This window comes from Dreissena polymorpha, chromosome 4, assembly GCF_020536995.1.
Source record: "Dreissena polymorpha isolate Duluth1 chromosome 4, UMN_Dpol_1.0, whole genome shotgun sequence".
In the NCBI taxonomy this organism is placed as follows: domain Eukaryota; kingdom Metazoa; phylum Mollusca; class Bivalvia; order Myida; family Dreissenidae; genus Dreissena; species Dreissena polymorpha.
The window spans coordinates 17162070-17306248 of NC_068358.1; the positions used below are offsets into that span (position 1 = coordinate 17162070).

At 34.5% G+C, this 144179-nt stretch overlaps 3 protein-coding genes across 7 annotated transcripts; 2 read left to right on the forward strand and 1 right to left on the reverse strand.

Moving 5' to 3' along the window:
- Positions 1-742: 742 nt before the first annotated feature.
- On the forward strand, positions 743-3824 carry LOC127876001 (uncharacterized). 4 transcript variants are annotated; one of them, XM_052420821.1, is made up of 4 exons: positions 799-891; positions 1138-1310; positions 1911-2047; positions 2214-3824. In XM_052420821.1, the coding sequence occupies exons 3-4, from the start codon at positions 1925-1927 to the stop codon at positions 2673-2675; spliced, it is 585 nt and encodes a 194-aa protein (XP_052276781.1). In that variant the 5' UTR covers positions 799-891; positions 1138-1310; positions 1911-1924; the 3' UTR covers positions 2676-3824. The 4 variants fall into 4 exon arrangements, with proteins under 4 accessions (XP_052276782.1, XP_052276780.1, XP_052276781.1 ...); XM_052420823.1 differs by having other exon boundaries at positions 1918-2047; XM_052420822.1 differs by lacking the exon at positions 1138-1310 and having other exon boundaries at positions 743-891; positions 1918-2047.
- A 28606-nt stretch (positions 3825-32430) lies between these two features.
- LOC127875996 (glycine receptor subunit alpha-2-like) lies at positions 32431-96113 on the forward strand. Its single transcript, XM_052420811.1, has 11 exons — positions 32431-32644; positions 36436-36533; positions 77168-77235; positions 78817-78933; positions 81146-81255; positions 81962-82044; positions 82728-82880; positions 88749-88978; positions 89295-89423; positions 94939-94965; positions 95451-96113. The coding sequence occupies exons 1-11, from the start codon at positions 32553-32555 to the stop codon at positions 95607-95609; spliced, it is 1266 nt and encodes a 421-aa protein (XP_052276771.1). The 5' UTR covers positions 32431-32552; the 3' UTR covers positions 95610-96113.
- Positions 96114-107450: 11337 nt separating this feature from the next.
- LOC127875991 (major facilitator superfamily domain-containing protein 6-like) lies at positions 107451-135303 on the reverse strand. 2 transcript variants are annotated; one of them, XM_052420802.1, is made up of 5 exons: positions 135280-135303; positions 134882-135016; positions 117145-118644; positions 113706-113903; positions 107451-108323 (listed from the first exon to the last, which is right to left on the reverse strand). In XM_052420802.1, exons 2-5 carry the CDS (start codon positions 134967-134969, stop codon positions 108226-108228), a joined length of 1884 nt encoding a protein of 627 aa, XP_052276762.1. In that variant the 5' UTR covers positions 134970-135016; positions 135280-135303; the 3' UTR covers positions 107451-108225. The 2 variants fall into 2 exon arrangements, with proteins under 2 accessions (XP_052276762.1, XP_052276763.1); XM_052420803.1 differs by lacking the exon at positions 135280-135303 and adding an exon at positions 135170-135279.
- Between the last annotated feature and the right edge of the window lie 8876 nt (positions 135304-144179).

Below are 144179 nucleotides of genomic sequence, written 5' to 3' on the forward strand. Positions count from 1 at the left end.
TTTTAATGTTTATAATATTTGTAAAATTAAAACATCGTATATATACTTAACTTGCTTTCTTATCGGAGATTTAAAGGGTGGATGATTTAAGAAATAATCCACGGGTAACCGTTGGTTATTGCGGTAATAACCAACGGTATGGAGGTCCGATGCGAAGGAATTAAACCACGAGGGCGTAGCCCGAGTGGTTTGATAACAAGCATCGGAATGACATACCGTTGGTTATAACCGCAATAATCAACGGTTACCCGTGGATTATTTCGATTGTAACACGATTTCATTAATAAGTTATCCGCGATTTAAAGGTTATAAGTGAGAATTATATTAACCGAACGTCCTCCACTTTTCCGCAAAAACGTGACGTCACCACAACAATTACAATCAAATGACGTCGTCTTCATTCATAAAATGTGCGCGGAAAATCAAAGTGACGTCACTTTAAACAACCGTTGGTATATCGGGGTAATAACCAACAGTAGTTTTTCTTCTTTGTATATAGAAAACAAGTCACGTGCCGTGGTAGAATTCAAATTTGATATCAATATCACGTTTGTATTTGTAAACTATCTTGATATGAAAACATTTATAGAAATAAGATGCATCGAAGTTTTTTTAACTGTTTGATATCTGTAGTTTTTCATTTAGCTCGAATAATTACTGTGATATTATATCGCCAAATTAAATTTAGACATTGAGTAATACGGTAATCCAAAATGTGTTATTTTAAACAATAGTTGTTTTCCCATCAATAAAAAACCAATCGCTAAACATGTTCTTTGTAATAAAAAATCGGATTTCCTATAACTAAATATAGAAATATTAAGACGCAAATCGGTTTCTGGAACACTTTGACATAGACGCATAGTTAAAGAGTCTTAACAGGACGAACAGGTAAGAGCCCGTTTTCATACTTGATTGTTTTACACAACATTGTGTATTCATAACATGTATCATGAAAAATAAATATATGTATCATCGTACAAATGAAGTATAATTTATTCATAATTAAATGAACTACAGCTTTCTATTGACACGTATATTAAGATCGTGTCTTAAGCATATTTGTGTTTATAAAAATGACATTATTAAGCATCTAAATTGTTGGTAAACAATACGGTCATATTTGTTTAAACGTAGGAGACATTCGCATATCAGCCGCATCATGCCAAAAAGGGTTTTGTGCTACATTCGACCAGCGTAACTCCAGCCTGTCAGGATCTAAACTGACAGCTAATGAGACCACGAAACCTTGCGGGACTTTATAGCGCGACTTTATAGCGGACAGCTCTTGTTACGCTGGCCGCATTTTCGTATGACGCTGGTTATGTATAATTTAATGTTTGGTCAAATATCGACAAGTAACGAATTGGTGATGCGTTGAATTGAAATGCACGACAATACGGTAGATAAATACACATTTCTGTAAAACAGCTTTAGAATACTGCATATGAACATTATTATATTAATATATCAAACGGCGTAGCTTCAGTTTCACCTTGATCAAACAGCAGCAGGGTAGATTTGTTGAGCATAACTGATAATCGATTATTTGGGATTTCTTAAATGACAATGTTGGGTTTTTCCATACTAAAAATAGGAAAGCTATTTTAAAATGGGGTATATTTAAGTACGCTGTTAACACAATTATGCGGATTAGTTGTATTCGACTCGTAGTTTTGAGACTTTCGCGTAATTCAAAAGTTACTGCCATACTAATTCTAAGATCGCATGAGTATTCTGTACACAGTTGCATTGGTTTCGCTAAAACTTAAACTCAATTATGAAATAACTCCTTTGTTAATTAATTATTATCATGCACATACATACTATTATGCCGCCACACAAACTCTTTGGTTGGAACTACTGAAAATGTAAAGCATGTGGTGAAGAAACTTTCGTTATGACTTTAGATTTCAGGTAAGCGATGCCTCAGAACGCACAGAAAGATAGCGACCATATGTCGTTCCTCAGCTTTAACTCGGCCTTACCGGTTCTGGAGAGTCTGAAACGGAAGAGAAAAACTCTGTACATCCAGAGCGTTGTTGAAGTAAATTGATTTCATTTCGCGTCAGTCAAATATATAAGCATGATTTAACGCAGGAGATTTTGATGAGCATACAACTAATATGTTTTTTTATATGTTTGTATTGTGTATTTAATTTGGCTTTCATATGGTTTAGTTCTAATGCATCTTTCCGTTGACATTATTTCAGGAAGCAAGACCGCAACTTTGTTCGCTCCCAGAACAAATACCTGATCTCACGATCACGGGATATAGAACAAGTCTCTGCCAGTCGGGCGAAGGGCCAGTGTTGCTATACGATATTAACAGGGTTGTATTAACGCAATTCCACACAGACGACAATGACCAATACACCGCTATAGATTATTCCGATTTTGTCGTAGCTGGAGTCAGTGTGCTGTCCAACACCATTCCTTCACATGTTGATCGCAAGTTTTCACTTGTTACCTGGAGAGGCGCATTGTTTGCTGAACCAATCGCTGTCGCTGTACATAAGCTGGTTAGCTATCTGCATCGCTTGACATACGCAACCGGAGAGCCCGTCTTGTCTGTCGGATCAATACCTGCAAACGCAAGCGTTGAGATAAGGAAAGCTGTCACCACGGAGTGTCAGCTGCATGACGAAGTCATTCCTTCAGAACATCCAGCCTGACATGAGCGATGCTGGATTTCTCCCGTCTATGACTGAGTCCGTAATGAAGCCGGTACGAGACCTCTACAGGCTTTCAGTAAATCATTGCAACACCAGTCTGTCGAATATAAGCGAATGCTTTATTGGTTCAAGAAAGCTCCCGATGTTGCAAGCGAAAGCCTTCGATGTCAGTCAGACTGTGGTCAACAGCAGGTGTTTCCAGGCTGGGAAAAGCACATCGAGCAAGATGGCGGCTGACCTTATCCAGCGATGTCTGCCCACAATGACTTCTGTCATCACGCAGTCTCCCCCGCCAGCACACCACGGTGGTTAGTTGTATTATGGTCAGGGGTATTGAAGACTGATTGATTCATTAACCGGTGAATAGACCATTTTATGTTTTTGGACTGTTGTTTATATTTCACTTGCCTTACTCAGCTGACACTGACATTCAATTTAAATATTATTGATTTTAGAGGTATATTATTGCATCACTGATTTGTGTGCTTTTGCCTGTGCTGTACATCAAAGCTATAAGAATTTGCGCCTGCCGTCTCTTAAATACATCAGATACTATGATAGTGACATAACGTACGATTTCATTTCTATTTACAATGTAATCATTTAGGGGTATAAGATGAAAAACTTTGAATGAGCAATTGTATTCAAAATGTATGTCCCATTAATAATGATCATAGATTTGTTAATCATTAATAAATTCTGCCTTGTACACAAATAACTTTTCACATCCACATGTTCGGTCTTAAAGACAAATGAAAACAAGGATCCAGGGTCTAAAACGGAACGTTCTAACGCGTGCAAGTAGTTTCTATAGGCGTTACGCATGCTATTCGCCTTCTTTATGAACCGTAACGTATAAAATCATTTTTAGCGGCGTTATATCATTGGAAGGTAAATATTTTGTAAGCATTAACTTCATCTTGAGCGCTCTTTCCGGATTATTAAATATGTTGTTTAATAAGCTATTAAAAGGCACATTTATTCATATTATTAATAATATTATATATAATTATTTCAAGCGCAAAACAGGTTTCATATAAGGTATTTGGTTATAACTCTTTCAGAGCTAAAATCACTAGACATATGTTCAGTTGTGAAATGTAAAATGTATTTCTACTTAATCGAATAAATTGGAAGTTATATATAAGACACCTAGCACTTCACAAGTTCATAAGCTTGAAACAACTTTGTATTTATTCTCCGTCTGTCTTGATCTTTCTTTCGATATTGGCAGTACTAATACAACTTTAAGATTCTATTATGTACGGTGATGTTAAAAGGGAACATTTTAGATGCCGCCGCCGATTATTGTGCTTCTTAAAACATCATTTGGGTCTAAGGGGTAATAATAATTGGAATACGGGACACAGGGGAAGGGATAATACAGCTCTTATAATGTAAGGATCACTCCCTGATTATAGGATTTAAACGAGTTTTTTTAAATAAATTAGTACTGAATTTGCATAGTATAGGGGCAAAGAAAAAGAAGTGTCATAAGAGACTAACTATAGCCCTATCAATTCCGTTGGATCGACATGAAATACCGGTACGTTGGGAAACATTTAGATGTCAGATTATGATAATTTAAATTTGGACAAATACATAATTTGGAAAAAACAACTGAAAATATCTCGTCTTCTTCCCTTACGGCGTGTCTTTCCCTCCCCCAAAATGCACGTAAGAAGCCATCCTGATCGAAATAAGTGATGTATTCTTATGTGAAAGAAAAAAGCACGCGCAATAGCCACGAATGAGTTACCTCCCCAAGACAGCAGCACAGCAGCAAAGATTTATGAACTACTTTTTTTCTTTTTTTTTAGATTTTTGAACAGCGCCACTCGTTTTTCGTTTTTTTGTAAACCGTAATATCAAACCAAGAACGGTAAACGGGACCAAGTTTAATCATTGATTTTCGGTATATGAAGATTGAAACGAAATTTGAAGATGGAAATACATTTCGCATTTCGTTTTTATAATTAGTACACCGAAAAACGATATAAAGAAGTAAATTTTATTTTCGTACTTTGCTTTGTTTCGGTTATTAGAAAATTGGACTATAAACAAATATGCCTTAATTCGCATGTGTCGAATTCAAAAGGAAAAAGGAAAAGACGGTATATACACGGACCGTTTTATGTATCGTTTTTCGGTGTACTTATTAAAAAACAAAACACAAATCTTATTCCCCTATTCATATTTCGATTAAATTTTAATGATACAAAAAGCAATATGTGAAAATTGAAACACAGTGCCTGTTTCCATTTACCGTTCTTGAATTGATAATACGGTATAGGGAAAACGAGGGGCGCTCCGCTGTTTTGGGGAGATAAGTCGTGATTGATCTGTACGTCGAAGTACAATTTGTACTTCGTACGTACATGTTTGTACTTCGACGTACACATTTTCTGAACAGCCAATCAAAACACTCGTCTCTTGAGCCGCTTTCCCTTCAGATTTATTCATAATAAATGTTTAAAATCTCTTTTTTAATTCAGAACAAAATGAATAAAATATTAAAAATTGAAAAAAAGAACTTTGAAGTATTTAATGCATTGAAATAGATTATATACCAATTTGAAGAAGACGGTTACCTTTTTTTAAAATAAATTTTATAAAGCATATATTGAGTATTTATTGACCATGCTGGGCGGAGTATCACGGTTCAGCGCATTACTGTGTAGGTAAATTCCCAACGGTAACCAAACAGCTACCAAACGACTAATGGGATTTAAAATATATAATAACCTCCCTGGTTTGGTCGTATTTTGTGAATACCATTATTTGCATAAGTCAGAGGTTAATTCCGCCACGCCAGGTCAATAAATACGCACAATATGTATGAGTTAGCGGTCGAAAGTGGCATAATTTGGTATACATAATAATAAAAGTAATAATAATAATAATGTTCAATAAATACGCACAATATCTATGAGTTAACGGTCGATAGTCGCATAATTTGGTATAAATAATAATAATTATAATAATGTTCAATGTCAAATATCTCTAAAAGCAACCGATGTAAGGCGTCTTCTTGGCCTTACACTCGAGTCGGTGAAAAACTATACGTCGAAGTACAATTTTGTACGTGAAGTACAAAAAAAATAAACGTCGACATACTTGTACGTCGACGTACATTTCTCTTTTTACCTAGTAGGTCTTGTTGACGTTCGACCCTATGGTACGCCATAGGTCTTGCATCCAACCAGTGATTTGTAACAAGTTGCAAATATAGGGTGCGACACTGGTCCTGAATTTCACACTAAATAGTGTTATAAAGCTCAGAGCATAGGTTTTAATGCCTTAAGCAATGGATTCACGAACTGTGTTCTTTTAAAAGTGTTTCAGAATGATTATCTGTGGTGCTTCCTTTATAAGATAAAGAAAATTTGCTTATTACAAGTATACAAATATTTGAAAATCTTTACAGGACAATTTAATTATAATAATGGAAAAATCAACGCTATTTTTTATTTAAAATACCATATAAGTTACAACTATTACATTGTTACATAGAGAATATTTGTTGGATTTCAAATTGGTTGAATATCGATCTTAATTCACGAGTGATCATAGAAAATATATTCTGTATAAGGCCTATATTAAATTATGGTTAAAATCAAAATTTAATTTATATCAAAATAAAAAAGAGTCGGTGTCTTTTTATTAAACAAATTAAGATCTTTGTTTTATTGTGTTAATTTTAAAAGAAAACATAATGGTATAGATGTGTCATATGCATTGAATAAAAATATTTTCAAAGAAAAATAATTTATATATGAATAGCCACCGGATTCACTAAAAGGCTGTTTAATACAAGTTCAACATCAATATGAAATACATTTTCATTTTTACAACGGATTTTTATTCAACTCCATATAATATGTATATGAAACGTTTCTGATAGTCAGTCTGTCGTTTACTCATTTATTTTGATTACGTCATTACTCTCTCAAGCATTTATGATTGTATTAAAGTTGTACAAAGCTGTTTTGTGTGCGGCTTTTCAATTTATATTTTAGAAAATAGCATGAAACATCATTACAAATATAATATTTTACTCGCCTTATCCGCAATCATTGCGATCTGCTTGTCGGAGTTTTCTAATCATTAGACCTCATGACTATTTGGGCGGAGCGATCGATAATTTGGCGATCGGTCAATAACGCAGATTAGTTGTATCCGACAGGTACAGTTTTGAGCTTTTCGCGTAATTCAAAGGTAACTGCCATACTAATCCTAAGATTGCATGAGTATTATCTACGCAGTGGTTTCGCTCAAACTGAAACTCAATTATGAAATGTTAAACTTCTATGTTAAATCATTATTATAATGCACACACATAATTAATCCCGCCACACAAACTCTTTGGTTGAAACTTACTGAAAATGTAAAACATGTGATGCACAAACTGCCGTTATGACTTTATATTGCAGGTGAGCGATGCCTCAGAAGGACTCTATATCGTTCCTCAGCTTTAACTCGGCTATACCAGTTTTGGAGAGTCTGAAACGGAAGAGATGAACGCTGTACAAAAAGAGCGTTGCTGAGGTAAATTGATTTAATTTCGCGCCTGTCAAATATATCATCATGGTTAAACGCTGGAGATTTTGATGAGCATATAACCTGCATGTATTTTGTATGTACGTAGTGTGAATTTTATTTGTCATTCATATGGTATCGTTCTAATGCATCTTTCCGTTGACATGATTGCAGGATGCAAGACCGCAACTATGTTTGCTCCCGGTACAACTTTTGACTGCACGGGATATAGATAACACGTCTCTGCCAGTCGGGCGAAGGGCGATACACCGATGAATGAATCATTTCATGTTTTTGGAATATTATTTATATATGACTTGCCTTACTCAAATGACACTGACATTTAATTTAAATATTATTGATTTTAGAGGTATATTGTTGTATCACTGATTTGTGTGATTTTGCCTGTGATATACAGCAACTGCTACACGCGTATTGCGCCTGCCGTCTCTTAAATACATCACATACTATGATAGTGACAAAACGTGCGATTTTTTTTCTATTTTATCATTCACGAGTGAGTATTTATTAGGAAATTTTGAATGAGCATTTCTATTTGCAATCTATCCCCCTTTTATAACGATCACAGATTTGTTAATAATATAAAAAAAGTTCTGCCTTGTACAAAAATAACTTTTCATGTCCTCATATTCGGTCTTATAGACAAATGACAACAGGGATATAAATAACCCTGATGATGAATCAAGTTGCTACATATTGGATGTAATGTCGTGTATGTCAATGACGTATGTTTTACACATGCCTCGTATTTCCGGAGAAACATCCCAGACAAGTACACATAATCTAATTTAAGAAATTTTCAAGATACCAACACCTAGTGAACAATCACCGAAAAAAAAAAATTAGTTCTTACAGCCGATCGGGTAGTTCCGGATCTCGGGTAGTTCCGAATCAACTCTATGATTTAATTAAAATATTAGTATAAAGGATATTGACACATAAATATAACTGTGATTCTTGGAAAATGTGATCAATTTCAAGCAATAACAAAGTTTTGCTTCTTATTTCAACGGTGTTTTCATTAAAAATCACGCTTCGGTAACTATCACAGTCGTGTCATTTTACCGTCGCACCGTCTATCTATAACACGCGTCAACAATTGAAAGACGATTTAGAAGCACATTGCCTTGGTAAATGCTTGTACATTTGGTATGAATTTGTATATTTATTATTATTTTCAAATTCCTGTGAGTGATTTTAGTATATGTTAATGATTTATGGAAAAACGCATGGACATTGCACATCGTGTACATGTCAGTTGCGGATCAGCTGATTGGGGAAAATCTCAAAACAGTTGTTAATTGTTTAAATACTGTGTTTATAATATTTTAAAGCTCTAGCTACCACAAAAGTTTTTGTATATATATGAAATGAAAAGTGCATAGTTTCTCGTAAATTTGATATAATGTTTCATTGGAATTATTTAATTATAATACTTTTTTGTGACTTCAATGTCGAGAAATACAGAGAAGAAGATTGAATTTTGTTTATTCTGTCTGTCTGCCCCCAAAACTTTAATCTTGCTAATAAAATGAAACTTTATGGACCTGGTTCTCCAAACTGTACATGTTCGTGCATCTGATTGAGATCTATTATGTAAACCAGTTATGAGGCATTAGGTCTAAGTCACAAGGTCAAGGCTAACACATACAGTAAGCATTTGTTGAATGCATCTTGGTTTGTTTTTATGTTTATGTGTGTAGTATTAAGTTATAATATTTAAAGGTATAATATCGGAGTAATAAAAAATCAGCGGAGTGCTAAAAACTGTACTAAAGAAAAATATATGGATTAATAATTAATGGTAAGATGTAGTGCTGGAAGAAGATTGCTAATATTTTAAGTATTTATCCTATTTTTAATGTGTATTTATGCTGTGATTTTGCATTTCAGATAATTGTCAAGTTGGACTGATGGGTCTAAAAACGCACGGGTGCTCTGCACAGTCATTGGCAAAGAGGCTGAAGCGGATACTTTTATATATTTTTAAATTATTGTGATCCTATTATTGTTAAATGTTCTCATAATATGTTATTTACCAAAAAAAATACGGTATATTTAGTATTGTTTTCCATTTCTTTACCATTTTTATCCCAGAGGTACTGGTTTTTGTTTTATTTTGTTTTGATATTTTTAATACATTAGTTTTACATTATTGTGATCCTATTATTGTTACATGTTATCATACTATGTTATTTACCAAGAAAGTAACTTGATATCTAGTATTGTTTTCCATTTCAGTAGCAAACTTATTCCAGAGGTACTGGTGTATGTTGTAATTGTTATGGATATTTTTATATATGTTTACATTAGTGTGATCCTATTATTAGCAAATGCATTTCAGAGGTACTTGTTTATGTTCAGTTGTCATTTTTTATGCCCCCAGATCGAATGCTCGGGGGCATATTGTTTTTTGGCCTCTCTGTCTGTCTGTCATTATGTCCCAAAACTTTAACCTTAAAGTTTTGCGATTACTTTTGCAATATTTAAAATATAAACTTGATATTTGGCATGCATGTGTATCTCATGGAGCTGCACATTTTGAGTGGTGAAACGTCAAGGTCATCGTTCAAGATCAAATTAAAAAAAAAACAAATACAAGGAAAGTAATAAGCTTTAAAGGGAGAAAATTATCTGTACCTGTCAAATGATAAAAAATAAGAGCGGCGCAATAGGGGGCATTGTGTTCCTGACAAACACATCTCTTGTTATAAATACATTTATATAAAGTTCTGTATTTTTTAGGACCTTAGTTGTAAAAATATTTTCTAGTCATACATAAAATGTTCTAGTCATACGCATATATGTCATATTTTCATACATGTTTTACATTATTGTGATTCTATTGTTGTTATATGTTATCATACAATGTGATTTCCCAAGAAGCTATCTTGAGTTTATCAATAAATTGCTTGTATTGAGTATATGTGTTTGTTGTATATAACCAATAATACAGAGGAATCCATTTCAAATCTAAACATAACTACTTTCCAACAGATTCGTCTTGTGCACAATTGGCAGACAGTTGTAAACTGAAACAAACGAACCTATCTGATGTTTATTTAATGCATGCATAATTGGTTTTGACAGTCAAAATAATTGTTGACAGTCAAAATAAGTTTTGAGATGCTCCCTGTCCTACATCTTCCAAATAGTCCGAGTGATCCGAAATTACCGCACTCGATTCGGAACTAGCCGACTTTATGCAAGTGAATAAGTTCAAATTGGCATCAGAAATGTAGTGGTAAGTATTAATAAATTAATATGGTCTGAAAGATGAAATAGTTTGCCTCAACAATCCAAGTATTTTGAAAGCAATTGCTTTCTTTATAAAATAATAACACCATTATTTACGCTAGTGATCAGGAACTACCCGACCGACTGTATGCTAATTATTTATTGTTAATGTAGTTTTTCATAAGCGCACTGTTTCTTATGAGTAAGTGTGTTAATGGAGGTGTTAACTGTCAAATTAGAAAACAATAAACAACATGTGTTTGTGAAATCACTATGTCCCCCCATATATTGGACCTTGACCTTGACCTTTCACCACTCAAATGTGCAGCTCCATGAAATACACATGTATGCCGAATATCAACTTGCTCTCTGCAATATTGCAAAATTTTACCTTTGACCTTCAAGGATGACTTTGACCTTTCACCTATAAAAATGTGCAGGTCCATGAGATACACATGCATGCCAAATTAAGTTGCTATCTTCAACTTTGCAAAAGTTATGGCCAATGCAAAAAATTGACGCAAACCAACAAACACACAAACCAACAGACATGGTAAAAACAATTTGTCCCCCAGTATTTACTCATTTCTTTTAATGAAAATATAACATAATCATTAAATATATTATACTGTTTGTTATAAACATTGTGCAGCAAGGCTTATGGGATTTTGCTTCTATATATATATATATATATATATATATATATATATATATATATATATATATATATATATATATATATATATATATATATATAGAGAGAGAGAGAGAGAGATAGATAGATATATTTATTTATATATATTTATATAATAAAACGCTTTTATTAAATTTGCCGTAGCTTTCGACCTCTCGGTCTTCTTCAGCGGCATTTATTTGTGAAGCATTACATCTTTTGCGGAAGTGACGTTATATTATCGCACGTTATATTGCGCGAAAATTTTAGTCTTTTGTGTTATGGATATAATATCTAGGGTCTAATAAAGCAATTTGTTTTTTTACTCTGAAAATTCTATTTTTCATGATTTTTTCTTTGCAACAAGGGGTTACGAAATTTAAAAAATGTTACTGGATTCTTAGACCAAAACTGGTACTATGATAATAATATGATGCTTTTCGCAAAAACATTTATAATTATATTGTTTATTCTTGAAAATGTATTTCCCCTAGTCACTGAAAATAACACTTTTGATCAGAAAATTCATATATAATGATGTTTACTTTTATTTTCAAGAAGCATATTGCCCCTTTTTAGTTGTAACAGAAACAAGTTCTTGTCAGCCACTTAAGGGTTGTATTGATACACCCCAGGTGTAACAGTTGCACTTACCTTTTCAAATGACTGCCTTTTAAGTTGTTCATTCTGGTAACATTATGTGACTTTATAAACCAATTGACAAGTGTACACAACTGAGTCTATATAATCTAAACATCACCAGAACTTTCGTCTAGAAGTTAGCCATCCATTTTGAATACTTTGTATTTTTCATTGTTTTTCTAAATAAGGCGGCATTGTGTCTCATTGTTATGACATTTGGTAAATGACGTCATGTATCGTTCTAATTTCTTGGTCATTATTTATGGTCAGTCACCTCACTGACCAATTTTGGTCACTGGTGCCCAGAATTCTGGTCATTAATGATCAGAATCTTGGTCACTGCCCAGAATCTTGGTCACTGACCAATTTTGGTCATCAGTATTGAACAATAAGTAAAAACAGTAAACAGTTGAGCTTTAGTCAAGATCTAGGATAGCCGTAATTTTTGTTAAGAGTCATTCATTTTTCGAAGTAAATACCTTTTAGTCATTATCACATAAGTTTATAGTAATAATCCAGTAAGTTGAAGTTTGTTTACATTAAGTAACACTGATTTTGGAAGCATTTTAACACTTGTATTGTATTATTTACACATAAATACTGAAAGAACGCAGAACTGACTTATTGTGCGCCACACGCCATTAACTTTGTAAATACTACCCTAGTATAATTACCGGGAAGCTGGCGGTTAGGAATCACTTACATTGTGTTGCTGTCTAACGGGTTGTTTATTGCGATTATTGTCTTCGCACGAAGTTTATTGCGATTATTGTCTTCGCACGAATAAATTATTGTTTAAACGTTTACTATGGACTTGTGTCATATTTCAAAACGGATGGAACAAGCGTAACACTATATTAACAGCTATTTGAAAGCTATAAGTAATCAAGTCATTAATACGGTATACCTCAAAGCAGAGGTACGTAACATTTTTGGTGGTACAGCGGTGGGATTGATTTTTTTTAACTCAATCCAGCGATATGAATCCGACGCTTATCTACGTTTAAAGTGAAAATTGTTATAACGCTACCATTTTACGAATATATTATTCACTTTTCGGAGCGAACATCGGACATGTTGTTCACACGAATTTAGGTAAACGAATTCGATTTACGAATATATTCATCGGTAATCCTTTGTAACACGTTTTAAAAAATGTGTGTTTTAAAATAAACGTAATTGTAATTGCAAGACACAACGTGTAAACAGTGGGTTGAAAAGTGTTATTTCTTTCGTACAATAATTTATTACACTCGAACCAAATATGAGTGATCCGAGGGCGGTAGACAGTGAGGTAACCTTCAGTGACGGAAGTGGTTCGTCGGCTCGTGGCGATGAAGGCTGACCTGAGTCGGACGCGGAGGTCGCGTACGGAAGCCAACATGTACCTGACGACGGGGTACGAGCGCTACACGATCAAATGTCGAATATGGCTTCCGTTTTGCGTGATGTCGTTGTGGAGTTAAAGCAGCTGAAGGAAGCAGGGCGGGGTACCACATCTTCGACTGCAAACAACGCGAACAACAACACATTTGATGCGACGGTACACAGGTGTGTGGGTGATCTAGATGATGATCTACGTAGTGCGGCTGATAGCCGGGTTGATTCTAGAGTTGGCAACAGAGTGCCCGACGTGAGGGAGTCGCAGCCGGAACCGCAAGCGCCGCGGTTTCTTAACAACGGCTTTGTGATTGTCCGTAATTACGAACGGCAAACTGAACAAGGACAGCCGCATGCTCAACCTGGGGTTTCAAATACCAGGTGCGAAAATGCCCGTGGAAGATACGAGTACCAGGCTCCTGTCTATATGGATGGTCATCGTCAAAATCAGCAGCGAAGACTTCCACCTGTAAAGATGGCATCATTTAGTGGAAAAGAGGACTGGGTGACTTGGATATCGCAGTTTGAAGCAATCGCAAAAAGGAACAATTGGAGCCAAGATGAAATGCTAGACCAGTTGCTACCCAGACTCGAAGGTTTAGCAGCCCCGTATGTATTCTCGCAACACTCCCCAAACTTGCTAAATGACTATCAATCTTTAGTGGAAGAACTAGACAGCCATTTCCGTGTCATCGAAACGCCGCGCTCTTTTGCTTCAAAATTCAGCAGAAGGTCGCAACGACATGGCGAGACTCTCGAAGAGTATGCAGCGGATTTGAAGCAACTCTATGACAAGGCTCATGGCTGGAGAGATCGACGTACTAGGGACGAAGATCTGGTACGAAGATTCCTAGATGGATTGAGTGATGATGATGTTAAATTCGAGGTAGAATTTAATAAAGAACCGCGAAATATTGATGAGGCGGTATATTTTGCCGTGAACCTGATTGAAATCCGCGGCTCAAACAGAGCTGAAAGGCGAACCCGTTATAATGCTAGGAGAACTGAACACGACGATTATGATAGTACCGTTGCAGACGAGGAAGAAAAGGCTTTCGCAATTAAGGGGGCAGATGCAAAGACAACTCCTTTGCGAGTAAAAAACGAAGATGAGAGCAAGAGCGAAGCATCTACAATAAAAGAGCTATTGGCGAGGATCGAAAAACTAGAGGCAGAGCGAAACACACCTCAAAAAAGAAACTTCAAGAAAGATGTGACTTGCTTCAGATGCCAACAGAAGGGACACTATGCGAGGGAATGCCCCAATCAAGAGCAAAAGAACGCTTTTAACAGAACAGCTGATAAAAAACAGAAGCCTTTAAACGGGAAAGGACCAGCCCTTGCGGCCAAAGGGAGGTCCATGTAAAAGATATAAAATTGGAGGGCCATAATGAAATCACGACAGCGACAGAGCCAGGGAGCAGTTGTAACAACAGGGACTATGGGGATGGCCTGTACATTGAGGGTACAGTGGAAGATACCCCTGTCGTTTTTACAACTGACACTGGTGCCTCGAAAACTATTGTGTCTTCGAGGATCTTCAATCGGCTTAGAGAGAGTGAGAAGCCAAAGTTAACTGGTGCCATAGGTTTGCGGGGAGCTGGGGGTATGCCCATTAAGGTAATGGGTCGAGGAGCCTTCAGAATGCAGCTTGGACCAGTCAAGAGGCTTCAAGAAGCTATAGTAGCCAACATAGAAGATGACGTGCTGTTGGGCTATGACGTGTTGGGGAACGCTGAGAGTCCAGCAGATATAATTTTGAGTCGCGGTATTATTTCTTTAGAAGGCCAAGAAATACCTTGTATACAGAAAATGCTGAGGCAAATGCGAAAAGTAACAGTTGCAGATGAAGCATCAGTGCCAGGGGATTGTGAAGCAGTGATAGAAGTGCATGTTAAAGAAAAAGGTGCAGAAATAACACGTGCAGAGTGTATTGGAAGGGTAGCCAGCGTATTTGCCGAAAATGATAGCGAATACGATACGAAGGATCTAAGCATAAGAAGAATTAATATAAGGCAGGAGCATGAAGGACGTGTGTCTGATAAAGTGGTAGCATTTAAAAATGTCATTAACAAAAACGATGCCGCCTCACTTAAGCAAATATCTCGTCTGGCGCTTTCAACCCATTCCAATGTACAACGAAATGATGAAGAGGTCATTAAGAAGAAATGTGTGTGAAAGAAAAGAACTTCGCCTTGGGTCAGTAGGCTAGTGCGAGCAAAGAAGAAATCCACCAAAAGTGGCGACTATAGAACACCACCATTGCCTTGCAAAACAAATGAACATAGGAACTGTTCTTGCCATGATGTTAAGATGAACATTCAAAGGAACCATAGTGGACTGGTATCTCAGTTGGTACTAAATATCAATCAGAAATGTGACTGTGATCAAGGATGCTCTGGGCAAGGACAGACCACAAATGTCAGGCCATGGGAGCCACTTCATGCCCATGGTATCAGACGATCTACTTCACACAGGATGTCGTATGGGCGATTCTACCAGAGGCATCAGACGATCCACTCCACACCGACTGTCGTATGGGCCATTCTACCAGAGGTACAAGTCGATCCACTCCACACAGGATGTCGGACGAATCGATCCGCCAAAGACATTGGACATTAATGTCTAGTTCTGGAAATAATATGTAACAATCTGTAAAACATGTTTGCTGTGGTGAAAACATGATATTGTAAATTTGTGCTACAAAGAACAGATACAGACTATGAATAAGAATTTAAATTAACTGACATGTTATGAACAATAACATACTTAAGGAACAGTAACTACAGTAAACAGTTATATACTAAGCTAGTAGTTAAATAGATTGAACAGTTATTGATGTGTATCTACAATGCAGTTCAGTACCTTGTCTATTTTTAATAATGAACTGTACGTGATGAATTAAGTTAAGTGTAAGGCAGCAGGAGCTTTGCCTTATTAAGAGGGGTGTAATGATACACCCCAGGTGTAACAGTTGCACTTACCTTTTCAAATGACTGCCTTTTAAGTTGTTCATTCTGGTAACATTATGTGCCTTTATAAACCAATTGACAAGTGTACACAACTGAGTCTATATAATCTAAACATCACCAGAACTTTCGTCTAGAAGTTAGCCATCCATTTTGAATACTTTGTATTTTTCATTGTTTTTCTAAATAAGGCGCCATTGTGTCTCATTGTTATGACATTTGGTAAATGACGTCATGTATCGTTCTAATTTCTTGGTCATTATTTATGGTCAGTCACCTCACTGACCAATTTTGATCACTGGTGCCCAGAATTCTGGTCATTAATGACCAGAATCTTGGTCACTGCCCAGAATCTTGGTCACTGACCAATTTTGGTCATCAGTATTGAACAATAAGTAAAAACAGTAAACAGTTGAGTTTTAGTCAAGATCTAGGATAGACGTAATTTTTGATTAGAGTCATTCATTTTTCGAAGTAAATACCTTTTAGTCATTATTACATAAGTTTATAGTAATAATCCAGTAAGTTGAAGTTTGTTTACATTAAGTAACACTGATTTTGGGAGCATTTTAACACTTGTATTGTATTATTTACACATAAATACTGAAAGAACGCAGAACTGACTTATTGTGCGTCACACGCCATTAACTTTGTAAATACTACCCTAGTATAATTACCGGGAAGCTGGCGGTTAGGAATCACTTACATTGTGTTGCTGTCTAACGGGTTGTTTATTGCGATTATTGTCTTCGCACGAAGTTTATTGCGATTATTGTCTTCGCACGAATAAATTATTGTTTAAACGTTTACTATGGACTTGTGTCATATTTCAAAACGGATGGAGCAAGCGTAACACTATATTAACAGCTATTTGAAAGCTATAAGTAATCAAGTCATTAATACGGTATACCTCAAAGCAGAGATACGTAACATTTTTGGTGGTACAGCGGTGGGATTGATTTTTTTAACTCAATCCAGCGATATGAATCCGACGCTTATCTACGTTTAAAGTGAAAATTGTTATAACGCTACCATTTTACGAATATATTATTCACTTTTCGGAGCGAACATCGGACATGTTGTTCACACGAATTTAGGTAAACGAATTCGATTTACGAATATATTAATCGGTAATCCTTTGTAACACGTTTTAAAAAATGTGTGTTTTAAAATAAACGTAATTGTAATTGCAAGACACAACGTGTAAACAGTGGGTTGAAAAGTGTTATTTCTTTCGTACAATAATTTATTACACTCGAATCAAATATGAGTGATCCGAGGGCGGTAGACAGTGAGGTAACCTTCAGTGACGGAAGTGGTTCGTCGGCTCGTGGCGATGAAGACACACCTGAGTCGGACGCGGAGGTCGCGTACGGAAGCCAACATGTACCTGACGACGGGGTACGAGCGCTACACGATCAAATGTCGAATATGGCTTCCGTTTTGCGTGATGTCGTTGTGGAGTTAAAGCAGCTGAAGGAAGCAGGGCGGGGTACCACATCTTCGACTGCAAACAACGCGAACAACAACACATTTGATGCGACGGTACACAGGTGTGTGGGTGATCTAGATGATGATCTACGTAGTGCGGGTGATAGCCGGGTTGATTCTAGAGTTGGCAACAGAGTGCCCGACGTGAGGGAGTCGCAGCCGGAACCGCAAGCGCCGCGGTTTCTTAACAACGGCTTTGTGATTGTCCGTAATTACGAACGGCAAACTGAACAAGGACAGCCGCATGCACAACCTGGGGTTTCAAATACCAGGTGCGAAAATGCCCGTGGTTGATACGAGTACCAGGCTCCTGTCTATATGGATGGTCATCGTCAAAATCAGCAGCGAAGACTTCCACCTGTAAAGATGGCATCATTTAGTGGAAAAGAGGACTGGGTGACTTGGATATCGCAGTTTGAAGCAATCGCAAAAAGGACCGACTGTCGTATTGGCCATTCTACCAGAGGTACAAGTCGATCCACTCCACACAGGATGTCGGACGAATCGATCCGCCAAAGACACTGGACATTAATGTCTAGTTCTGGAAATAATATGTAACAATCTGTAAAACATGTTTGCTGTGGTGAAAACATGAAATTGTAAATTTGTGCTACAAAGAACAGATACAGACTATGAATAAGAATTTAAATTAACTGACATGTTATGAACAATAACATACTTAAGGAACAGTAACTACAGTTAACAGTTGTATACTAAGCTAGTAGTTAAATAGATTGAACAGTTATTGATGTGTATCTACAATGCAGTTAAGTACCTTGTCTATTTTTAATAATGAACTGTACGTGATGAATTAAGTTAAGTGTAAGGCAGCAGGAGCTTTGCCTTATTAAGAGGGGGGTAATGATACACCCCAGGTGTAACAGTTGCACTTACCTTTTCAAATGACTGCCTTTTAAGTTGTTCATTCTGGTAACATTATGTGCCTTTATAAACCAATTGACAAGTGTACACAACTGAGTCTATATAATCTAAACATCACCAGAACGTTCGTCTAGAAGTTAGCCATCCATTTTGAATACTTTGTATTTTTCATTGTTTTTCTAAATAAGGCGCCATTATGTCTCATTGTTATGACATTTGGTAAATGACGTCATGTATCGTTCTAATTTCTTGGTCATTATTTATGGTCAGTCACCTCACTGACCAATTTTGATCACTGGTGCCCAGAATTCTGGTCATTAATGACCAGAATCTTGGTCACTGCCCAGAATCTTGGTCACTGACCAATTTTGGTCATCAGTATTGAACAATAAGTAAAAACAGTAAACAGTTGAGTTTTAGTCAAGATCTAGGATAGACGTAATTTTTGTTAAGAGTCATTCATTTTTCGAAGTAAATACCTTTTAGTCATTATCACATAAGTTTATAGTAATAATCCAGTAAGTTGAAGTTTGTTTACATTAAGTAACACTGATTTTGGAAGCATTTTAACACTTGTATTGTATTATTTACACATAAATACTGAAAGAACGCAGAACTGACTTATTGTGCGTCACACGCCATTAACTTTGTAAATACTACCCTAGTATAATTACCGGGAAGCTGGAGGTTAGGAATCACTTACATTGTGTTGCTGTCTGTTTATTGCGATTATTGTCTTCGCACGAAGTTTATTGCGATTATTGTCTTCGCACGAATAAATTATTGTTTAAACGTTTACTATGGACTTGTGTCATATTTCAAAACGGATGGAACAAGCGTAACACTATATTAACAGCTATTTGAAAGCTATAAGTAATCAAGTCATTAATACGGTATACCTCAAAGCAGAGGTATGTAACAATATGTTGCCTTTCTTTTACCAAATGAAAAATAATTCTACACTTTGAGACAATCAAAAAATATTTTATGTCTTAACAACGCCGACAGGCTAATAAATTTATATATCAAGTATTTCCATACTAACAGGACCATTCTAGGCGGGCAACCTAGGAACCTTGATTTGTTTATATCTTCCTATCAATCTGTTATATTTGTTATGCATCATTTGTTCGGAGACAATTTAATGTTTGTTATAACTTTCAAATAATTCAATGTTCAAAGTGATATTGTTATTGACCGATAAACCAACATACTGATTGAAAGGGAATATTTTATTAATTATTTTCATTTTATCTTACATGAGAAATATTTGCCTAAATGTTTTTCAATCTATAGAGAAATCTATATACAATTGATAATTGACGACGTTTATCAAAAATATTTTTAGGTCACTTTCAGGTCACCAGGTCAAAGGTCAAGGTCACGGTGATTTGACACAGTAAAATGGTTTCCGGATGATAACACAAGAAAGCTTACGCCTAGGATCATGAAACTTCATAGGTACATTGATCATGACTCGCAGATGACCCCTATTGATTTTCAGGTCACTAGGTCAAAGGTCAAGGTCTCAGTGCCAAAAAACGTATTCACACAATGGCTGCCACTACAGCTGACAGCCCATATGGGGGGCATGCATGTTTTACAAACAGCCCTTGTTTCAAAAATGTTTTCATGTAGTATACTTATATTGATATTTTACAAAATTGATGCATATGTATGATAGACTTTACTGAAATCATTTTAATGATACTGAAATCATGACAGTGAATTAATACTGATAATTATTTAATATATTTTGCTTGATACAATCATGTCCATTTATATCAAATGAGATCATACTGTAACTTCAGTGATGAATTTCAGTGAATTGAATTAAATCCAAAATATAAGTAACTCCTATATCTCTCCCGCAGCGCGCACACCTAAACATCCTGATGTGTACCTATCCAAATCCAGATAAATGATATGATACATAATTATGTATCATATTGTTCAGAGGGGATGATTTTACCTCTGTTGTATCAATGCATTGTTTTACTTCTTTAATCAGTGTGTTTAAAGATATAAAACATAACTCCAGGGTCTTTGCTTCAGGCAATGAATATTTCATATCCTGATCTCCTTTTCTAATGGATATTTTAACTAGTTCCTACATTCAATACAGTCAAATATATGCGTTAAGTAGTATCTGTACACATTGGTAGATTTAATTTGTATATCAAATATTATTTTTTAATTGTTTTAAAAAGATATAGTTCAAATGTTCATACTAGATTAATTTAGAACCTTAGTCATGTAACGGATATCTAGAGTCCGTGGTCATGTGGTAATTAGACATTTTTAAATATAACCACTTTTTTATGGAGTCCTGACCAGATCTCAAATTCATAACCCTTTTCTCTGTCACCCTGGTCTCCTTTCATAATGGCAAATTATATGCCGAACCGTTCTTTATACACAATGGTTGAATGAAAAAATTGACATCCTTTTCACATGGAAATTTCACTTTGACAGTCATGGAAAAAGAGCCTGTACAACACAGATCAAAAATACTTTTTATTTGTGGATAATCCGATATCTTGAAACTCTATGTGCATAAATATCTCAAGTCTTTATGAAATCAGGACAACAAAAATGTTTTTTTAAGTCCTTAATTGACCTGGGTATAGTAATCAGATTATTATAAGCTCAATAAGTCTATTTATGTCATATGCTTTGTGTATTGTAAACATACACACAATATTGCAGGTACATGATAGCAATAAATGATAACAAAGCCATCCATACTATAAAGGTCAATGACAAAGCCTGTGAGAAAAATTTGAACGCATTGAGTGTAATCACAAAACGTGCTCATGGTGAGCTTTTGTGATCGATTTATGGCCGTCGTGCGCCGTCAACATTTGCCTTGTTAACTCTGTGGATGCCACGTTTATATTCCAATCTTCATAAAATTTGGCCAGAATATAAGTCTCAATGATATCTTGGATCAGTTCGAAAATGATTACAATTGGTTGAAAAACACGGCTGCAAGGGGGTGGGGCATTTTTCCTTATATTGCTATAGTAAAACATTGTTAACACTCGAGAGGTCACATTTATTTTCCGATCTTCGTGAATTTTGGTCACAATATTTGTCCTAATAATATCTTGTTATCACAGGTGAACGACTTTGGGCCTTTTAGGCCCTCTTGTTAGTTCATCTTACCATTTGAAGAAAAGATATCATTGCACAGATGGCTTTCACTTTTAGAATGTGTTACGCTGCATTTCTTATGTTGCTTGTTCGGGGTATATTGTTTAGCACATGTCGGTCAGTCCGTCAGTCGGTCCGTCCACCAGATGGTTTCCGGATAATAACTCAAGAACGCTAAGGCCTAGGATCATGAAACTTCATAGGTACATTGATCATGACTGGCAGATGAACCCTTTTGATTTTCAGGTCACTAGATAAAAGGGTTAGGTCACAGTGACTAGAATGCTTAGGCCTAGGATCATGAAACTACATAGGTACATTGTTCATAACTGGCATATGATCCCTATTGATGTTCAGGTCATTAGGTCAATGGTCAAGGTCAAAGTGAGTCAAAACAGTTTAATGATTTCCGGATGATAACTCAAGAATGCTCACGTCTAGGATCATGAAACTTCATAGGTACATTGATCATGAATTGCAGATTACCCCTATTGTGGTTTAGGTCACTAGGTCAAATATCAAGGTCAAAGTGACTCAAAACAGTGAAATAGTATCCGGATGATAACTCGAAAATGCTTACACATAGGACCATTAAATTTCATAGGTTCATTGATCATGACTGGTATATAACCCTTATTGATTTTCAGGTCACTTGGTCAAAGGTCAAGGTCACAGTGACTCATAACAGTAAAAAGGTTTCCTGATGATAACTCAAGAAAAGTAAGGCCTAGGATCATGACACTTCATAGGTTAATTGATCATGACTGGCAGATGATCCCTATTGATTTTAAGGTCACTAGGTCAAAGGTCAAGGTCACAGTGACAAAAAATGTATTCACACAATGGCTACCACTACAACTGACAGCCCATATGGGGAGGGGTATGCATGTTTTACAAACAGCCCTTGTTTGTCTTATGTTGGTAAATGTTTATCTCGGTCATTTCTAGGTTAAGTTTGAAAGTAGGTCATATGTGGTCCAAACTAGGTCAACAAACCAAATCACAGAAAAGGTTAGTGAACACTCCAGAGGTCACATTTTCTTCCAGATCTTCATGGAAATTAGACAGAATGTTATCTCGATGAAATAAAGTTTCAGTCTGAAAGTTTGTAGTTTGTCAAAAACTAGGCCATTAGGTCAAAATATAGAAAACTTCCTTTACCTTTCGACAGGTCACATTATCTTCCTGATTTTCATGAAAATTGCTTACAATGTCCATCTTAATCAAATCAAAAGCATAATTTGCAAGTTGGTCATGTGCAGGCTAAAGCTAGGTTACAACTTAGTCAAATCATACACAAGTTTTTGACACCATAGAAGGAGTTTTGGGTGAGCGATACAGGGCTATCTTGTTTTAGAACAGCCTGTAGTAAGAAAGGGAAGGTATTGTATTTGTTTCAAAAGTAACATTTTATTGTTATTGAAAGTAACTGAGCAATTATATGATGTCATAGTTTTGGTTATTTTGCTCACTTGTTATGATGTGACAAGGTGAGCTTTTGTTATCACTCTTTGTCTGTTGTATTTTATCAAACGTTTATTGTGAACACATAAGATATCATTTTACAATGTTTAAATTTAGGTGTCACCTCTTTGCCAGATTCTTATGAAACTAGTCACCTGTATGTCATTTTAGGTTTCATATTCTATCAAAAATTAGGGCACTAGGTCAAATATAAGAAAAGTTCTGTTAATACTTTAGTGGCCACATTCTCTCTGTGATCCACTTGTAAATTGGTTAGAACATTATTTTAAATGATTTCAAAGTCAAGCTTGAAAGTAGCATATTCAACATTAAGCCACAAGTTCTAGTCTCAGTGATTTACAGGTCACGTTCCAAAGTGGGTCATGTGCTTCCAAGCATTTGATCAATAACTAAAATCATTAAAACACTTACATTTTTTACCTGATCTTCATGGCAGTTGATCAGAATAATCAAATAAATAAAAGTAGGAACGCGGTAACAAGGCTCAACTAGATCGGATAAACGCAAATATTTTGTTCATACTCACAATGCCTTTTTTTTCTAGATCTTCATAAAAAATTAGTTAACACCACTAGGAAACAATCAGTTTCAGGTGAGCCACATTGTGCTGTTAAAGCTATCTATGTATAGTAGAGATTGTTACAAAACCTTGTTTATCAATAAAAATAAATGAAAAAAATGGCTTTCTAAAAGTTGTTGTCTTGGATGATATATACCTCAACTTAAAATCTACGACAATCTTTTGAGAAGAAAAACAAAATTTGACTATAATTATACCCCAACATACTGTGATTGGGGGCTAGCACAGGAATTCTCAATTATGTTCCTCGAAAAATAATGGGTTAGCATATTGTTGCTGTTTTATCCAGTTGTCTGGACCATTACTCCCAAAAGAATTGTAAGTTCAAATATGAGATATTTAGGTAAATAAATCTCATTGAAGGGAGTGCCGTGTCCAAGAACGAAAACGATTGCACCACAACCATTAACTATTGGCACCTTCCTGCTAGACGATGGATCCAGGTCTTAATCAATTTCAGGAACGTTGCTATATTATTGTTTAACTACATTCCATCACTGTAGGATCATGAAAATTAAGTTCATTCTGCACTTAATCGAATGATTAATAATAATACAAACACTATCGGGGTAAGATATTCTTTAAGGATCGTGCTTTTCTTTGAGGATCGTACTTTTCTTTAAGGATCGTACTTTTCATTAAAGATCGTACTTTTGAAATTACAGTATGTTTTGAAGCAACAGTTTCTAATAAGCCTTTTACATCAAAATACTTTTCAATACATCATACGGATCATGAACTTCACTTCCTTCCAAATACATCCTAAAGACGACGTCCATAATTATCTCAACTCTGCGTTTCTTTATTGCCTGCAGCATGACATCTGACCCGTCGACCTTTCGGTTGTCATTTTTGCAATGGATACACCTGTTCATGTTTATCAGCTCCAGCAACTCCAGTTCCGTTCTCCGCCTACAGTACCACAGAAGAGGTTCCGGGTGAGCTATAATGGATTTTCGTATATTTGGCAGCCTCAGTATTATCTTTGGTCCTTCATTCATCATGTCCGGAATCGTTGATACCCATGAACGCTGGAGTTCATAATCTAGCTCGATGTCTACCATCAGATTTCTTTCCAGATCATGTAAAAAGAAAGCACTCTCTATCTATCGCACCTATTAGCGCATCCAATCCGTTATGCAGCCAGTGGATCAAACTTCCGTCATGAAACAATGTCTAAGGGTTATTTTCCTCAATTCAGAAACATATGTTTTTCAACGTGTACGATGTAAACTATTTCTTTTGCGGTTTTAATAAATCTGTCTTCACAATTTTCAATAAAACATGTGGCTGGAAACGCGATTTTGACTATTCTGGTCAAAAATGACTTTTTCAGTTAAGCACATATTATGAAAGTGATACATCTTAAATATCAAAATCCGATTTGAGCATCCAATTCCTAAAAATGACGAAGTTATGCCATTTTTGTGTATCATGTCACAAACGGATTAGCGCTGTTTTGTATGAAATGACGTTTCAATTCAAGTAGTATCATTACATGTTATGGTGATAATTTTGTATTGATACTTACTCCATTGTTCGCGTATGTCGCTGAACATAATTGATTACAAAGTAGAGAATTAATTGCAGTAAATCATTAAAATCTCATGGTTGCCATCGAAACGAAAAAGAGTATTTATTACCATTTTAAAGACTTTAAGACAAAACTCACAGCAAAATCAACAAAATAAATTCTTGACAGATATGGAACATGGAAAACATATTCATAATATTAAAAATGCATGCACATTTTCTGGCAATAGGCGTGTATTCAAAAATTGAATATTTTGTATATCTTTCATGTTGACATAAAAAAGAATAACTGCTAATGATTGTTTTTTGTTCAACGATAGATCAAATTAATGAGACAACAATAATTTGGTAACCAGTTGCTATTTGTCAATAGCATATACATGATAGTTGTTATCAACAATGTATTTATAGTCAATATATTATCAAACTTAGCATAAGTGCACATAGAAAACATAATTCACTCATTGCATTCACTCATTGCATACGAAGGGGTTCAAAAATATGCTTTTCAACAACATCCAAATTAAAGCAATAAGCACTACATATTTAATGTCACACGTCACCTTATTGAACTAAAAACAACTATAAATTTGTTTACCGATAACAAAATAATATACACATAACATTAACACATACATTTACATCACATATCTTGATGCCAATATGAACTACAACAGTATTAATTATGTTTTCAAAACACATACCAGTCAATACAGTGTATTTATAGCGATGTAACGAATATTTTAAAGTGAATATCACTATAAGAGAGCTTATTATCATTAATCATAAAATAGATTTAAAGTATCTGTCTTAGTGTACAGGATAAACACAAATGTAAACAATGTACATTATATTCCATACTGATTAACATCCTGTAACTTGCTTACTATGTTTTTTATGGATTACAGAGTGATTAAAAACAACACAAGATACGCATAGTTGATTTTATGTACCACAAATTCATGCATATCAATACAAATGTATTTGTGTTATTCCTTGATGAAAAATGACCACCTGTCTGGAATAAAAAAGATATGTTTAAAAAAAGTCAATCACAGCACACTATTAACACAATATATTGTCCATATCATCATCCACACAATGTCCAAACCGATGGTAAGATGTAAACTTTGTAAGCTGAGGTTGCACCAGAGTTGGCACAATTCATATTTGAAGATCTGCAATAATAAAAAATAATATATGATATATAGAATTATAATATTATATATGATTATATAACTGAGTCCTTATAATCAATTTCTACAAACATGTAAACAATGCATCACACACTGGAGACCACCTAGTTGTCCACAATTTATTGCAGTTACAATCAATATGATATGCAATATTTTTCTCCATTGATATTTATTTTTCATTTCAAACTTTATGTGTGTGAACATAACATAAAAAAATCAATTTAATCAATTTATATTTTCAATTAAAATATATTTTTGTTTCGTTCAAAATTCACTCTGAACCCTTCAGAGGACACAGAGAACAGAGCAGAGTAAATGTTCTTAATTAAAACATTAATATAAAGTATTATGCTTTTGAATTACTTGATCATACAAATATTTAATACATTTATTTTATTAATTATGTAATACATATAGTTATATATATAATTTTTAATAATATTATTAATTGTCGTCACCATAGTATTAAAAACACGGATAAACTAAGCTGGTTACATGCTAATCTCTTCCTCGGCAATATTGCTTCATCAAGCACGTAAACTGTTATCCATCCTGTCACATAATACATTTTTCTTTTAAAAACATAATTCGGTGTTTTTAACAAAACATTCTCATAACTTTGCATAGCATAATCTTTTTTTAATTACATGATGCTAAACACATATAAGGTAAAAATATTACGAATGACAATGTTATTGCTTACATGCCATCGAGGGATTGCTAAGAAATTTGCAAAATATATTTTATTATACAACCCTATTAAATTCTCATTGTGTCTACTGTCAACTGATCAACTGTTAAACAATTATCTTTATAAACTTAAATTACATACATTGAAAATCGAATGGAAAGAAGAATACATTCACAAAACTTTCTCAACGAAATTTAATTATTGTCATAACAGGAAAGTTCAACAACACAATATCAAATTAGAAGTGTGTTACATTTTAACAACTTTCGCCCAGTTTCGGGTAAAACAGACACAGAAATATCGTCTTCAATCTCTATTTTGACATCCAAAACGACTCATACAGACACCGTGATTGGTTTAATATATTAATTGCACATTAAATTCCATTCACACAGACAAACTGTTATATTGGTTGAAAAATACACTGAAAAACTAAGACAAACCTACCTTGACAAAACGCACGAATTATATCCGAAAATTAGCAATTGTCAACGTCCATCACCCGCCAAATCGGCCCTATGTTCAAAACTTAAAGTCGTTTTTCTCGGAAACGTCGTCAGCACCGGCGTTCCAAGCCACAAAACATACAGTTTTACCTGTATGTCATTTAGATTGCTTACGCACTTGATCTCGCGTGTGTTAAAGCACATTCTCCATTTTCATTCCAAATGGTATTTTTACTAATTATTATCATAGCTACACGCTAACCACCGGTGTAAACAAATACAAACACAAGCGTGTGCTATTTGTCAATCTATAGTTAAATGTGCATTGTTAGACATCAAAACGAAAACTACATTTAAATCGGCATTGTTTGACAAAAAACTGGCTAGACTGTAGTGATCTGTATCATGTTCATTGGTTCTCATAATATCGGCCCTTCTGATTGGTTGCTAAGTTTGATTTCTATGCGCAATTGCTTGTTCTTAAAATAGTGTCTTTACCGAAAAACGAAACTCTGGCCAATGTTCTCCCTTAAATAATTTTACGTTTTATTAAAAAATAAGCGGCATATAAAACATTTGATAAAGCTACTAATAATCCAGAAACAAACTAACATAATTGTGTTACGTTGTTAAAAAAACATAGCATCACTCTGGAATAAACATGACCTACTTTCGAACGGACAACGAAAATCATGAGAATGATCGTCGTAATAGTCATTGATAACCATCAAATACATTACACAATTTACGTTCCAGCATTTCCTTATGGTTTTTCGTTAAAGTCACGATACTATGAGGACGGCCGATACTATGAGACAACGGGATTTTTGTTGAAAACAAAATCAGTGGCAGGTCAGACGAAATAAGCTCAATATAATTCTATTGAACTAACAACTCATGTACAATGAAGGTGAACAGCTGTGTCTAAAATGAAGCAGGTCTTCAGATGCCGGCAGCTTTCATCAAATAAATCCTATCATGTCTTCATAGTCACGTACAATTCATGTAAATATTTATCCTCCCATTTAAGTGAAGTCATACCAATATTAATCACAAAAGAATATCCAGTTAAGGGATAATACAGGTCCCTCTTTTATAAGTACATCACCCTCTGTTCTATATAGTAAGAGGAACTATTTTCCTGCTGCAAAAACATCCATGAGAAAGTGTGTGTACAAACATGAGTTACTAGTATTAAACGCAGTTGTACTGTTTCTTTTCTTCTTTTTTCAATCTACTTCCATCCCGATAGACGCACCAAAAATTTTTGAGTACTTTCTAGGTATCCAAAAGTGAGTTTTATTTGGTATATAAAGGCCATAAAAAGGTAGAGGCTTTCCGGTTAACGTATTGGTTGGTACTCGTACTTTTCACCTAAACGACGCGGGTTCAATCCTCGTTCCAAGAAGTATGTGAATTTGGTATATGGATACCATACCGGACAGGTTGGTATTCCTCCGGGTTCTTTCTGTTGCGCGACATTACGGTTACATTTACAATTCGTCCATATGTTCGTGAGTCTGGTAAGTTAATAAGATAGAAGTGCTGACACACTTTCCAGGTTCCGGCATTATGCAACCTCAGGCGCTTAACGACCTCATTAATTTCGAAATACACACACAACCACACGCACACATGGTAGTTGGAGCTTTGACCCGGTAATACCAGATGCTGATGATGGTTGCAATGTACTCATGGGAATATTATACTGCATGTTGTAAAGTAAAACAATACCATGAAAAAGATGAACACAAGCATAGACCGGCAACAACCAGAAATATTTGTCTCCAGTTGCAAATTAATTAGATGTTCAGAAAAAAATACCGTTAGCTGTTGTATAGTTTTGAACTGAACAGCTAAGTTAGATGACCTGAAGGCGATTAACACTGACCAGCAACAACCAGAATGAGTGTTTGTCGTTGCCATTGAATTAAATGGTCAAGCAATACTGTGAGTTATTGTTGTGTCTTTCACTGCACATTTAAGTGTGATCAGTAAAGAAACATCGCTAACGAATTGTTCTTATTTCTAAAGTGAGTGTTTTTATAACGTGACACTCAGTCAAAGTATAAGTAAATTTTATATAGAGTCTAATAGCTTACATGTTTTACATTTAAATATTTTATTAGTGAGAATACACAACATATGTATCATGCCAGTGTCCAATTACATAATTAGAAATAGTGAAGTGTATGCTAATTTTAAAAGCTCACAAATATCACAGCTTATAAACTTACGAAACCGAAAACAGATCTAAATGACAACTATTTCCTATTCAGCATTCCCATGTGTGGATGGTTAATTGGAACCAGGCTTGCTCAATTGTCAGCATTCAAAGGATGTGTCGTGATGATGATATTAGACATAGTGTTAGATTGTTAATTCATTAATGATGGCAGCAGGATTGAGGCTTCCGATTTTATTTACTTACATTTTGTCTTGCGTTTGGTATTCACGGACATTTGATGCGATTAATATTAGAATGTGTTGAACACTTTTATATTTTATTTCATCATATTTAGATGTGAAAGTTTTAGATCTAACATAATATGACTGCTGCAATAAATACTATTAGCGGTACATCGAAATTAGTAGTTAGTAAAAAAACATGATATTAATTTTAGTAATTAATTTTGAAAAACCAAACCATTTGTTTCTTTATGCATGAAAAGATTCAAATAAGCAGTAAAGGAACGTTTTAATGCATTTAAGTGCATACAGCTTTCTGTGCGAAGATCAAACATTAGTAATGTCTTCTTCATTTATTATTTACATTTTGCAGCCATGCATGACTTTCAACGTCCCCGAGGTTCCTTTTTAGCATTCTGTTATTTGTTTCATTAATTTACTTGATTTTACTAGATTTTACTTGCCTAATCTAACCATTCTGGAAGAATGCCGCCACTGAATAGATTCTTCAAGTGTGCTTTGCAGTTGTGCCAAATTGCCAAGTATAACTACCAGTATATAATATACATATGCACTAATCATTAAAGGGACTTGTCCACAGTATGGCGAAATGATGATTTTTGAAAAAAAAAGAGAGTATAATATTCAAATTAAGATTATCGGATAAAAAGTGAACTTACACTCCTAACCATAATACACGTTCAAAATATTTTACAATTAATTGAAAGTCATAAATCGTAATCGGTAAATAACATAGCGTCTGCAAAGCTTTTCATCGATAGTTTTGACACTACATATATTTACTACTAAAGCGTTCATAGTCGCTGATTAATAATAAAGCTAGAAAGCGCCTCAACTATTGATTCCATGATAATAATAATAATAATAATAATAATAATAATAATAATAATAATAATAATAATAATAATAATAATAATACAAATAATAATAATAATAATAATAATAATAATAATAATAGAACCCCTACAAAAAGAACAACAACAACAACAACAACAACTACTACTACTACTACTACTACTACTACTACTACTACTACTTCTACTACTACTACTACTACTACTTCTACTACTACTACTACTACTACTACTACTACTACTACTACTACTACTACTACTACTACTACTGCGACTGCTACTGCTACTACTACTACTACTACTACTACTACTACTACTACTACTTCTACTTCTACTACTACTACTACTACTACTACTACTACTACTACTACTGCTACTGCTACTACTACTACTACTACTACTACTACTACTACTACTACTACTACTACTACTACTACTACTACTACTACTACTACTACTATTACTACTACTACTACTACTACTACTACTACTACTACTACTACTACTACTACTACTACTACTACTACTACTACTTCAACTTCTACTACTTCAAATGTTCATAATACATGAATAGATATATGAATACGTGAAGTCTGTTTTACAATTACTTTAAAATACATTCACATGATTTTTTTATAAAAACTTAAGCATTCCATTAACCCGTATTTATTTAAACGAGTACAACTTTAATTTGTTAAATTAAAAATGACCTTATATATGCTATCAATCATAGTTTAAATTTCATATCACCAAGAAAGAACTCTGTTACAACACTGATTTGTAATTGGTGTGTAGTTATACGATAATCATTTGCACCATGTTTCCAATACATTTCAAGTTTTTACTTCGTTTGGAAACAACCCCATTTACACACCTACAATATTTTTGTTATATTATTATTTAGTGAAAGCAAAAAACGGCATTTGTATTCGTCAGCAGCTCCATGCGATCGGCATATACTGGTAATCAAATCACAATGTGTTTGTGAAGCTTTATATTTGTTGTTGTTCACAATTCCAATGAAAGTATTTGTCTTCAGTCTTTGCAACATAAGGAGAGCTAGCGACTATATTGATGCCAATTGGATGTTCGATCGAGATAGAAATACGATGATTGTAAGAATATACATATCTAGCCGAAGGAACGCATTTGACAATAATTTGGAAGGTTTATACGCCTTGTTATATTGATTACTTACGAAAAATCTGGTAGAAACTCGATCGGAGTGAATCTTAATGAAAACTTTCACTACACAGCGTTAATGTTCGGGGAAACTTGTAAACTCGTTGATTGTTTGTGGATTGCCGTTGCTTCATGCTCTTTGCTAATGAAACTGGAAAATTGTCATGAATTATGCAGTTCTTCTCACCTGGTATTGGCAGTCAAACGCTGTTGGTTTGAAGCCACCTCTCCGGGGTTTAGTGACAGCAGAAAGAAACTTGATTCATGTAGTGCTTTGAATGATATATGTGGTGTTATTACACTCGCATGGAATGCGTGAAAACCGGTTTTTCGTGAATTAAATATTTATTGCGAATAGTTCAAATTGACTGAAGCGTTAGTTTCAGTTGGGAAACAAACCACGATGAACGCCATTTGAAAAGCGTTGGTGACTAAGTGTTGTTAGGTCTTGAAAAAAAAGTTGTTGATGATATAAAGTAATTTTGACAAAATGGCGCGTAATGGAATCGCTTTGGGGTTCTTCTTTACCTTTCTTTGGTGTCAAGTGAACTGCTCAGAGAATTTAAACGCCGAATTTACCAGGTAATGTTAAATAATTTTAAACAGTGCATTACCAAAAGTGTGTATATACTTTCTGTAACAATTTAAAATATATTGGTATGCGATACAATTAATGTTTCGAGTAATATAACAAATGCCGATGTTCTTCTGACTGAATGCATGCATAAGTATATGTATTAAGTATTATATTTAAATACATAGTTTTTATTTTTGTTGTTATTTTGATGTGTATGATTGATTTTCTATAAACAGTTAGCAGTAAATATCCAGTTAATGTTTACCACAAGTTCAGCTAAGCCTTAGCAAACCTTAATATGTAAAAGATACACACACTATATATATATTTCATAACTTTATAATAGCCATTAATGCAGAAGACATATAAAGAATATGTTTTATGTAGCACTTTTGCTATGTAAATCCCTATACTTGCTGTTATTAATATCATATTGAGTGCGAGACCGACTCGTTATGTATTTTGGCATTCTTTCCAACTTGCCATCCGTCTTAAAGGAGAATACCCATAGCCAGGGGGGGAGGGGGGGTGCGTTGACGAGTAAAAAACTTGTACTATAAGTTGCAACCAACTTTATTTGACGAAAAAACTGTTATTTTTTTCCAGGCACCCAGTGAGTCTTCTTATTTAAGCGTTAAAATAATGGTGTATTCAATATGAAAACTACAGGTCACCATATAATTAATTTCTCGATTAAGTAGTTTCCAAGATAGCGCGTGATTTTTATTTACAATTTTTAACCGTAGAATTGTTAAAATCAACAAAAGATTTGACAGTAAAATTTGAGAAGAATTTGAGAAGATCTATGATTAGGAAGCCGGTCCCCGCAAAAATGGAATTGGAATCCTTGTTATAAATGGATATTGTTTTCTGTATAACGCAAAAGTATTAACCTGGCATTAATCCGTATAAAATCGATATTTATAGATATTTGATACTTAATGCTTTTTTTTGTAACTTTTGTCATCGCTATTAATGTCTGTTAAAGTCATAACTTTAGTAGATATCATAACACAATGATAAAGCCACGATTTATACACATTGTGCACAGCATTTTCGACAGAATGCGTTGTCTTTTTATTAGCGAGCCTGTTTTCGGAGAAAACCCGAGCTATTGTCATAGCCAGCTCGTCCGCCTTCCGACGTCCGCCGTCCGCCGTAGGCGTCGTGCTTAAACCTTAAGATTGGCTCTAAAATCAAAGTGCTTCCACCTACAAGATTGAAACTTCATATGTAGATGCACCTTGATGAGTTCTACACGACACACCCATTTTTGTGTCACAAGGTCAAAGGTCAAGGTCACTGTGACCTCTAATATCAAACTTTAACATAGGCTCTAAAATCAAAGTGCTTCCACCTACAACTTTGAAACTTCATATGCAGTTGCACCTTGATGAGTTCTACATGCCACACCCTTTTTTGGGTCACTAGGTCAAAGGTCAAGGTCACTGTGACCTGTAAAAAAATTAATATTCTGATAAGCTTTCGCAGCCGAGCGTGGCACCCGTTATGCGATGCTCTTGTTATATCCCCGTACAACCATGTTCAGATCCCCTTAATGGTTTTCCGGCAACACAAATATCAGCTATGTTCAAGACAGGCTAATTTTGTTGTTGAATGACAAGAAAACAAATCATTTCTGCAAAGTAATGTAGCTTTTTGTAGTTTACCAACACTTAATGGCATCAGTTCTGCTCCACATAATAACTTTCCACAATATTTTAATCATGTCAAACTTGACACTAGGAATGTCCTACTCTTAAGCAGTTGTTATAATGAATTTAAAAAACGTTATAACATATAATCAGGTGGACGTTAACGTTTAATGTTCCTCAACTGTGATGGATCTTGAGCATATAATGAGCAAATAAGTACATCTTTTTTTCTTCAAAGTCCTGGTATACATTGTTAAGAACTTTGAGACCATTGGGCCAGTTGTGGTTATAGGGTCTTAATAAAGCCTTAAGTGTTATATTTGTATGAAATTGGTTTAGAAAAAAGATAACTTATTTGTTTAAAAAAGTTAAAAAAATTTTTAATTAACCGGTCATACCATTTTGATTTCTTTTTAGTGTTGATGCAGATTAGAGAAGACCCAGTTTTGTTATTCAGTGTTTGTTGTACAATACACTATTAGCACGTTTAGAGCAATGCGAATCCTCTGGTACTATCCATAGTAGCATGCAAATAATTGTTTTGAAAAAAAGTGAAATATTTTTATTTATTGTTTTGAAACAAGTCAAATATTTCTATTTAATTTTCTCGATTTATGAATGGTAGTATGTTGGAATGGTGAAACACACCAAATTTATCATGTTTCCAAGATACCAATAAATAATGATATTTTATACCGTTCTTATTGTTTGATTTTACATTCTATAAATTTGTTGTTGCATATGTAAACAAAGTGTGTGCACTCATACTAGTGCCGGGTTTAACATCATATAAAATGATGTATATCCGTGACTGATCAAAAAGGTGGTTATTGAAAAACATGGTTAGGAATACATGTATGTTTTATCATATTCATGTCGATCAGTCACTGAGTAGGGTCAATGCAAGTGAAATTTCTATAACTTCAGTCTCTAAATACAGTTAAAAAGTCACCAGAATGCAGTAGTTTACGTTCCATTTTCAAAATTGTCAAGGGGGAACCTCCAAAACTCCCGATTGCAGGAGGGGGACATCCCCTCCCGACCCCCTTCGCCACTTCGTTGCTCAAGAACAATCGTCGATGGAAAAAAATTCGCACCCCCCTTTTCAAAACTCTTGCTACGGGCCTGAGGAGTGTCAAACACAGGCGCCCTTGTTGTGTTATCTGGTAGATGGTGATTTATCGTATATATGCAAATATCCCCATCGAATAGTTGCGGAACAATCATTTCTTGGAAGAATGAACTTTGCATGGATGATTTATAGTTTGTCTTGATACCAAGACTGCATGCTATGCTTAATTGACGGATTGGGACTTTTTATAAAATGCGTGTAACACACTAGTTATTTATGTATGTAATAAAACAATGTTATAAGAAAAATATTCTCTCATTGACTAATACAGATTACGTCTATTCAGAACCAAAAGTAATATACGCGCAATTTTCAAATAAATGACATTATATACGCGCAATTTTCAAATAAATTTCATTCTATATTGAAATATCGGCCAATTTATTATATAAATTAACACTAAAACATAACATTATATTGAAATACTGGTGATTTACAACATTTGACTTTATATATAAATGAATGCATTTATTCCACACGTTATTTTATTGTGGTTAATTGTTTTCGAGGTAAATGTATATCATGTTAAGTATTTTAAGCTACCAGGGAATTTGCTAAGTGCTGAAAAACTTATATTGTGGAACAACTAAACAAACATGTTCAATTTATTGTAAAAAAATAAGTTTTACCATAAACAAGCGAATATCTAAGTGTAACCTTAGCGTTCATGAGTGATTTTATTGACAAATATTAAATAGGTTTATTATAGAACATTATAAAAAGGTGTTCAAACGTAAATGGGCACCAATTTGCGTAACTAATAACTCATAGTTAACTGTCTATATGCGCTAGAAATGTAAATCGGTGTATGTTTAACATATATAATTAAATTATTTCCTGTATTATTTTCGTCTGATCACATAACTCATTTGTGACATATAAACACATGTCACAATAATAAATATATTTCAACTTTTCTGCAGACGACTCTCGTTGCTCTTTATTACACATAACTTAACCTATATCAGATGTTGCCATTGGTCGATTTTAAAAATGTGAACTCTTACAGGCAGAAAATCCTGAGCGATATCCTGGGAATAGCAGACCCGACCTCTACTGGAAACAAGACCAAATATGACTCCAGCATCGCGCCCGACTTTGAATTAAGTAGGTATTGGCGTGCATTTCAGTTTCTTATCTCATCCAATTGTACGATGAAAGCTTTGTATAAATCTCGCTTATTATCATGAAGACAGAGTGTATGTGTAACCGTTAGTCTCATTCGAGAAAAGTTTGGATGAATTCCTGCGCGTAAAAAGACATCCCAGATTAGCCCGTGCAGCCGGCACAGGCTAACTAGGGACTACATTTTCTGCTTTAATGGTATTTTGTGTTAATACAAAGTATCATCTAAACATAATATCGGTGTAGGCGGAATGAATGTCCCTGCACAGGCTTATCTGGAACGATACTTGACGCACATGCATTAAGGTCAGATTTCCCAGAAATTACCAGGTTCACTTAAACAACGTGACGTTTGAATGACCTCACTATAATTTATATGGGGCGTGTTGTGTGAAAAGGGGGTTTAATGCATTTGCGCAAAGTGTTGCCCCAGAGTAGCGTATGCAGTCCACACATGCTAAGCAGGGACGACACTTTCAGCTTTTATAAAAAAATATTTACAGAAAAGTCTCTTTTTAGCAAATATCTATCTTATGCAGAAAATGCCGTCCCTGATTAGCCTTTGCGGACTGCACTGGAGAATCTAGGACGACACTTTACGCACATGCATTAAACCCCAATTTCACAGAGCACGGTCCATATGCACATGTTTTATATTCAGGTGATGTATTTCTGGATGTGTTTATGTATTATTTATGAACCTGCCATTAAGCGCATGACTTGTCGATATTATTCTCAAGTGAAACAGGCCTTGTCGCATGCGATTATCATTATTTTTACTTGTGTGTACGATGTAATGTTGTTTATGGTTAACTAGCATCAAACGAACTAGCAGACATGTACCGATTTTATTTTCCCTGTATGTAATTTAATAGACATTGTTTTCAGCTGAATATGCGATTGGAAAATCTGAAATATCTGGTATCGTGATATTCAATATGCAACACCAGTTGTACATTTACGATTTAGTCAAACAAGAATTAATCTTACCCAGCACTTATTCATCCGTCTGTTGAAGTTTCTTTATAACCACTAAAGATGTGTATAAAATAATGATCAGACGGCGTTTGATTTCTCATCGAAGGAAATATACAAATAAGACGTTTCTTCATTGAAAGGCTCATTTTGGAAATAGCAAAATTTAGAAAAGTTTTGAAGATGTAGCACATGGAAAAGGTCTATGGAAATTCAACAATACATTGTTAAAGGATATATACTATTTAAACTGCATTAATACTTTGATTGAAAATGTTAAGCAACAATATTGTTTTCCCATTTACAACTTTGAAAACATTGAACAAATTGACAATAATAATATACAATTTGTCATCAACGACTAGCTATTCCTAGAAACATTACTGATGGAAATCAGAGGAAAAACTATTTCATTCTCGTCATATAAAAGTAAACTAAACAAAAACCGCGAATCTGATTTATACAGGAAATTGACAGACTTCAAAAATTACTAAATAAAACAAATAAAGACCAACTAATAGAACTACATCACGAATTAGATTAGAAAATATAAGGGAAAATAAACTTAAAGGGTATTTTATTCGTTCTAGAGCTAAATGGATAGAAGATGGGGAAAAACCGTCAAAATGCTTTTGCTCGCTGGAATCAAGCTATTATATAAACAAGTCGATACCTTTCATTGAACTAGAAAATGGTGTTAAGTTGCAGGATCAAAATGAAATTTTAAATGAAGCTGTCTCATTTTATAAAACATTGTACAAAAGAAAGACACCGAAATTAATTATGACATAAACGCTGATTTATCTAGTGTTGATGTACCAAAGTTGAATAAAGTTCAATCTGACTCATTAGAAGGAATGCTTAATATTGAGGAAGTATCCATATCTCTTAAAAACATGAAATCTGACAAAAGTCCAGGCTCTGATGGATTCACTGCTGAAATCTTTAAAGTATTTTGGAAAAAGTTAGGTCATTTTGTTGTAAGAAGTCTTAATTATGCCGTTATTACAAATTCCTTATCCATAACACAAAAACATGGATTTATAACTTGCATACCAAAAGAAAACAAGCCCAAGTGTCATCTGAAAAATTTAAGACCATTCACTTTATTAAATGTTGTTTACAAACTAGCATCAGGATCTATAGAAAATAGACTAAAAACTGTACTTGATATTTTAATCTCCAAAGATAAAACTGGCTTTATTAAAGAACGATTTATTGGTGAAAACACAAGGTTACTTTATGACATCCTGAAATACGCTGAAGATAATAATTTACCTTGTTTACTAATGACAATCGATTTTGAAAAAGCGTTCGATACCTTGTCTTTCCAATTTATAGAAACCACCTTTAGTTTTTTTTATTTCGGACCAATGTTTCAAAAATGGATATCCATGTTCTTGCATAACACTATGGCCTCAATAAAAATAAATGGATTCTTGTCGAACACCTTCTGTATAGAGAGGGGCTGTCGTCAAGGAGACCCAATAAGTGCTTACATTTTTATTATATGTGCAGAAATTCTCGCTATTAAAATAAGGGAAAGCAAAAAATAAAAAGGAATAAGAATAAAAGACATAGAATATAAAATTCTCAATTTGCTGTCGATACATCTCTACTACTTGACGGATCAGAATCATCCCTAACTTGTACCGTAGACATGCTTCATGAATTTTCAAGGTACTCAGGACTAACCATTAACTATGACAAAACTAATTTAATTTGCTTAGGCTCAATGAAGTATAGTACTTGATCAATTAAAACTAAATATAAACTGACATGGGGAGCTACTACTTTTAAAATTCTTGGAATAACCTTTGATGTTAACTTAGAAAACATGGTAGAAACAAACTTCACACATAAAATTGAAAGTATAAGAAGAGCTATAAGTCATTGGAATCGCAGAAATATAACACCACTTGGAAAAATAACAATTGTTAAATCATTACTATTACCTTTACTTACGCATTTATTTATATTACTACTAACACCAAAAATAGAAACCATGAAACATTTAAATAAAATCTTTTACAATGAAGGCGGTTTAAATATGATTGATATATGTTCATTTGAGAAATACACGAAACTAACATGGCTGAAGAGATTTGTGTCAAGCGAAGGAAATTGTTACACACTTGTTAAATCGATAATAGACTTTAAAACAATTGTTAACACTGGTAAATTGTACACCGAGAAAGTATGTTTACAGCTAAAAAATAAATTTTGGCTTGATGTATTGAAAGCATATATATTGTATATTGAAAAGCTGCCAATAATAAAAAGTGATGATATTCTGGACATGCCACTATTTTATAATCATAATTTTAAAGTGAACAACAGTCATATTAATATGAAAAGTTTATATGAAAGAGGTATCCGCTTTTTAAGAGACATGATGATAGAAAGTGATTGTTTTATTTCCAAAGAATCTCTGGAATTACTTCTAGGAACACATGTTAATTTCCTATTAAACCAATGATTAACCAGCATTATAAGAAGATACATTGGAAATTGTCATAACATGTCAAATTTAAACAATAAAACCCAAGGGCCTATACTACCGACTTATATAAAGAAAATAGTAACCAGTCCTAAAGAAGACAAAATATTTATAAAATATTAATTCAAAATAGTTATATTTCAACTAGTCAAACAAAATGGAATTCAGAATTTGTAAATATAGATTGGAAAAAGGTATATACACTGGTGTTCAATTTAACTAGGGATATATTATATGGTTGCAGTGAAGAATTATCCACGGAATATTGGGAACAAAATCTATAATGTTCAAGATGAAAATTGTTGCCAATAATCTATGTACATTCTGTAATAATGAAATAGAAAACATAACACACTTGTTCTGGTACTGCCCCTTTACCCAAGAAATTGTTAAATTTTCTGTTGAAATCATCAAGAGAAGTAGACCTAGCTTACTAACTCAGCTGACATGTCAGGATCTAATACTTGGGATTACAAATTCCAAACTGACTGATATAAACATTGTATGCCTTAAATCAATCGGTACATTTTTGATTCTCAAAAGAAAATTAGAAAGCCCTCAAAATTTGGACTTGTAAATAGCATGAAACAAACAATTGAAATATACAAAACAAAAATAAAAACAGAAGAAGAATCGAAAAACTGGTCATGAGTCAAAACGTTTTCAGACATCCCATGCAACTACTTTATTAATCATAACACCTAATATATGTATAGTTCGTCACATCTGCATTTTGTTAAATCTGCACTTTAAATTTAATACACATAATGCGACTCAGCAATTAAATAATTCATCTTCCTTATGTGCATATTATTTTATAAATAGAAAAAAATTACACACACATACATGTGTTACTCTACTGTTATGACATGTTACTTTACTTTTATAAGTAAACCAATGTTGTTACTTTTACTTTTATAAGGAAACCAATATTGTTGTTTTTTTCTTTGTTTTTTTTTGTTGCAAAAAATGAAAGACAAATATATGTTAATAGTTAAACAGGAATGGGATATGATCGAAACTATGTTAATATCCATTGATGTGAATCTTCAATCTATGAAGAATAATTATACAGTATTTTTATTTTCTTTCCTTTTTCCGAATTCGAAATTTAAACATGTGTTGAATATCAATTTTTGATTACTACTCTCATGGCTATACACACCCTACATGTACGTGTTTATTATTTGCTATGTATGTTGAACGATTTTACATGAATTGTATATGAATGTATGTACATGTATTACTATACGGCAAAATTAAAATGTATGCAAAAAAAAAAAAAAAAAAAAAAAAAAATAAATAGAAAATTCATCCATTCTCGCTGCATACATTAACGCAAGAATTCTAGGTCAAACGTGTGCATTGATATCTATCAGTAAGCTTATAAAAGGTTGCTCTTGGAACTTTGAATTGTTATGAAGCATTTTTATCAATTTTGGCTTTGAGCAATTGGTGAACAATAATGAGTGGGACGTACTTTGACTTTACTTTCTTGTATGGTTAACCCATTTATGCATAGCGTCTAGAAAAAAGGCCTTGGTAAACAGCATTAACCCATATTAGACGCCGCATGATGCGGCGTCTCATCAATGTCTGCGCTGTTTGCTTAAAATAATTTCTGTAAGAAATATTCTAAATATAGAAATTAATGTACTAGACATCCCTAATTTTGGAAATAAATTGATCCAATTTAGAAAAATGGAGGAGTCCACTAAGCATAAATGGGTTAATGCTGCTTAATTCGTTTTCGCATATACGGTCCGTAATTGACCTTCTATTTGATTATAGAGTACTTATATACCATTGGGCACATATGCATTTACATATAAATGTAAACATTAGTAAGATTTCGAAATAATCATGTATCGGGCCAATGAATTGTGAGATTTGATGCTCCTGTTAAAACCGGTTTAAATCCCGATTTATTTGCATTTACCGTTCACGACAAGGCTGTTACTACATTACAGATTTATTCATTTGTGTGTTTGTTGTGTACATGTATGTCTTGTCTAGTAATTTGAAAATTTGTGTCTTACTGTTTGGCAATCGGTTTCTTTAATAAAGGGCCACAATTTTATAATAAGATTTTTCATGATCTCGTAGCTTAAATGTCCATTTGTGAACGTTACTACAGCAATGGCAGTGATTGTTAACTAGTTTTGTATTGTTACAAGCTGAAAAGCGCTAATGGATAGAGTTGATATAATGAAGGAAGCTAGCTAAACATAATGACTTGCAACTGGTATGGTTATCCATATAATGTCATATTTAAAAAGCTTTTACAGTATTAAGTCGATTAATACGGAACCTCAGAATGTTACATCGATGAGTAATATTCGGAATTTTCTGTTCAAAAAGGCTGTCTATCCTACTGGGAGCATATGAGTCTTCCAAGTAAATGGAATTAAACATAATATATGTATAGTGTGTGGCTTAAACAGAAGTTATAAACGAGTGTGTAGCCTTGCATGAATATGCACAAACATTTGAAAATGTCTCAAAATATCATCGTCACACCGGGCTGGCGCTCCAGTCGCGTTCTTTTGGCGACACAAGACGCGCGAGGATTGCAAAAAATGCCGTGGGTCGTCATAAGCGCACTTGCTTGTAACGAGGGATTGTTTTTTTTAATAAGCGTAATACGGGATAAGTATATTTTAAACCGTTGACTTCAATTTATGGGTTAACCCTAATCGAATAGTTGCGGCGTTTTTTGGAAAACCACAAAACGCCGCAACTATTCGATAGAGTCACGTTAACAATAAAAAGAAGATGATTGACACATATATGCAATAAAAATGTAACATACGTTTTTAATGTGAAAACCATCCAACACGGTTGATATTTCAAACGTGAATGCTATCGAATGTAAATACACAATTTATTTTATTCTGACACATTCTACATTAACTACATCAGTACATATGTTTGCCAAACAGTTCTTGATAATAAACCAAACTATTGCGACATAATTAACCTATCATATATGTTCTTAGTAGCACACCGATTTTAGAATGGAACCCTAGAAATCCTGATGTATACACGAATTCTGAACATGTATTATGTTAACCCCCCCAACAAAATATATATATATATATATATATATATATATATATATATATATATATATATATATATATATATATATATATATATATATATATATATGTATATATGACAGAATTTTAAAATAAAAATCAATGACTATATTTTATCAGATATATGTTTTAGATTCTTAATTAGGTGGATGGCTGATTTTATACGAATGGATGGTACTAGGAAAAAGAAGATAAAATCCTTTATATGAATGTATGATTCGGTTAAAAGGTATACAAATGACTTGTTGCGAATTCTCCCAAGCAATACATGTATTGTTAGAGTTTGGATACTGATGTTCATCACTCAGCTTTTTTGTTAGCATATACTTCAATGCAAAGCAAGTGCACAAAAATAATACTAACCATTAATTTGCAATTTGCATTAAGTCTGTGCTGGCACTCAAATCAATACAAGGGATATGAAGTGGATCTATTTTGAAACCACTTAGATTTGTGATATTACTACATTAATTAGCGACTAAACTTAATGTAGGTTTGAATGTTCACATGATTGACTTTACAGATATCGGTTTGAATTGATTTATTAATTATAAATGCTTCCACTTCACTTCAAACGTTTTCTCTTTCGTGATTCAAGTCACATGGGATTTTCTAACATTATTTATACAGTGGTAGATTCTATTACATAATTGTATCGGCATGAATGCAGAATTGTTTTTATTAATAGAGTCAACTGGTGCTATAGCATTGATACCAGCAAGAGCCGTTAATTGAATTAAGATTTATTATTATATATGTAAAGCGTTTACTTGGCTTTTGTCCAGATAATGCAATAATGTTTCGAGATGTAAGACTGCATATGCATTTAGCATTCTTGATTTTTTTGAGTACTCAATTGTGGCCAAGTATTGTGTGTGTAGTACAAATAGGAGCCTTTAAACCGCATTTATTTTTTCTTGCATCTTACACTAGTAACACAACTATTCAGAGTTATTGCTTTCTGAGCATATGTATGTAGTCCATCTTATGCTGTGGAAATCTTGAAATTGTGAGTTAAGACGTAAAACAATTAAAATCAAGTAGTATGCTATAGTATCAATACTACATCTTCAAATCGTGTATCGAACAATTAATTATCAAACTTGTTGTAATCTGGATCTCTAATACATTGAACAAACTTGGAAATCATGATTTCTTTTGTAAACATAAACAAGAGCTGTGCGCGTGAAACACAATGTCCCCTACTGCACCGCGTTGAAGCCATATATTTGACCTTTTACCATGAAAGATGACCTTGACCTTGACTTTTCACTACTCAAAATGTGCAGCTCCATGAGATACACATGCATGCCAAATATCAAGTTGCTATATTCTGTATTGCAAAAGTTATTGCCACGGTTAAAGTTTTGTGACAGACACACAGACACACAGATACACAGACACACAGACACATACATACAATGACAGACAGACCAAAAACAATATACCCCCGATCGTTCGATACGGGGGCATAAATGCACAGTATTACACTGTTACACCGACAACACGACTTATTCAAATTGTGTTCAGAACAATTAATTTATTCTCTAATCTGGATCTCTCAACCTTACAAAAAGCCTTTTTAACAAAACCAACAACAGAAACAACACAAAAGCGCAAATCCGGCACACACTTGCGACCAAGTATACGGGCTGCAGGGCTTGGTGCCATCCCCATCCTAAGCTTAAATTTATGTGACATTTGTTTCTGAAATCCACATACTTATCTAATATTTTGCATGTCGGTAACACAGTTGACGTCGGTTAAAGAACATTTAAAATTGGAGACCTGCCAAAGAAAAGCATCATCATTAACATGTCAACCATTGGTGTGTGGGTAGGATAGAATCTTGATATTCCTTTCTTTCTTAATAAAAATCGGTCATTATATTTTGTGTATTTCCATTAAGCCTTAGATGAACTTTCTTTAATGAGTAATTTCCTCCTTTTCTTGCTTCCGTAATATTTAAGAATGGTACCCCAACCATGTGTCCCCCTTACATTACGGGTCGTTTAATAGGCGGTGGGTGTGATACAAACTTTGTTTCGTTCACTATTGACAGAATCTGCATATATTGTGCAATATAATAGAATCATGTATATAATTAATAATAAGCCATATTGAAACCTGTTTAATGAAGTGATGGCCTTTGGTTTCTAATATAATAGGCAATATTGACTTATAGGCCGATTATAACCATGGTCTTTGCTTCCGCATCCACGGTTAGTCTGTGGAATGTGTATTATTTGAAAAAACATGTACATACTTTTTTCTTACTGATTTTATATTGAAATCGAACACAAAGAAAATCATAGCAGATTTTCTGGTGCAGAAACGACATGATTCTTACATTAAGCTTCTTGGGATAGGTTCATTTTATTGTTAAGTTCTTTCAATGTCCTTCTCTGAATATAGGCGACACACAATTGTAGTATAAATAGTTTCTTTTTTGTTACCATTGATACCAAGTTGGGAAATACATTGGTCATTAAAAATACATATTGTTTTTTTCTTAATCATTCAAGTCATGAGATAAATATAAATGATATGTTATTTGTAGCATGCTTTAAATTTGTTTCGGCCTTTCATCTCAATGTATGACCTTGCCTTGAAGAGATCTTAATCTTTGATCATTACTTTGTCCTTGAAGACAGCTATCTGGTCATTGTGGGGAATATTTAATCTATTACAGGTTAACATTTCTGACAAGATATTTTGAAAGTAAAATCGAAGAAGCGATATGTAAGCATTAAAATGTTATATTAACGACCTTTGACCTTACAGTATGATATCAACCTTAAGTATATATGTCTTGATTTTGTGTGCAACTCATAATCAGATATAGCGAAGTATTTGTGTCAAGTTATTAAAAAATCGTTGTATATATTAGTAATATATAGCTCGAAAAAAACATTCCTTTAAAATGATATTTTAATGAATTGAGCACTTAAATATGACCTTGATCTTAGACTTTGCTATATGGTGTATGTGTATAACATATTTTGTCATATAGGTTAACATGTGTGATCAAGATTTTGAAATCCTTCAATGCATGTAGAAAATATAACTTGGGCAAGCCATTATGTTGTATATGTCAATCAGAGAAGTATAGTTCTCTCAAATTACCCAATTGGTAGCTCATGGTCAAACCGTCAGTGCAAGCCGTCCTAGGAATACGTCTAATAGCAATTGACTTGCTCGAACCTTATAGCCTTTTTTTCACCTATCGTCAATTCTTCTGTCTCAGGCGACGTTATGAAACGATTGACACACTTTTATATCGTCCTAGCACTAGTGCTATAACGATTGTCTTTCAAAACGGGTATGACAGTTCATGTTTGATATAGTATATTTAAAAACAAGAAAAATCTTTATATATTTAAATATATTATTTGCATTTTGTTTTAAACCAAAGTAAAAACAAAAGCATGAATCGACTATCTTTCTGATTTTGCAAAAGAATGCTATTTCTTGTTAGCATTGCTTATCGGCCATTTATCTAGCTTTGTGCTCATTTGTCCAGAACAACAAAGCAAACAAATACAAGCTGTCCTTAACTGAAGTCATTTGTGTTCAAAAGAATACACAAGAGGGTTCATTGTTGAATAATAATGTATAAGATTTGACGGGTTGCCTTTCTTATGGTAACTCTAAGATGCATTCTATGTATTCAAAATTGGCCGTTAAATCACACATACTTGTATATCGCATTTGTGCTCGAGGTAGCATGTCTTTAGGGTTATCAAAATCACATTTTGCTATAATCGTTATATCGTTAAAAAAACAGAATTATATATATAGCAGTTTTGATTGCTTAAGCCAACCAAGAAAACAAATTTAATGAGGGTTTTTATAAGCTCTCTAACAAGCCTTTCAGTTGAGGACACTCGTTTTCGATGTATTATCTTTTAAAACAAATAGTATCTACGCACATTTTAAGTTTATTGTACATACCTTTAAAAATAATAATACATATGTTTAACAATATACACATAAATGACTTATTTGGATGGGAACAAAATCACTTAACATGAGCATAGTGTTCAAAATAGCTATGTTGACATATATTTTTGCTGCCGAAAGGATTCTGCAAATTAATGCCTTTTATATCATTCGAGAAGGAAAAGAATGGTCGCAAGGAATTGAATTTATGTAAAAATATAGTAGCTCGAAAAAATATCCCTTATCATGTAGTGTTATTTAGAACCATTCTAAACTTTTGTTTAATTTTCTTCTATACTCTACAATTGGCCTAACATATTCAATTACAGTAACTAAGTTAAGTACATGTACTTCAGTTTATAGTGACATATGGTGCGCAGTCTTGTCTAAGATACTGAGCTCTGGTGGTGTGAATAGTGGCGACAAGGCTGTGGATTGAAGATAATGATTATCATTCTGTTGGTCGATAGATCATTATCGTTTTATGTGCATGGTGTTTGTTAGAATAAGTACACAGAATCAACAAGTTATGTAATACATTTCGTACTGACACATATATTAAAAGTCAAAGTCTCCAAACCACTGCAGACATGTGTTGCTTTAATCTTTAATGTTACAGTCCATTATCCAATTAAATTAACAATCCAATTTTTTTCGCATGAATCGCATTGATAGTATAGGAAAAGTAAGTTATTGTCAATGACCTTATATCACGTAGGGAAACGAATAGAAAACACGCATTACAAGAAAATATAGCTATAATCTCTATTATAGAAATCAACATAATTAAATAAGACGTCTGTTAGCCTTATAACCACTGTTGTCTACTAAAACAATGTCCCTTTTTTCGCGAGATTATTATCGATTTCGAACATGAAAAATTCAATTCGTCTGAAAAGAACATATGCTTTCATAAAAATTGATGCATTTTTATTATGAATTACATTAATTTTTGATGAACCGGTACTATAACGACATAATAACTTGTAATCATTAAATCGTCTTATTCGACTTAATGTTAAACACCCAAACTATCAGTTGATCTATGTTAAGGTCATCATGTTAACCAAACAGTTAGCAATTTTGTTTCAGCTAAATAGTCCTCCTTTTATGCAGACGAACACATACCGTACATTTTTATTGGATTGCACACCGTATATTACTCAATGGAGCCGGCTTAATGTAAATCCAAATCCGTAACACCAATAGGACGAGAAAGTAATTGGCCAAGTAAATGGCGTCTCGGCAGTATGAATAGTAACAAGCAATTCTCATGAGTCTGAATAATATTTGCTATTTTAATCTAGAATATGGATCTACGACTTGAGTTTTGTGTACTGACGTTAAATATCACACCAATATTTCACTTATTCATTAGAATCGAATACGAGTTATAAATGTTACTGGGTACCGGTACCAGGTACTAGTTAACGCCAGTAGATTGATCATCATCGTCACGTGGTAAACCCAGGAATGCAAATTGTGCATGCGTAGTGAATTGTATAAATCTATATATAAAATTATCAATCTACTCGCGTTATTTATAGTGTGTATATCGTTATGTCACCTATTTTCGCGATGTACTTTCGATTTCACATCGCGAAATTTTATTACCGAATATACTGAAAATACTAACTTTTTTTAAGTAATGTAATATACCAGTCGTGATATTTTCAATTTAAACTAATAATTATAAAGAAATACGTTATTTTACAACTTTTCTTTTCTTCGTCGTCGTGGTTTACGGTGCCATTCACATGTGGCATTTCTGTTTTATTATTAATATACATGTAGAAATGGCATGCATGTGTTACCTTCATCACTTGCAGCTGACTATTGAATGCGCTTTTAAAAGACTCAGTGTGTAATCAATTACGTCACTCAGCAATATCCACAAGCATCTAATAAATACATAAACGATATATGCATAAAAATCGCAGTGTTATTTATTTATTGCGTTATCCTTAGGGTAGTAAATCGCGAATGTATACCTTAAAGCGAGATTATACGATTATACGACTTTTTCGTGCATTCATGTAATCCTATCTGAAAAGTTTCGTACACAATATGTTCCAGACATTTTTACCCACGTTCTTGTAGTGATATGTATTGCTTGTTGTGTCCTACCTGTTGGTGATTTAAATGAATTACTTTTTATGTATGTTATGAGAACTTGGTTGAGGCATACATGCCTTTCGAACATAACTTGTTGGGACATCACTCTGGAAATTCGAATCTTAGGAATGTATGTGTCGACAACAGTTTTACCAACTGTTATAGCCTCTTTATCGTTTTTTCGACGTTATACAACACTGGCTATTTCCGAATGTTGTTGAGTAGATTGCTTGTACATTTACTTAAGTTCATTATTTTGCCATCGTATAACAAACAACGCACAGTTGCATTTATATTGATTCTCAAACGTGCCATTTTTAACGGTGTTATTTAAGTTTATGAAATATTATATTATTATTTAATAATAGTTGCATTTATATTGATTCTCAAACGTGCCATTTTTAACGGTGTTATTTTAGTTTATTAAATATTATATTATTATTTAATTACCCAAGGTTATATAATCGTCTATGTGTGTCAATTGTTATTAAAAATCGTGTTGTTTTAAACTACACATCAACATATCATTTTATGGCATTTGGATCACATTTATGCAAGTTTTGTTTACACCTCTGTCATTCTGTGCCTGATAACTCATGCGTGCATGGACGAACTGAGATAAACATGGCTGCATACAATAAGTCGTAGTAGTAGTGAAGTAATATATTAGCAGTATTGAAAGTCGTAGTTGGTGTCATTGCTTTTGTTGTTTTTTCATAAAGTATTTTTGGAAGATGTAGTAAAGAAGTTAAAATGGTAGTCCACAATGAAGAACGAGTATTGTAATTAGTATTTGCAATATTAGGAGTCATAATTTATGTAGTACTAGCGATAGTTTTAGAAGTGGAATTCGTGTTTGTTATTTCTTGAACGTCTACCCATTTTTTCATAGGGAAAACTATTCATTTAACCATAGCAAAGATATATTTCTTTTCATGACACGGCGATATCAATGATGTTTATCTCCATGAGCTGTTCGTTGACTTAATGCTTTAAAACAAAAGTATATGTCAGTCAACATTGAGGTTGATACGTGAATTAATTTTCGTGAACAGTTTTTCCAGTTAATACAGAGTTTGTCTTCTGCTTCATTCTCTGACGCTCTCGTTTCATTATTTGAGCCGCGTTGTGGGAAAACTGGGCTTAATACATGTGCGTAAAGTGTCGTCCCAGATTAGCATGTGCAGTTTTATCAGAACAAGACACATTTAATAACACATCATCTCGATTAAGCACTGTAAGAATTACTGTAAAAATGATATGTTTCAAATCTTTTGTTCTTTAATTGCAGCATTCGCATTTCAAAGCCGTTATCGGTGTGCCAGTCTCGGTTCAAAAACTTAATATGGATTTTGGATTCGTTGTTTGTTTCTTATTTTTATCTTTTAGCAGTGCCATTAACATACACAATAAAGAATCTAAATTAAATCAGCATTTACACGTAAAATAAACGATATGTTTTGATCATGCATTGTTTGTTACTGTTTTAGTTTAGAATGTTCAGACAAAATTACCGCTTAGTTTGCATAATAATTCGAGGTATCAGGCAAGTCGTTGAATAGCGTATTCGATTGCCGTGTTGTCTTGATTATAGTTTTACATAAAGATTAAATATAATCGCTGGAAGAATATTCTATGTGGTTATCCCATAGTTCATAAAGCATTGGCATGTGAAATAAATGCATGCACGAATGCATATTCGTCTAAGCGAACATACGTTGTATGCATCATATTGTGTTTTTAAATAAAGAAGTGAACAATTTGAAACTGCGTTTGATTGGGTAATGTAGTGCATGTGGAAAGGTTGATAAATGTACTCGTTCAAAGAATATTGCATCACTTACGTCATGAAAGTGTAGATTTTGTCGGTGTTCGCGCGTATTTGCACCTGAATGCTATTGGCTTTCCAGAACAGTAGTGTACATCATTATATCCCAGCCTTTTGTTGCTAATATTCAGTCTTCAATCATGGTTTTATTTCTGTAATGAATATATAATAACTAACGGTCTATTAAGATATCGCAATGTCTTTCCAATGTGATAACACCAATTTCATATAAAAATATAAGTTCTTTCTGATCGAACCCATTAACTAGATTGGATCATGGTAGGTGTACATAGTGCTTAAAATATTATACAGGATTGAAATACGAATTCAAAGTGGGGCTCATTTTTTCAATATTTTTGTTATTTTTTATTGGGATAATGTGCCAATGTTAAAATAGTAAAACACAATAAAAAATAGCAGTAAGGAATTAACTACATTAAAATTTCTAAAACCCAAACTCGCTTTAATAGAAAGAGACAGATGTATCCTAGAAGCTGATTTTGACAAGCTCTCTGTAAGGTTAGACTGATAAAATAAATATGATACATATATGTAATAGTAACTTAGAAGTAATACAATTTGAGATACGGATTAGAACTTAATTGAAGAGTATGATTGGAGTATTATTGGACAATCTGGAAGGCATTTCCTGTAATTTAGTTAGTTTATTGGATAGGTGTTTTACAGGAGCCAACTCAGACGTTCTGACTTTTCAGAATATTACCTTATTATTAAATTATGAAGTCATCTATTGTGAATTGGTTGTATCTATTAGTAAATAGTTTACAATGCATTACATTTATTCACCATTAACCGAAACGTACAAATCATGAACATTTATTAAAAAGCTATGCTATAGTCATTTAAGTTATTACCCAATCAAATAGTTGTCAGAGAACTGGTTCCTTTAAGGTCAATGTGTTCGTCACGCCATTGTATTGATCACCCAAAGGGTTCGTTCTTTATTTCAGGAGTGTATTGTAGCATACAAAATGTCAGCGGACAAATATAATCGTTTCAATAAGGCATCATTATTCTTCTAGCCAAGTAGCCAAACAATGTTCATAGAAACATAGCCCAGATAATTCCCCCTTTGGGGAGCTGGGTCTGATACACTTCTTTATCAATACGGGTTTAGAAATAAATGTATGCTCAAGTGTCGGTAAAAAAGACACACCGGAATATATTTCTTTCATTTTCGTGACATACTCAAATGAAAACAAAAGCATCAATCGACTATCGTTTCTTGCTGACTTCGCCAAAGAATGAGATTTCGTGTTACCAGTAAATATTTGCCATTTATCTAGCGGCACATTCATGTGCCCAACAGTAAAAAGGCAAACCAATAAAAGCCATCCTGAACAGAAGTCATATATCTTCAAAAGAATTCACAAGAGGATTCCTTCTTTAATAATTCAGAATTTAATTATTGTTAGATTTGACGGGTTTCTTGTCTTCCAGTCACTGTAAACAGCATTTAAACTGTAAACTGCGTTATACGTACAGAATTCGCTAAATTATACACATATGTCCTAAACCTCCAACAGAATGGTATTTCGCATCTGTTTCTACAGGGTGTATAAAAACATATTTTGCAATTGATACTATGAAAAACAGAATAATATATGAATGCAGGTGTTTGATTATTTTTACATCAAATTTGAACAGGTCCCAACGGCTCAAGAGAACAAAAAAAACACATTTTGATTAGGGTTTTAAAGAGGCCTTTTCACAGATTTGGGCATGTATTGAAGTTTGTCATTAAATGCTTTATATTGATAAATGTTAACATTGGGTTTAAAATCTCCAGTAAAAGACAAGAATACAATTAAAGAAATTAAAAAAGTAACCCTCAACGAGGCTCGAACCACTGACCCCTGGAGCCTATCCACTAGATCATCCGCTCTCATGTCAAATTCGATTTATTTTTTACTATATATATGTAATCCTCGTAGCATAAAAAAATACGACAACAACAGAATTATCCAAATTATTCAATCGTTTCGCGTTGAAACGCTTTATAATTTTCAGGTTTTAAAATCATCAAAAGATGCACATAATGGATATTTTAGAGCATGGTAAATGTTCAGTATTACTGTTTCCTTACGTCAAATATCATAACTTCAAGAAAAATTTGAGAACCTTAAACATTTTTTTTTCAATTTTGTCAATTTACCAAAGTGTGACAAGGCCCCTTTAATAGACCTTTAACGAAGCCTTCCACGAGGGAATACTCGGTTTGCGATGTCAACGTTGCCTTATCAAACATGCGTATATACATGAATGGTGATATATATTTATTTCTTTAATAATCGTAATATTATGTTTAATTAACAAGGTACACGTAAATGATAATTGTCGCTGAGAAAATCAATCTCTGCCGATGATCATAGTTTTGGAAAATAGCTATGTTAACATATATTTTTGGTGCCGAAGAGATTCTATGAATAAATGATTGTCGGGAGAGCGGCTATAAGTCATTTTCAGTTTGGTGTAAAATTAGCTGGGTAATCGAATAAATGACCAATAAGGACATTTATGAATACATTTAGGAATTTGTAATGCATGATTAAATTCCCGTAGTGTGCTTTATTACTTTACTACTGGCCTATGATGTACTGCAGCATCTAGAGACATTTTGGTCACAGCATTGTCTAAGATAATGATCGCTTGAGGTGTTAATGGTTGCAATAAGATTGTAGTGTGTAAATGTACATTGCCAGTCTGTTATTCAATCGACGATGATCTTTCTACGAACATGATTATTTTAAAAAGAGAAAATACAGTTAATTATCAAGTTATTGTTTTACATAACGACCTCATACATTCAAAAAACCCGACCTCACCAAATCACTGCAAACATGTGTTGCGTAAGTCCTTTATTTTCACTTTTGATCTCCACATAAATGGCATGGGTAATAAAGTAAATGGTAGATGCATGTGTTTTTATAGTCTGATTATGATACTACACTCATCTTCAATCGACTTTGACATTAACCATCCGATCACTGAGATATAAGTCGTCCGTTTACAGAATAATATATGAATGTTTACAAGGACAAAGAGATGTATGTTTAATTTCCGTTTATCCCTTAATTAAACAGGGTTCTAGATAGAAAACACATTTCAAATTATAAAACCCCGTAGCGAAATAAAGTGGATATACTGGAATCAAAATAGACATATGCGCGCCTTTTTGTCTATCTGCCGATCTTTCCGTAGACACACACTTTTCGGAAGGAGTGCTACACTTAAAATATGATTTTTTATCTTGAATTGAGGATGCAATATACTTAATTAAGACGTCTGTAAACGTAATTAGGAATATGAGTTTTTCTGCAAGAAAAGCCCCGACTGGTTTGCGATTCGCATCGATTTAGAACAACTAGTCTTCGAATCGTATATTCTTAAAAAAAAATTGAATAAACAATAAAATTTATTAACTTGCATTGACAAACGTTTTGGTGGACATGAGCTATAACGAGTTCAAAACGAACATTTATTTAATTATACTGACTTTATGTTTAACAACAAAAGCATCAGTTGCTTTGCATTAACGTGATCTCTGCCCCGCATCTGCCTGTTTATGCTCAACTGGTACACTGCAGACAGCAGAGTGTGTGTATGTAATCAATTGTGCGATGACATTGGCTAGTCCAGTGTTTAACAGCTTGTGCAGCGACATTGGCCAGTTTTTCATTGAAATATGTACATATTGGCTGCTTTCAGGGAAAACGTGGCTTAATGAATGTCAAATAAGATTAGCCTGGGCACACTGATTTGCCTGTGCAATGCGCACAAGCCAATCAAGGACGACACTTTCTGATTTTATGGTGTTTTTCGTTTATTGAGTCTCTAGTACTGGGATGACAATTAATACATTAAAGAAACAAACACTGGGCTCGAAACACTGACCCCTGGAATAAAAGTATATCGTTTAGACCAATCGGCCATCCTTGCTCATACAATAAGAGATGTATTTAAAACTTAATATGTATAAGCAGTCATCGAAGTATGAAAAAATATAACGACAACAACAGAACTCTCCAAATTATTTAATCGTTTAAATTTGTCAATTTACCAAAACGTGAAAAGGTCGCTTTAATGTCTTCAGACTTGCAAATTGAATTAGTTCAATTCACTGTCAGATCTTTCATCATGAATAACTAACAGGTTTAGTGGTTGCCCGTTAGCCTGTGGCTAGTAGATTTAATCCCAGGGAACTTAATTTCAAAGTTAGTTACAGTTGGGCTAAAAAGCAGGGACAACTAGCTTGTTCAAAGCTTAAACACCTCAATCCAATTAAACATAGAACACAAATTGGCGACTGTGGATCAATTAGGCATAGGAAATGATTCATTTCCGGCTCAAATCATTTCCGACTCACAACAAGACATGATGAATTAATTGTATGTCATGTCGGCAAACGTGTTGCTCAATAATTTAAAGAAAATATATATTATATACACATAACACAACATTTTCATGATTCTAGGTTTGTTATTCTTGAACAAGGCAACCAAACTTTTAAAGATGGTTGCCAGTGCAGCAGCCAATTGCGAAAAATAGACATGTTGTTATTTTGTCTAAGTTATATCTATAACATAAATATGAGGATAAATAGTGCACACACATCTCGACCTGTGCTTTAAGACACACTGTTTATCAATTTGAATGGGTTGTGTTCATGTCAAACTTGCGATATAAAAAGCTTTAACATAATTTTGAAAACTGAGTTTCGTCTAAGATTATGCAATAGCGAACAACTTCAGTGCCTTCAGCGCTTTGGCTTTTTATAAAATTGTATAACGTAGCATACATTATGGCGCCGGCTAAATATAAAGCATTAAAACAGTTGGACGAGAAAGTAATTGGCCAAGTAAATGTCAACACGGCTGAATGAATAATAACTAGACAATCGCATAAGTGTGAACAGCAATATTTGAATTTGGCTATATGACTTGAGTATTGTGAGCTTTATATAAATTTCAAATATTTATCGATGTTCCATTAACACCGAATTCATAAATATTAAACTTAATGGTGGAAATATTCAACGTATCTGTGTTGAAATCCCTATGATTTGTGGTAATACGCAAATAACCATTACAGCCTTGCATGTGTTTGTACAAGTATTCGCGAGACAATGGACAATATGTTTTGAAAATATTTTTATTACTTAAATATGAATGCTGCCATTCTGAAGCTTTTTATTACCTTAATATGATGTCCTATATGATTATATTACATAGTATGTCATGTATGTTTGTGTGATTTATATGGGTAATTAGCCACTGGATGAAAAAATTGACTCGATTAAAAAACTTATTATTGTTGTCTTATTCAGATGTTTTCCTGTCTCCTATTTGTCTAAATATCTTGATCATTCTTGGCATCTATACATGCAGGAAATCACATGTATTTTGGCAAGCATGTGTTGCGGTAATCATTTCCAGCTGAGTATTACATATATTGTTATACGAGTTCGTGTATTGTTCATCGCGTCATGCAGCTATATGCACACGCATCCAATAATCACACATTTGGATAACCCCATACTTATTTCGGTGTTATGATCTCTTGAGAAACGTTCGGACAACTATTTTTGACGTAACGTCTACTTAAAGGTAATTTAGCAATTAGCTACTGGATTGATCAGGGGAGTCTTTTAATAGCCTTTGTCGTTCAGACAATACGTATATTTTATATAACGTGTGGTAATGTACTTAAACTGTTTATACATATCTTGCACATTTGCTACATTTCAAATTGAAAATAAAACCTTGCATCGAATGTCTACTCCCTTTTGTTGTTCCACCGAATTCCTCGTGAAAAAATGCTTTATCTCCAAAAAGGATTCAAAGTGAGGTTCATCTATCGCTAATTTAATACAGAATGCTTATTAAATTGAAGGGCATTCCTGTCTGTATGGTCGATCAATAAAATGAGTTTCCTGTCATGTCGTATAACATAAGTATACATCCTTTTAGGCGTTCCATTACATTCACCCACAGATAATATCGCAAACTATGATACTCTTTCTGTCAAGTACTTTCATAACAGGAAAGCAACTTAAACACAAAATAATAAAAGCCGGAATAACACATTAGAACCGTCAAAGCAAAGCATTGGGATGTTTAAAACTCATCTTAATTGCTCAATTAAACATGGGAATCGTACTAACTATTTGAAGCGTAATAACACGCTTTCTCATATATCACCCACTTGGTGGCACTCGGTTTGTCATGTGAAATCTTACCTAATGCACAAATACGATTTAAAGTATGTTTTTAGAAATAAAAAAATGTTTTAGATCAATATTTTAAAATTGACAATATATTAATACATGACTTTTAACTCATTTCTATGTGAATATACATAAAATCATTTTGAAACATATTACTGTTTGTTACCGTTTAAGGTTGATAGAAACAGACAGACAGACACACAGACAGACAGAGACAGAGACAGACAGACAGACAGACGACAGACAGACAGACAGGACAGACCAGACAGACAGACAGACAGAACAGACAGACAGACAACAGACAGACAGACAGACAGACAGACAGACAGACAGACAACAGACAGACAGACAGACAGACAGACAGACAGACAGAGAGAGAGACGAAAGAGATAGAAAGAGAGAGAAGCAACAGAGAGAGAGAGAGACGAGAAATACAGACGCGATATACGAGACGTATAGAGAGCAAAGGCGAGCAGAATAGACGAGCGAGACAATGCAGAACAGAGAGAGAGAAAAGAGATACAGAGAGAGAGAGAGAGAGAGAGAGAGAGAGAGAGAGAGAAGATAGAGATAGATAGAAGAGAGAGAGAGAAGAGAGAGACAGAGAGAGAGAGAGATAGAGAGAGAGAGAGACAGACAGACAGACATACGACGACCAGACGACAATAGAGAAGAAACAGACAGAGAGATAGAGAGACAGAGAGAGAAGAGAGACAGATAACGAAGAAGAGAGGACAGACAGACCACAGACAGAGAGTGAGATAGAAGACCGACAGACAGACAGACAGACAGACAGACAGACAACAGACATACAGACAGATAGACAGATAGAGAGATAGAGAGAGAGAAGATAAGAGAGAAAGAGAGAGAGAGATAGATACAGGAGACAGATAGACAGACAAGATGAGAGAGAAGAGAGAGAGAGAGACAGACAGACAGACAGACAGACAGAGACAGACAGACAGACATACAGACATATACAGAGAAGAGAGAGAGACAGAGAGACAGAGACAGACAGACATACAGACGAAGACAGAGAGAGAGACAAGAGAGACAGGCAGACAGAGACATACAGAGAGAGAGACCGACAGACCAGACGACAGACAGACAGACAGACAGACGGACAGACAGACAGACAGACGAAGAGACAGAGACAGAGACAGAGACAGACATACAGACAGACAGAGAGAGTGAGAAGAGAGAGAGAGAGAGAGAGAGATAAAGAGAAGAGACAGACAGACAAGACAACAGACGCAGACAGACAACAGACAGACAATAATGAGAGATAGAGAAGAGAGAGGAGAAGAGGATGAGGAGAGAGAGAAGAGAAGAGATAAGACAGATATAGAGAGACAGAGAGAACAGAGAGACAGAGAGAGAGACAGAAGACAGAGAGAAACGAGAGAGAGAGAGAGAGAGAGAGAGAGAGAGAGAGACAGACATACAACAAGACAGACAGACAGACAGACAGACAGACAGACAGACAGAGACAGAGAGAGAGAGAGAGACAGAGACAGAGACAGAGAGAGAGAGACAGACAGACAGACAGACGGACGGACGGACGGACGGACGGACGGACGGACAGACAGACAGACAGAGAGACAGAGAGAGAGACAGAGAGAGAGAGAGAGAGAGAGAGACAGAGCGAGAGAGAGAGAGGGAGAGAGACAGAGAGAGAAAGAGAGAGAGAGAGAGAGAGAGAGAGAGAGAGAGAGAGAAGAGAGAGAGAGAGAGAGAGAGAGAGAGAGAGAGAAAGAGAGAGAGAGACAGAGGGAGACAGAGACAGAGAGAGACATACGACAGCCTTAAGAGACTTTTATACTGCGACTTTGCTTGTGATAACGGGGGTCTGAAGATAATAGTGGTAGATAAGTAGTCGATATTTGGTTGCCAGACTGTGGTTTGTTGAATAATGCCGATAGCGTTTGGTAAGAGGAGATAAACAGTCATATGATACTTTATTATAACAACACTTACAAAAATCTCTCCAGTAATTGCATATACTTTTGATTTTGTCTGTCTAAAGCAACGTCAATAAGTCAATAACTTCCCATGAAGGATGAAGCGCATTGATAGTATAGAAATAAAAATGGCGCTAAACGGTTTGCTAAGAAGAAAACATGAGCCTCGTTCTGTGAAAACTAGACTTAACGAATGTGGAAAGTGTCGTCTCATAATTCCATTTGCATTCCGCTCAGGATAATCGGGAACGACACTTCCCCTTTATTGAATATTTCGTTTAAATGAAGTCTCTTCTAAAACGAATATCGATTTAAGGCGAAAATTGCTGTCCCTGATAGCCTGTTTTCAAAGATCGAGGCTAATATTTATAAAAACTTATCTAAAGCTATTGACGTTTGATATCGGGTTTGCATCATCCGTGGCTTACAAATAATAACCATGCATAAATACATGTTTGATTTCGTTGTGATATAAAACATTCATTATATCAATCGAAATGTGATTATTATTTTCCTAGCCGTTGTCATTTCGAAATACCATACAAATTGTTTATTCCATCTGCATGTTTTGTCAATTCTATGATATTCTTGACTAAGTCATCGCCAATTTTATAGTATATTTAATTTTGATATTGATGCAACACATAACAAACATGAGTACCGTTATGAAACAATCTCTTCAATTTGTTTAGATAGTTATTTAGAAGCTCCATGACGATATCAGAAAGCCTATGTTTAGAAGCAAGGGAATATTGATCAGAACCTGGGTCCGGTCGGCCAGATGGTCGACCCATAAGCCACATTAAATAAATAGTTATTGTGTACCTAAACTTCCATCCCTGAAAACAAAACTTTCAAAATATATATAACATGAACCTAATTAAGTACAGCTCATGCAGCATTGTACCGATTATAGAAATTCCAGCAATATAGATGCGTTCAATATGTGATCTTATCTGAAAAAAAAGAGTACAAACTGTTCCAGACAAATGTATTGCACATATACTGGTTTTGATTCGTGTTGCTTTCTCATATCTTACTGTTGATTATTTGAATAAATGACGTTTAATGTGCGCTATGAGAATTTGGTTGGAATTACATTACTTACGAACATCTCTTGTTTAAAACTATATGGGGATTCGAAATTTATAAATTTGATTATCGATGACATAGCATTACAAAATGTAATGGCCTTCTAATCTTTATCTCGACATTATATATCACGAACTATTTCCGAATATTATCGAGATGATTTCCAGTATATTTAATGATTTTCATTTTTTACCATACGTTTAACAACAACGCACGTTTGTATTGATATTGATGCGCAAATGTAACCATGTAAACGTTGTTATTACATTGTATTAAATATTCCATCCTTACTGGTTAGTGCTTTTATCGTCGTCTATAGGTTAATTTTATTATGAAAATAATCTAGTGTGTATTAACTACCAGTTGCAATGTTGTTTTAATGGTATTTCATTCATTTCAATGCAATATATTTTATTAAAGTGACGCATTGTAAATAAATAATCATTGGTATTTACAGCAATAATACGATCAATAGTAGTATTAGCAAATATATATACAAAACATTGTACTACCCAGCCATATGAATGGCTTACGAGTCACTGAGTTGTCATATTATCGGTGTAGTTATAAAATCACATCACAATAGTGCGGGGAAGATCACGATAATAAAAAGAGTTAAATTGTTTAAAGTATAAACATTGATAGTTAAGATCAATAACTTGTATCAGTTATTAACACGTAGACAATCATGGTATTGCAAGCTCATGTAGAAATAACTAATATTATTTACATAGGTAATATAATTTACATAATGATTTGTTTTAATTTATGTCGGATATTCATATAGCAATCTTGAATGAATAATGCAGATTTATAAAAAAGTCTCTTATCAGTCAGCATACATGCTAGACTCTCGTTATACGGGATGTTAGTTATGTTTGGTTTAATATTTGATACACAGTTATAAAATGATAATCGTAACCACAGTTATAAAATGATAATCGTAAACAAAGGTAGAATGGACATGGTATTCTGTTTCGACCTGATTAGGTTCTTTACACAGAAGGCATAGTCTTCGATCTTTAAGTTTCTAAACCGCCCGGTTTCAATCCGCAGCGGCAAGGTACCTGTTCTTATTTGAGCAATGTAAGATCTCAAGTGCTTTGGTAGTTGCATAGTCACATAATTTTCACTTCCAAGTTCGTGTTTAATTTGCCTGAGCTTGTGTTGGGATACGAGATCTTGTTGCCATTGGTCAGCATATATACGTGTAAATGTCTCTTTAGCATGGCACAGCAAATTGTCCAGCGACATGTTGCTCATGGATTTATTAGCATACAGATCAAGTAAATTTAATTGTTCAAAATATATGTATATGTATGAGATATGTATTTTCTCATTCGATAAGCGATTTTACTCTTTAGCGATGTTCTTTCTCTACGAAAATATGCCATCATATAATTATTTGACAGTTGCACGATTTTATGTGTTTGCAAACCACATTGGATTTATTTCAATAAAATTAATAACTGAAATGCAATAATATTTTACGTTTAGTCAACAATATGCAACTCCATTTCAACATATTAATATGCAGTCCAATTAAATTTAACTTAGCTCTAGATAATTAGACATAACCATTATCGATAATAAGTTGTTTGAAAGATTCGTAATATTGTCTGAAATACTAATCGACAAATAAAACTATATATAACATGTCTGCTATTTCTAGAACTTACGCCCATTACTGATTGCATGGAAAAATCAATCGTGTAAACCAAAAAGAAAGATACATCAATTTGCCTGAGGCGGCGATTGTAATTATTTTTCTTCATGAACTGTTCGTTGACTTAATGCTTCACAGCAAAAGATTCTGTCAATATATAATCAAATAAGGTTTAGTTTCTTCCAGTCCTTTCAGCTGGTTAATTCTGATTTATTCTTCTAAAGCTTATTGCATTATTGGATCGCATGCCATTCAATGAATCTCTCTAACAGTTACAATTGCTTGATAAAAAATAAGAAATATCCAAGTTGACGACTAGACAAGCAAATGGCATCAAGGCGTTATAAGTGCTTTTTTGACCTCTGCTCTATGCTTAACACGCAATTTTCTTGCTTCGAAACTGGTATACGGACGTCAGTCTCGCTTCTGATTTACACTACGAGCTTGCGATAATTTGTGGTTTGTTTCCTAATTTTATTGTAAAGCAAAGACCTTTACATACAAAATGACGCTGCAGAATCAATGCACTATTTAAAGTTAAAGAAACGATTGACGAAGAGATAATTATGTTCATCTATTCGCTTTTTTAATGTTTCGAATCAATAACCGCTGATATCGCACTATCGTACAAAATATCAGAAAATTAAGGATAATTACGTATATGATCGCGCAATTCTGTTTTTATGATAAACTCAATGTCAATGCCACATTTCATTCGTTAGAAGTGTTGTACTTATTACACATTATATGATCGCTTGAAGAAAGCGCATTGTAGCTTTCAAGCTATCATAATATTCTGTTCGGTTATAAGAATTATTTTCGAGATATAGGAATGGACGAGTACCATACATACGTTGCAGGAACAATTTGAGTTTTTGTTTTTAACAACTGAACAATTTGCATCTACATCTCATAGGTAAACTCAGGAACGACAAGCCATGTTGATTAATGCTGAAGTGCATTGAATATTGCATCGCTGACGTAATGAAGGTGTAGATATTAGCGATATGCTCTCATATGTACAGCTGTATGTAATTATCTGATTCAACAAATCCGTCTCCTGCAGCTATATTCAGCTCAATATGCTTATCAGTTAATTCAGAAAAATATATGTTTTTAATACATGCATGTATTCAAATTAAAAGTCTTGTGTCAGATTAGCCATTAAACCGAGTTAAACCCTTAAATAATTATTGTTATTGCCCGTTGCCCCAGCAACGTAAGTTCATTTGTTCATGTTTAATTTGTGTATATCATGAATTGTTTTGTACAATACATGGAATTGGTCACTTGCCGTGATTAAAAGATTTCCGAGGGAAATTCTCTTTTGATAATGTTTCTGTAGTCTCACTTTTCATAAATGACTTTTTTATCAGTACTTCACTTTGTGGCCTTGTAATATTACTTTAAAGAACAATCCCATTTATTTGCTTTGTTTAAATATTTCTATGTAATTTCTTTTAATAATAGTATGTTTTGAATGGAATGAGAGTGAGTCTTTTCTGAAATGATAAATGTAATGAGTGCGCGCGATTCTCCTCATAAAGCGTAGACGTAAAGTTAATATATCATACTATAAGTAAAACAATATTCACTCAAAAATGTATTACAGACTGCCATAGGAGTAGAATTGTGTTCGTTCTTGTAGTTGATGTAGTTGAAGCAAAAGTTGTAGTAACAGAAGTCGTGATTGCTATTTCGAGAGCTTTAGTCATTGTAACTGATTACAAGATAAAATAAGCTTATTCTAGTTCTCCGAAATGAAAGATATATTACCCTAACTATCCGGCGATTGTAATGATTTCTTCGCCATGAATTGTTAATAGACATATTTCACTACATAAATGTCTCTCAATTCACAATTACTGCTTCACAAGCTTAATTTTAACCATAGTTACGACAAGTCATTTAAGCCGGTTTATTCTGGTTCATTCTTAAATACTCGTCATATTTGGACCGAGCACCATTCTATAAACCACTCTCAAAATGTAAATGGATGCCCTAAGGGAAGTCGGTGGTAGATGCCACAAGTTATCAATATCAGACATAGAGAATACAAGGTTAGCGTTGAATACAGAGAAGTTTATGTTGCGAGGCTTAGAACGCCGGGAGCGCGAGCCTTGGCGAGCGCTTTCGGTGTCCGAGCCGAGCAACATAAACGTCTCTGTATTCAACGCTAAACCTAGTATTCTATCTATCCCTTTTGATTTTTTTCAACGTGACAATTAACATAACTAGATCTAATAACCTTAGCCTAACAATTATTTTAATTAATTCTTAAAAATCGCTTAAAATGTAACGAATGTAACCATGCGTAGTGATATAAATGTATTTGTTCTGGTACGCAAAATAGTCTTACAAAAATTCACACACAAACTGTAAAACTAGTAAAAATATCACCATATGCCTCGATTCAATTTTACGCAGCATGCGAATTGTAACACATTAAGACCGCAAAAAGAAGATTTTACTTGAATATAATTCATTTTATTTTCGAAAGAAAATGATCAAAATCCAATATGGCGGCGATTGCTCCTGACAAAATGATGTCGATGTCAACATAGATTCTACATGTACACTATCGACGAGTTAACAGACAATTGCAGCGACTGACACTTAATTTGACTTAATATGCAGGGCAATACGTTTTCCGACTTCGGACGACGAATTTAAGGACGCGCAGAACGTGTTTTTTTATATAATGACAGACTCAGTTACAGTTATGGGTATGCCGTGTGTGAAAAAAATAAATATATCAGGCAACGTTATATCAGGCAGATATCATTGCGGTGGTATGATGAAACGTTGCCTGATATTTTATTTTATAACTGCAGCTTTTTAGCGATTTTTTCATTATTTCTTTAAAATTGGGGACATAGAGGTATGATAAACAGAAAAACAGGTTAGATCTTTTCGTAATATGTTAATATATCAGGCTCGGCCCTGGCCTGATATATAACAAAAGATCAGGCAGTAACCTGTTATTTTCTATGTAGCAGGTGCCCGTAATACAAAACATTTTTTTAAATATCAACAATGCATCAGACGTATTCTTTGGCCATAAACGGTCTCATCGTAAAGAATATAATTGTATATTATTTGTTTTATTTCTATGGTCACGTATTTGCGAAATTTTCATCTATTTACAAACTCAAAACTATTTGCCGCACACAATTTAATTCTATTTTGCTATACGCCGTACACGTCAGGTTCTATTCGCCGTACACAACGAAGTTTATATTTTAACCAAACATTTGCATACTAACTTGATTTGTGGGCTGAAGCTTGCAAAAACCGATAGTTTCTATAATTCTATGTGCACACCATTAACAAATTCGGCATAATTATTATATTTTCCTCTGACAAAAGGAAAACAGATGTCCTAATGAACTTAATTTTCGGTACCAGGTAGCTGATGATTGATCTATTTCAACATGCACATGTATTTATAAAGAACTCCAACTACTTACGATAGAAGTTTGGTATTCACTATTATTTGTCACATATTTTTTTTAAAACGTTCGCGAAAAAAATGGTAAAACGTATTCTTTTCACGAGCACTACCTCTTGCGGGATGTTTACTTTCGCTTCGCTGGTTATCTATTTCCGGTGGTGATGATAGACAGTGTGTTTGTTGGTTTGTTTGCGTCAAACTTTAACATTTACATAACTTTTGTAATATTGAAGATAGCAACTTGATATTTGGCATGCATGTGTATCTCATGGAGCTTTTGAGTGATGAAAGGTCATACATACATATATATATATATATATATATATATATATATATATATATATATATATATATATATATATATATATATATATATATATATATAGTTATATAAGTAAAATGTAATAATCCAGATTGTGAATATTATATAATAAAAGTAAAAACACGTGTCTGGGATTTTAAATATATATTGATTTAGCCTTCAATCAATATATATCAATAAATAAAAAAATAAAAATAATAAATAAAATAAAATAAATAAAAAAAATAAAATAAAAAATAAATCAATATATATTTAAAATCCCAGACACGTGTTTTTACTTTTATTATATATATATATATATATATATATATATATATATATATATATATATATATATATATATATATATATATATATATATTGTGATAATGGAAAGCAACTTCCATTGATATTAACACAAACCATATCCAGATTATTCGTGATGTCGTCAACAGTTATTTGTTAAGGAAAATATGTTGTTTTACAACTAGTCTGGGAAATCGAAATTTAAAAACGTATATCCATAGCATCTCATTACAAACTGTTATGGTACCTTATTATTATCCTCTACGTTATATGACATTATATTCCCAAATATTCCCAATGCTATCGAATAGATTACCTGTACATTTGATGATTTTACAATGTGTATAACACAATCGCACAGTTGCATAGATCTGTAAGTGCAAGTGAACGCTAATTTTAAATTGTAGATTGAAATAACTATTATATCATGATTGGATATGCTTATTGAGTCTTCCATAAGTTTATTTTGTTATGAAAAAATCAAGTTAATTTAAAACACCGATCGAATATCGTGTTAATGGCTTTTCATTCACATGTATGCCAATATATAGAATTCAGTAAAATTATGTCTGCAGATAATGACAAATTTTATACACATCTGACATTCATTTGACAAATAAATCAAAGGCACTATCCCCAACTGGGATATGCATTGCCGCTGATACATGGGAAAACGGAATTGTTACTCTCAACAAATATTTTACCTGAGCCGGCGATTGTAATGTTTTCTCTCCATGAACTGTTTGTTGACGTCATGCTTCAAGAAAAAAACATCTGTCAATCCACACCAAGACGCAAACTCAACTTTATGTACAGCTTCTCCAAGTCTTCTCATATGTTTTTATGGATCATTATTTGACTCTGTTGCTTCAGTATTGGGTCGCACACAAACCAGGCCATACATCACTCTAAGTGCGTAAACGGGCAATTTATATCCCACGGAAAGTCGGAAAATGTGCCACACGTTGTCAATATGAGAATATCAACCTTTAACCGTTCTTACAATGACATCACATAAGTATACAAATTGTAAATATCCAAAAAGACGAGTAGCTAATAAAATGGTATCAGTGCGACTCTATTGCTATTTTGCCAACTCTTCTGCTTTTAACACAACTTTCTCGTTTCAAAACCGTAATATACATGCTAGATTCGCTTCCGACTCTTTATATAAACGTTCTATGATTTGTGGTTTGTTTCTCAAGTATATTTTAGCAGGGACATAAACATACAAAATTACGCAGTTGGATCTATTCACCTTTCACAAGTATAAGCAAATACAAACATCCAGGCGTATAGTACGTAAATGCACAAGTTAGATAATTTAAAATACTGCACTAGGTTGTCATCATATAAATAAACTATGTGTGTGTTCATCTTTTCGCGAATGTTGTTTGATTTTTGATCCTCATCAATTGCCGCGAAATATCAGGCTTAAACAATGACTAACATAAGTGATTGTGCAACATTTTTATGGTGCAAATTTATGTCGTTTTTTCGTTAGCCTTGTTTTGCCGGTTTCAAAATGGATTTCGTTAATATAAACGGTAATTTAACTGTCAGGTGTTTTCAATGTTTTATATGGTTATATTATAGTACACCCGACACAGATTTATGCATGGGCTAATGATATGTTTGTATGCCAACAAATGAATAATTGGTATGTACATCTCGCAAGGCAATGTATGAATGTTAAACAAGAAGAAAGGTTATCAATTCAGAGGTACATTGAATATTGCATCACTTACGTAATGAAGGTTAATATATAGTTGGTTTGTTCTCATATGTACAGCTGTATGTAATTAGCATGTATCGCTTTTTGTGCGTGACTCTATGCTAGCCTTTAATTAAAATAGTCAGTCTGCAATACCTTTTTCAAATAAAAAAGGTTAATCAAATAACTAGCGGTGGATTAAACAGTTGGATTCCATATTCATAGCAGAATATGATATAAAGATTGTTTGTTCTTTCCTGATAAAAATGCTGATGGAACGAAACCATTAACCGCAATTTATCATGCTAGATGTATGTAACGATATTACGGTTATTCAACAATAAAAACAAGCTTGTACTGTTAAAACGCATGTATTCACAATGGGTTTAGTTTTTCATTGTTTGTTGTTTGATTTGGATATTAAGTAAAATATATTATGGTTAAGTGTTTGATTAAATATCTCAAAACAAAACTCGTATCAGCAGAAGGAGGGCGAGTAATGCGTGAATCTTGTTATCACAAGCGTGTCTTCATGTTAGACTAGCACATCCTCTTATGTAAAATGATTTGGTGTATGTATTGTTTTGAATTGTATATGGCATTGCTCAATTTCCTTAAATAAAAGACTACCAGAGGTTAACAAGAACTTCCCTGCTGATAAGGCCTCTCTTGAGCTTTGCGTTTTAACGGAGATTCGTTTGATCATATAATATAATACATAGAATACAAATAATATAGTACTAGCTTCTTAGCATATAACTGCAAATGAAATTATGTATTTAGAGATACAATTAGATAAAATATGAGTTAGTTACCATAGTGTTGCCTGTGGCTCTTGGAAGTAATGAATATTGAAATTTGCTCATGAACGTCTAGTATGGGACATTCTGTTACAAATTTCTTGTAATTAAGTTAGTTTCTGGGATTGGTTCTTTATAAAAGCCGATCCAGACTAATTAAGTGTGAGACCTACGGCAATCTCACAAAGTGTAGCCTGTGGCGAGGAAGAAAATCATGAACTTTGAAATACACACATACAATTTCAAGTAACGTTTTGATTACTATCTTTTTAGTCAATTATGGAGACGTCGTGTTCTAATATATAGAGCAGAAAATACAGTTAGATTTGCATGGTAATATGGAATGATGTATTTCGATTACACAAAGAATAGACTCACTTGCATATATGCTTTAATAAATAAAACAAATATATAATTACTTATTTAACGTTTATTCTTATTGGTTATGTAAATGCCGGAATCATCTAATTAGAACAAATATATAGTTTAAAGCGTCTTCCAGGTGTATGGCATATCCTATCAACGCAAACCATCTACCAGATTATATTATTACTGATTCAACAATTACATTTTATGAAAGCATCATTTGTTTAACTTGTATAGGAATTACAAATTTAGATACGTCTTCATCGATTGTATATATATAGCATCACAAAATTTAATGATTTCTAATTATTTTTCTCGAAATATCTCCCACATGTTGTCGAGTAGATTGACAGTACATTTAATGACTTCTATTATGTTACCATATATTTAACAAAAAACGCGCATTTGCATTGACAATGATGCTTAAACAAAAATGTTGTTATTAAGATTTAAATATTCAATCAATATTGAGTGGCATTTGATTCACATTTATGGAAAGCCTTAAATTTAGTTTTAACATGTCTACATATTTTAACCATTTTTATTTACATCTCAGCCATTCATTGACTGATACATCAAAGGATTATTCCCAACTGAGATTTATATATCCGCATGTTCTGTTTGTTAGAAATCATTGCCATTGCATACTTTTAAAATTATTGCACGATTTTCTGGTGTTTTCAATCAATATGGGATTAATTTAGCTTAAATTAGTAACATAAATGCAAGAACATATGTCGCCTACTTATCAGTATGCAAAGCAGTCCAATACTATCATATGCATTAGAATTAAATGTAACTTTAAGTCACTTTGACTTTTAAAATATTTATTAAAAAAGGACATTATCAATGTTAAGTTGTTAATAAGGTTCGTAATAATCACGATAAAGATTCTAAGAGAAATTGTGTGCGATTCTCAAAGATATATAGAAATATATATAAACAACACGTTTATGTCAACATTGTCCGAATGGATAAATCTAACTTATAGATCTTCCTAATAAAGTGAAGTTTGCATGAACTTCAATATTTTAAAAATGGTGAAGTTAATATATCATTATGTTAAGTAAATACAAAGCAATATACACACAAGTAGTAGTAGTAGTAGTAGTAGTAGTAGTAGTAGTAGTAGTAGTAGTAGTAGTAGTAGTAGTAGTAGTAGTAGTAGTAGTAGTAGTAGTAGTAGTAGTAGTAGTAGAAGAAGTAGTAGTAGTAGTAGTAGAAGTAGTAGTAGTAGTAGTAGTAGAAGTAGTAGTAGTAGTAGTAGTAGTAGTAGTAGTAGTAGTAGTAGTAGTAGTAGTAGTAGTAGTAGTAGTAGTAGTAGTAGTAGTAGTTGTAGTAGTAGCAGTAGTAGTAGCAGTAGTAATAGTAGTAGTAGTTGTAGTAGTAGTAGTAGTTGTAGTAGTAGTAGTAGTAGTAGTAGTAGCAGTAGTAGTAGTAGTAATAGTAGTAGTAGTAGTAGTAGTAGTAGTAGTAGTAGTAGTAGTAGTAGTAGTAGTAGTAGTAGTAGTAGTAGTAGTAGTAGTAGTAGTAGTAGTAGTAGTAGTAGTAGTAGTAGTAGAAGTAGTAGTAGTAGCAGTAGTAGCAGTAGTAGCAGTGGCAGTAGTGGCAGTAGTAGTAGTAGAAGTAGTAGTAGTAGTAGTAGCAGTAGTAGTAGTAGTAGTAGTAGCAGTAGTAGCAGTAGCAATAGTAGCAGTAGTAGTAGCAGTAGTAGTAGTAATAGTAGTAGTAGTAGTAGTAGTAGTAGTAGTAGTAGTAGTAGTAGTAGTAGTAGTAGTAGTAGTAGTAGTAGAAGTAGTAGTAGTAGTAGTAGTAGTAGTAGTAGTAGTAATAGTAGTAGTTATAGTAGTAGTAGTAGAAGTAGTAGTAGTAGTAGTAGTAGTAGTAGTAGTAGTAGTAGTAGTAGTAGTAGTAGTAGTAGTAGTAGTAGTAGTAGTAGAAGTAGTAGTAGTAGTAGTAGTAGTAGTAGTAGTAGTAGCAGCAGCAGTAGTAGTAGTAGTAGTAGTAGTAGTAGTAGTAGTAGTAGTAGTAGTAGTAGTAGTAGTAGTAGTAGTAGTAGTAGTTGTTGTTGTTGTTGTTGTAGTACTAGTAGTAGAAGTAGTAAGTGGTTTAAATAGTAGAAGTAGATGTAGTAGTAGAATGAATTGTTGTTGTGTATTTGCTGTTATTGTTTATGTCGTAGTTGCAACAGTTGTGTTTGCTGGTTCGAGAAGGTCTGTCCATTTAACGGATAATATGGAATAAACTAATCCAGTTAACAAACAAGACAGATATATAACTTTTCCCGAGGAAGAGATTGAACTTATTTTTCTCCATGAACGGTTTGTTGAATTAATGCTTTACATAAAAAGTATATGTCAATCGACATGTAGATATTTACGCAAAATCATTTGTATACAGTTTGTCCTATTTATTACAGCTGGTTTATTCTAGTTCGTTCGCTGACGCTCTTGTTTAATGGATCGCACACCATTCCATAAATCAATCTAAGGGTGTAAACGACGACCTATATTCCAGGGAAGTTGGTGGAAGATGTCACAAGTTATCAATATCAGACTACAAATTACACCTTAAGCCTTATGATCTTTCCAACACTGACATCAGCTATGTATATATAATAATATTATGTATTATTCGATCGGATACCATTCCATATATCACTTTAACAATTACGTCGGCTAAATGAAATATTAAATATCCAAGTGGAATAGACAATCAAATGGCATTAAGGCGCTATAAGTGTTATTTTGACATATCCTCTGTGCTTAACATGCAACTCTCACGTCTCAAAATTATTATCTGCATGCCACACTCGCTTCAGACACATACTATGAACTTCTGATGAATTATGTTTGTTTCTGAATTATATGAGACGTGTTCTGAGACAACTGGGCTTAATGCATGTGCGTAAAGTGTCGTCCCAGATTAGCCTGTGCAGTCCGCACAGCCTAATCAAGGACGACACTTTCCGCTTTTATGGTATTGATTCTGATCTGCAGAAGATCCGTTAATAAATCGTTATGTAGTTCATACGTTCATTAGGAAAAGAACCATACAAATCATTGCTTACATGTTTATTATAAACAGTTATGTAAGAGTTTCTTTTTACAGAATCAATTACTTGTCATACTACAAGTTGCTTGCGGGTTATAGTGACATTGTTTTCTTAACAATTCTCTTGTTCACCAAAAAAAAAGTTCTTGCTGAATTTCAGAAATATTGTCTTATTGGAACTTACTGCGAAAGGTCAGAGAGAATATTACACTCGTTTCTAAGGTGCTGTTCTTTGACGCGTCCGTCTGGCTTGTTCTTTTAAAATTTAATGTTAAGGTTTCGATGCTCAAGTAATTATTGTTTAACGTGTAACTATTTAAACATCGGAAATTTCCATTTAGAAAGTACACCTCCTGTTTACATATGGCCAATGACTGTAGTAAATACAAACTTACCATGCAGAAACATTACAGCAATATAAACTGTTTTATTATATTTAGAATTCATCGTATTCTTTTACCTTGTACTTAATCCAATAAATACGTAAGGAATATAATAAGACTACAGTAAACGAGCTTCAGCATTGCAAAAGTCATTATAATGACCTTAACTTAAAATCTATTTTATTTTACTCTTTTTTTAAGAAAGATTGTAGTTAGAGATTCTGCAACACGCATTTCGATTTTCAAAACTTTTGATGTTTCTTACCCGAAAATGTATGTGTCAGTATTAATATTGTTATCCACGAGATTGTTTGATATTTATTTGTAACGTTTTCTGGCTTGACAAATCTAGGTTGAATTTCGTACTCATGTGAATTTATTTTGTTTCATCTCTTGTATATTCTGAATGGTATTTTTGAATGGAATTTAAAATAGGAACTGAAAATGCGCTGGTAATATGGTAGTTGTATTTGAAAAAGCTCAATACATTTAGTATTTGATTAAAATAAAATAATTTATTAAGTAGTTAAGCATAAGCATTTCGAAATATTTTGAAATAATTTGAATTCATTTATTGACAGAAAATACAGTTATATTTGAATTGTTATATGGCATGATGCATTTAAATAGTGTTTTTTTACATTTAATTACATGCGTGAAAGATTTAAATAATCAAGATAGATACAAGAATTTATATTACTTTTTTGTAATGATTTATTTGAAAGTTAAAATTTATGTATTAACAATTGTATAACAGTAAGCCATAATTTATAAATACAATTATAAATACAAGCACTTAAAGATACATGTTGAGAATGCTAATGAAATTCGTTGATAGTTCATGTGAAATAGGCTTTCGCACGAGCTTGGAACAAATACAACAGTAAAATCAAATATCACCGTAAATGGTTCGTACTATTGTTAAACGGCTTCCACATTTATGACCACTGATATTAAATAAATTTATCAGATTATTCTTGATGAAAAAAAAAACACTTATCAGATGGCGGCCACGCTGGTTGGATTATTGTCTCTTGTACTTAAGAGTGTCGCCTGGGAATTATAATTTGAACAATCTCTGACTGTGACATCTCTTGTGGTATATTGACCTGAAAAAAGGGAAACCCGGTCACCAACTGCACCATCGTCGTCAAACACATTACGAGTTAATACATTACTGATACCATATTCTTTGATATTTGGATCTTTAAATGTTGAATTTTATTTTAATTGAACAATTTAAAGCCATTTTCGGCTTTTCAAGTTTGCCGTGACGTTTGCAATCCAATCTTAATTAGTAATAAAGTGTAGCTGTTTGATCTGTATTTGCTTTCATCTACAATTCGAATATATAGCGTATTAAAAAGCAGCAAGAAAATATGAATCCATCGATGGGTTTTACATATTTGTTTCATTTGCAATTTTACTATAATCATTAAGTAAACAAAACCCATTCAAATAATAGATAGCATGTTCTTTAACAGTCAATCAAAATTTGAATCCCTATATTGTTGAACGTCTGATTCGAATGTTGACACATGCGCAGGTCTAGATTATTTTTAACGTCTATTGTATTCAACTTCGCAGATTATTACTTCTTTTTTCGCTCAAAAGAGAATGACAAATAGTTATGAGATGATGAAGTTGCATTGTATTTTACAACATAAATGAATTCTGGGTCAATTGTTTATTTACCAAGTGTAATCACATGCGTGCAGACAGGCATAAACAGCAGAAAATACACACTTCCAACAAGAAACGTTGAATAGAGTAAATATTTTAAATATTGCAATTATCATGAAGGCACCTGAATATTTGATGGTAAATCTCATGAGTATTCAAAGCAATACCAGCGTTTGAATGTTATTGCACGAAAGGAACATGCTCACGCGTTCCATAGTTTTGCATTTAACTGCATTATAATGACTTCACAATAAAAATTACAACATCATTCGTTTAAAATTAATGACTAAAACGAGACTTTAAATGTTATACTATGAATATTTAATATGAGTCGTGTTCTGGGAAATGTTTGCTTAATGCGTGTGCGGTAATTGTCCTCTCAAATAGCCTTTCAAACCTGGACAGGCGCAATAAGGACAGCTCGTCCAGCATTCACTAGATTTTCGTATAGAAGAGACCTATTTTCAACGAAATGTAATTAAGCTCCGTTTTCCTAAAATCCGGCTTATATTATCAGAAAAAGATACATAGCCGGGTAATTTTTAAAAATAGAAAGTATTTTGTTAATATCATTAATCAGGAAATTACAAAGTGTTAAGCTTTGTCCAAGAAAGTGCGTAGGCACTTTCACTTTCTTTCAATGAATACACTGCGTGCATTTTAGTGATAAGCAGAGAAACTATCTATAGTTTGTAAGGCACTGCGTAATGCTCACGGATAATAAAACAATTGCTCACGTGGGAGTAAGATTAGGTAATCGTTATTTTCAGGTAACACAGTTAACTTCCTTAATAATATGTTTGTTTTAAGTTAGTTAAACCCTTCGCATTAACTCTTAAATACACGATATGTTAAAGGGACGTTAGGATTGCTATTTTGTTTTTGAAACGCAATACTGTAAGCACGCATCTAGGCTGCCTAGTGTGAGAACTGTTTTCTTTTGAGTTTGATTAGATACTGTATCCTCGTGTGATGTTGGGAAGGTATTGTTCGGTATATTTAGTCTGGTCCTTGTGCACAGCCGTAGTTCTAAATTTAGATAATACATATCGTGCATATTACCTTAGACTATCGGTTAAATTGGCGTTGCGGTCGTTCTTTAAACTATTAAAAGGTGTCTTTAACTAACCGTTTTTTACTTTTATGTAATACACAATAGCAATCGAAACTTCCTTCTAGAAGACCTTGTATGTACGAGTTATTGTAATTGGTAAGGCTTACATAACAAACCCCGTGCAACCGTATTACGTGAAAATGAAGACAAATACATATATTTATTTGTAAATCATCAAGTAAAACGCTAATAATTAAACAATAATTGTATTTATTTCAAAGTGAAATTGATTTTATATTACTCAGCTCGAAGCAATGGCATTTGGTTTGCTTGTCATACATTTATCCACTGCACCATCACAGTTAGCGGTAACTCTTATACAGGGTGCAGATTCACGTGACTTTTTGGGTTTCGACTTTTTAACTTAAAGAGATTTAACACGACAGTGCGCGGTGCTTTATTTCAAATAACTTTTTTAAACAACTTTTCTCAAGAATTTCAACTAGTGCAAATAAGATAGATGTGTATGCTGCTTAATATGGCAATGTGAAATACATCAGAGTTACTTTATTAAATAAGCATGTGTTCTTGTTCGAAATTTTCATTTTCACTGCATCCGTTGTACACGGTTAATGGACGGTTATGTTTCACGCAACGTTAAATTTGGACACCGATTTCCGACGATTTCAAGGATTTATTCTTATACATTTAGATATCGACACAAACTGCAAAACAAACTGCCTTTTATGCACTATATATGTTTGCAAATGTATTTCAATAACTTGAGATAGTTGCAAAAATAAAGTTCTTAACGGTGTGATTACATTCTGTCCAGCCCGTGTGTAAACCTATGAACATTCTGTTGATTCTGCACCCTGCATACCGCGTGTAATATGTATCGCATTCTCGGTAGCGAATACTTTTATTGAGCCTTGTTCTGAGAAAACTGGGCTAAATGCATGTGCGAAAAGTGTCGTCCCAGATTAGCCTGTGAAGTCCGCACAGGCTAGTCAGGGATGGCACTTTCCGCTTAAACTAGATTTTCGGTAAAAAGGGACTTCCTTTAAACAAAAATACCATTAAAGCGGAAAGTGTTGTCCCTGATTATCCTGTGCGGACTGCACAGGCTAATCTGGGACGACACTTTACGCACATGCATTATGTCCAGTTTTTCTCAGAACGCGACTCAATAGATTCCTTTGTTTGTTTTTCTCGTTTCCCTACTGACAACGTCGAAAGAATTGCACACAAATGAGAGCCAAGTTAGATATATCGTACAATTTATCATTTGCGATTACATTTTATTGACATCGGGGTGAATACATTTGTGTTTCTAGTGATACAATTTCGAAACGTTTAGAATTAGCATTTTTTGTCAAGCTGACATGAGGCGATGATTAATGTTTTGAAACACTGTTCAATTTATATTTTGTTTCGTGATATATAGTATATTAGAGTTTTACTTTAAACTAAGACTTGACATCCGTTCTGAATCCAATGTTTTCCATAAATATTTTATACTGTTATCATGTGTATTTGAATAAATCACAAATGGATTGCTCTTATTTTTAGTTCATGTTCAACTCGGTCACAAAGTATTTCTTAGTCCGTAATTTAATAATATATGTCAATGACGCGTACGCATCAACAATATAAACTAGTCGATCTTACTGAAATATTAAGTTAATTGCCTTTCCGTCCACACAACTATATTATTTAGCATAGACCTTTCAAAACAAACGAACGTCTCCCTTCAATAACAATTTACGTCAATATTTTCTAAATACCATATCTGCACTTGTTCCGCAATATTATGAACGTTTTTTTTTATTGCAGTCTGTTCTGAGTAAAAGGTCGTCCCAGATAAGCCTGTGTAGTTAGCACAGTCTAATCAGGCACGTCTCTTTCCGCTTAAACGAGATTTTCGCAAAAAAAGGGAGTTCTCTTAAAACGAATAATACCATAACAGCGAAAAGTGTCGTTCCTGATTAGCCTATGCGGACTGCACAGGCTTATCTCAGACGTCACTTAACGCACATGCATTAAGCCGCGAGGCTCATTTTGTACTTTTCAGACTCACATACATTGGTGCAGATCAAGATTCTCATACAGAATATTTACTCGGTCACAGAAACATCCATGGTGAGTATAGCTGTATCTGGTCAACAGTTCTTGAGATGAAACAAACATGCATTTCAATGGACTTTACACTACACCTGCTAACATCATAATACGCAAATAAAACCTGAATATATTTTGTAGTTATTTGCAGTAACCAATTACAAAGTTATACTGAATACCAGCGTCCTCTTACAAATAAAACCGGCTGCAACATATATCCATAAAAATGGTTTATTTGGCATGGCCTATTAGCATCACAACCCTTGAAATAATCGCTATACATATGATTAAGAACAAAAAACAGTGATGTCTAGAAAAGGTGTTCTTCACAATCAAAAACTATGGCGATCTCCGTTGAAAATAAAATACTACCACGATTGTCGTCGTTGCTTTAAGATACAGTTAAGCCAATTGGCCTTATACCGTTAAATTAAAAGTGGATTTTACTGCAAACATTTAATTATCAATAATGCAATATTACTGTTGTGGGATATGCCCACGATTTACTATTTCACCAAAGACTGTATTCGGGTCATATATGTCTTTTAATGTTTTGGATATCGCAGTGTATATAACATTAAGTTAGCCTCCTCTTAAATATCATATGCTTCTCAATTTCTTTCTTAAATTTAAATCAGAAACCATTTGTCATACAGGTATGCATTGTTTACGAAAAAAACTCAATACCTTACATATGTGAGTATAATTTAATGATGTGGATAATGTATTAGAAATTAAAAAACTAATTTACTACAAAAAATGATTAAAATTACAAAAAAAATTTAAACAAGTCTTTCGAATGCAATTTAAATTATTACAGCACTGTGATAAAGTAGCATACTTTTTATGAAGATGTGCCAAATTTCAGCTTCAGCAACTATATGATGCAAACGGATGTAATAATGCACCCAACCAATAAAGTAGCCCCCTGTTCATCGATTTGTATCAAACCGTGTAAAGCTCAAATACAAATGTGGTAAAAATGTGGTTATTGACATTGCATCTTGAAAGATGATATTATCCTGTAAAATTGTTCAAAGATTAAGACAGTAGCGATTATTTATTTGGAATTTGCGTCATAAACACATGTTTATTTCAACACTTTGTAAATATTACAATTTAATTGCTTTCTTTCTGTAGGATTTGTTTATGTTCTCTTAATTCGTTATTTGCCTCATATAAAAATAAATGTTCGTGAGCAGAAAACTTTGTTGAAGATTTCAGTAGAGTATTCCAGTCTGAAGTCAACATGAACATTTGAAGTAATTAGTCTTTTTTCAGGAGCATCTTACCTATTGAATTATGGTTTAGTCTGGGTCAATAACTTTGGCGTACACTAGCTTAAAAAGTATAGAGGGAAAGCAAGCATTGACATTAAAGAATAAATGTATATATTTAATCCAATATACAATATCTTGAAGAGAAATGAATTTGAAAGGAAATTGTATTACTCTAACGGCAAGTACAACCTAAAATTTTAACTTTCGCATACAAAGCCAGCATAAGCAGCACCTTACTGTTGTCTTTCCTGATGCATTGCTGTCGCTGTGAGGGGTTATGCTATGCGTGAATATTTATGTTAGTTTTCTTTGATTACCAAAGGACTATTCGCTCGACATATTCCTCCGCCAGAAGTGGACGGATCCTCGACTACAGTATGGCCACCTGTACCAGAAAGAGCACCTTGAACTAGACAGCAAAATGATGGACAAAGTCTGGGTAAGTTGATATGACGACTCGCAATGAATTACATAAGGCCTCTTGAATATGTTATATATTCCGTTGTATAGTTTGAATAAACGAGTGTTGTACTTCAAAGAAAAGCAAAGTAAAGATGTAAAATACTATTTACATTTCATGCCGCTAACTCTTTGTAAAAGCGACGTCACTTTGATTCAATGCAACTTCGAATGACCAATCAAATGTTCCATTACTATTTATAATCATTGCTAAAAACTGAAGATTCTTAATAAAACTTCGTTTGAATGTTTATTTTATCATATCTTGGTATGATTCGATTCCGGGTCGCCTTCATTCAAATACTTGGTCATCAGGTCAGATCTAATAAAAGCATTGTTATCACTATACAGGCCAATCTTGTAGCTGGTCAGAATGTTTATCTTATAGAGAATAATAGGTTGGTGACGTGGATGGAGAATGGTTATCTGGCAAGTCGGAGGAAGTTATCGGGTGGGCCGAAGGCGAACCCGATAAGATCCTCCGACGAGCAAGATTACCATTCTCCATTAACGTCACCAACCTATTATGCTATTTATCCTGTCACATTCGTTGAAATGTTTCTAAAATATCTAGTTTTCGAGTATTTCGTGTTTAAATATTTAATATGGGAAAAAACACCTGCGAACAAAAGCATTGTTACGTCACGTCATGCAAAACGCTTAGGCTAGCTTCCATCTTGTTAAACAACACAGAAATCGAGTCAATCGTTATTAAAGGGGCCTTTTCACAGATTTTGGCATTTTTTTAACTTATTCATTAAATGCTTTATATCGATATATTGGATCGTAAAAGCTCCAGTAAAAAATCAAGAATAAAATTAAAAAAAGGAAAAGAACATTGCCCGAACCAGGTTTCGAACCAGTGACCCCTGGAGTCCTGCCAGAGTCCTGAAGTAAAAACGCTTTTGCCTACTGAGCTATTCCGCCGAGTACACATGCTGAACGTATTTTATACCTTATATAAGCAATCTTCGTAGTTTCACAAAATTTAACGACAAAAACAGAACTCTCCAAATTATTCAATCGTTTCGCGTTGCAACGCTTTATAATTTTTAGGTTTTAAAATCGTCAAAAGATGCATATACTGGCTCTATTAGACCATGGTAAATGTTCAGTATTACTGTTTCCTCACAAATATCATAACTAAAACGAAAATTTGCGAATCTGTAACAACTTTTTTCAATTTTGTCAATTTACCAAAGCGTGAAAAAATCCCTTTAAGTCAATACACAAAGACGAAATTATGCTGTTAAAATAATAATGTTTAAACAAACAGTGCTTTACATGTATTTTGTTGTTGTTTTTTAAATTGAAAACAAGTATATTTTATCAATATAAAATAGTACAGGCGTGCGCATGCGCGGAGAGCAACTGACGAATATTCGAGATCACGTAGTCATCTAGCCTAATATCTTTTGGGATATTAGGTTACCTGGTTATCGGGCTGATTTAAAGGCATGTAACAGGATAAAATAATTTTATACCGTCTTTGATTCAGGATCTAGTGCGTCTTAATAGTTGTTCACCAGGGGAAATTTAAGAATAACCAGTTTGCCAATTTAGAGACCACATGTATGACTAAATCTTTACAAAACTTGGTCAGAATGTTGATTTTGATCTAGGCTGGTAACCATGTGGGTCACGCGCGTTAAAAACAACTAGGTCACGGGGGTCAAATCTTAAATAAAAACAAATTGTTACGACTCTAGAGGCGACATTTATGACTCAATCTGAATGAAACTTGGTTACAATATTTATGTTAACAATATATAGGTCGAGCTCGGATGTAGGCTTCGTTCATCCAAAAACTAGGTCACAGTGTCAAATCTTGGGAAAATCTTTCTCAACTCAAGATGCCACATTTATATCTAAGTAATGATGAGACTTTGTAAAACTTTGGTTTTTCTGTATAAGATATCGACGCTGAGTTGACATCTGTACCACGTGTATTAAAGAACTAGGTCGTCAAGTCAAAACTAAGAAAATACACTGTTACCACTATATATGAATCTTGTATGACTTAATCTTTATGAAACATGATCAGAAAGTTTATCTTGCCAATATCGAGAGCAAGTTTGAATCCGGGCCACATAGAGTCAAAAGCTAGGTCACCAATTGGAGTCTTCGCAAATTTATGTGTCTTAAACGCATGTGATTTATGGCTATCATTGTCCGCGCGTTGTGTTATTTAGGTACCGGACACGTTCTTTCCGAACGAAAAGAAGGCGAGCGTTCATACGGTCACCGTACCCAACAAGATGATGCATGTCTATAAAAACGGCACCGTGTTATATAGCATAAGGTAAGACTGTATTAAAGAACCACGAATAAAAAATAACAACATAAACAAGAGGGGTAAATGCCATAATTCGCTTACCGGAAAAAAGGAAGAAACTGGACTGTTTTGAGAAGCTTCGGTGATGTTTATGTAATAAATGCGGCTTCTTATTTGGCTTTGTACCCCAAACTCGGGACATATGTCATTATAACACAATAAAATGCTCTAATCAAGAGTCATGCTCATTGGTAAAATGTGACGTTTTGTGTGTCAGTGAAGAAATGACAGGATAATTGCCAATATGTTTCATTTTCAAACTTTACACCATAGTTGCTTCTATAGTGTTTCACTATAGTCATATTTGAAAACATTTTTAAGCAAACCGGACTCTGCCGCGATATCATTAGAGCAAATGTTCACAAATTTTGGACCAAAATATGACTTTCAGAGTGTTAACAAGCTTCCGCTATATTCGTTTAAAAGTGTGTATCATTCAATGAATTATATAAATATACATGGTTAAATTTCACATTGCATTTAAGTAAAGTTTCATTTATATCGCGTAGCTTATTACTGTAATATGCCAAACAAAAAGTCAACGCGCTATCCAGAAAGTTTGTAGACGTTTGTTGACATGAAATAAAAATCAAACATACACATACATACATATGCATTTTATAAAGGTTCTTTTTTGTTGATAAACGTGTGAACACTTAATTGCTTTACCAAGGTTGTCGCTGACACTAAGTTGCTCTATGCAGCTACATAAGTATCCCATGGACGTCCAAAGATGTCCGATCATTCTATCCAGCTGTAAGTACATTTTTTTAAGTACATTGAATGTAGATGTCGGGTTTGGTATGGTAATGCGCTTCGAATATCCATGGGATTAACAAGATTCCCTGGAGCTGTAATGACAATGTCATTTAACAGAAATATGTAATCATTATATTTCTAATTTGTAATGACAAATGGACTGTCAATGATTGGGTTTGAGATTGCAAATAGCTCAAAAGAACCGCAAACAGGCAATCGAATAATGTGGAGTGCATTCTTACTGGCTCGTCACATGTGGGGACTTGGGATTTGGTGAAATCCATAGTACATTGTAGTATAAAGTCATATTCCTGTTTACACTATGAAACTCTAAAACTGTATAACATTATGAACTGATAAATTTGGTTTGTTTTGGCTGTGAGTACTTGTTTGTTGTTTTATTTCTATATCGCATATTGCGATAGTGAAGAGTGGGATAACGTACAATTACGTACATAACAATGTTTGAATCTTTCTATTAATTAATAAAAATACCAGTACTTTTCTCACTGACAATTCAAATATTTTATTAAATATAATACTTAAATTGTTCAATGTGTCAGTGGGACACACTAGTGCCCCTTTGCAAATATATTATAGAGCTGTATATGAACACAATACATCTTTCTTAAAAGATGACATTTATTATAAACTTACCAACATATGAGTATAAATCTTAGACGCTTACACGACGGAAAACGTCATGTATGAGTGGGAAGGAGCGAATCCGCTGAAGCTAAACTATGTAGAGATGCCGCAGTTTGACGCCTCCATCGACGCTGAACTGTTGAAGGACTGTAAGAACTACGGAGAAAGCACGAGGCCTGTTGACTGTAACTATCTATTTGTTGTTATTTTTCTGTAATTTCTCACATAACACACATTATGGGTTGTTTTTTTGTTTCTTAAGGTAGCGCACCTCTAATGATTTCCCGCGATTTCTTCGAAGGTTGAAGAGCCTACTATTAGGTGCCGTAGCCTAGTGGTTAAGGCGATAGACTAGAAATCTTTTGGGATATTCCCGCGCAGGTTCGAATCCTGCCGACGACGTATACTTTTTTGCGACGCGTTTTATTTATTTTCTAACGCAAGTTGATTTAATATGGCATATAAGCTATATTTATTGTTAAATATGTTGCAATTTGTATGCACATTCTTCAATTATTAAAATTAAAACAACGTTATGGCGAAATTGGGTGATTTACTGTTGAAAATACGAACCATGCATGTTTATTTTTAGTTCAAAAAGTAAACGGTAAATCTGTCTAGTTCTTGGTATTTTTGCTGTATATAGTGTTTCTATAAAAACTAAGTTTAAAATATGACTTAAATGATACTATTTTGAATTTTATGACACTTTGTTTTTAACCGACCCAATTTTTACTCGGCTGAAATCACTTACATTTCATGGCGCTCTTCCATAGATAAAAATTTGTAAAAAATAAATGTCTGTAAAAGAATACTTATTTCATCTTGTTTAAACTTAAAACACCTTTACAGCATCTGTACACACCAACTGCATGCCCATATCTGGAAATTTGAATGAATTATGGAACTTTTATATACCCCAGGGGTGAAAATAAACTGGACAAAAGCCGAGCGTGGGGTGGTTTTGAAAAAATCGGTATATTTTTTTAAAAAGCATGGAAAGCCTACCTACAAATTTGCATGTAGTTCAGTGAAATGATGCTGATTAAGAAAATAATTAATTAGATTATATTTGGATATGTGCCCATTAGAGGTGCGCTACCTTAAAACATACATCGTAGTAAACTGAAATGTGTTTTTTCAACAGGTGTCCCTTGTGATAATCAACCACACTTGATTGAACTAAGCTATATTTCTGCTTTGCCCGATTAAAGCTCTCATGCGCAGAACTAGTACGTAATTTTGGTGCTTTTGCAAAGCGTCATTTAAAGTTTATCTTATTTTCGTGCAATTTCTGCAATGTCTTTTGTTTGTTTCCAAATTGAGAGCAAAGTTATGCATGCGTAAATACATTTCTTTTTTATTTTATTTGACATGTAGATTGTTTGATTTCAATTACCCCGACCAAGCTACAATCATATATATATCATGTATATGTTAGAAAGATAAGGCAATACACCTTCGAAAAAAAACATTTAGAGAGATCTCAAAGTAACATAAATACATGTACTCAAAATCACCGAATATTTCGCAAAATAGTTCGTAAAATAAAGTTAACCCATAAAAAATCAGTACTCTTTGAAGAAATTGTCAAAATTTCGACGCTATATGTGGTATGTTAACATGGATTAAACGAGATACAAAATGCTCGTTTTCAATTTTTGTGCGACAATATATTCCATGTTAATTTCCCGCTACGATATCCGAACATATGCGAGCGAACGCGAGACTGGCTTTAGACAGCGCCGGAAGAACGACGTATTCATGAGAGCTACGTCGTGCTTCCGAAGCAACTAGGAACCAATCTCGCGTTTGCTTGTGACTGTTCGGATATCGTAACCGGAAATTAACATGGACTATAGTTAGCAAATATGTTCATAATTTCAACACGGCATTTAAAGTCGAAAATAAAAATTACGATAAACTGTGTTTGCGATTTGTTTTATTCTTATTCTTCCTATTCTTATTGTTCATATTTTATTCGTTTTTATCCCCACGCTTTTTGAAAAAAAGATGGGGATATTGTGGTTATCTCCGCCGTCCGTCCGTCCGTCTGTCTGTCCGTCCGTCCTGGCCACTATCTCCTCCTACACTAAAAGCACTAGAACCTTGAAACTTACACACATGGTAGCTATGAGCATATGTGCGACCCTGCACTATTTGGAAATTTGATCTGACCCGTGGGTCAAAAGTTATAGCGGTTGGGGTGGGGCCGCGTCAGAAATTATCACTCATTTTTTTAGGTTATTTTACATTTACTTCTTTATTTCTACACCGATTCACTTCAAATTGATACTGGACCTCTCTTATGACAATACGGTCAATCTCAACCATGCATGGCCCCATTCCCAACCCTGGGGCGCCCCGCCCACATAGGCCACACCCACCAAAAATTTCCATTTACTATAATTTTTTCATTTCTACACGGATTCACTTCAAATTGATACTGAACTTTTGTTATGACATTAGGGTCAATCTCAACTATGCATGGCCCCAATCCCAACCCTGGGGCGCCCGCCCACATAGGCCACACCCACCAAAAAATTCCATTTACTATATTTTTTTCATTTCTACACGGATTCACTTCAAATTGATACTGAACTTCTCTTATGACATTAGGGTCAATCTCAACTATGCATGGCCCCATAACCAACCCTGGGGCCCCGCCCACATAGACCACACCCACCCAAAATTGCCTTTACTATAATTTCTTAATTTCCACACCGATTCACTTCAAATTGATATTGAACTTCTCTTATGACAATACAGTCAATCTCAACTATGCATGGCCCCATTACCAACCCTGGGGCGCCCCGCCCACATAGACCACACCCACCCAAAATTGCCTTTTACTATAATTTCTTTATTTCTACACCGATTCACTTCAAATTGATACTGAACCTCTCTTATGACAATACGGTCAATCTCAACTATGCATGGCACAATTACCAACCCTGGGGCGCCCTGCCCACATATGTCACACCCACCCAAAATTGCCTTTTACTATAACTTCTTCATTTCTACACCAATTCACTTCTAATTGATGATGAACTTCTCTTATGACAATACGGTCAATCTCAGCTATGCATGGCCCCATTACCAACCCTGGGGCACACCTAGGTCAAACATTCGGCGTGGGGATACGCGTCGGCCTCTGCCGCGCCATTTCTAGTTGTATATGAAATAGAATAAATTGCTTATATTTTCAGCTTAACGCAAGGTTTTATAATTATTACATAATTACAGTTGAATTCAATAGGATCTGTAAACATTGCAATTCAGAGAATATGGTGTTCAAAATATGTTCAAAGTATTCAGGTGGGATGATCTTCATAACCAATTCATGAACAAACCTACATCCAAACTTTTCGGAATAAATGTTCGGTATGTGTTTGACAATTAAAGGGGCCTTTTCAAAGATTTTGGCATGTTTTGAAGTTTGTCATAAAATGCTGTATATTGATAAATGTTAATATTCGATATAAAAAGCTCCAGTAAAAAATCAAGAATAAAATTAAAAAAAGAAAAAAGGTAACCCTCAGCAGGGCTCGAACCACTGACCCCTGGAGTCCTGGAGTAAAAAGTCTGCCGCTTAGACCACTCGGCCATCCTTCCGGATAAATTGACAAGTGTATTTCATACTTCATATAACCAATCCTCGTAGTTTCACAAAATATAACGACAACAACAGAACTCTCCAAATTATTTAATCGTTTCGCGTAGCAACGCTTTATAATTTTCGTTTTTTTTAATCGTCAAAAGATGCATATAATGGCTATTTTAGAGCATGGTAAATGTTCAGTATTTTACTGTTTCCTCACAAATATCATAACTCAAACGAAAATTTGCGAATCTGAAACAACTTTTCTCAATTTTGTCAATTTACTTAAACGTGAAAAGGCAAAGGCCCCTTTAAGCGAGTGTATTATGGAATTTATAATTAAATTGATGAAAACGATGCAAATTAATATCGATAAGAAACAGAAAAAATAACATGTTGCGCATATTAGGGTATTGAATTGCGACCGTGGAGCTTATTTTGCAAAGAACCCCCCCCCCCCTTATTATGTACAACGGAGTAACCTGTCTATAAATACCCTTTAAAGAGGACAGTATGAAATATGGTCTATATTCAATGCAGACCAGAATGATTATAATACTAGCTGTCAAAGGTCTTGCACATGACTCATCGTACTGGCATTTCCGAAAGGTTAGACATGCGCAAAGAAATTTCTGATTTGTTTTGTAGAAGATATGCAATTATTTATATCATTTTCGCTTATGACCGAGCCATATAAGATTAAACTATACGAGTTTTTAAGGAAGGCTCTATTAATATATTATAAACGTTGTGATTCAAATTCGTTGCTTTTAAAATAACAAACGATTCTTGTCGGCGTGTTGTTGTTGTTTTTAAGCATATGAATACATGGGGCAAAATTATTAAGCCTAGAAACCACTCAAACAAAGTAGTACCAAAAAGGCTGTCTTTATTATTACATATATACCTTTAATTTTATGCCTTTACATATAATACTATTTATATTAAACTTTGTTTAAATCATATGTATCATTCTCCTTACCATTAATACTTACTTTAAAACGTGCATGTAACCTGTCCGTCAGTACCGGTTTGCGCACCTGTAACCACGTGGTTCTAAGTTAAGGTTGTTTATGCCTCTTTAAACTAAGTTCATGTATTCAACATTTAACTAATTCTTATTACAAACATGTTCTTTAATTTACGATCAAATGCACGCATAATTCAAGTATGATTTTCGTCAAAGCAAAATCACCGTTTGTCAATCTTGAAGCATGAAGTTAAATTATGTTTCACCTTTAAGCTCAACGTGCTTATGGTGGCTTTTGCAATGGCTATTTGTCCGTCGTTCGTCTATAGTAGTACTTTGTCAATATTGATCTTGATAACAATCTAAAAGGCAACATTTTAGAAGTCGCGTTTAAGTAACACTCTATAGGTCACTTCTGCTTTTATGATATCAGCTTGGTTTGAAAATGGTTCTCGTACATTTACAAACATGGACACCATGTTTTCCCAATATATGCCGTTATTGTAAGCTTGTAAACACTATACATCACATCTTATGCCCAATCACAATCAGGGCATTTTTCTTGTAATAACTAGGCCGAATTTAAAATGAGCTCCTGTTTTTGAAACCCATGGCCCCCAATGGGAGGTTCATTATGCCTTATGGCTGTGAAGCCTATTTATATCTCTAGAAGTATAATATTCAGTCCAACTTTCATGAAAATTACTGAGATAAACTGTTTTATTTATCTCATTCGAGTTCGAAACTGGTACTGGCCCGATGAAAATCAGTGTCGCCTCGAGGCGGGGCAGTTTTTCTTATATTGCTTAAAAAAGCCATGTACTCCAGAATTGCTTTTAAGCATATTTATCACGAAACTTGCAGAAAAAATCTGGTCTCACGATATCTCAGCAAAGTTGTTTCCCAAGCATGAAACGTGAAAAGAACATTGGTTTTAATAATATATCGACCAGGTACTGAAATGGTACATAAAACTTCGCGAAAGCTGTTCAGGACGGTTCAGATCCTTCGAGTCTCAGGAGAGCGACATAGGGCTTTCTGCTCTTTTGTTATACTTTGATTTTATACGAATGTTCATCGTACCAGGTTTTACAACGCTCCGAGATGTTCTATCATTTATTTGAAATAAAATAAGGACTATAAACACACATAAGAGGGAATGATCCTTCATTTAAAAACTCCCTGATTGTGTCCGTCAGTGTAGCAAACAGTAGTTTATTTCTCGCCATTGTAGTATAGACCGATCGATTGCTTATCAATGGATAACTAAAAAGTATTGAATTGTATAATAACTTTCGTTTTTACAAAAACGATCAAAACGTTAAAACATTTGGTTTGTAATTTATAAAGAACACATTCTAGTTGCGAATCCAGTACCTATTCCAAATTGCGCATGTGGCTTCGCCTCTTTTTCTTTGACCAAGATTATCACCACCAACCGAAATTCCTTGGCGAACGCAAAGGTCACGACCTCTGTTTCAGACGACTTCGCCTGCATCAAGGGCTTCATCAACTTACGCCGGAAGGTCGGCTACTACATCGTGCAGGTGTTCGTTCCCAGCATTCTCATCGTGGTGCTCTCCTGGGTCTCCTTCTGGGTGGACCATGACGCAGTTCCTGCGCGCATTTCCCTCGGCGTCCTCACAGTCCTAACTATGACAACGCAGAGCTCCGGCGCGCGCCAGTCGCTGCCACAGGTCTCCTATGTCAAGGTTAGTTCATATTGAAATGGCGGATGTGGATTAAACATGTTGTGTGACTTCAGTGGATTACAAATAGTGTGTTTTTAAAGTGTTTATGAGCTAATATGCGGCATTTATTCATTCGTACAACTCATTCCTCTTGCACATGTAGGTCTGCTCGATTTTATTATAGATCTCGGCTAAACATACTAGAGAAATGGAAATCATAGTTATGAAATGTATGGGCATAAATACTTTTGAGATTTAATATTAAATTTGTATTAAATTATTTAAACTTAATGTATTCCTTAATGTACACTAAACGTATCCCTTTATTCGTCTTCAGGCTATAGATGTATGGATGTCGACGTGTTTGATGTTTGTGTTTGCGGCGCTTATCGAATATTCGTACGTTAACGTCGTGGCACGGCGACGTCACAAATCAGGCCCGGAGAAGCCGATTGAACTTCAACCGGTAAGCTCAAATTAATAAAAATTAGGCTTTATGCCTGTTTGTCCCATTGCTAATAGCATAACTACGTAGCGGTATTCTGCGTAATAGAATAAATAGCGCAATGGAATGTTCAAATATGTTGTGTATATAGTCTGTTCTACTATTTATTGGACTGTTTAATTGTTAATCTAAATGCGTTAAGTATTGGGTTAACTTCATTCTTCCTGAGTACTGTATTTGTATAATTAAGATAACGTATACATGCTGTTTTTTTAGAATATAGCCTTAATCAGTAATGCAGTTGCATCTCATTGTGTGGTATAACAATGTGTTGTAGCTTTATAATATTCTTTAAATGACACCATTATATTTTTTCTAATTGATATCCTTATATGGATATTATTTCCATCAATTTAACTGACGTAACAACGCGTGTTGTAACTTAATCATATTTTTGTAAATGGCACTTACATGGATATTTACACATTATTTCCATCAATGTAAAGTACTCCGAAATTTATTAAAACGCGAACGATATCTTTAACATCAACGTTCACATACGACCTTTTTGGCTGAAGACACACTTTACTGGAGAATGAAAATAACTAAAAATAGAGGAACTTTCGGAGGAAAATCTGCACCACTCACTCTGAGATAAATCGCGGAAAAGATGTGTCCCCGGGAATGTGTCAATCATCATTTAAAATTCCCTTCAATACGGTGATTGATACGTACTTAGACACAAATGGGAGACATATTTCAATTACTTATGAAGCTCAAAACAATAATATATCACTACTCAATATTTATGCATTAAATAAAAAAAAAACAACAACAACGAAACTTGTTAAAAAATTAATTTAATAAAAATAATAATATAACATAATAATTTCAATTAATTTCAAATGTATTCGTTTCAAAGAATATCATAAATAAACTGAGCACTATGTATTTTAACTTTTTATTGAATAACAAAGCCGAAACAACGCAAAATTTCTATTTGAATAGGTCATAAACAAGATGGGGGGAATTGAAATGCCTGACAATAGTATTAAATAAAAATATTCCTTTTTCTGCAAAAAAGAAAATGGATACAAATACTATTTATGGATGATAATGCAAATTGGAAAAATATTCATAACTTTTCCTTTCTGGAATCAGATTAGAAAATAAGTTTTAATATTTAAAATGAACACCGATTGAATCGATTGAATAAACATCATTACCAACAGTAAAGGAAAAAACAATCTTTCATGAGGCAATATAACTTACAATTTCATCGAAATAGACAATGTCAATACTCGTAGAAAACAAAACAAAAACTAGTTTTATATAAGAACTGAAGTAATTTTGGGAAACCGATGTATCAAAAATAATGACTGATGCCTGATTTTCGAAAACTGAATGAGTTCGAATATAATTTGTATAAATGATTAACTGCTAAGAAAACACATATTATTTCAAAATTAGAAAACAAATATAAAGAAGTTGCCTACTTATATATACTAAAACATCTATTAAGAAAGATTGGACTCTTAAATAATGGATATAAAAGCATCAATTTACGTTTATCTACATCACCACAATTGTGTATGTGGGTACGAACAAAAATTTGGGTACGAAAATTTTGGGTACGAAAACGTTATGCCAAAAAAATTGGAGTACGAAAAAAAATTGGGTACGAAAACAAAATGGGTACGAAAAAAACTCGGAACGAACAAAATTTCGGTACGAGAAAAATTTGGGTACGAAAACAAAATTGTGTACGAAAAAAATTTTGAGTACGAAAATAAATTGGGTACAAAAAAACTGGGAACGAAAACTTTAGAGTGCGAAACAAGATTGGGGGTACGCGGAAGTAGTACCCGTGTGGAACTTGACCCATTCAACGAAACAGGGAGGCGGGTTACATTCTCAATCAAATCTAAAAATAACTTCATTTGGTTTTTTTTCCAGCGTCACAGCGTTTTAAGTGCCACCTGGAAATTTCGTGTACGGCTCCTGTCCCAAACAGCTCCGTCGATAAATTTGTAAGAGGACGGGAACTAAGCTGCCTTTACCTTTATCAATGATAATCAGCAGGGTATGCCGATTGAGAAAATTTAGCTAACTCAATCGAATTGGCACGGTCTTTTACATAGGTTGCCATTGTGAAGATTTTTTTCATGGTATAATAACTTAAACGAGCTGCGAGCCTGCTTCGCTGAAGTAGCATCGTCAAAAATGTAAATACCTTAAAACAATAACAACAAAAACATGTGTTTATTACGCATTAATGCGATAAACCATACACGATTAGCGGACGATAGCATTTTAAGAAAAATTAACCCAGAAATCGGTAAATGACTTTATTAATAATGTTATTCAAAATACTGTAGACTCATTCACACCATTATTCCAGCAAATGGCTTGGAAATGACTTGGAAACTTAAATATTTGCCCTAATGCCTTTGTTGTTCGGAATTAAAACAATCGAACACTTACCATAACAAAGCCCTAATGTACGTCAATTCTGGTACATTCTGGTATATTGTTCAAATAATTTAGGATTTTGCTTTTCTCTTAATTCCCTACGTGACATTGATGTTAATATAATAATAAGCTATTACTCACTATAAACATGTTATATTATCAGAGTGGATATTAAAATAAAATATTAATATAAAATTGACCCAAAATTACAGAAATATTTAAAAAATATATATGTCATAATATAGTATCGATTTCGTAGCTTTTTTCGTGCTTGAGTGGATGTATCACGTGGTAAAAATGTTTTTTAGCTTGAATTAGCTTATATTGGCAAATGTCAATACAGCTTGTTATCATGCATTTGTTTACACTTCCAAACCAATTAGTTATTGTGTATATTTTTTTACTGACAAGTTTTACAGCATCGCAAAAGCCTACAGATGACTTGTTTCGCTTAAAACCCCAACATTTAGATGCATTAGCTGCAAAGTGTTGATTACCACTTACATATCAATGTTGTATGCTTAACGTTATTATTTTGAATAGCTTAGAGAGTAATTGATGGGCAACACATGAAATAACAAATTGTAGTTCAAACTAAACATGCAATGAACTTCCATTACACAGACATTTAATATATTTTTTTAACTAAATTATAATGATATAGTAATAGATATTCTAATACACATTAGCTGCCAAGTGTTGATTACCACTTACATATCAATGCTGTATGCTTAACATTATTATTTTGAATAGCTTAGAGAGAAATTAATGGGCAACACATGAAATAACAAATTGTAGTTCAAACTTAACATGCAATGAACTTCCATTACACAGACATTTAATATAATTTTTTAACTTAATTATAATGAAAAAGTAATTGATATTCTGATGTACTTTTAAAGCTAACAAAATACTTCAAATGAATGAGGTAGAAATTTTTTTTTATTATATACCATACATAACAATGTCAGAAAGAATGTTAGATAATTGTAATTAAGGAATTGTGTTTTTTAACGGATAATCATAAAGTTTGAAAAACCAATATGTAACTAAAGAATGTTTTATTCGGATGTATATGAAATCAATATTCATCAATCTTTATTTAACGGTCAACGTTTGAAACATTGTGTTTGATATTTCACTTATATTCTGTTATATGTGTCTATGTTTGAATACTTTTATGTAAAACATACAATTAGTTGATCAATTATGATGACAACTGTAAAATACGAAAGTGCACATGGATAGAGCAATGGCAAATGACGACATTATGGCTAACATAGGAAAGTGTACACGGGTCATAGACTTTACACGCTGGTAATGCGGACTTCGATTACAGAGAAAAACAAAAGCCATGCGCGAAATATGCGTTCCTTTGTGTATTTCTTTATTTATATCATAAATATTAGTTTTAGAGACACGGAACATGGTGGGGTTGATAACTAGTATATTCTTTGAACTGTGAAGGAGGAAGTTTAAAAACAAATGGTATATATTTGCAAAAATGAAGAAATTTCAGGAGGAGCACACAATAAACTGGATGATCAGTACACATTTCTTTGAAATAAACATACCAAGAAATATAATAATACAGTTTTTGCTATTCCAGCATGCAGAGTAATTACTGTGCTTCAAATACAGAAATTTTGATAGTACTTAATGAAATATCAACGAAGATAGAGCATGTTTCAATAGGTGCTATTCATGATGTTGTAAAAACGTCGGTTCCCGATAAAGGGACGTCGGATTAACGTCGACACAACTTATCTTGCTAGTATGTATAATTAATTCTGTGCTTTAAATACTGCAATTTGATAATATTCAATGAAATATGAAGGAAGTTAGATTACGTTTTAATAAGTGGTATGCATGGTGCTGTAGACACTTTGATCATTCCCGTTAACGGACACGTCGGATAACGGAGACATAACGAATCTGTGTAGTAGACCGGCGAGAGCACCGGTGTAGTACCAAGGAAGCAGGCATCGAGAGTAATGTATATAAGCTTCAACGTTACAATCGATATACATGTATACAAAAATAAAGTGATAGGTCGCGCTAAAAGGGTCCGATTTTAATACCCATGGGGTGTCTTCATTGAATACGCCCTGAAAAACTTAATCATGCTCATTCCAAAGGCATAAGAAAATGAAGCACATTTTCGGTAATTCGTTTTAAATTGACGTCAATAAAAAGATTGTTAAGTGTTGCCTGCTTACGATAGCAGTATTTAACAGAGAATTTTGCATTTCTGGTGCATTAACACGTGTGTGTGATATCTGTTAAAAAGTGTCAGGTAAACGGGAACAGATGTGCCATTGTGATTGAGGTGATCGGCTAAAGAAGTGTCCATGAATTTTTGGCATCGGACTCTTTAAACATTTGAATGTCCTTTAATACGTCAGTAAACTACAAATTTAACATGTTGAAACATTTATAGACGTATTGGTCATTGAATCCGTATAGATGACACGTTCTTCAGCAATGTCTAAACATTTGATTTTGTTGAAATATGTACTGACCATGCACTTCATGGAATTGTATCGTCTTCTTCACAAAATCAATTGTTTTCCCGCGATTTTCTTTCTTCTCACTTCGAAGTGGTTTGTGATTAAACAAGTTCCGTGTCTGAAAATCCAATGAACAGAACATAAATGCGTGGCTTTTGTTGTTCTTTGTTATAAAAGTGCCATCCGGCATCCAAGTATCCGCATACCCGGCATGCTTTACCAATGATTAGATAATTAATGTAACATACGTTAGTGCACATGGATATAGCACTTGAAAAATAACGACTTTATGGGTAACACATAATAAAGCACATTAATTAAGCATCTGACCAATGTCGACAAATGTTCGACCAATTATGATAAAGGTAACATAAAACACAATATACTCGGATTAAACACCTGACAACTGCATATGTAACAAGAGGACAATATATGCTTGTCCATTGGGTGATAAAAACATGAACAATATCTAACAGCATGACATGTATTGTTTTTACATATTTGCTGAGCTTTGATTTAGACATCATGCATGTATTTTGCTTCCTTAATTTCAGTTAACTGGAGACTCGAAATGCTCCACGGTGAGTTGTTAGTTAAGTATCCACTTTAAATGAGGCAGATGGTGGGGTATGCATCGGTTTAACCCATTTATGCTTACTGCGTAGCGTCTAGAAAAAGGGCCTTGGCAAACAGCGAAGACCCAGATGAGACGCCGCATGATGCGGCGTCTCATCAGGGTCTGCGCTGTTTGCTTAAAGGAATTTCTGTAAGAAATATTCTAAATACAGAAATAAATATACTAGACATCCCTTATTTTGGAAATAAATTTATCCAATTTACAATTATGGGAGAGTCCACTAGGCATACATGTGTTACATTATGGCCAGGCCGAGCTCGAATATAACACAACTCGTCCCTGGCACAGCGGACCTGCTAAAAATAATGTAACTAGGTATTTTGAAAGATTCCGAACTTGGTGAAACATAATAGTTTGAAAAACACTCTTCTGTATTATAACCGTTATGCCAGTTTAATCATCATCCAATATAACATGCTATAATTTCAGAACGGTAGCGGACAATGCACCAAGATTCCAGCGAACGATCCTAAGAACGCGAGCAACATCGCTGCCCGTCGCATTGATAAACTTTCCAGGTGGATATTTCCGGTGGCGTTCTTGATTTTCAACGTCATTTTCTGGACGTACTACATGCTATCTAACTGATATATTGGGTTTCCATGAGTGCGTGGGGTACCCAAATTTACCAGTTGCTATTTTCTAATCAGGACTTGTATTGCAAAAGAAATATCGTTAAATACTAGTATTGATTGAAAAATACTGGTATTGACGTATGCTTGTGTGTTGGACTCAAATTTACCAGTTGCAAATTCCCAAATCAGGACTTTTAATGCACAAATATCGTTAAATACCAGTATTTGATTGGTAAATACTGGTAATAACGTACGGTTGCACGATCCAGTAGATGAGCCTCGCTCTGAGAATATGGAACTGAATTCATGCGCGTTAACCCTTTGCATGCTGGGAAATTTGTCATCTGCTAAAATGTCGTCTGCTAAATTTCTAAAATTAGCATTTTCTTCATTTTTTTCAAAGAATACTATCAGAATAGCAAACAGTTTGGATCCTGATGAGACGCCACGTTCTGTGGCGTCTCATCTGGATCCAAACTGTTTGCAAAGGCCTTTAAAATTCGGTTCCAGCGCTTAAAGGGTTAAGTGCCGTCCCAGTTAGCATGTGTGGCGTCTCTGATAAGCACATGCTTAAAAGGGACGACAATTACTGATTTTGAGGTTTATTTCGTTTGAAGAAAGTCTTTTCTTGGCGAAAACACAGTTTAGGCAGGAAAGGATAATCTGGGACGACCCTTTACGTACATGCATTAAACCCCATTTTCCCAGGAAGTTTTTGCAACTGGTCAATACCGGACATTTCGCTTTGTATTGTTGTTGTGAGCAGTCTTAGTATTTAGTTGGTTAGCGTTTATGGTTGTGTTATCGATTATGCATACATCTTTTTTATTGTTTGAACCTTGACCCATGTTTAAATGCACTTGTTCACAGATTCACGAAATGACTTCATTCGGTAGAATGTGTTCACATTCCCAAAAGAATATTGTAGTGTACGAAAAAGAGAGACATAAACAACGGAAATAGAAGTATTAATTGATACCATTTTGTAATGAATATGTCTGGCTGAAATGGTCGTGTTAAATGTTATTAAAATGAAATATAAGAATGGATACTTTCTGTGAAGATCGTTAAATAAATTAATATAATGAGATCAATCCAAGTCCGAATGGTTATAGATTAAGCCTCTGATCCAAAGGTAAGAGCAAGATTCGAATTTCAAAAGTAGAATTTGAGTTGTAGTCCCTATGGAAATATATGTCACATGGCAGTGGCATAATGGATATGGTGTACGCCTAGCAATAAACAGGTACTGAGGTCGATTCCCACTCAAAGAGCGTACTCGGGATTTCTCTCATGAAACGGAATCGAATATATATTAAAATAAAGTTAACAGGTTAAGAGAACAAATATTGAATCCAAAAAGTCTGTTAACAAGTCTTTTTAAAGACGCTACCGGAAACCCGACTGCAATTGCACATCCCTTTCCTGTGCATTTTGCACACTTATTCCTCCAACAAAGCATTTCAACATAGGACCAGACAAATTGCCGGTATGCAAGAGTATAGTACCGGTAATGTACTTGAATATGTTGATGGGCGTGTTTGGATGAGCACTTCTCAATGAGATGTGGAAATGTTTTAATGAACTTGTACGGATGAGCACTTATAAATAGGATTTGTACATGTTGCTCAGTAACTTCTTTTAATGAGATGTGTACATTTGGTTCATTTACTTATTATTATAAGAACTACTTAATGAGATTTGTACATATTGTTCAATAATTGTGTATGATGAGCTTTCCTTTTTGAAATTTATACACGTTTTTTTAAGTGTCTATGTTTTCAAGAATTTCTTAAACTGACCAGAGCTTGATTAATATTTTTTTTTTTTGGTGAAGGGTGATTATTATTTAACTTTACATAAATATGGTAATAGAATGTTTAAAACTGTGCAAATAACATTTTCATATTATTTAAATGTTTTGTGAGTGCACATTTAGTCATGTAGACCCGCCTTGCACTAAATATCGTAACACACTCTCAGCGGATGTTTACGTATTGCGTACCATATCAATTACCTGCTTGACACTATGCAGAAGTATGTTCACTCAGGTCACGCATTTACCCCTCTTGTATAAAGCAGATCTACACGCATTTTCATTTAATTGGTCATTGTTTTGACACCCTCTCAAAGTCGCTTCATAGCCTGTCTCATAAAACTGGAAAACGTAAATAAATTATGATGACACTGCAGCATGATTCTATTACTAGTATATAAACTGCCTACAAAAAAATGTGCACTACGTATATGCAGTAGCTCAAAGAATTATATGACGAGATACATTTTATAACGTTATAACAGCTGGCGCATAGAATTTGTATCAGTTGATCCGACGTATTTGTTTTATTCTTCATGAACTTGCTCTCGTAGGTTCTGCAACATTGTAAAGTTCATCACCCAGGTACAAGCTTTATTAGATACGATGTTACGATGTTTATGTTCAAAGTCCTATAGTTTATTATTCATATTGCGTTGCTTTTATTTACATTCGTAAAATAAAACAGATAAAAAAACATATTTTCCTATTATTTTTTAAATCAACACGCACTAAGATGATAGGTATAATTATAATAAAAACGCATTTATGAAAACTTGTCCACAGTTCGGCAAAATGACAATGTTAAAAAATTGTCACAGCTTCAAAAAAGGATGTATGCATTATAACATACAGAATGGTTTCAGCGAAGAAACTATTGTTAATTTATGTACCATACAAGTCTACATGTAAATAAAGCATGTGACACTTAAGCGTGGCTAGTTTTGACCCTATGGGTATGATTTGATCAAAATTAATAGAGGACCTCTAAAAAATAATTTGCCAAATATAAAACCCTTGATCATTATGGTTCACAGAAAAAGAATTTGACAGTTATTTACTGAATATGTCTATATAAACTAGAGCTTTGTCACAGATGTGACGAATACCCCACATGCGGCATTGACACAGAATATTGTGCATGTTGTCTTCAAAAAAATCAGCGGACACCATGCTTAGTTGCAATAATCCAACTCCCAGCTATTGACCCTCCGGAGCTGTACGTACGTACTCATAAAAGCTCAGAGCATTCAAGAAGAACTAACACCATGCTCAATGTTTAAAACGCACCAAGTGACCCTGTGACCTAGTTTTTGACCCGGCAAGGCCCATGTTCGAACTTTGCCTAGACATCATCTAGATACAACTTCTGACCAAGTTTGGTGAAGCTGGGATGAAAACTACTTGAATTGGAGAGGAGACAACATGCTCAATGTTTAAAATGCACTAAGGGACTCCGTGATATAGTTTTTGACCCGGCATGACCCATATTCGAACTTGACCTAGACATCATCTATCGAGATACAGCATTTGACCAAGTTTGGTGAAGATCGGATGAAAACAACTTGAATTAGAGAGCGGACACTGGATAAGGACCGACCGACAGACAGACAAGCTCACTCCTATATACCCCCTAAACTTCGTTTGTGGGGGTATAATTATGTTACCCATCGGGTGTGGGCAGTTTTATCCCAGTATCATGACATGAACAACCTTTGTAGACGACTAGTTTACGATATTACACATACACTATTTAAATGAGCCTTTAAGAGATTTCATGCAAGAGTCTATATAAATCATGTGACCACTGGGGATGGCCAGATGGCTAGTTTTAACGCAATGGGCATGATGTACAAATTGGGTAAGGGATCACTAGATGGTGTAACACACTTAATAGTATTACTCTGAGCTTTGTGGAAGAACATATTTTAAAACTAATTTACTACACAAGTCTATATAAATTATGTGACCCCTGGCGTGGCCAGTGTTGAACCTAGGTATATGATATGAACAATCTTTACATAAGACTTGAAGACGATATTACACATCAAATAATAATCGTTCGACGAGTCTTGCGGTTTCAGAAGTTTTAACATTATTTACAATACAAGTCCACATAAAGCATGGGTCGCCCTGGAGCGTGACATACATATGCAGCTGACTCTAACAATGTGAACAACAGTGCAATGAATGTTAAAGTTTCATTAAAATCTGCCCAGATGTTTAAAACATGCTGTTTGAATCAAATTGTTGACGACTGAGGACACACAACACTGTAGAGCCACATACCACAATAGCTACCAATAAGCATGAGAACATCGTTTTAAGTTAGCTATTGAACATAATTGACTGTATACGCCCATGGGCTAGTCATCATTGAAGATCATCAAAAGGGAGACAACTACACGAAGTTAACTGCCGGATTTCGTTTGTGTAGGAAATAACATGCCAATTCATGTTCGAGTCAAAATGCATTCATTAACAAGATCAGCGCATAAAATAATGCACAAAAATATTACACAAACAAGTAAATAAATATAAACTAAACAGTTATTTCTTAACGATCAAAACAGAATAACAAGATTCTAATTAATCTTTATTTGGGCATTATAAGAAAAACATAACCGGTATATACATTTAACGATTTCATAAATCCAATTGGAACATTTCAACCACAAAGTAATATAGAAACATGTTAGTCTGACAAAAATATGCTTTTTTGTAACTAGCTGATATTGAATGTGGGTTATTAAACATAATTTGATTTAGTGTAAAACACATATTATTTCATATTATTCATACAAATACTGTACTTATAGTAACAAACACCAGGTCACATCTTGAAACCTATTGAATAAGTATACTGGGATAAACTGTAACTTGTTTAATGTCTTAAAAGATAAACACTACTTTCAGAGCATTCTGATCTTTAATGCACTGCATACTCAAAATACAGTTACAAAATATCAACATTTAAATATGCGGACGCGTCTATAATGTCAACATTAAAAAACATGGATCAGGGACAGTGTATAAAGTGAACTGAAATAACATCTAAAAATAAGCATCCTAAGGGTCATGATATGTTACCTTCGAGCTTGTTACTTAAAATAGTAAACAAAAAAACTACAACAAATAATAATGCTGAAATGCAATAGACATAAGATGTCATGGCTCTGCAATATTAAACCTCAGTGGTACATATGATAATAAACAGCTGCGCCATGAGCGCATGATACGCCCGTCGTTCGCCAATGAAGTAGTAAGGTAATAAATAACCCTTTGAATCATTTTTTTACTTCAGTTTATTTGTATTTGAATACATGGTTTATTTTATAAGTACATGAGCATGGAGCGCCGTCTCCTTGACATTCATACCATATTTTTTTTTGAGTATATGTATGCATTTCTTTAGAGGATATGGAGTTGAAGTAAACCTGTTATAGATATTTTGACCAATAATAAAAGAGAAATGTAGATGGGTAAGTGGTAGTGTACAATCGGAATAGAAAAAAGCTCACCTTGTTCAATTTTTCAGGGATACTAAAAAAAAAAAAAAAAAAATCCATCGAAGGATATTTGAGCTACAGTAGGACATTCAATGAAATCACGAAATTTTGACGAACAAAGTCCCATAACTCTGGAACGACATTCATACCATATCTTTTTTTGAGTATATGTATGCATTTCTTTAGAGGATATGGAGTTGAAGTAAACCTGTTATAGATATTTTGACCAATAATAAAAGAGAAATGTAGATGGGTAAGTGGTAGTGTACAATCGGAATAGAAAAAAGCTCACCTTGTTCAATTTTTCAGGGATACTAAAAAAAAAAAAAAAAAAAATCCATCGAAGGATATTTGAGCTACAGTAGGACATTCAATGAAATCACGAAATTTTGACGAACAAAGTCCCATAACTCTGGAACGACAATTCAGAATTCCGTCAAAAACGAAAGGGGATCAGGGTTTATCAATATTAAGATTGTGTTGAAATTTGAAAAAAATCCATCGAAGGATATTTGAGCTACAGTAGGACATTCAATGAAATCACGAAATTTTGACGAACAAAGTCCCATAACTCTGGAACGACAATTCAGAATTCCGTCAAAAACGAAAGGGGATCAGGGTTTATCAATATTAAGATTGTGTTAAAATTTGAAGAAAATCTGTCAAAGGATATTTGACGTAGCGTACGACATTAACAGACGGACGGACGCGGGGTATACCATAATACGTCCCGTCATAGACGGGCGTATAAAAAGGGTATTATTGAGATGGAAATATTGAGTATTTACAGTTATGTATACATACACTTTTAATAGTGATACTGTTTTTGTCCCCTACCGGTGAAACCGGATGCGACTTATGGTTTGCACTCCGTCTGTCTGTCTGTCAGTTTGTCTGTCAGTCCGTCACACTTTTTAGTGGAGTCATATGGTGAAATGATTGTTAACTTTTTGATAAAAGCACTAAACTTGGCACATTTGTAGATTTAAGTATTTTATTCAACTTTAGCTATGGACCCATCTCAAATTTTCAAGATAGCCGCCAAGATGGCCACCAAAATTTAGGAAATTACATGTTACAGCCATATTTGATTAAAATATTCTGTTTTTGGCATTGAAATTAACTGTTTTATGTTATTAAATAATTTAAATATGTTTCTACATGAAAAACATGAATTAAATATTGCATATAAGTCAAAATGGCTTCCAAAATGGCCACCAAAAGTACAAAAAAATAGGATTTTCCACCTCAAATCTATAATTTCATTACTCATTGAATGTATGTTATGTTAGCAAGTGTTTTTCTTTTTATTGCATTGACAGAAAACTTCATTTGTATAATATTCTCAACATATTGTGTCAGTCCTTAAATAAAGAAATAACTGCATTCAACGAGATCACACTTCCAGACCGTAAAGCTGCCTTAAAATCTAACGGCGGTCACATCCTCCACCCCATATGGTGCTTGTATTCAGTGGAATTGTTCACTTTTTCATAAAAGCAACATACTTTGATCATTGGTAGTTTAAAGTATTTAAGAGAAAATAGGCTATCAACCCAATTCATATTTTTCAAAATGGCCGCCATTTTCAAAATTACCGCCAACCTATCAAAAAAGGAGAAAATATCGAGGTGCTGATTTTTTGTTGCGAGCTTTCACAAATCAAATAAAATATATTACAATACTTTATTACTAATTATGCTGATAATCAAAAATCTTTGCAAGAAAAACATTAATTATAAGTATTTTGTTAATTTTGTACTTTTTGTAAGGTCAAAAGGTCATTTTTTTTTAGGAAATTATGCTTTTTTGGCAAATATTCATTTACTTTAATAATAAATAAATCCATAAAGCAGATTATCATGATCAGAGCCCACTGGTGTTTATTGCAAGTTTTGAGTCCAAGAATTTTGGTGTTTATTTGAAAAGAGAATTTTATAATTGCATAATGTCCATATTGCCATCTATCCATGTTGCAAGTTTCATGAAAAAATATTAAGAACTTTAAAAGTTATCACAGGATCCAGAAAACTACCATTTTCAGCAGTATTTCTAGTCTATTTGTTGCCATACCTACCAGAATTTTTTACGTAGGAACAAAAAGAAATGAAGTGCATAATGTCCATATTGCCATCTATCCATGTTTCAAGTTTCATGAAAAAATATTAAGAACTTTTAAAGTAATCGCAGGATCCAGAAAAGTGTGACAGGCAGACTCACAGACAGACAGACAGACACACAGAGTGCAAACCATAAGTCCCCTCGGGTGAAACCGGTAGGGGACAACAAGCTTTAAATAGCAAAATAACCTCACTTGCTTTATCTAAGAAAGACAGCCCTTTGTACAAAACATCTATTGAAAACAATAACCAAAATATATTTTATAACTCAATGCAGGATAATAACAGAAACAAAGCATTAAATGGACTTGTTGACATATTTTTGTACCTGACAAATGTCTTCAAATATGTTTATTAACATATCTATTTTTGATATCTTATCTTGATATGTATATCTATATTTTTGAATAATCAAAACTAAATATAATAAGAAGAAAAAGTTGAAATAAAAGTATTACCTGGTAAATCTGGTAGCAAAAGCTGATGTGTTTTCAGAACATTGAAAAATGAATTTGAAGAAAAATAATTTTCACAGCCTTTATAAGTGTAACCATGACATTACAACAAGCATGCACAGATAAAAAAAAAAGAAAAAGACGGAATAAACAAAATATAACAAAAACAGAACTAAAAAATAGAACAAAAAGGGTGTAACTCAAACTACAAAAAATATGTTTGCACACACAAAAACTACACAACAAAACAATAAACAAAGCTTCACAACAAGCAATAGTCTATAACAATGGCAGTAAGTTTAAGGCCGTTTGGAGTATTTGTTCATTTCAATAGAATAAACCATAGATCTATAAATGGAAAGCCTTCATCAAGATGTAACTATAAATGGAAAGCCTTCATCAAGATGTAACTATAAATGGAAAGCCTTCATCAAGATGTAACTATAAATGGAAAGCCTTCATCAAGATGTAACTATAAATGGAAAGCCTTCATCAAGATGTAACTATAAATGGAAAGCCTTCATCAAGATGTAAAGCAATCCTACAAATCCTTTCTCGTTCACATTTACATTTCTGGCTTCAAAACTGTTAATACCTTTGTTTTGAAAACGGTTTTTGTTCTACATCCATAATATAAATGGCAAAATTAAATACAATTAGATAAAGAAATAAGGTAAGACTTCCATATCAATAGGTTAATAAGCATACTTAGAGATGATAAGTCTTAATAAAATTGACGGTATAAACCATTTAATTATCAGACAAAACACCGGCATTATTGAACCAAATCAGCACGATATTGTATGTTGGGGATATTTAGGTTGTCAGCAAACAGTGCATCTTAGCATAGATAAGATGATCAGACTATTTAAAGCCATTTAAAAAAAAAAGCTGTTAAATTTAGAAGTAATTAAAATAACATCAACTAGAGCTTTGTCACAGACATGACGAAAACCCCCACATGCCGCATTTACACAGAATATTTTGCATGTTGTCTTCACAAAAAACAGCGGACACCATGCTCAATGTTTAAAACGAACTAAGTGTCCCCTTGACCAAGTTTTTGACCTGCCATGACCCATGTTCGAACTAGACCTAGACATCATCTAGTTACAACATCTGACCAAGTTTGGTGAAGATCGTATGAAAACAACTTGAATTAGAAAGCGGACACTTAATACGGACCTACCAACAGACTGATGAAAATAAACATTTAATAATGCCATGGTATTTCAAAAACCTTCAATACAAGGTTTCTTATAGAAGGTTGATAAGATGTTACAGTCTTGACTAGTTTTTGGTATAGATTGCTTGACTGATGGATGGCCCGACAACTAAAGTAGATTCTTATATAATGAGAAAAAAATGCCTTTCTTGAACATACCGTCAAATAAAACTTTATTTTCAGAGTACAGAGTAAAGGGGACCTTTATTGCCCTAACATACCATCAAATAAAACTTTATTTTTAGAGTACAGAGTAAAGGGGACCTTTATTGCCCTAACTACAACTTCTTCCCTGTGTAAATTTGAACACGTGTTGGTTATCTAATTTGTATATTTTCTTGACTACAATAACGTTGATGTAATAAAATAGAAACCACATGTTTAAAGAAAACATAAAATGGAACATGTTTGTTAAATGGACAAAAAAGTTTGTAAAATATGTAAAAAATTGTGTCAATAAACGAGTACATGTTCACTGTGAAAAAAGATTTGGTCATGTCCTTGTTTGTATTACTTGATAACGTACACAAGTTTCTCAGTAAAATAATGAGAAAAAACATTGTAACAACAATAAATATATATCCCTGAGGAACAAGAACTGAATTGATTCATATAGAAACTTAACAAATCCAGCAAAATGTACTAATCATTTAAACATCTCTTAACAATAAGCATGTAAACAACAACAGTTTCTCCAAGCTTTAAAAACAAGAGGGCCATAATGGCACTAAAGTGCTCACCAGAGTGCACTGAACACCAATTGTTGAAGACTTGACCTGATTATCTAGTTTTTGAACCCACTTGACGCAGATTCAAACATAGCCTTCATATTGTCAAGATAAACATTCCGACCAAGTTTCATCAAGATTGAATCACAAATGTGGCTTCTAGAGTGGTAGCAAGGTTTTATAAGATTCAATCTTGTTTTTGAAAGCACATGACCTAAAACTCTTTCTAGATATCGTCAAGATAAACAGTCTCACCATGTTTTATTGAGTCATACATGTGGCATCTTCAATGTGAGATTTGACCTAGTGGCCTAGTTTGGGGATGCATAAATACCCACCGGTTTATTCAATCTCAGCCTTGATATTGACCAGTGTCTAGAGTGGTAATGAGCTAAACAATGATGACGCACACTTCACATCACAAGCAACACAACGGACGCCGGACATAGGGTGATTACAATAGCTCACCTTGAGCATATGGTTCTTAGGTGAGATAATTATTTTATATTAAATTTGTCAAAATCAAATAATGTCAAAATTGATAATGTTTCAAAAAGCAAACATTTGTTCATCATATTGTATTAAAAAGGCAAACATTTTTTCATCATATTGTTAAATAATACAAAAGTATACAAGTAAAGCTATAAATAATGGATCCCTTAAGCAGATTAAGGTTTTGATTCTAAAATGATATGGGGGTCTGTAGACAGTCGAAAAAGACCAAGTCAGACATCACTGACAACCAAGGCCTGGGTTTATCAAAGAGATAATAGCCAGATTTCATCGTGTATCTATGGCCATAAGTCCACAGGTATGTAATAAACCCTACCATTCACAAATAAGTACAGGAAAGAAATGATAATTATATCATTTAAAGAAAACCTTTGACAAATAATCATTTGAGTTATAAATAATCAAAACAAAAAATCTGTACAGTAACTGTGAAAAGAAGTTAAATTCTTGGTAAGGAAATATATAATCTGGATATTTATAATTATATAAATTACTTCCCTTGAAAATAATTGTCTCTGACAAATCTCTATTTTTAGTAGCAAATAATTAAAAGCCACTACTGTGACTGTAGATTCATCACTCAAAATGTGCAGCTCCATGAGATACACATGCATGCCAAATATAAAGTTGCTATGTTCAAGATTGAATTATTATCTCCCTTAAAAGCTTATTACTTCCCTTGGATTTGTATTTTTGATCTTAGACCTTGAAGGATGACCTTGACCTTTTACCACGATGTGTTTGTCAGAAACACAATGCTGCCTACTGCGCCGCTTTGATTTATTTAACAAAAATATATCATTTGGCAGGTCAGATAATTATGTCCATTTAAAGCTTATTACTTCCCTTGAATTTGTTTTTTCGACCCCGTGACCTAGTTTTTGACCCGGCATGACCCATATTCGAACTTGACCTAGATATTGTCTAGATACAACTTCTGACCAAGTTTCGTAAAGATCGGATGAAAACTATTTCAATTAGAGAGCAGACACAAAAAGTGTGACAGACTGACTGACAGACAGATGGACAGTGTGAAAACTATATACCCCCTTTTCTTCGAAAGGGAGCATAAAAAGCAATGTAGCTGATAATTGTATTTATGGATAATAAATGACTTATCAGTTGCCATTTTTTCTTATAGTTTACTTCTATTCAAGATACTCAAACACCAATCTGTTAGAGATTGTCATGACAATGTCTTACACTTGTCACCAGTAAACATTTAAGATATTTGTTCAGTCATTTGTCCCAGCACTACTTATGTTATTCAGCTCCACACTGTTCTGGTTGGTTGTTAACAGCAGATTGACTGCACATCTTCAAGATAGTAAAACACATATAGGTTTTTTTTACTGTATAATATGTTATATTTGTCGAAATTATATTTCATGGTTTAAAAAATTGTCTTCCGTAGTCACCTTACTTAATGGATTTTGATATTTTGTAAAAGAAAAAAAGAGGAATTCTCAGTGATTTTTTTGCTTTTATTTGTTACAGCCTGTGTCATTTGAATTGGGAAAATTAGCGCGATGAACTGTGAAATTGGGAAAAATAGCGCGATAAATCATGAAATTGGGAAAAATTAAGCATTATAAATATGATTATAAGTAACAGAATTAATATTGTTTTTAAGTGCATGTTCAGGGGTTTTTCTAGCCATTTAAGGAAAAGGAGTCTGGTCAAATAGGGATTTTTTTTATTTTACTTGATAAAAGTGGCAGATTTGGGAATTATTTATAGACAAAAAAGACTAAATTAACCTTATATATTTTTTAGGATGTTTAAAAAATAAAGATGAGATCTAGAGTTAAGAAATCATAATTAAGTCATAAGAGACTTCTATCTTAAAAAAAAAAATTTTTTTTTTTTTTAGTATGGCTTTTTTTGGGAAATTTTGGTCAGATTTTTGGGAAAAAACGTGGAATTTTGCGATTGGGAAGCAGCCGAAAATTGGCGGTAAGTTTGAGCAAAAGAAATCACTGATTCTAACTGTCATTTTCCAAAATGTTTGTGTTAAATTCATGGAATGACCGATCCACAATTTTAACACAAACATATCGTAAAATGACCAATACAAATTCCTCTTCTTTTTTATATATTAATCAAAATTAATGTCCCACAAAAACAATGATTTTACAGTATTTTTCACTTTTGTTCCCCAGAGCTGCTCATGTCTGTCTGTTACACATGGTTCCCAGAGCTGCTGCATGCTCATGTCTTCTGTCTGTTACACATGGTTCCCAGAGCTGCTCATGTCTGTCTGTTACATGTGGTTCCCAGAGCTGCTCATGTCCTTTAGTTCCACACCACTCTGGTTGGCTGGCGAGAGCAGCTTGTCTTCTGGCTGAGCTCCATCCTCGTCTGGAAACAACAACAAGTAAACCTCACTCTAGGAAAACAGGGTTCAATGCATGTGTCTTATGTGTATCCCAGATTAGCCTTTGCAGTATGCACAGGGTAATCTGGGACAAGACTTTCCGCCTAAACTGAATTATTGCTAAGAAGAGAATTTGTTTAAACAAAAAAATAATACTAACATGGAAATTGTTGTTCTTGAGTACAATTCAGTATAAAGGTTGGTTTCCCAAGAGCAAGGCTAAAGTATTGTAGTACTTGCATGTACCCATAAAGCACCTTCTGAAGACCTAAAGATTCTTTAAAATGAGAGCATGGCCTTGCGGGTGCAGACCGCTCATCTATTTTCTTTTTAAAGGTGAAGGGACTCTCAATTTCAATCACAAAGGAGGGAGGGGTGGAGTGAAGAGGGGTGTATAGTGTGGGGTGTGGACATTTATTACATTATTTTCCAAAAATGCGGAAAAAAAAATGCAAAAAAAAATTTTTTTGGGGTGGGGGGGTGGGGGGGGGGGTGGGGGAGAGGGGATTCTTGGGTGCGATGATTGGACGGTATTTCAAAAAATAAAATAATAAAAATAAATATTTGTGTTTTTTAACCGTTTCAAAAAAAAATTTGGGGGGGGGGAGGTTGGGGGGGGTGGGGTGGGGTGGGTGGGGGGTGGGGTATAGTGTGAGGGTGTGGTGGTCATTTGTGAGATGACCTTAAAAAAAATAAAATCTGGGGGGGGGGGGGTGGGGGTGGGGGATTCGGGGGGGGGGGGGGGGGGGGGGCACGGGGATGGTTTGGGTGGAGTCTATTGTGGTATGTCGGGTAAGAGTAGTTTTGTCAAAGTGTCAATCAAATCTAATCATAAATAAAGAAGTTATGGCAACTTGCCAGGTACAGTAACCTCATGATAGCATGAAAGTATTTGAAGTTTGAAAGCAATAGCCTTGATACTTAAGAAGTAAAGTGGATCGAAACACAAAATTTAACCATATATTCAAAGTTACTAAGTCAAAAAAGGGCCATAATTCCGTAAAAAATAACAACCAGAGTTATGCAACTTGTCCTTTTACTGTACCCTTATGATAGTTTGCGAGTGTTCCAAGTATGAAAGCAATATCTATGATACTTTATGGGTAAAGTGGACCAAAACACAAAACTTAACCAAATTTTCAATTTTCTAAGTATAAAAGGCCCATAATTCCGTCCAAATGCCAGTCAGAGTTACATAACTTTGCCTGCACAGTCCACTTATGATAGTTAATAAGTGTTGCAAGTATGAAAGCAATGGCTTTGATACGGTAGGAATAAAGTGGACCTTAACACAAAACTTAACCAAATTTTCAATTTTCTGAGTATTAAAAGGGCACATAATTCTGTCAAAATGCCAGTCAGAGTTACATAACTTTTCCGGCACAGTCATCTTATGATAGTTAGTAAGTGTTGCAAGTATGAAAGCAATAGCTTTGATACTTAAGGAATAAAATGGACCTAAACACAAAACTTAACCAAAATTTTCAATTTTCTTAAGTATAACAAGATGCGTTTGTGAAACACAATGTCCCCCTATATGACGTTTGACCTTGAAGGATGACCTTGACCTTGACCCTTCACCACTCAAAATGTGCAGCTCCATGAGATACACATGCATTTCAAATATAAAATTGCTAGCTTCAATATTGCAGAAGTGACATTACATGAGCAATTTCGACCCATATATTTGACCTTGAAGGATGACCTTGACCTTTCACCACTCAAAATGTGCAGCTCCATGAGATACACATGCATGCCAAATATCAAGTTGCTATCTTCAATATTGCAAAAGTATTCATAAAATAAGCGATTTGGGCCACATATATTTGACCTCTGACCTTGAAGGATGACCTTGACCTTTCACCACTCAAATTGTGCAGCTCCATGAGATACACATTCATGCCAAATATCAAGTTGCTATCTTCAATATTTCAAAAGTATTCATAAAATAAGCCATTTGCGCAACATATATTTGACCTCTGACCTTGAAGGATGACCTTGACCTTTCACCACTCAAAATGTGCAGCTCCATGAGATACACATGCATGCCAAATATCAAGTTGCTATCTTCAATATTGCAAAAGTATTCATAAAATGAGCGATTTTGGCCACATATATTTGAGCTCTGATATTGAAGGATGCCCTTGACCTTGACCTTTCACCACTCAAAATGTGCAGCTCTGTGAGATACACATGCATGCCAAATATCAAGTTGCTATATTCAATATAGCAAAAGTTATTGCAAAATGTTAAAGTTGGCGCAAACAGACCAACAGACCAACCAACAGACAGGGCAAAAACAATATGTCCCCCACTACTATAGTGGGGGACATAAAAAGGGCACATAATTCTGTCAAAATGCATGCCAGAGTTATCTAACTTTGCCTGCCCAGTCCCATCATGATAGTTAGTAAGTGTACCAAGTTTGAATGCTATAGATTGATACTTTCTGAGAAAAGTGGACCTAAACGCAAAACTTAACCGGACGCCAACGCTGACGCTGACGCCGAGGTGATGACAATAGCTCATAATTTTTTTTCAAAAAATAGATGAGCTAAAAAGATTAATTTTGAACCAGGCTTTCTCAGATTGTCTGTATAATAAAACACATTTTCTTGGTTCCTCATTTTAGCTAGATTTGTTGAACTGCAAATTTTGATGAATAGAGTATTTTTAAATTCATTTCATTGTCATTCATAAACTTTTTAAATTGAGACAAATACTTTTGGCAATTTGTGAGTAAAAAACATCAGTAAGGCCCTTTCTTAAATGGCCACGAGGATGTCCTTATAAACAAGTGTCCTTATTGAGTGGCCATATTTCTGAGGAATATGACATCACAAGGGCAGTGCATTACTAAGTTTGTATCATGTAAACATTTTTCTTCAATACAGATTATGTAAATTTGTGTTAGGCAATTAACTTAAGTCTTTTAAATCAAACCAAAAAATATGTTCATAATATATTTATCATGTCTCAGGGTAAATTGAGGTTTTGCAAATTAATGCTCTAAAAAAAACAACTGAATTGTTTATGAAATAATTTCTATGGTTTTCTTCTCTTACATCTGATTTAATCAAACCAGATACTCAATATTACTGGCTTAAAGGGGCCTTTTCACGTTTGGTAAATGACAAAATTAACAAGAGCACCGCCTTGCGGGTGCAGACCGCTCATCTATTTTCTTTTTAAAGGTGAAGGGACTCTCATTTTCAATCACAAAGGAGGGAGGAGTGGAGTGAAGAGGGGTGGGGGGGGGGGGGGGGGAGGGGTTTGGGTGCGATGGTTGGACGGTATTTCAAACATAACCGTTTTAAAAAAAAATGGGGGGGGGGTTATAGTGTGAGGGTGTGGTGATAATTTGTGAGATGATCTTAAAAAGAAAAAAAAAAATCAAAAAAAAAATTGGGGGGTGGGGTGGGGTGGGGTGGGGGGGGTGGGGTGGGGGTATAGTGTGAGGGTGTGGTGGTCATTTGTGAGATGATCTTAAAAAAAAAAAAAAAAAAAATAGGGGGGGGGAGGGGGGAGGGGGGGGGGGGGGGGGAGGGCACGGGGGATGGTTTGGGTGAAGTCTATTGTGGTATGTCAGGTAAGAGTAGTTTCATCAAAGTATCAATCAAATCTAATCATAAATAAAGAAGTTATGGCAATTTTAGCAAAATTTAATAATTTGACCTTGAGAGTCAAGGTCATTCAAAGGTCAAAGTAAAATTCAAGTTGCCAGGTACAGTAACCTCATGATAGCATGTAAGTATTTGAAGTTTGAAAGCAATAGCCTTGATACTTCGAGTGGATCGAAACACAAAAATTAACCATATATTAAAAGTTACTAAGTCAAAAAAGGGCCATAATTCCGTAACAATGACAACCAGAGTTATGCAACTTGTCCTTTTACTGTACCCTTATGATAGTTTGTGAGTGTTCCAAGTATGAAAGCAATATCTATGATACTTTAGGGGTAAAGTGGACCAAAACATAAATCTTAACCAAATTTTCAATTTTCTAAGTATAAAGGGCCCATAATTCCGTCCAAATGCCAGTCAGAGTTACATAACTTTGCCTGCACCGTCCCCTTATGATAGTTCATAAATCTTGCAAGTATGAAAGCAATAGCTTTGATACTGTAGGAATAAAGTGGACCTAAACACAAAACTTAATCAAATTTTCAATTTTCTAAGTATAAAAAGGGCACATAATTCTGTCAAAATGCCAGTCAGAGTTACATTACTTTGCCTGCACAGTCCCCTTATGATAGTTAGTAAGTGTTGCAAGTATGAAAGCAATAGCTTTGATGCTTAAGGAATAAAATGGACCTAAACACAAAACTTAACCAAAATTGTCAATTTTCTAAGTATAAAAAGGGCACATAATTCTGTCAAATTGCATGCCAGAGTTATCTAACTTTGCCTGCCCAGTCCCCTCATGATAGTAAGTAAGTGTACCAAGTTTGAATGCAATAGCATTGATACTTACTGAGAAAAGTGGAACTAAACGCAAAACTTAACCAAAATTTTCAATTTTTTAAGTATAAAAAGGGCACATAATTCTGTCAAAATGCACGCCAGAGTTATCTAACTTTGCCTGCCCAGTCCCCTCATGATAGTAAGTAAGTGTACCAAGTTTGAATGCAATAGCATTGATACTTTCTGAGAAAAGTGGACCTAAACGCAAAACTTAACCGGACGCCGACGCCAACGCCAACGCCGACACCGACGCCAAGGTGATGACAATAGCTCATAATTTTTTTTCAAAAAATAGATGAGCTAAAAATTAAAAAATTGTTTCAGATTCACAAATTTTTGTTGTAGTTATGATATTTGTGACAGTGAGGAAACAGTGATACAAAACATTTACCATGCTCTAAAATATCCATTATATGCATCTTTTGACGATTAAAAAACCTGAAAATTATAAAGCATTGCAATGCCAAACGATTGAATAATTTGAAAAGTTCTGTTGTCGTCATTATATTTTGTGATACTACAAGGATTGTCTATATAAAGTATAAAATTAATCACTCTTTGTATGAGCATCTATGGCCGAGTGGTCTAAGTGATAAACTTTTACTCCAGGGTTCAGTGGTTCAAGCCCAGTTGTGGGTTACTTTTTTCTTTCTTTAATTTATTCTTGTTTTTTACTAAAGCATTTTAGATCAAATGTTTACATTTATAAATATACAGCATTTGATAACAAACTTCAATACATGCCAAAATCTGTGGAAAGGCCCCTTTAAGTACATTTACTTATTACTGTTTATCCAGCTAAGCCAGGAAAAGTGTGAATAAGTTAACTGAATACCATGATATGAACGAAATACTGTTGAAAATGGTGAACAGTATTATCAAGATAGTTGTTATTGTCAATACCTTTGTTTGCTTCGTATGTTACTGTCATGTCGACTTCCTTAGATGCCTGCTTCTTTCGGAAAAAGAAGAAATGGACGATGCCGTATAACGCCAACACCCCCAGTGCGAAAAACCCATACAACCTGAATGTCCACCTGGGCCCGATACCATGCACACTGTCATACATTGTTCCAGTGACTAGACTTCCAATACCCTTCCCTGAAACAATCACAGGAAATCATGGAAACAATTACAGGAATGTAACTATGCATGTGAACATACTGTTATAAGGAAAGTGTCTACCCAAATAGTAAACAAATTTCAAATACATCATTTCCCTCTACTTATGAAATTTAAAAAAATCCATCATTATACAAAAACAAGCCATCAGCTCATACGGGGCACAATATTCCACTTTTGTCTCAAAACTCCACTTATGTGGAAAAAAAGAGAGTGTATTCTTGATCAGACCTTTAAGATAGAGACAGGTGTAACATGCAACACATCGCCTTATGATGGCTGACCTTTGTGCCAGGTTATTTCAAAATCCATCAATAACTGGCACATTTACAGAAATGACAAACAATTGCTTGGTACATTTTTTTTTGTCTAATGTGACTTTCTGTCTTAAGTATGACCTTGACCTTAAAGGTAGGGCGACGGATGTTACACACAACACGTCCTCCTATGAAGGTTGCCATATGATTCGAAATCCAACAATAAATGGTAGAGTTAAAGGAAAGACAAGAGTTTTTATGGTCAAGTTTGAACTTTAAAGTTTGGCCTTGACCTTTGCAGTAGGGAGATTGATGTTACAGGTAACAGGTTATCTTATGGTGGTTGACATTTGTTACTTTAAAACACTTTAATTCCAAATTTTGAAGAATTTTTTTTGTGAGCCAAAACAACAACACTTATTTTCCAATTTACTGGTAAGACAAAATGATGAGATTTTTCCCAACCCAAGGGACACAGCCCCAGTCTCAAAATTGTAAAAACAAGAGATGTGTTCGTCAGATACACAATGCCCCCTTCTGCGTCGCTTTATCATGTGGCAGGTATAGAAATCATCTCCCTTTAAAGCTTATTACTTCCCTTGGATTTTGGGGGGGGGGGTCTGTAGACAGTCAAAATGACCAAGTCAGACATCACTGACAACCAAGGCCTGTGGTTTATCAAAGAGATCATAGCCAGAGGTATGTAATGAACCTTACCATTCACAAATTAGTACAGATGAAAAAAAAGAAGATAATTATATCATTTAAAAAAAAAAATTTGACAAATCATTATTAGTTATAAATAGTCAAAATAAAAAATCTGTACAGTAACTGTGAAAAGAAGTTAAATTCTTGGTAAGGAAATATATAATATGAGATTTATAATTAAATAAATTACTTCCCTTGAAAATAATTGTCTCTCCCAAATCTCTATTTTTAGTAGCAAATAATTAAAAGCCACTCTCTATTTTTAGTAGCAAATAATCAAAAGCCACTACCGTGACTGTAGATTCACCACTCAATGTGCAGCTCCATGAGATACACATGCATGCCAAATATCAAGTTGCTATGTTCAATATTGAATAATTATCTCCCTTTAAGGCTTTTTACTTCCCTTTGATTTGTATTTTTGACCTTAGACCTTGAAGGATTATCTTGACCTTGTCCTTTTACCACGATTTGTTTGTGAGAAACACAATTGTTCAACTGCTATATGCCACCCTACTGGGGGCATAAAAAACATTGTTGAAGCCACAGTATTCACAATTCAGGCAGGATAAAAGGCAATCATAAAAGCTCATGATGACATTGATGAGCGTTGCGCAAGTTTTGGTCAGATGAAATACAAAAAAGGGTTGTTACACTTAACTTTTAACAAACCTTATATAATGTTTTACCAGTTAGAGTTTTGTTTAATAAAATAAATACAAGCATTGCTGCAAACATCACCTTACACATAGCTATGATATGCAACCTTTGACAAATAAATAATACGACTGATGAGGTTTTTACTTCTGTTTATATTCTGAAATGTGCAGGACAACTGGTTAAGAGGCATTGATTCATTTTGAAATCTACATCAATGAGTCCCTGGGACTCGCATATTTTGAAACAATGGGTCCAAACTGAAAACAATGGGTCCCAGATTGTGTCTTTGTAAAGTCGTTACAAATAATCTACTTAACATGATACACCTAAGCCAGGGGCTCTTTTATGCAATTTTACAGCTTAATACAGAAATAGGTTTATAGCAAGTAAAATCTTGATTTGTTTTACTTTTAATAACAAACAGTGAAACAAATAACATCTAAAACAGAGAACTTTGAACATCTTTAACAATTTGGACTGACTAGAGTTTTAATAAATTGGATGACTAGTGTTTATAATTTTTTGGTCAAAATTATCCCTTTCAAACAGTGTGACAAAAGACAGTTTCTCTTTTGGTCAAAAGGTTTACAATTTCAATACAGATTTAGTGTAACAAAACTCATACTCATGATACTGTATTTAATGTGTATAGCCTTCTCGCCTTGTTTTTTCTCCAAACAGGGAGAGCTTTTTCCGCAAATTCATTCCGCCGGAATTTCCTGGCAAAATTGCACAACTTCACTCTCATGAGTTAAATTGTCTTGTTTCCCTACAGTTTACCTGTTCCTGAATTCGGTCAAGACCTTATTCTGTACAGAAAAACCCCTCTCACACCCTGCAGTATTATCAGAAGATGACTGTGTTGTTATATGTACTTACATTCTACGTAACATAGGACGGAGTACTGCACCATCTGTATCACTATTTATGCATGTACCATATAAAAATAAGATGCTTTTTATTTCAGAACTTACAATTTTAATTGTCACTTTAGAAAAAACAACACTGCTGAATTAATCCAGAAAAGTATAATAACATCGCTTTACTTTATAATTAATAACTGTCTGCGCTCACAACAGACGAACGCAAACTGTGTTTTGCGCCGTTTTTTCTTCACATTTAAACCACATGGTTTACATCGAGGCTGCGTTATCAATAAATATCTACACAGCGACTGATTAAATTGTTGAGGATCAATTTTGAAAACCTTTTTCGGTGGCATTTTCTTTGTTTACCATCCGGGACAGACAATTAAATGTCCAACAAACTTTTAATAAAACGCCGTAACTGATTGGATAATTGATATATTTCAACCAATCAAAATATGCGCACTACATTCCGAATGCAGTAATGTGACTTCCATTCTACTTTTCAAAACGGTGTTGACATGTGTTTTGCTAATATCCATGAATCGAACTCGGTATCATGTACAACTTTGACGATGTTGAAAATCAGTGTTTTTGAACAATGCGTCCCGATGACGCACATTTTAGAGAATGATGCATCCCCAGAAAAAAACGTAGCAAAATGAATCACTGAGAGGTTTTGCAAACTAAATGTATGAAACTTAACAAATAATTTAGAATAATACTTACCAATACCCCAGTACACTGCCGCTAGTACACCTTGCATGGTAGCAGAAAGTCCTTCAGGTGAAATGGAGTTTGCATAACCAGTGGCCGAGGCATACATTAGTGCAAACGTAAAACAATGAGTCATCTCTACAGGCAAAACAAACCATGGATTAGAAAGAAACGAATAGCAGAAAAATCTTACAGCATATGCTGGACATGCTAAAAGTACACAAGGGATATTTCCAAACTTTTTAATGAAAGCTCCAGCAAAGTGGAACATGATCATTTCTGGAATGCAACTGAAGACGACACAAAGTCCAAGGAGTTTTTGTGGACCTCCCAGCTCTTGTAAAAACCAGAATAAATAAGCCTCAATAACCACATTCATCATTCCAAAACTCATCATCACCAGAAGGAAAGCTAATATTTTGAAGGTCAACAAGGGCTTCAAATTTTTTAATAGCCGAGCACTTTGAACATTTTTTGGATTCAGAAAGTAGGTGACAAAAGCTGATATAGTGGTAAGACCCATAAAAATGTAGAAGGATACTGAATAATTGATGGTTTTATGTGATTGGCTTATAGCGTCCATGATAAATGTGGAGGTAACAGCAAAAGCTGTAAAACCAATGGTCCCCCATAGCCTCTGTCTACCCCAGAGTTCTGGTTTGGGTCCCAGCATGTCGAAGGCAACAGCATCAATGAGGGTAAACACTGGCGACATGACGATATTGGCAAAAAAAAATATTATGAAAAATATCCAGAATGTATTGCTCAGCTTTGATGTTTCTGTAACATATGGACATGCCTGGAAATCTGTCAAGTTGGCAAAGGTGATCTCACAGTCAAGTGATACTTCAGAATCACACAGCATCTGCCAGTACTCTGTCCCATTGAAAGTCATATGCCTTAAATCATAGTCTACACAAACTTGGTCTAAATCAGTGGAGTTGCTACCAACAATTTTATTGTTTAAGATGTCCTGCAATTTGGACTCAAACCGCACTCCCTTTGCAGTATCTATTGGTGTATTATCACAATTGCCTGACACAAGACTACCGGTGGTTTGAGTGAAACACGCCTTGGAGCTGGGACTTGGATTTATCTTGCTACGAATACAGTTGAATTCACACTGAAGGTTTGACTTATTGTACACGCCGTTTTCCAATAAAGTTCCAATGCTTTTTGGACATGTAGACCCATTTTTTGCACAGTCATTCACAAATGAATCTAATGGACTGCATTGCACTTTAGTCCTTGCTAAAGGCATCTGTGTCGATTGGAATTCACCAGGTGATTTGGCAGGGGTGAGAAGGAGACAACAATATGAAATTCCGGTCAGCAAAGAGCATACTGCTATCATCAGCTTGTGTATCATCATCTTGTCAGCCAATATTCCCCCGAGTGGGCGCACAAGGAGAGTAATTAAAGGCATGACGCCATAGATGATACCTGTCTCTGTGGATGACAGTCCCAAGTGTCGCATAAATACTGAGATGAATGGAAGTAGGTCTCCAACAGCTGGAAAAAAAAAAGAAATTTTGATCAACATGACAGGAAACCAGCAATCACCTAGTTCTTGAAATGTTCAGGGGTAAGGTAATATTTTTAAGGGTCAAAATACTGTATTACTGAGTTATTTTTATATATTTCACATGTCACATCTTAGTCCATGGAGCGTATATTGACAGGAGTTGATTCAAGTATTTGACACTTACTTAGTAAATTCAATTCTATGCAAAAACTTATCATCCGATTTTATTAGTTTATATGTTATCTTGTTGCTTATTAATTTCTCTTTAAAAAACCCCCAAACTTTTAGTATATTTCTGTTGTTATAAATGGATTTATAGCGCGTTAAACACAAAAAACAACATTCTATGTTTTACCACTGCGCGTTTAACCGTGTCGTAACTTAGTCATGTGGCAGGTAGTTATCGATTAGCGTACATCGAAGCGCCGAGGTTATACATTTTGATGTTCCCACTCACGTCTTTCTTTAAATTATACTTTCATTTCTCAGCCGATTTTGACAAATTATATATCATAAGAAAGCCTACATTACATAGTTTTCAGATATATAATATATATGAAGTTTTTCTTCTGATTTGGGCAGCGCAGCGAGTTGTAACTTTAATTTTTGCAAATATCATACCGTTTTAGAATCTAGATTTACGGTTAACATGTTCGTACTTTATACTGATTTGTAGCGTTTATATTTGGAGTTCAGTTTTAAAAGCTATATCTTGCTTAAGAAAATAGAATTCTATATACGAAAAAAAAGGGTTTAAAAATGAAGGTAAATAGGGAATGACAGGTTTTTTTTACCTAATATAACAGACGCCAAATATCGGCGTCTTCCCCCACCGAACTAGACTGGTTTTTTCCCCTGTCCTGAGCAAAAAATTCCCCATAAAAAAACTTTTTTTTTTAATAGAAAGATGTGTCTCATGATTATAATATCTCAATTCTATTTCAATATAATCTTGTCGAAGGTCCCATCCCCCACAACCCAAAAAACCCCCTGACATCCGAGTCGTTAAGCGCATGCTATGTAACGTAATGGATAAAGGGAAGTCACTCTAAATGTCATCAGTGTTTGTCAACGTTTATTTATGATTTTTACAGACTTCTTTATTTCAATTGCGAAAAATGTCATCTAGATTTGATTGGGAATGGGGCGTATTTTTTTTGCTATGGGAATGCCTTCATTTTCCGGAGGCGCAGACATTGTTGAAAAAACCCTGAAATCAGAGTAGACGAGTTATAGACATTGATTAAAACAGTTTTAATTTTTTCCCCAAATATGTCTCTTTCGCATTCTATTTTCCCCTTTCACCCAGCGTCCAGCGTCTTCCCCTTTTTCAAAAAAAAAACCCTGAATGAATTCGTACAAAAGTAGCACGCGATCCTAAGGCTCCAAACGTTTGGAGTTTTAGAATCTAGGTTGACATGTTTGTACTTTATACCGAATTGTAGCGTTTATATTTGGAGTTCAGTTTTAAAACTTACATCTTGCTAAAGAGAATAGAATTATGTATACGATAGAAAAAACAAGAGATGTGTTTGTCAGAAACACAATGCCCAGTATTGCGCCGCTTTGAAGCCATAAAGTTGACCTTGAACGATGACCTTGACCTTAAGCCACTCAAAATGTGCAGCTCCATGAGATACACATGCATGCCAAATATCAAGTTGCTATCTTCAATATTCAAAAAGTTATGACCAAACTTTAACGAAGGTTAAAGTTTTAGGAACGAAAAATACAATATTTGACCTTTGACCTTGAAGGATGACCTTGAACTTGACTTTTCACCACTCAAAATGTGCAGCTCCATGAGATACACATGCATGCCAAATATGAAGTTGCTATCTTCAATATTGCAAAAGTTATAAAAGTTTAACCAAGGTTAAAGTTTTGTGACACACACATTCAATGACTGACTGACACAATGACAGACAGACAGACAGACAGGCCAAAAACAATATACCCCCGATTCTTTCGATCCGGGGGCATAAAAAACCTTTCAAAATGAAAGTAAGTAAGGAATGAAGATGGAAGAAAGTAGTGCGCGGTCTTAACGCACCGAACTGATGCTACGGTCTTGGCGCTTATGCTTTTGTTTAGATACCAGCCATTTAATTTCCTTTGACATGATAATTTATGATTTTTTATGGAATAAATCAAAATATTTTGTTCTAGAAACATATAAATTAAGCTTATTATTATTGAAGCTTAATAAATTAACGATTACAGCTCTTGTTAATAACACATTTTATGATGAGACAGGGTATAGCGGACCCTCTTGATATTTTTCGGCTTTGCAAACTTCAAATAAAATGGGTGTCAAAACATTCATCGTTTGTTATTATGTATAATTATATGAAAGGTTATTTACCTTAAATTATCAATTAATTATAATTATTTATTTAAAGATTCTTGAAAATCCCGGCCGAAAAATATCAAGAGGGTCCGCTATATACGCTGTCGCGTCATAAAATAAACACCCTTTCTATGTTATACACAAGAGCTGAAATCGTTAATTTTTTAAGCTTCATTAATAATTAGCTTTATTGATATGTTTCATGAACAAAATGTTTCAATATATTCCATAAAAAATATAATAATCATGATTCATGATATATAATTTGTCAAAATCGGCTGAGAAGCAAAAGTATAATTAAATGAAAGACGTGAGTGGGTACAGAGTCAGTCTGCAAAACTCACTTTTTTGTCTTCATAGCCAATGTGGCTATGAAATTTCAAAAATGTCATAGCCAGAGGAAATTTTTCATAGCCAGAAAAAAAAATGAACTAACAAACAATGACATAACTAGAAATGGAGCGGCAGAGGCCGACGCGTATCCCCACGCCGAATGTTTGAACTAGGTGTGCCCCAGGGTTGGTAATGGGGCCATGCATAGCTGAGATTGACCGTATTGTCATAAGAGAAGTTCATCATCAACTAGAAGTGAATTGGTGTAGAAATGAAGAAGTTATTGTAAAAGGCAATTTTGGGTGGGTGTGACATATGTGGGCAGGGCGCCCCAGGGTTGGTAATTGTGCCATGCATAGTTGAGATTGACCGTATTGTCATAAGAGAAGTTCAGTATCAATTTGAAGTGAATTGGTGTAGAAATGAAGAAATTATAGTAAAAGGCAATTTTGGGCGGGTGTGGTCTATGTGGGCGGGGGCCCCAGGGTTGGTAATGAGGCCATGCATAGTTGAGATTGACCGTATTGTCATAAGAGAGGTTCAGTATCAATTTGAAGTGAATCGGTGTAGAAATGAAAAAATTATAGTAAATGGAATTTTTTGGTGGGTGTGGCCTATGTGGGCGGGCGCCCCAGGGTTGGGATTGGGGCCATGCATAGTTGAGATTGACCCTAATGTCATAACAAAAGTTCAGTATCAATTTGAAGTGAATCGGTGTAGAAATGAAGAAATTATAGTAAAGGCAATTTTGGGTGGGTGTGGTCTATGTGGGCGGGGCCCCAGGGTTGGTTATGGGGCCATGCATAGTTGAGATTGACCCTAATGTCATAAGAGAAGTTCAGTATCAATTTGAAGTGAATCCGTGTAGAAATGAAAAAATTATAGTAAATGGAATTTTTTGGTGGGTGTGGCCTATGTGGGCGGGCGCCCCAGGGTTGGGATTGGGGCCATGCATAGTTGAGATTGACCCTAATGTCATAACAAAAGTTCAGTATCAATTTGAAGTGAATCCGTGTAGAAATGAAAAAATTATAGTAAATGGAAATTTTTGGTGGGTGTGGCCTATGTGGGTGGGGCGCCCCAGGGTTGGGAATGGGGCCATGCATGGTTGAGATTGACCGTATTGTCATAAGAGAGGTCCAGTATCAATTTGAAGTGAATCGGTGTAGAAATAAAGAAGTAAATGTAAAATAACCTAAAAAAATGAGTGATAATTTCTGACGCGGCCCCACCCCAACCGCTATAACTTTTGACCCAGGGGTCAGATCAAAATTCCAAATAGTGCAGGGTCGCACATATGCTCATAGCTACCATGTGTGTAAGTTTCAAGGTTCTAGTGCTTTTAGTGTAGGAGGAGATAGTGGCCAGGACGGACGGACAGACAGACAGACAGACAGACGGACGGACGGACGGCGGAGATAACCACAATATCCCCACCTTTTTTTCAAAAAGCGTGGGGATAATCATGAAAGGACGAACACAGTCTTTATATATAGATTGCATTTGGGGGGTAACCTTAAGTTTGTAAACTAATCAGTATTCCAGGTTTCAAACTTTTATTACGTCGTAGCTTTCAGTTTCAGTTTAAAAATTATTGGCTTTAGCAGTACAATAAAAGTGTAATTCTCGGCAGCAAGTAGTTACCAGTAAAAATACAAAACTGGTGCTCACAGGTATCGATCTTAATCATATGAATGATTTTTTTTGTATGCATTTACTTACATAATACACTAAGAGGGATATAAAATAAAGTCGTCTACGTATGGATACATTGGTACTATGCACAGGCGAGTTATTTTATGTGTTATTATTTTTTAAGAGTTTTGAAACACGAAACATGTTAACAGTATAACACCCTCCTAGAGTAAATCGTATTCATATTTTCTGTTGGGAATGTGTTGCGCGTGTTAACTTTTTGTGCGTAATTACATGTCCACAACGACGTCATTTCATCGCTTAGGTAAACTACTGCATATGTATATACACTACGTGCGTTATCATTGGTTACTATCGATGTTGATGTACTGCTTAACTCGGCCTTCAAGGCGGTGTACTAATTGCGCTTCCAGAACAGAACTATCAAAACTGTCGGCAAAATGACACTCGCTTTCATCTTTTGATCTAAGCCTTAATTGTTTAGATAAATGCCCATGTATGCTAGTTGACTTGATAATAAACCGATATAATTTAAAAGCGTCATCGGCGACTTTATGACATGTGTAAATATTGAAGTGTCACACTGTTACGGTTATTTAATAATTTCAAAACTATTGATAACACACATTCAACTGTTTTACTTAATTTAAAAACAAAAATTCGCACTATTATTTCATTTATCGGCGTAGAATTCAAGTTCAGTTTACCAAAAGTATAACGATGTTTTTAATTACCAAAAGTATATCGATATTTTGAATACGCGTGTTGAACTTAATACTCTCTATAACAGCTTAGGAAGATCACTAATGATAGAAAACTAAGGGAAGTAACCAAGCGGTGTCGCTATAAGAATTGACACCTGAAATGCGTTAATTGACAGTGATTTTTTTGCTAAAAATTACCGCCGATTTTTGGCTGCTCCAAAATCGCAAAAATCAATGTTTTTTCCCAAAAAGCGGACCAAAATTTCCCAAAAAAAGCCCAATTTCCAAAAAAAAAATATATATATATATATTTTTTTTTAAGAAAGAAGTCTCTTATGACTTATGATTTCTGAATTCTAGATCTCAACTTTTTATTTAAACATCCTGCAAAATATATAACTTTAATTTAGTCCTTTCTGTCGACAAATAATTCCAAAAATTGCCACTTTTATCAATTTAAACAATCCTAATTTGACCAGACTCCTTTTCCCAAAATGGCTAGAAAAACCCATGAACATGCACTTAAAACAATTTTAATTCTGTTACGTACAGTACACTCCACGGGTTTTCCCCAAAAACACGCTCACTCCGCGTTTTTTTACCTGCTAGCGAGTGTTTATGTGGAGTTTGAAAGCGAGGTAAAACATGGCGTTCCGCTGAGTTCGCTAATACCCACGGCGTGTATTACTTTAGCCTAGTCGGTAAATGCAGACAATTTCCGTTCTTATCAGCGACCGCCGCGCAACACAGCATAAGCAGTGTGCTACTGGGCATGCCAAAAAATAAAAACATTGTTATTAAAAATTGTTTAAATACTGTATAAAAATTAAGAAAATTGTATAGAAAATTAATACGTATAAAAATTATGTTTTTTTTAATTCACAGGTACGTCTACAATATGAATGAATATACGACATGTCAAGCGTTTTGACCAATTAATATTTAAATCATAACACATATAACACAAGGATAAATGTTCCGTAAGATCTCCAAATGAGAATAATAATAAGTAATCCGAAACACACTACGATTTTTAATGTTAACACGACGTTTACAAATGCTTCAAATAAACAGTCATCATGTATATTTCCCGACAAAAGCACGTGAAAATTATGCTGCAATGTACAAGGTCAAGGTATACTCCTGCAAAGCGTGCGTGTATTGATTTTTTGATACAAACTTTGTTGCGCAGAGAATACTTAATTCTGTTGATTTCGGTTAAAAGTTTCTGTGATATTTTTTAACAAAATTATATCGGGAATAAGTTGAATCGGCGTGTTCAATTTGAAATTGTTTTGGAAGAAATATCAACTGTTGATATTTCTTCCAAAACAATTTCAAATTGAACACGCCGAATCTTTATCATTAGGGTATTTTAGTAGAGTAATTATTTTAACAGTAGTTGTACTGTTAACTGATTAAAGAAGAAATCTGGGCATAACTGGATTAAGTGTTTGACGTTATGAAAACACGCAAAGCTTGTCTACTGACCTATTGTGTAGACTGCTGTCTGCGGTGTTTTGACAAAAGGGATTAACATGTGTGAAAGTCACTCTGCCGATGTGGTCCATAATTACTGGTAAACATTGTTTTGAATGTCGAAGCAATTAGAATACAACTGTGAATATTTAATGCAACTATCAACTCAATAGTTACCGCCTTCTTTTAGCAATCAATGGAATAACCTACCTACAAAGAGAAAATAAATGCATTAATGAGCAGTTAATCGACTTTGTTCCGACAATTAAAACCATACCTTATGCATTCGTTGAACGTGTTTACTTGGGTAAGTTATGCCTTCAGACAAGAAGCGGATTTCCTTTGATAACGTCAAACTGTCAATTCACACAGATTTGCGAGACTTTTAGGGTCCTTGGTCATTTGTATACATGTTAAGTATAGAAAAAACACCTCCTTACATGAAAACCTTGGATTAAATTATCAAAATGAAAACAATGTTGCAAACTGTGATTATATTAATTGGTTAGTATCAGTTTAAAGACGACATTTTGTTTGTCATAAATCAATGGGTTTTCTATACAACTACTTCTACAACCACGTGGGGATCGATCTATCTTGGTTGTTGTTTTTTTAATAGTATATTATTTATATAAATAAATATATATATATATACTTGTAATAAATGTAATTTTATTTGAAAATCAGGAAGTCAAACAAAGTTCAATTGATCGTTATCTCGTAAAACACGGAGTTTCCCCGTGTTGCCAATGCCGAGGGCCGCCGCGTCGGCTTATCAATTTTGCCGATCGTTCAAGACGGCGTCCAAAATCCTGCAAACGCCGCGTATCGCGCAATTTTCTTAATCTCCCTCTGCGTTACCTCAGCAGCTTATGGCGGGAAATTGGGGAAAACGCGTGGAGTGTACTGTATAATCATATTTTTAATGCTAAATTTTTTCCAATTTCATGGTTTATCACGCTATTTTTCCCAATTCCATGGTTTATAGCGCTAATTTTCCCAATTTAAATGGCACAGACTGTAACAAATAAAAGCAAAAAAAATCACTGATTGATTATTCGTTTGTTTATTTTCTCTGATTTTTTTTCATCGCAATTCAGGCGATCTATATTCAATTTTTCTATCGCCAGAGCCGAGATTTCATCGCATTGGCTATCGGGCGATAGGGATATTTTGCAGACTTAGTGGGTACATCAAAATGTATAACCTGGGCCCTTGCCTTCGATGTACGCTAATTGATAGCTACCTGTCATGTGACTAAGTTATGACAAGATATTTGCCGATACGGTCCAGTTTCATATCCGTCTCATCTAAAGTCCGTGGTCAATACACACCAATTTAACACAATTTGTATTATACGGGCGAAAGCCCGCAAAAGCTGGCGTTGACCGTTCATACATATGGAAATTTAGACGTAACATTACATAAGAATACCACATAGGGATGCGTCTCAAAAAAAATTTGCCACGCGACATATGTTTTCGTGATGCTATTAATGACCTTGAACAAATCAAAAACACTTTGACATATGCTCAATCACATGTAAATACATACCTCAGGAAAAATTATATCAATGACATCATTATTGTGTAGCGAATGGCACTAAATATTCTCGCATTATTTGTTTTTTTTCGCAACTGTTCCAGAATTAAGTCATTTCTCAATTATCTCCCCTGAATACTCTTCTTCAGTGGGTATAAGCCGAAGACTGGTTCACTACATATAGTGACAGTCTTTACCAAACACAATTTACGTGACCATAACCTGTCTAAAATATATTGCTGAATCTCAGATTTCTGTCCAATTTATTTGATTTGATCTTTTCGATATCTTATTGTTATTATTATCCTGACAAATCACAAACGCTTGTTAAAAAATTATTTGTTTTAAACATTATGTTTGGCATCTCTATTCTTCCAGTATTCTCGCTGTTTTACTATATCGACACCCTACTGTTTATTTGTCAGAATTCATGACGCATTTTCCATTCGCACTCAGAAAGAAGTTTTACGTGTGATCATGAGTAATATTCTGGTAAGTTGTTGTGTTATCCATCAGAAACACATTTATTCACAAAATTTAAAGATATTCCGATCTAACTTTTTAGTCTTTAATCTTTAACGTTTTTTCACCTCTTCTGCTCAAACTTTACCGATATCCCGAAAAGGTTACATATCACTATAATAAGTTTAGGCTTAAAACCACAAAATCCTATACCGTTGGATTTTCGTACCACAATCTTCCAGATTCAAAATCAACAAAAAAACAAGACATTTATAAACTGTCTGCATTATTGATCAAATTTTAAGATATTTGTTGTTATTCCGTTTTTAGAAGCTGTTCTGCCAAGGCAAGAGCTGGGCATCACACAAGCCATTCTATCCAGCAAAACTGACAGTTTTGGTTTACAGAAATCAACAAAGAAGGGATTCCTGAACTATCAAAATTTCCAAGCTATACACACAGTAATTATCTGTGGTGATCTTTATTGGTTCTGTTTGTTTACTTGGATGGAACATGTGAGAACTTTGATAGAACTTTGAAAAGTCTATATCTGTCTATCTATAAACAAGAGGGCCATGTCAGATGGCCCTGTATCGCTCCACTGTTTTTTATGCGAAAAAAACCCGCAATGCGCATGGGTTGAAATGTACTCAAGCATGTGACTTTCTCTGTCTATCCCTCTTCCCATTGGGCGCTTAAAGTTGGAAGGGTGAGCATTTTTATATATGGAAAAAGTTACTACCGTGTTAACTTAACAGACTAAAAAGCCCGGGAATTGTTCCTTTGAAGCACAGTCCCATTGCTTTTAACGTAGGTACATTTATCTCTCCAAAAGATATTGTCGTTCTTTCTATTTCACATATTTTTAGATGCTGAAGATCAAATATACGCATTTGATTTGAAACAGATTCACAAGACCCGTAGGAATCAAAATGCCTTAACCCTTTACCAAATGACACATTTTGGACTTTCCCAATTTGAAAAAGGTTGCAGACGACAATTAAATTGTAATGGAATATTAAGGAAATAATCAGGTAGGGTAGAAATAATTGTGATAAAAGGAGAAATTGCTCATCTTGAGCAATTTCTCATTTTATCATAATTTTTTATAAAGTCGTCAGCTATAAACCCGTAAAATCCTGTTGGTGTTTGGTAAAGGGTAAATAATCTCTGGTTCCTTCTTAGAGCCTTTCACACATTTATAACAAATACAATAGTAGCATCTTTCTTTGTAAAGAATCATCTCAAACAAGGACTGTTTGTAAAACATGCATGCCCACCCATATGGGCTGTCAGTTGTAGTGGCAGCCATTGAGTGAATACATTTTTTGGCACTGTGACCTTGACCTTTGAACTAGTGACCTGAAAATCAATAGGGGTCCATCTGTGAGTCATGATTAATGTACCTATGAAGTTTCATGATCCTAGGCGTAAGCTTTCTTTAGTTATCATCCGGAAACCATTTTTTTGTGTGAAGTCACCGTGACCTTGACCTTTGACCTAGTGACCTGAAAGTCAATAGGGGTCATCTGCGAGTCATGATAAATGTACCTTTGAAGTTTCATGATCCTAGGCGTAAGTGTTCTTGAGTTATAATCCGGAAACCATTTTTCTAAGTTGAGTCACCGTGACCTTTGACCTAGTGACCTGAAAATCAATAGGGGTAATCTGCGAGTCATGATCCATGTACCTATGAAGTTTCATGATCCTAGGAATAAGCGTTCTTGAGTTATCATCCAGAAAACATTTTACTATTTCAGGTCACAGTGACCTTGACCTTTCACCTGAGAATCAATAGAGGTCATCTGCGAATCATGATCAATGCAACTATGAAGTTTCATGATCCTAGGCATAAAACGTTCTTGAGTTATCATCCGGAAACCATTTTACTATTTCCTGTCACCGTGACCTTGACCTTTAACCTAGTGACCTGAAAATCAATAGGGTTCATCTGCGAGTCATGATCAATGTACCTATCAAGTTTCATGATCATAGGCATAAGCGTTCTTGAGTTATCATCCGGAAAACATTTTACTATTTCGGGTCACCGTGACCTTGACCTTTGACCTAGTGACTTCAAAATCAGCAGGGGTCATCTGCGAGTCATGATCAATGTACCTTTGAAGTGTCATGATCCTAGGCCTAAGCGTTCTTAAGTTATCATCTAGAAACCATCTGGTGGACGGACATAGGGATGACGGACGGACCGACATGTGCAAAACAATAAACACCCTCTTCGAAGAAGAGGGGCATACATATAATTAACAACCCACACATCCCTTAGACCAACAGGCCTGAGAATATTATGATAATCTAAAGATAATTTCTTTTATTTATAAATGTATTTAATTAAGTAATACATATGACTTCTAAGATCAATTCATAACTTATATTAAGAAAATTATAAAATGATCAGAAATTTATATAGATCGTTGAGCAATTGACAATCATATCTCCACAATTCATTTTTTACAGATTTTTAAAGTTTTCACAAAATAGGCCTTATATAAGCAAATGTTCAATTTTTTGTCCCCCGGGGCAGGGTCAAATGTGACCCCAGGGACATAATTTGAACAAACTTGGTAGAAGACTGTAAGATGTCACTACATAGCAAATTTGGTAGCCCTAGGCCCAATGGTTATGGTTATGGTTAAAAAGATTTTTAAAGTTTGCACAAAGTAGGCCCTATATAAGCAAATTTTCTATTTTTTAACCCCCCCGGGGCAGGGTCAAATTTGACCCCAGAGGCATTATTTGAACAAACTTGGTAGAGGACTATAAGATGTCACTACATAGAAAATTTGGTAGCCCAAAGCCCAATGGTTATGGACAAGAAGATTTTTAAAGTTTGCACAAAATAGGCCTTATAAAAGCAAATTTTCAATATTTTAACCCCCCGGGGCAGGTTCAAATTTGACCCCAGGGGCATAGTTTGAACAAACTTGGTAGAAAACTATAAGATGTCACTACATAGCAAATTTGATAGCCCTAAGCCCAATGGTTATGGACAAGAAGATTTTTAAAGTTTGCACAAAATAGGCTTTATATAGCAAATTTTCAATTTTTTAAACCCCCGGGGCAGGGTCAAATTTGACCCCAGGGGCATAATTTGAACAAACTTGGTAGAGGACTATAAGATGTCACTACATACCAAATTTGGTAGCCCTAAGTCATACGGTTATGGACAAGAAGATTTATAAAGTGTGCACAAAATAGGTCTTATATAAGCAAATTTTCAATTTTTTGACGGCCCGGGGCAGGGTCAAATTTGACCCCAGGGGCATAATTTGAACAAACTTGGTAGAGGACTATAAAATGTCACTACATACCAAGTTTGGTAGCCCTAGGCCTAATGGTTCTTGACAAGAAGATTTATAAAGTTTGCACAAAATAGGCCTTATATAAGCAAATTTTCAATTTTTTGACCCCCAGGGGCAAAGTCAAATTTGACCCCAGGGGCATCATTTGAACAAATTTGAAAGAGGTTCACCACAGGAACATTCCTGAGAAATTTCATCAGAATTGGACCAGTAGTTTAGGATAAGAAGATGTTTTAAGAAAAAGTTAACGCACGCACGCACGCACGCACTCACGCACGCACACACGACGGACACAGGACCATGACATAAGCCCCGCTGGCCTTTGGCCAGTGGAGCTAACAAAAATCAGCTATGGTATAATAAGATCAGATGTGCAAACAATGTCAAAGGGTTGTTAAATTAACAATTTGAAGGCAATTATGCTGAAAAAATATGAAAGTTCCCATGCAAATTTAGTCTGTTTATCGACAAGTGTCCGCAAATAAATGTCAAACTAGTAATACAAAACTTACCACAAGTATGTAAAAGCAAAAAGTATCTGTTGTGATCATTTTAAGTAATCTAGTGTAATTCTAAACAGTAGCAACTAGCTTGTTTAGTAAATGCATAATGCAATTAATATGATTACCTTTCTATTGTGTAATTAATAAATTGGTTGTTACTTGTTAATCAATGATAAATGTTTTATGGCTAGTACAAAACCAGCATTGTTAATTTTGTAAAAGGTAATAACATAACACCACTTTGTAATTTCATATACGTAAATATTCTTGTACTGTAGGTTGATGACAGTGTTTTAGTATTACTTATTTTGTAACTATTTATGTGCAAATAAATGATGTTAAGTGTTTTGTATCTCCACACAATACCACATACTTTTTTATATATGTACTGCATGTGTTATGTATTATTTGAATGTTTAAATAAAAAAAGTATGGATGATGTAACATGATGCATTCTAATATTTGCATTCAAATTGTAACTATAGAGCTAAGTGTATGCAGTTTAGACTGTGATTTAAGAATTGCTACAAAATGGCTAGTTTTTTAGTGGCGACAAAATTTAAACTATTCAACAATAGTTTGAGAAAGAAAATTAGAAACCTGCAAGATACCTGTATTTATTTAATATTTTAATTGCGAAACAAGTATGTTGTTATGCTGTTACACATAATTATACATTGATAATAAATAAGAAGACAATTAGCTGTGTTAACGTTTCCCAACAGTAGAAATCATTATATGGCTTTCAATACGTAGTGTGTGTTATTTGACAGTCTAAAACTTATTGGATAAAAAAAAATCCTGTCAAATTTGTCAATCAAAATTGATTTGACACATCACATGATTTTGATTATGTTATATCAGTATACTGTATGCTAAATGCAACTGTTTTAGCAAGCTGTCAAGTTGAATTGAGACATTTGATGAAACAAGCTGTTTCCTGGGTAGGACCAGTACTTTGTGTCTATATGACGTACCATGACGTCATAAGTCTACAAGACCTACTAGATAGAACGAGAAATGTACTTCGACGTACAATTTTCACCAACCCTTGAGTGTTAGCCAATCAGAAGACACTTCAAAACTGTTGCTTTTAGAGATATTTGACATTGAACATTAGTATTATTATTATTTAATTATACCAAATTATGCGACTATCGACCGCTTACTCATAGATATTGTGTATATTTATTAAACATTATTATTATTAGTGCTGCAACAATATACTGGTATATCGGTATATATTGCCATACGCAATTGGCATATTGTATTGCGATACGATTTTCATCCTCCCGGTACGAAAATTTTACAAAAATCCATTCACATTTCGTCCAGAAAAGCCATCCGAAATAATGATAACAAGGTAAACAAAACAAAGCAGTGTAAATAATTTTTTTCGTAAAAATAGCATTCTGAAAAGTATATTATACGGAGTAGTGTTGTTACATCGGAGCATTCGTTCGATGCTTTTGAACAGATTATCGTTGAATTAATTGCGCACAGCTGTAAATGTTTCGTTCGATTCTGATTTGAGCATTATTAAATTTGTAATCCAAATTTCGGAAATACGCTTCAAAATTTTAATGCTTATGCGACAATAAAAAATTATAGCATCAAATAAAGTGATTTATCCTTTGTCTCGATAAAAAGCACGCGAAAATTATACTGACATGTAGAACGTTGCATGGAAAGTATGGGTGTATTTTGTGTTGTATAAAAACGGGAACATCACGTCAGATGAATTAAGCGTGTTCAGTGGAAAAAAAACGCCCCGGTTGGACGTTATTTCATCACATCTTTAAATAGTAACAAATGCAAAAATGTATTTGATACTTAAGAAAAGTTGCGAATGTTTGTGTTTCTTGTTATTCTTGAGCACATTTACCGGTATAGTAAATATTTACCAAAATTTGCTTTAAAACTGGAATATACGGGATTATCAGGTAATTGGCAAGTTATAATTTTGGTACAAGTTAGCAATATATTGCGATATAATTTGGTATAAATAATAATAATAATCATACATGCCATACGTCCCGATCTCGGCGGGACAGTCCCGCTTTTGGGCCCTTTGTCCCGCCGTCCCGCCATGAGACGATTTGTCCCGACATTCGTAAAAAACGATGTAAGGTCTATAGGTTCCCAATAAAATTCGCTATTCAAGCTCTGTTTCGCTAACACTTACCACCGCTAATCCCTTTATTGCCCCCAATTAACAATCCGATTCTACTTATCGTGTGTACCAGTGTTGTTTATGACACCTTATCAGCGATTTATCGGCTAATTATTGATTTCATCAGGCATTCACACCATGGTGGTCTTCAAGATAGTGGTCGCTTATTGCTATCGATAGTTGTTTCATAATGAAATTAATGTTGAAAATGTGTTTATTTTTGTATTTGTTTGAAACGGTTTACAAAACAATTGTTTTGTAAAATTAACTCTACGTCATTAATGAGTCTTTTACATTCAATGTTTAGTTCCAATATAGCGGGATAATCCGAATGTGCAATATACCAAAATCGCCAACAAACAGTCCAATAAGTGATACCCATCCTGTCTTGTGTAATTGGGTGTAATTGTAATTAAAAAAAACGAGGTGCTATGCATGACAGTTTGACCCTACTCCAATTAAGCTAAAAACAACGAGGTGCTATGCATGACAGTTTGACCCTACTCCAATTAAGCCGCGACAATTCACAAGTAACAAACTGCACATGGATACATGCTTAAAAAAACATCGCAACAAACAGTAGAAGTGGTACCCATCTTGTCTTGTGTTATCGTAATAAAAACAACGTGTTGTTATTCATGACAGTTTGACACTACCCCAATACAGCGCCTGACAATTCACAATTCTGTTTAATCTGTGTATATAAGAAGAAAACAAAATATGATTATTAACATTAGAGAACATTCCCGCAACTCTCTTCACTTGCGTTTGCAGCGCTGTCAATCCCGCATTCAAACGCCGATCCAGAACGCTGTTTCAGCGCAATAAAAAAAAAATCCAGAAAGAAGAAAGAGAAAATCAGGGCCATAAAACGATTGAGGCGTTGTTGCGAGTTAAAATGAACACAAAGACGGTTTGCTTCCACCAAAACCCTACCTCGGAAATGTGTACGGCCGCGCATTCCGTGTGTAACTGATGTAACTGTTCGGTAGATAGTGTACTGTAACCCGTACTTTCAGTCAACTGGATAGCCTCCCCTGCGTTAATGTTTGCCATTGAAATTAATATAATGAGTATTGTTGTCGTAATGTTCTACATTTTGTACTCTTAAAAAGATGAATATTATCTTCGTTGTTTACTATTGTCTTATTTAATAAAGCTGTTATTGTTATGTTTTAGATTTCATGCTTCATATCAGATGTTTTACGTCTTGAATAAAAGTATCAAGGGTTTTTGTTAGTACTATACTGACTATAGTAAAGGTGGAAAAATAGATCGTTTTAGGTGTCCTGCTTTTTGGTCAAATGTCCCGACAATTTTTTATGGAATGTCCCGCTTTGGACCTAAAAAATTATGGCATGTATGATAATAATAATTAGTGCTGCAACAATACGCCAAAACCCGTATTGCAATATATTGTCAGTTCAAAAACTGGTATTGCAATATATCGCAATATATTTATCATGGTTATCAAAAAAACTTAAAAAGCTTTTGCCTGTAAATTTGGTTGCACCTATAATCATATTATCAAATATAATTTAGATTTTGCTTTCCAGATACATTTGAATCAAAATGATGCAAGCCAGATAATTAGCAAGGGTGAAGTGTAACTATTGCAAAATGGTTGCATCGAAAAGTTTGACTCTGCTTCTATTGATATCGCAGGTACTGTCAAAGTGAACAGCACTGTAAGGGCACTTACCTGCAAAAAAGAAGAAATAGATGCCCTTGACAGGTAACAGAGGCCTGTCAATAGCATACCAATGTCGAGGTTGATTATTGGTTGACATTTTTCTTAGAGACGAGCCTCACATCCGTTAAGAAGTCAAACCGATGCCTTCATTTTATATGAAACAAAAAAATATATATATTTAAACGCTTTTCAAAACACCTGATGTAACCTTATCCGAAATATAAGTTTTATCCGAAATTCATATTTTATAACCAATAAAAGATAATACATAGTTTAGTAAGCGAAACAATAACTAACTACACGCCAGATTTCAGAGCGAGGAAGTCGACATTCTTAATTTATCGATTCAAAAGAAAGTTATCCATAGCAAAGCTTTACGGAAACGTGTTACACAATGTCATGCTTACCCACGCTGAAGTTACTGTCTAGGTTAGAATACACTAAATAGTTTCCCTATATAATTCAATGTGAAAGCGACAACTTTAGGCCAAAATAAACACAGGCAGCAGTATCATAAATTTGCCCCCCCCCCCCCCCGGGACCCTACACCCTCCCCCCCCCCGAGCTTACCCCAGGGGTTCCAGATTGTTAAATGTACACCTATTGTGTATGGTTTGACTTTTCAACAACGAATATTGAAAAAAATACACAGTTTGAAAAAATAACCCTCGTATTGGTATTATATATACACAAGGTATGAAACGCACTATATGCCTATTGCTGAAAGATTGTGGAACACTGGACGTGACCTTTTTCATCGAAAACACACATGTTCCCATGCAGTTGCCGACAAAATCCAACTGGATTCATGAAAAGACAGTATAAGCAACGTGATTACACAACTAACCGATCTCCGTATTAACTTTAATATTCAATTAAATTTGACTTTCTCGCTGTATGTCACTCGGTGTTTCATCTACACATGTACACCATTTTAATTTTATAACGCATCATCTGGTTGGTTGTTCTCATTGTGTTGGCCAATGATATGGCGTTTTAGAACCGAGTATTCGATCGACAAAATATGACAGCAAAACACAGACATGTAGCAAGGAAGTCGAATTTAGTTGAATATCTATCTATCTATCTTCCATTAAGGTCGAACCCCTTTTGAGGACATAGACCTGTCGCGCGTCGACCGACAAGAGTGTTAGTAAGTCTGAAATAAAAGGACATAAAAGAGAGAGTAAGAGTGTGTTAGTTATTAAAACAGGTTAAAAACAGATCAGGTATTCTATGGGGAGGTGTGTTCCACCCGGCTAACAGCCAGGCTGAACTCAGGTCCAGGGAGGTTTACAATGTCAGGAGGTAGAGCATTCCAGTGGATGATTGTTCTGGGAAAGAATGAAAACTTATGGTAATCAGTTGTGGTTTGGATGTTCTGGAATGCTTTTGTATGGGAGGTTCTTGATGGTCTAGTGATTGGTTTGAGGTAGTCAGGTATAGGAATGGCTACCTGGTTATGCAGGATGTTGTGAAACATAACCAGGCGCTGGTCAATACGGCGGAGGTCAAGGCGTCGCCAGTTTAATGAAATTAGCATGTCTGTGACACTGGACAGCCTACTGAAATCATGTTTGGCCCAGCGGGCAGCCCTACGCTGAACCGACTCAAGCTGTTCAATGCGGGTTGCTGCATGCGGGGACCACACGGAGGAGCTGTACTCCAGCTGGGGTCTGACCAGTGTCTTGTATGCGGTGGATTTGAGTTCTGTGGAATGCACTTTGAGGTTGCGTCTGAGAAAGCCTAGTGTTTGATTTGCTTTTTGTGTGATGTTGTCGATGTGTGTATTGAAGGAAAGGTCGTAAGATATAGTGACGCCGAGATATTTAGCAGAGGGGACAGATTCTAGAATGGTGTTGTGTAAAAGATATTGTGTTGGTATGATTGTTTTGCGTTTTGTGATTTGGATGACTTGACATTTTGATGGATTAAATTGCATGTCCCACTTTGTTTCCCATTGTTCAAGTTGTTGTAGGTCTTGTTGGAGTAGGCTAGAGTGAGAAGCAACGGTGAGGGAGAGATAGATGGCAGTATCATCAGCAAAGAGTCTGACTTTAGAGGCGCGGACATATTCAGGAAGGTCATTTATATAGAGGTGGAATAAGAGAGGTCCGAGGACCGAACCCTATGGTACACCGGAACTGACGGGGATGGTACTGGAGGTGTAGCCATTGACAACTACAGATTGTGACCTATTGTCGAGGAAACTTTTTATCCACTTAAGAGTATGGCCTCTGATTCCGTAGTAGTGCAGCTTATAAAGTAGTTTTTCGTGAATGACCATATCGAAAGGCTTCTAAGGTTTACAGCCTGAAGAATATCATCAATAAGCATTAGGAGTTGGGATTGACATGACCTCTTTTCTCGAAACCCGTGCTGCAGTTCATAGAACAGATTAGATTTTGTGAAGTGCTTAGTGATGCTTGATGAGACTATGTGTTCCAGGGTTTTACACAGGATACAGGTTAGAGAGATAGGGCAGTAGTTGGCTGGGTCTGACCTTGAGCCTTTTTCAAATGGGGCAACATTTGCCATTTTCCATAATTCAGGGAGGGAGCCATGCTGCAGTGAGTTTTTGAATAGCTCTAACAGGATTGGGGCAAGTTCTTTACTGAGCATTTTAAGGACTATTGGTCTAATTTGGTCAGGCCCTGCAGCTTTGTGAGGATTGAGATTTTTTAGGAGTTTTTCAATACCATTAATGGAGAGTTCAATGTCAGGCATGGGGTTATGAGGGCTAAACGTTTCATTTGGAGTCTCTCTTCCTGTATCTGCGTTGTCCTGTACCTTCATTTCGGCCAGGGATTTGAGCGAGATAGGAGATTTAGAAGTGAATACAGACTGAAATTGTTCATTAAGTGCTGTGGCATTGTCTTGGTCAGATGTGTGCAGTTTATTGTTTTTCTTGAGTGAGTCAATGCCAGTGGAGTCTTGCTTTGCATGTTTGAGTAATGAGTATAGTTTTTTGGTGTTTGGTCTGTTATTGCTGTGTTCATGTTCTGGTGTACTGTTGATGTTGAGAATGTCTGCAAGGTAGTTTTGGTAAGCTTGTCTTGTTTCTTTTTTGCATATGTGTTTGAGAGCAAGGTAGTGTTCTTTGTGTTTGTCAGTTTTGTGTTGCATGTATTTTTTGTATGATTTATCCCGTTTCCTGTAAAGACGTTTGAGGGTGACCTGTATCCATGGGAGCTTGTTTTTGGAGGATGACTGTTTTGACGGGATAAAAGTGATGACCCCTTCTTCTATGGAACTGGAAATAGAATGTCAAAGTTCTTCTACAGATTGTGTCTTATAGTTGTTTGACCTGGTAAGAGATTTATGCAGTTCATTAATGTGAGCCTTAAAGTTCTCCCAGTTTGCTTTTTTAAAGAGATGTATTTTTCTAGGTTTTGAGGTCTCATGCGGGCAGATGTATTTGTGTTGACCAGGACTGCATCATGGTCGCTTATACCAGGGATAACATTAGCTCTGTTGACAATGAATGTTGGTCAAGAATAGGTCAAGGATATGGTTTTCTCTTGTAGGGTCTTGGACAATTTGAGTCATGTTGTTATCATATAAGATATCAATAAAATCGCGGTAGTATGATTGATTTTTGCAGTCTTCAGTTGGGGCAATGTTTGACCAGTTTATCTTTGGCATATTAAAGTCCCCGCCAACCCAGACATTTGCTTTGGATTTAGTAGCCATGGAGAGAGACTTTTTGAATTCTTCCAGGCTCTGAGGGTCATATTCTTTGGGTTTATAGTAGGAGCCAATCAGGAGTGACTTAGAGCCTTGGATATCTATCTTGACCCAGACGTTTTCACAGTCTGTATGCAGGTGTGTGGCTTCCTGAGCTACAAGACAGTTTTTGACAGCAATGAATACCCCACCCCCTGCTTGTTTCTGCCGATCTCTCCTAAAAGGGGTGTAACCAAGGTCAGGATTGAAAATCTCATTGTCGTAGTGCTTAGGTTTTAACCATGACTCTGTGCCTATGATGATGTCGGGCTTTGTTGAGTTGACCGTATTTTCATATTCGGATTTCTTATCAACAATGGATCGGCAGTTTACAATAAGGACCTTAAGTGAGCGTTTGATTTTGTTTTTGGTGTTTTGCTTGGGTTGGTGTGGTGCTTGTTTGCTTGTTTTTGGTGTTGATGTTATTGGATGAGTATATTAAAGTTATTAGCCGAGCATGAGATCGGTTAGTAGTTAATCTCGTTGCTTTTACTGTCTTTTAACGAATCCAGTTGGATTTTGTCTGCAACTGCATGGGAACATGTGTGTTTTCGATGAAAAAGGTCACGTCCAGTGTTCCACAATCTTTCAGCAATAGGCATATAGTGCGTTTCATACCTTGCGTATATATAATACCTATACGAGGGTTATTTTTTCAAACTGTGTATTTTTGTCAATATTCGTTGTTGAAAAGTCAAACCATACACAATAGGTGTACATTTAACAATCTGGAATCCCTGGGGTAAGCTCGGGGGGGGGGGGGGGTAGGGTCCCGGGGGGGGGCAAATTTATGATACTGTGACCTGTGAAAATAAATGCAACATTTTGCACATAGAGACCCCGATAACCATACTTTTTCTTAAAGGCCATTCTAAGCGGAATCGATTTATGCAATAAAAAAGATATGTCATGTACAATGCAAGAAAGAACTTGACACAAACCAAAATCGACTGTTTTTGCAACTTTTTTTCGGCCGTTTCTTAGTGGAGTGTAACCTTTTTCAGTGCGATTGTTTACTATAGTCTTCAGGTTGATCATATTTCAGGTATTCAGTAGTGGACACCTACTCATGCCCTACCATTATCTCCGAACGATAACACCCGAATACTAGATAAAAGTGTAAAACATGCCTTCCTGTCACCTATGGTATTTTTTTTAGAGAGTACAGCTCATGAAACGGTTATTTAGTGTACTGTAACCTATACAACAGATACGCACGACAATCTGAACGCATCGGACAGTGGGCTACACCACACCGTCTCTCTGATGTACGTAGGCGGCCGTCATATTGGATTTGAAACTACTTTAGAAAAAGAGATGGCGGCCGCCTCGTAAAGAGGAAAAATTTTAATGTGTGTTTTAGCTCGTCTTTTTCAAGATTACAAGTAATATTTTTTAAGTAATAAATTAATGTAGATCTGTGAATTCCCACAACGTACTTAAAAACTTGTTAAAATTTAAAGATGCCATTACTGACATACTGATAGGAGTACTTATAGAATTGACATCGAGTTCATTAAAAAATTAAATCGACTGTTTTCGTTATATTTTCGTTATATTTTGTGAGATACGAGGATTGCTTACATAAACTTGATAAAGTATGAAACACATCACTCATTGTATGAGCATGGAGGGCCGAGTGGTCCAAACGGTAGACTTTTACTCCATGGGGTCAATGGTTCGAGCCCATTTGAGGGTTACTTATATTTTTTTATTCAATTTTATTCTTTTTTTATTGCAGCTTTTTAGATCCAATGTTTGCATTTATCAATATAGCGTAGAGTCTGTAATGAAAAAAATAATTTGGGGAGTTCTTATGTTATAGTTATACAAGGATTGCTTATATAAAGTATAAAATAAACCACTGACTATATGGGAGCACTGATGGCCCATTGGTTAAAGCTTTTACTCCAAGGGTCAGTGGATCGAGCCCAGTTAAGGAAGACTTCCTTTCTTATTTTTAATTCTTTTTTTTTATTGAGGTATTTTGCTCAAATGTTTACTTATCAATATAAAGTATTTAATAACAAACTTCAATACATGTCTAATTTGTGAAAACGTCTCTTTGAAATTGCTAGTTTTCCTCTTACATGCCCTTGTATTTTAAGATAGAATACTTTCCTCTCCAGAGGAAAGAGGTATGGGTTTGAATCCCATCGGGGGCTTCAGAGGATGATTCATTTTGAGAGAAATGCTAATATTTGCTTTAGTGTATCCCAAAATTAACCTGATATTAAATATATAACGGTGAAAGATAATTCAAAATAATGTTTGTTTCTATATACATTGTGATCCATGGACATGAACATTCAATTATGCAAGAAACATGTATGATTTAAGGAAAGAATACAACAGCAAACTTAGAATGGACATTCATTTTTATTTTTAAGATTGTTAAATAACTAAAACTATAAATGTTGTAAAGCTTGTGTATGACGTCCTTGCTTCTGGGCAGCAGAACAGTTTAGGCATATATGATTACTCTTTTTCTTTAGAATCAACATTGATGCATTATTACTTAAGCAAAGTTAATCTTTTTTAAAACTCGATGAATTGGGAACTGAATTTTTCATGTTCGTTGCTTGCATTGTACTGAACATAATGTTACTGGTGAACAAATGCCTTCTCTCTTTACACTTCACAGGGAGATGGTGTTTTTCATAAATGTCCAGGTTAATTTGTATAAATACCGGGTAAGACCTCGTATCATATTTATATACATGAAAGCTATACATTTATGATCAGGGATTGAAACTAACTCCTTACTATTGGTGGCCCGCACGGGCAACCATCTTTAGTACTTTGGTTGCCCAGATAAAGAATAACGAGCCCAGAAATATGTACATGCGTTAATTATACATTCTTTTAATAAAATAATAGATAATTAAATAAAATTGCTGACATTACACATGTTCAATGCATAATGTATTATTATGAGCCTGAATTGAATCATTTCCTATTCCAAAATAATGCATGTTATTTAACTTGTATTGATCCATGGTGGTCAATTGTTATTCAATTTTTATTGCACTGAATTGTTTTCAGCTTTAAAAAAACAAGTTGCCTGGCCTGACTACCAACTTTTGAAATTGAGTTGCCCAGGCAAAAATCTACTTGCCCCGGGCTCACGGGAAACCACTAATTTCCATCCCTGATGATGATGACATTTTGTGTTTCGCTGTAAATTTACAGAGCAAATATACTACAGCCGCATGTCACCAGAGTTGTTAAAAGGGCATTTTGACAGTATTGTCCCTAACTTTTGCCAATTTTGACATATTCTCATAAACAAGAGGACCACGATGGCCCTGTATCGCTCCACTGCTGAAAAAAGGCTGAAACAAATATTCTCGGCATGTGCAAATACTTAAATATAGGCCCTTTTTAAGCACATGTACACTTTTGTGACCCCCTGGGCTGGGTCAAATTTAACCCCTGGGGCATAATTTGAGCAAACTTTGTAGAGGACTACTATACCTCACTACATACAAAATGTGGTAGCCCTAGGTCCTAGAGTTAAGGATAAGAATATGTTGACCGTTTTCACAAAATAAGCAAGATATAAGCGTATATAATGTTCAATTTTGTGACCGCGGGTCAGGGTCAAATTTTACCCAAAGGGCATAATATGAACAAACTTGGTAGAGGACTATATGATGTTACTGCATACCAAATTTGGTAGCCGTTGTCTGAATGGTTTTCGACAAGAAGATTTTTAAAGATTTCACAAAATAGGCGCTTTATAAGCGTTTATTCAATCTTGTGACCCCCGGGGCAGGGTCAAAGTTGACCCCAGAGGCATTATTTGAACAAATTTGGTAGAGGTTCACTAGACGCTACTACATACCAAATTTGGTAGCCCTAGGCCCAATGGTTATGAACAAAAAGATTTTAAAGTTTTCACAAAATAGGCCCCATATAAGCGTATGTTCAGTTTTGTGACCCCCCGGGCAGGGTCAAATTTGACCCAAGGGGCATAATTTGAACAAACTTGGTAGAAAACTATAAGACGTCACTACATACCAAATTTGGTAGCCCTATGCCTTATGGTTAAGGACAAGAAGATATTTAAAGTTTTCACAAAATAGGCACTATATTAGCATATAATCGATTTTGTGGCCCCCAGGGCAGGGTCAAATTTGACCCCTTGGGCATAATTTGAACATACTAAGTAAAGGATTGTACAATGTCACTACATACCAAACTGTGTAGCCCTAGGCCTAATGGTTATGGAAAAGAATTTTCTTTTAAGTTTTCACAAAATAGGCATTATATAAGCATATGTTCAATTTTTTGACCCCTGGGGCAGGGTCAAATTTGACCCCAGGGATAAAATTTGAACAAATTTGGTAGAGAACTATAAGATGTCACTACATACCAAATTTGGTAGCCCAATTTTTATGGTCGGACAAGAAGTTTTTAAATTTTTCACAAAAAAGGCTCCATATAAGCGTATGTTCAATTTTGTGACTCCCAGGGCAGGGTCAAATTTGACCCCAGTGGCATAATTTGAACAAACTTGGTAGAGGACTATAAAATGTCACAACATACAAAATTTGGTAGCCCTAACCCAATTGTTATGGACAAGAAATTTTTACAGTTTTTACAAACAAGAAATATCTTTAAAAAAGATATACGGCGTAAATAGTTTAATGAATGAGATCAAGGATAGCGAATGTCTTTTTCTGTGCAGTTCTTAGCTGCATCACACGCAGTACGGGATGTTACGGGGAGTTTTCGCGGCTTATTTTACATTATAACATATTGCTGGTCATAAACCTATAGATACAAAACAGAAAACCAAAAGAAGAATGGAAGTGAAATTTAAACATATGAGTCAACCGGCCACACGAGAAGTATCCGTATTTATAGGCGCGTTCTTCGAACAAACCTGTTTTAGTGGTTTGTCGGGCATTGCTATTTGATTCGATTATGAACAGTATCAATTATCATCGTGCTAATGCTTAAAGTAATATTATGGGCATTTTGCACTGTTGAATTGAGCTGAAAAGAATTAACAGGTCAAAATAGTTAGTTAAAATGTGGTTACTGATTAATTATCTGCAACTCACCTTGCTACCAGTTGTTTATAAAAATATATTTTATATTCGATATTCTTACGTGACCCACCCAGTCCTGTAAGCTGAAATGATCCGTAAAACAATTTCGTGTCTTTGTGTCGTATGAACAAATCTGCACTAAAACTAAATTTAGGTTCAACTCGTAAACGCATGATCAGTTGTCAAACGAAAGTACGGTTGATATTCAAATGCATTATTTTTCTCTTTCTGGTACATTGTATATTGTTTTAGTATGATGATGCTGCATTAATTAATATAAGTGTATATGAAGTAGAAACATCAAAAATAATCAACGGTTGCGATAGACACCTATAAACTGTTACATGCTCATAATATCACTTTAGTACATTAGGCAATATGGACGAATAATTATTGTTAAATTTATCAACAATAATATTTATCATTGTATTGTTGAAAACACATTAAGAATCTATTATTTACATACCATAATTATATTGCTGAATATCTTCATTTAACATATTTCTGGTCTAAAGAAAATT

Coding starts and splice junctions, on each gene's coding strand:
- LOC127875991 (XM_052420802.1), bottom strand. CDS start 134,969: ATGTCAACCAATAATCAACCTCGACATTGGTATGCTATTGACAGGCCT. Junction 113,904..117,144: donor GGCAGTGTACTGGGGTATTG/GTAAGTATTATT, acceptor TGATTGTTTCAG/GGAAGGGTATTGGAAGTCTA. Junction 108,324..113,705: donor AACATACGAAGCAAACAAAG/GTATTGACAATA, acceptor TGTTGTTTCCAG/ACGAGGATGGAGCTCAGCCA.
- LOC127875996 (XM_052420811.1), top strand. CDS start 32,553: ATGGCGCGTAATGGAATCGCTTTGGGGTTCTTCTTTACCTTTCTTTGG. Junction 77,236..78,816: donor CGGTCACAGAAACATCCATG/GTGAGTATAGCT, acceptor TGATTACCAAAG/GACTATTCGCTCGACATATT. Junction 82,045..82,727: donor TCCGATCATTCTATCCAGCT/GTAAGTACATTT, acceptor TATAAATCTTAG/ACGCTTACACGACGGAAAAC.
- LOC127876001 (XM_052420822.1), top strand. CDS start 1,925: ATGCCTCAGAACGCACAGAAAGATAGCGACCATATGTCGTTCCTCAGC. Junction 2,048..2,213: donor ACATCCAGAGCGTTGTTGAA/GTAAATTGATTT, acceptor ACATTATTTCAG/GAAGCAAGACCGCAACTTTG.